Here is a 121,896-nt window from a genome sequence, read left to right as displayed (position 1 = left end):
GGACAGACCTGAGCACCTCTGCTGCAAAGCTGGGTCCCAGCGGAGGCAGCCCCGCTGACCCCTCAGACTGGCAGCCCCGTTCAGTCTGTCCCCTGACAAGGTAGAGCCCACTACTGCAAGAGGCCGGCCCAGGGAGCCAGCGCCAGGGAGCAAGCCCTGGGGGCCCAGCCGTGGAGCAGCTGCCCACCTCCAGCCTCCCCAAGCCCCCTCGCTCCCTTGGGCCTGTTCATCTCCACACACAGCCATGCCCTGGGCTGTGACGATCACCTGGACAGCCATGATGGTGGCCCCCTGCACGGCCCCCACCGTGGCCCGTCTACCCTCCCCCACACCCATCACAGTGCCTGCTCACCCAGAACGCCTGGCAAGCTCCTCGCTGCGTCCGCAGGATGGTGTCCACACGCTTGCCAGGCTCCACCAGCCCCCCAGCTCCCGGGCTGGTTGAACCAACCAGTCGCTGTACGGTAGCACCGAGCAGATGGAGAGCCCGGGCCTGCTTCTGCAGCTGTCTGCCCCTCCCTGCCGTGCACGCCACGCTCGCCCTGGGCACACAGTGGCTGTGCCCTCGCTCCTGCACACGTGCCGGCCCTGCCAGACTCCCCTCCCTGCATGCAGCAAATCCCGCACTCGGCTTCAGCCTCCATCTCTGGGACGCCTTCCCAGGACACGGCCCTCGCCCCGCACTGGGATGGCCTGTTTCCTCCCCAAACGTAGACCCAGGAGCACCCACACTAGTGCTCATGGCTGACTTCCCAACTGTCAACACCACCAACCAGCGTTTCTGAGACTCAGGGCGGGTCTGTGCATCCTGCCTGGGTCCCAGAGCGCCTGCTGGGATCTCAAGCGAACCAGCAAGTGATCGAACAAAGAGAAGCAGCGCAGGTCTCCTCCACCATTGGCCACGATTCCGAGACCAGGCTAGACAGGCCTGTGTTTGGAGGAAATCATAGAAAAGGGAGCCTAAGGAAGTTGCCAGGGCCACGGCCCGCTCCACCTTCAGACAGGTGGGTCACCGTCCCCATCCATGTAAACTAAACACCCGTCTTGGCTTCAATGGGGAAAGGCCTCTACCTCTAACATCTAAGTGTGGTCAACACTATCCCAATGGAAATGTCCGTGAGCTTTTGGTGAGGACAGGAACTGACTACCACCCACCATGCCCCGGACCACCCCCAAAAGGCTGGGGGAGCAGGTGGGAAGCTGCACTCGGACAGTGTACACAGCGGCGGGGCCTGGGTCAGCCTCACAAGCCTGAGACCAAAGGTCGGGGCACTGCTCCCTCTTCCCTCTCACCCTGACACTGACTTGGGACTAGAAGACCAGGTTCAGGCAAAGCACACTAACATCCGTAGTTTCTGGTGTGTCCCTTGGCCTCTCTGAGCCTCCAGTGAATGAAATACCTGCTCTGTGGTTTACAAGTTTCGCGGGGGCAGTGTGCGGCCTGCGGAGCACCGGTTACCAGGTGGCTGCCGTTGGTGCCACGAACAGTGGGGTCCCAACAGGAGCCTATTTCCTTGGTGCTGCTTCCTCACGCACTGTGCTCAGCCTGGGTCTTCCGAGGCTCTGCCCCTGCACTTCCCCACAGGTGGTTCCTGGGGGACCCTCAGGCCTTGAGACCCAGCACCTACACATGGACTACTTGTGCATTCCCCAGGCAGGCCTGTCAAGTCAGAATTAGCATTTTAACACCCATCATCCCACACCCTTCAGGCCTGCTCTGGCACAGGGTGCTCTCTGAGCCCGTGGCAGGAGCGTGCCAGCATTGGACACTCAGGACACTGGCCAAGCCTCCCGCAGCCAACGAGCCCTCGACCCCCTCCGTTTAGCCAAACCTCTCCTTTAAGCAAAAATCACATTTCCTTCCTCCCTCACCCAACCCCTACGCCCCACCACCCACCGCGAGTTAGATGAGAAAACACTGGAAAACTGTCTTAAACTGCTGTCCACACCAGTTAACATTCTTGGATCGAAGCCGAGCTTGGAACGAGGAGAAGTCCCTGGGGAGCCCAGGGCACCCCCTCTCTGATTTCCCTCTGCTCACAGGGCACCCACTGTCTCGGGGGAGTTCTCGTCTCCTGTTGTCAGTACACCTCCTTCTGGAGGAGGGCAGTGGCCTTAAAATACAGCAGAGCAGCCCCCAAACCTGCCTCGTGGTGTTCATAGCAGGAGCATGTGGGCCCCACGCCCAGGCTGAGGACGGGGAGGTGCATGGGGCCTCACAAGCCCTTTATCAACATGCACTTGTGCATATGGCGAGGGCCACACACCCCAGATGAAACAGCTCGGGAGACAGTCCCTAGGAGCAGGGTGCGCCCAGCAGGGCCCTGAGACAGCCTGGGGGCAGCACAGCTTCCAGCAAAGAAGGAATTAAGTGAAAATCGTTCTCTTGTCAAAGAGGGTACATAGCTCTCAACGTGGAGCAACACAAGTGCATGTTCACACATCAGGTCTGGACACTTAAACTGAACTCTGGTTGCTTTTCTTCTGGCAGCACCTAAACCCTGGCATTGTTTCAGGTGCATTATGGTCTTCTGAGAAAGGACCAGGACTTCAGAATGCCTGGGGCAGCTGTGGAGAAAGAATGTCACAGGTGACAAGCATTGAAATAGCATTTCAGGTGCAAGAATGCATCTGGGCATTCACACTATGCAGGCACTGAAGAGTTCACACGGATTCCTAAATACTCCTTCTGATCATATATTCACATTCCTTTTTGGTTTAAGGGAAAAATTACTTTAGAGCAAACTGTCTCGGCTATTGGTGGGGAACTCGCAGCCATGCTTCCGTTCCCCGCTGTCCAGCTGGGGTTTGCACATGTGTGGGGCACCCAGGGTTCATCTGGGCTTGCCCTCTGCAGTGTGGGACCCCAGGGTCTCACTGGGCCTGTTCTCTGCACAGTGTGGGACCCCAGGGGCTCACTGGGCCCACCCTCTGCACACGTGTGGGGCCCCAGGGGTTCATCTGGGCCTGCTCTCTGCACACGTGTGGGGCCCCAGGGTCTCACTGGGCCTGCCCTCTGCACACGTGTAGGGCCCCAGGGGTTCATCTGGGCCCACCCTTTGCACGCAGGGAAAGCTGTTCTTACTCAGGGTTCCTTCCGTGGTGGGGTTCAGAGAAAGCTTTTTAGGGAGAGGCCGGGCATGTTTTTTCGGATAGCTCTGAGTGCTTAAACCACATGGGTCGATACAAAGGGCCACACCCAGGGCCACACTGTGGGTCTCTCCCAGCACAGCCAGCACAGCCCGACGTCAGAGTCACCCACCACCAGGCGCTCCCAAAGCCCGAGTCAGAAGCTTCGAGCAGCCCAGAGATGCACTCCTCTCCCTTTGGCTTCCAGAGCTACTGTGACCACACACTTTCAGCACAAGGCTGCAGAGACAACTGGAAAAATGAAAAACAGCTTTTCAGAAACCATTTAATGAGGTAGCTGAGATCATCTTACATCCACAGCAGACAGAGGTGCTTAATGAGTTCACAGGCATTTAAACATATTCATAAACCCATGACAGGGCCTGGTAACTGCTCTTTCTTCCCAAATCCCAAAGGTGCATGCATGCCTTGCGAAGAGCCCCAGGAAGAGCACGGCAGCAGGCCAGAAGGGAGGAGCTGGACCGGAGCTGAGGGCGGGCGTCTGGGGTGCTCCCCATACAACACCAATGCAGGTGGACAGGGCCAAGCGGGACTCCGAGAAGGGCAGGGCTGAGCGGGGCTGGCAAGAGGGGGGCCTGCTCACCCCTCCACACCCAAGAACCACCCTCAGGAGGCTGCCCCCACGGCCACAGGGGTCTCCCCGCTGTCTGCTCACAGGCCCAGGCTGCTCTGGAGAAGAGCTTCTCTACAGTCACCTCCCAACGCCGCCCAGTGGGTCTCAGACGCGGAGAGGCCACGAGATCAGTCTGGGCAGTGTGGCCTTCATGATGATACCGCAACACGCACACACCCATGTCACACACATCCATGCACACACACACCCGTGTCACACCCACACCTGTGTGCAAGCGCGCCTGTGTCACACACACATACCCCACACCTGTGTCCACAGTGTCTCAGCCCACACCTGTGTCACACACACCACACCTGTGTACACACACACCTGTGTCACACACACACCACACCCGTGTCACACACACCCCGGCTCAGCGGTGCGCATGACAATCAGCAGTGTCTGGCAGCACAGAAGCTGGGGGGGCGGCTGAGGGGTCTCGAGAGGAGCCTGGATCCACTGGACACCCCCTTCCGGTCCTCAGGCCAGGCAGCGACTAGAAGCCGGAAGGAAGGCGTCCGAGGCGCCGGCTAAGTCTCCGGGGTGTAGCTGCCATAGGCCAGCGGGGGCGGGCCTCGGAGGCCAGTCCAGCGCCGCGCGCCCGGCCGGGGCTCCGCACGCCCCCGCTCCTTGTATTTACCCAGAATGCTCCTGGCCTCCTCGGCGTCCCGCAGCGGGCTTTCTCCATACTCCTCCCGCAGCCACTGGCGGAACTGGGGAAGTGAGACCCGCGGGGCGTCACATGGCGCGGCCAGACCTCCACGCCCTCACCCAGCCCGCCCACGGCCCTCACCCAGCGGTGCGGGGCCCGTAGGTGGCCTCAGTCAGCGCTGAGGCGGCCAGTGGGCGCCGCGCGACATAATGACTTCTTCCAGGCTTTGGCCTGAGGACGTGAAAGCCAGTCTGATCAAGATGACTGCACTTGACCCCCAGGCAGAGAAGCAGAAGCTAACCTGGGGCCTGTGGAAGGCGGAACGGCTGCAAGGGGCTGGAGGGAGCCCGTGAGCCAGCCGGCCTGTGGGGGAAGGTGGAGCGCAGTTACCTGGTGGACCTGGAGCTCCTCAAACTCCTGCAGCTGCCTCTGGAAGCCCAGGTTGGGGTTCGCACACGACCTGCCTGCGCGCACGGTGTGCAGGGCGTCCTCCCAGCCGAAGTCGGTGACCGTCATGATATAGGCGACCACCAGGGTCACGCTCCTGGAGACGCCCGCCAGGCTGCAGGTTGAGAGCCATATGGCAAGGGGCGGTCAGGGGACTCATTTAGGAAGCCGCCTGTCCTCAGTTGTGAGTAGACAGCTAGCCAGTGGGTCCTCAGAAATCACTCAGAAGCATACCAGCTCTCTCTGCTTTACCACACTAGGGTCTCGGGAACTCCTCACCCACATGGCCTCAGTCTTGATTGGTTTTCTACTGGCTATGGCTGCAGGCACTTCGTGTTGTGATTCTCTTTCTCCTGACCTCCCCTTCAGATAGTCCCCGTTCCCTGGACAGAAAAGTAGCGAAAGGACATCTGGGAACTTGAAGGGTCCAGTCAGTTATAACCTCAGCCATTCAGATGGCTTCACACTTTTAAAGTCTGATCTTCTTAGGTACCTCTTCCCTGGTGGCTCAGACAGTAAAGAATCTGCAATGGAAGAGACCTGGGTTCGATCCCTGAGTCGGGAAGATCCCCTAGAGGAGGAAATGGCAACCTACTCCAATATTCTTGCCTGGAAAATCCCATGGACAGAGGAGCCTTGTGGGCAACAGTTCATAAGATCGCCAAGAGTCGGACATGACTGAGTGACTAACACTTTCTTAGGTACATAAGGGTCAAGTCTATCATTTAAAAAACTCATTAAATACAGAAGCCCTTACCCAACATTCTCTGATATCCTCCACAGACCCAAGCAGAGTGCCCACATGGCACACTCCACGTGCTCTGGGGTGTGGGGGCGGGGACGCTCTGCAGGTGATAAAGGCCAGTTTTCTCTAGCAGGCTGAATAAGGGGACCAATTTTAAATGTACATGCAAATTAAGGCGGTCACAGAGAGGTTGTGCTACGTCAGACTTGGAGTGCTCAGCAACGGTTTAAGATGGGGAAGTTTAGCAAATTTCTCATTTTTAGAAAAACTTATCTTCAGATTGACACAGCCAAATGAAACATGAATTCCTAGAATATCAGCCCTGCACTTATTCAAATATAAATAACAATAAAAACCACTCTCAAGTAGTGGTTCTTCCCTTGGGCTGTGTATCAGAAATACTGATAAATCTTTTAAAAAGCTCACATCCTCTTGGGGTGCAGCTGGGGAGATGCTCACCCCCCGAAACAGCACTGGCTGCACTGCAGAGAGTGCTGGAGCAAATGCGAGCGAACCTCACAAACCTGCACTTTGTGTCTATTACACGCCCTGCTCTTTTTAAAAGTAAAATGAAAATTCACACCGTTGCAAGTGCATAAAACTGCAGAACAACACTGTTAAAACAGGCAGTCTACCCAGTGCCCTCTGCCCGACTGGGGGTTCTGTGAGGCTCCCCCGGTCCACATGGTGGGCCCCTCATCCCTCTGTGGGGCAGCAACACCCCCACAGGCGGGCCGTGTGTCTCCGCAGAGGCTTCCCTGCAACAGCAGCTTTCTTGGGGGAACTCAGATGACTTGAGATTCTCTCGTGAACCCAGACAGAACCTCATTCAGGGATGAGGGGGCCTGTTTGATCCGTGCTTAAATGACAGCAGGCTTCTGTCCCAGAAAACTGGCCTCTGGTCGCCCAGATGTGTCACCATTATGAATATCAGCTTATGTTGTCCCTGTTAGCCATGTCTTCAGCATAACCACTGGCAGTGACGCAACGAGGGCCCGCAGCCCCTGAGCGCTTGGCTGTGCCAGGCGGGGGCACTGTCCTTGGGGTCTGTGCCCAGCAGAAGCCCTCGCCACAGAACGTGTACACAGGTGTATGTGCTTATACCACGCATATGGTGTGTGAATGCTTAGACCTCCTGAATTCTAAAAGTCTGTTCAGCTCTGCTTAGAGCCAAGTACAAGCTCCAAACACATAAAAGCCCCAATCTGTAAATGGAGGAGAGATGGTTGTTCTGGTGTGACAGTAACACAATGCTAAACACCCACATATGCAGCCAAAACTCTCCAACAAAAAACAGAGCTTCGAATGGCTACCGAGCAAAGCCAAGCTCTGAAAAGATGTTGGGAGAGGCTGGAAAAGGGGCTCCTTTTTTCTAGCAACCTTGACAGTTCCTGCAAAAACCTAACTGAGAAAATGAAAATGCTAAGTGACAAGGAAGGAACAACTGTTTGGCTCTCTTCACACAAAAACCAACCATGGCTGACACGCGGCCGGGGTCAGGTGGGTGGGTGCTGGGCGCTCGGGGAGACCCTGAGCAGCGCAGAGCAGGCCCTCGCCATCAGGCAGGGACACACGTACCAGTGAACCAGGCAGCCCTCGCCCTGGAGGCGGCACTCATGGATGAATCTGATACTTTCTTTGAAATGTCGCGTCCTGTGGGGAGGAAAAAAGAGAGAAGTGACATCTCTCTACTTTACTCAACGTATGAGGAAAAGAAAAACCCGCTGAGGTTTCTTGAAAAGGTCTTGAGTCCACAGGTCCAGACCCCAGTCACTGTCCAGGGCTTTGAATCTGACCCGCAGTGCTGAGGCCGGGAGGGGATGGCCCATCCACTGGGATTTTTGGAAGTTCTCTGCAAGGAACCCCCGAAACATGCAGGGGCCACACGGATGTTTGGGGGCAGGTCCGGCCCAGCCCCACGGTCAGTCTGGGCCCCTCAACACCCAGCAGCACGGTGACCCCCCCAGTGACCTGCTCACCACCCACCCGGTGAGGGAGGTACCCACCCAGTGTGGGCTCCCCAGTTCATGTATGACCGTCTGGGAGGAGGTCCTGACTGCCCGTTCTCCAGGTTGAGCAGGGGAACTGCAGCCCCCAAGCCTGAGGGGCCTGACCGAATGTGTGACCGTGGGAACGTCACCTGCCTTCCCTTAGCCTCACTGGGAAGTGGGAACCGGGCTTCACAGGCTGGGACAGAGAAACAAACAACAATGGGCTTCGCAGACTCTGAGGTCTTGCGTGACCATGAGACCGAAATCTTTTCTCCTGACCTTAGCTTTTATGGCTTCCTTGGTGGCTCAGACAGTAAAGAATCTGCCTGCAATGCAGGAGACTCAGGTTCAACCCCTGGGTCAGGAAGATCCCCTGGAGAAGGCAATGGCGACCCACTCCAGTGTTCTTGCCTGGAGAATTCCACGGACAGAGGAGCCTGGTGGACTACAGTCCATGGGGTCGCAAGAGTCGGACATGACCGAGCCATTTTCACTTTCACTTTTTAGCAGCCCTCTTTTCCCGCCCCTGGTTCAGGCCCAGCAGTGTCGTCCAGACCGTGCGGCGAGTCGAGGAAAACTCTCAGGGGAACTACAGAGCCTGTGCTTTCCCAAGTCTCCTGCCTTGAAGTGGATTCTGCCCATGGACTGAAAGCACACCACCTACTGAGCACTGTGCGTGCAGCAGGGACTCTGCCAAGCCTGGAGAGATTCAGAGATGCACAGAACGTGGCTCGCAGCCACACGCTGGTCTGTGGTTCCATGAAGGCTGACCGGGTGAACGAACCTCAGAGGAACAGGGCAGCAGGCACAGAGGACTTTGGTGCAGGCATCTCTCACACGGCCTGAGGCTGCCGTGTGCGGAGGGGCCAGGGTCCCACCCACAGACTCCAGACTCTGAGTGGAGACCCAGCTAGACCACAAGGCAGGGTGAGGTGAGGGGTGTTTCTGCTGACCTCCCTGGGTACACGTGCTCCCAGTGTGGGTGCACACAGCAACCCTGAGCACTAAAGCGCCACCCCTAAACCGACGTGGTGTAAGACAAGCAAGGGAAGATACTGCGGTGACCCCGACATGCAGAGACCTCGGAGCAGAGGCCGGGCAGAGGGCAGGGAGGGGTGCAGTGGCCCCAGGGGTCAGGCTGCCCAGCGCTGAGCACAGCGTCCAGGGCGGGGTGCGTCCATCCCTTATCTCAGGTAAAACCCGCCTTGAGCATGAGCTCTTCTGACGGGAAGTGCCGAGGCTGGGGGCGGAGAAGGGCCGAGGAGGCTGTGGGGGGTAGCGGTGGGCGGAGGCTCATCCGTCCCCACCCCCCCAGGCTGTCAGAAGCTCCCTTCTTCCCTGCAGTTCCAGCCACAGAGAAGCAGAGGGGAGGCTGGGGCTGGACTCCAGGAAGGCTCCCTTCCTGACAAAAGGAGGGTCTCTGCCCCAGGCTTCCTGCAGGGCACTGGGTGGCCAGCTGGTGCCCAAAGCTGGGTCAGCTGCCCTCTGACCACAGGCAACAGGCCTCGGGGTGCAACGGGGGCTCTGGGAGCTACTGCCCAGACCTGGAGCACTTGCCCTGGGCATCTTAGGCAGGGAGTGAAGTAAATCAATGTTTTTATAACTTAAAACACTGTCAATCCTGCTATTTACAGCCAGGCACCATCTGCCTGACATCAACAAGTGCAACAATTTAAGGACACTGAGCCCCTCCTGTGGCCGAGGAGCGCCTCCGCCTACCATGGTCTCTCCTGCAGACAGGCCAGCAGCCGGGACGTGTGCCCAGACTACAGGCTCATGCCAGCCTTAGCTGGCAGCTGAGGGCAGGCACCTCTCTCCCTCAGGCCGGCCACACTGTGGCACCAGGGTTCCCAAGAGGATGCGCCACACTGCAGTCCATGCTCTGTGGTCCTCCATGGATGGGACGGACCTCCTACCAGCAAAGGAAGAGGCAGTCAGGAGGCGAGACATAGTAGCCTGGGCTTGTGAAGGACATGGGTGGCCTCAGAATACACCGCGAAGGCCACGCCAGGCAAGGGACTTGTCCTGGGGATGTGTTGGCCCTGTGAGGTCACCGACGTCTTGCACAGATGACAGCCGAGCCTCCTTCCTGAACCCCTAGGGCGGGGGTGTGATCAGCAGGGTGACGTGCAGACTGACCTGAGCCCAGAGCAAGCGTGTGAGGGGCCCCAGACAAGGAAGCGAGAGGAGGGTCCCACCAGCCTTTCCTCCATCCCCTCTGTCCGCATCAGGCGTCAAGTCCAGGAAAAGCCCACAGACAGCTCCTGCCCACCTCCGTGTCGGGACGAGGGCAGGAGAGTCAGGACGCTGACGGAGGGCCTGCTCCGAGCCCCGCCGTGAAACCTGACTCATGGACAAGACCGGGCAACAAGGCCGCGCCAGACAGACATTCCTAGAAGCGCCTCTTCTGAGGAAAGCCAGGACGCAGGCATTCTTGGGGCCTCCGGGGTGGGTCATTTCCAGGGAAGCTCATGACGGGAGCCCAGGCCTGGTCACTGCAGCCCCTCCCCCATCGCGGGAAACCCCCAGGGCTCAGGCCTCTATTGCTCAACCCCAGATCAAAGCAGAAGCCCAGATAGAAGCACACCCCCACAGGCGGCAGGTTCCCTATTCCTGGTCTCCGCGTTGTGCCTTTACTTCCACGCAGAGACGTGGGGCGCGCTCTGTCGGGGGACAGCCAGCAGGGTGCGTGCACAGGAAGCACGCCCACGTGAGTGTGCAGCTCCATCAGCGCAGCAGACCTGTGGGCCTGGCGAGCGCTGTCCTCCGTGGGGCTGGCAGACAGCCCGGCCGCGGCCAGCACCCCTGGCTCTTCCTCTGCGGTCAGTGCTGGCCCTCCTCACGGCCAGGGCACCCACCCAGAGGCCAAGAGCAGAGCCAGCAAGGTCTCCCTGACCTTCAGGAAGGTCAGGAAGACGGGTCCAGCACAGCCTTGCCACGCATGCCACGTGCATCCTCTGAACCTGAACAGCCACTCCTTACTCCAAGACGGCGGGATGTGTGGGCTGTGGTCCGCACTGAGGGGTCTGTGGCCGGAAGGACTCTGCTTGGGGGAGGTCTGGCCCAGCACCATGCGGGCAGCTGGGCTCCCCCAAAGCCAGCAGAGACAGACCAGGCTGCTTCTCCTGACCCTTGTCAGAGTCCAAACGTGTGTGCACAGTATGTGTACATGTGTCTGTACAAGTGTCTGTACACGTGTGTGCAAGTGTGTGTACAAGCGTGTGCAGTATGTATATAGAAAAGCAAAGGAGAAAAAGCCCAGGAAAGGCCAGCATCCTCGGGGGTTTTTCCTCAGAAAAGATGTTGAAAACAAAGCGCATAGGTGGCGTGTTCTCCTGGGCACTGGCTCTGGGGGTGGCTCAGATTAGTGAGCTCCTCCTCCTGTAAAGCTGTCCAGCCCCCGGCTCCACCCCTGGGGCCCCGCGCTGACCGTGCAGCTCTCACTGCAGCCGAGGTGAGCAGGACAGAGACATTTCCCCACCCGGCAGACCTCACGGCCTTCAACACACTTCTGTCAAGGATTCCCCAAGTCCTACATTTCCTGCACTGTCAACGCTTAAGAAAAGTCAGGGAAAAAAAAAAAAAAAGAAAAGTCAGGGGAAGCATGTGTAGTGTACATTTCATTGTGCCAGATAAGGTCGTTTTAAAAAGAATTAAACAAAAAACCCTCTCTACCACCTACTACCTCTTCATTTCACAGTTTCACCCACCAAAAGCAAGAAACACAGTCTAAGACTAAAAACTAGGTTTTTAAGTTGAATAGGTGAAATCTTACAAAGAAAGCAACACACATTTTCTACACATTTCTCCTTTCTGCTACAAAGTCCTCAGGAGTTATGTATGTGCATTTCTGTCTGGAAGTAGGACAGTACTCCAGGGCCCACCTACCTCTGATCTTGCAAAACTGCTTTTTAACATTAAAGAAAAATGTAAATGAGAGAAAAAGAGAGCTGGAAGTACAAGAGACATGAGCTGAGCTAAACTAAAGAAAACACACACAAAAAGACAGGAGGTGGGAGAGGCAAGGAGGGTCTACTGCTGTTTACTTCAAGCTCTCTGCATCGCTGACGCCTCTTCTCCCCACAAAAACCCCAAGAAATTTAGACCCTGCTTGGCTCTCAAGCCTCTGTTGTCATCAAGGCTCTGCTGTGAAGATGCAAACCTGCCAGCTCCTCAAAGAAGACAAAATGATAACCTTTCTCTTATGGTGTCTAAATACAGGCACCAATTTGAAAAATATTAAAACAAGAATGAATAAGCAGCAATCCCTCCAACCACTCATCTCAAGACACGTGAACACTCCTTTCCTGAATAAGCAGAAAATGGAAGCTAATTCTTTGGAGACACTTAGGGTCTGTAAACACTTTCACCACCTCACCTAAAGCTACAGAAATTGTGTGAGATAGATATTGCACAGAGGAGAGAATGAGGTTACAATGACTCGCCTGAGGAAGCACACAGAGAAAGCAAAAGCAAACATTTCCAGAAGCCTCAGATCAACCACTGCACGTCAGCCACTGGCAGGAGGTGTGTGTGTCTGAGACAAAGCCTACGATGCCTCTAATTCTGCAAATCAAGCAGAACACACTGCCTGGGTCGGGGTTGTCGCCACTATGAAACCCTGAACTTTCACGTTTCCTGACTTTGTAAGGCAGGGTGGTTGGGGGAACCAAGCTAAAATTCTGATGTGTTAACTGTCATCACAAACCAGGTTTCTGCAATTTAAGTTCCTGGAAGATCAGAGGGGGAGTTTGTGAGGAGATGGCCAAGCCAGAAAACTGACCTTTCTGGAGCCTCTGCAGTGACTGAAAGCAGTTCTTCTCCAAAGGTCATGGCCTTCTGACTGACGAAAGTAGCAAGAAGAATTCCTACAGGGATGTGTGGGTAAAGATTTAGGATACTAACCTTAAATCCTAAGTTGGAAACAACTTTTTAAATCTGTTTAAATGAATAAGCAATACAGTTTTCTAGAATGTACTTTGTCCCTAAATATAAGAACTCTTAGGCACCAAGAAGAAAACTGCTCAACTCAAGGACCCTGGTTCTAGCCGGATCCCAGAGCCCGAGGAGGCTGTGTCCTGACTGTCTATACTGACTGGGGTTACAGAAGCTGAGGGCTTACGGTCAGCCTGCACACGCTCCCCCGTCTGGTGAGTAACGAGCACAGGAGGAGGGCACACAGTCGAGGGCTCTGCCTGTCAGCGTTAGTAGACTTGCTGCATCGTGAACTCACGCTCACCATTAAACTGCAGGCTGTGCTTTCCAGTGAAACACCTGTGACGGGCAAAGAGAAACTCAAGGTGTTTCATAGGCTGTCTCTTAACATATGAACTACACTCAAATTCCAAGCTTCACTATCTTCATAGAATTTCACTAAAGCAAGACACGTTTACAGAGTCATGGACACTTATGCACCCAAAGCCTTACTTGTGTGTAAGCTCTGCTATTACTAATGAATCAAAAATAAACATTTCCCCAAAGACTCACCCACATGCCTATGAGCCTATGAGCATAACCCCATCTCTGATGAATTATGGTCTGGACCCCTTTTCCAACTGCAGCACCCACCTGCCGACCACCCTCTCATCCAGATACAAGCAAAGGCTTAAAATAAGGCAAATCACACATCTTACAAGACCTCTGTACATGTTTGGGACAGGAGAGAACTAGTTCAAATCTTATAAGCTAGTCCTCGGGGCCCAGGTTGACTGTTGCTGTGCTGGTTTTGCCAGAAGATGTGAGCAGACCCAGGAGACGCCAGAAGTCAGGCGACAGGCTACGGCAGGCTCAGTCCCCATCCTTCCCAGGGGCACATCCTCCTGAGCACCAGATTGGCCCTTCCTGTGACTCTCAGGCCACACCAATGCACTCTGAACAAAAACACACTCTTGTTTTCAAAAGTGCTCGGAGGTCACAGAGAAGACTTCCACACATGGCCTTCTCTCCACAAACGCTAAAGGCAGGCCTTTGCAGATGAGAGAACTAGGGCTCAGGGGCCTGAGAACGACCTGCCCAAGGCGATGGAGGTGGCCTTGAACCTGAGATTTCTAATGTCTGCACAGGGCAGGGTCGGGGTCCTCACCCTTGGACATCAAGCCCAGTGCTGCCCTCTCCAAAGCACCAAAGCTGGAGAGTCCTGGTGGGCAGGATGGTCCAAGCACAGCGGCCATCCGCCCTGACTACAAATGCCCAGGGGGTGCGGCAATCAGACTCCTCCAAACAGTGAGAATGCCAATCAGGTATTGACAAGTTCAACAGCATGTCAGAATCTCAGTTCGAGATAAGACCAGAGCAACCACTCTAAAAATAGCCACCAAAACATGGGCAGAAGATTGCTGTGGTCTCGAGAGAAAGGCAGTGGCTCACTTCCTTCCGTACACACCATGCCCTCCAACCACTTCTGTTTCTCGACACGACTAGTAACCAAGGAAGTTCTCTGATACTTCTCCTCCCATATCCAGGCTACTACTGTTTTCCTAGTGACCCTGTAAAGTCTTTCCTCTATCATCTTCAATCTTAAAGATGGACTTTTCCTAACATGGAAAGTCAGTGTGGAAACATGACCTTGTGTGGGAACTGCTGCCCCTCGGCCAGGCTCCCCTGCCCCTTCCTGGTCCGACCTGCACCACCCACCCTGCCCCAACCCCCGGTCTTCCCCACATCAGCCTATCTGACTATGCTCCCCTTTTCTCCGAACAGGTAGGATCTCACAAAATTCTTGCATAACCTGAGATGTCTCTGCTCTCCAGCAGTGGAAAACCAAGGCTGGCTGATAGTCAGCAGTGGACAACCTTCAGGGGGTAAGATTTTTATGGTCTGCATTTCTGTAACATAGGACTTGTAGGCAATAGAGCTTGAGAGCCATGAAAGATGAATGCTGACGAGCTCTTGGACTCCTAAATCCTCAAACTACAGAAGCTCTTCCTGCTGAAACATGGCTATGTGTCATCTGGGAGGGTCCTTGTATCCGACTGAAAACAGGCAGCAAAACGAGTTGGTCAATGGATGCTTGGGACAGCCACGTCCTCAGCTCCTGAGCCTCTCAGCTGTCTGGCTCAAATCCAGGCTCAGGAAAAAGTCAACTGGTCCACATCACCTCCAGACACCGAGCAGGGTGGCGTCACAGCTGTTACCTCGTGGGTCTCCAATCCCTGTCCCCCATCCACCCAAGCCCAGTCCCATAGACCTCGTACAACAGTGGGGATCTGGAAAAGAGAGCGATTATGACTCTCTCCTTGGATGGAGATGCTTCCAGCTGTGGGAAAGAGAGGGCAGGACCTTCCTAACCAGAAAAGCCTGGTCTCTCAACTCAGACAAGCTTCCCAAGTACTCTGGCCCTGGGGTAGCCACTGGCCACGTGGGGCTGCTGGACCTTTGAGACAGAGCTGGTACAGATGGAAGGTGCTGTAAGTGTAAACAGCACCCCAGGTTTTGAAGACTTAGTTTGAATAAAATGATGCAAATATCTCATCCTTAAAATGCTGAGCACATGTTGCATTGGTAGTACTTCTGGGTATACCGAGTTAAATACAACGTATTATTAAAATTGTTCTGACCTCTCTCTTTCTTACTTTTTAATGTGGCACCTAGAAAATTTAAAATTACATGTGTAGCTTGCATTTGTGGCTCATGTTCTGTTTCTGTTCCACAAAATTCAACAGTTTACAGGGAAAGGTGAACATGCTAAAGCATGGTCTGAGACCCTTTACAAGATCAGTCCCTCACACACACACACCGCCAGAGCTGCTCAGTGTGCCACCCGGAGCACAGACTTGGAGGGCCTCCTGTTCCCAGCAGGGCAGCTGCCAGGCACCGAGGCCTCTCTGCTCTGGTGACTGCATGTCCTTTCCCTTTAACATGTCCAAATAATACAGAAAGAAAACAACTTACAGGTTTTGAGATGGTGAATCCGCTGCTGGAATGCACAGGTATTTAACCCCCTGTGGAATGATAAAAAAGTATATAAAATAAAAAGATGATACTCTGTGGAGAAAAATATTTAAAGGAACTATTTACTCAGGTCAAAAAATAAAAAATAAAAAAGAGAAGTTTTTCACTCATCCTTTGTTGCCAAGGAACTGGGGGAAAACTCTTTAATTAAGGTTCCTGGTTACTTTCCATGACCATGTGCACACGAAAAGCAGAATAATTAGAGTACTTCTCAGTAAGTGTCCACATACTGAGCTTCAAAACTATCACCTCCAATGTGCGTTCATATTCTCTACTTTTTAAATTTCATTTAAGACCCTGAATGGCCAGAAAGGAAGCACTGAGAATAGAAGCCTTGTCATGATGACATGCTATGTGTCAGTCCTAGGACAGGGAGAGTAACATGTCCACTGAAGAAGTGCTTGGACCTTCACACACTGGAAATGATTTTGCTTGTTTTTCAGAACAGTAAAAGTTTATATCCCAAACTAATTTTTTTTACAAGAATGACTCAGTTTGAAAAAAAATGAACTTCATATTGTTCACTATAAAAATCTATAAAAATGTTTATGCAAATTTGTGCTATAAAAATCATGCTGAACTCAAATTTTATTAAAACCTCTTCTTTGAAGGGACTTAAGGTACAGTTCCAAAACTCTATAGTGTCAGGTCAAAGTAGAGTCCAGAAATCTCAGCAAACTTAGCAAAGCAATATTGCTCCATGAAGACTTATTAATGAATAAACCACGTTTAAACCTTTCTTTCGTGATAGCCTAATCAAACAGAAGATAGCCACCATGTCACAGAAAACCAATGGGGGGAACAGACCAGAAAAATAACCAACCTGAGTGTAAATGGAGGAGAAATATGTGGAACCAGGGTACAGACAACCACAAGTCCCTCAGCACTTAAAGTCATAAAGGCATTATTTCTACGTTATTTGCATTTTTTTTGCAGTTGGGACACTAAAATTGTAGTGTCAGCTCACATGATTAGGAACTTTTGTGTTGTATTTGCTAGTGTTGTCTTGTAAGGAGCACGTGGTCCTTTGTGCTATAGATCCCACACTCCAACATGGAAGTTACATAGACTGTTTCTCAACCTCTGCTGTTGGGGTGCAGACCTGGGACCTGGTTTCATCATCGGACACACCTGCTCAAGGCTGATTCGGAAACAGGACATGGGAAGAGTCAAACAGGCGAAGAGCACCTGTTCAGCAGGTGCAGGGGGTGGCCTGGGCGGGGAGCGCGGGGCGGACGTGGCGGCGGGTCACAACGGCAGTTGTGTACTGTGGTCTGCATGTTGTCCCTGGAGCTTCAGAAGACAGCCTGTCTGTCCAGCTCTTCTGAGGAGGCCACAAGCCTGGACTCCTTAAAAGGCCCCCTTCTGCTGACATGGCTCAGAGTGGAAACTGTTGTCTGTAACTAAGACCAGGGTTCAGTTCAGTCGCTCAGTCGTGTCTGACTCTTTGCAACCCCATGGACAGCAGCATGCCAGGCCTCCCTGTCCATTACCAACTCCCGGAATTTATTCAAATTCACGTCCATTGAGTCAGTGATGCCACCCAACCATCTCATCTTCTGATGTCCCCTTCTCCTCCCATCTTCAATCTTTCCCAGCATCAGGGTCTTTTCAAATGAGTCACCAGGGTTAAGGGACACAATTCCCCTGCCTGTCTCCCACCATTAGAGAGGCCAGAAACAACATTTTTCCTGCTTATCTCTCTCTCTCTCACATACATATTTTTAGTTTTGAGTCAATCATTACATCTTCCAACTAAGATCCCTCTGGATTTTAAAGAAGATGAGTTTTATAGCTACTCATCCACAGAGCAGCACATCACATGGGGCCAAACGCCTCATAGGCGAAGGAGAAACGCAAGGTCAGCTGCAGGAAAGAACGTGAGCCACAGGTTGCCCACCCCTGCCCCCGCCATGCCCGCTCAAGCTTCTCCTCGTTGTCCACTGTCTCCTGCCTCTCTCTGTCCCCTCTCCTTGTCCCTTCTCCCTGGGCTCCTCTGTTCGATTGCAAAAAGCGAGGCAGCTGCCTGAAGTTCTAACGCAACTCTTGACCACAGAGGTCTGAGAGTCCCGATTTAAAGAGAAGGAAAAGGGAAAAGGAAACGATACTATTGGAAGAGTCATTTCACGCCTTCCCTCACCGAGGCTGCACAAGCCGTGGTGTAGATACACTTGCTGATCAGCTCATAATTCTCCATTGAAATGACTCACTCACTCTTTGACTTTTGCTCCCGAGTTAGGGTTGGCTGTGGACTGGGCCCAGAAGCCTGTGAGATGCTCCCCTCCCACATGCGTCCCCTGCTCCCTGCCGACCAGTCCTCCAGAGCCTCCACTTGCCGTGCTCCTGGCACTGCTGCTCTGAGCGGCTGGCCACCCAGCCACACGCGGAGGGTACCTCCCGGGGGCAACAACTCCCTCTACACATTCCAACCAACAGCCCCTCGATTCCAGCAGAATCCAGGGCCAGCCAAGCCCACATGTCTGGTGGAGAGAGAGAAATGGAGTGGAGGAAGAGAAGAAGGTAGGTGAACAGCTCTCGGCCCACGGCCGGCGTCCACGCTCAACACCGGCGTCCACGCTCGAAGCCGGCATAGTGTGCCAGATGCACTCTGCTTCTTTGGGGTTCTCTGTCGTGGTCTCCTTTCCCGTGGTGGTACCCGAGGCACAGAGGGAAAGGGGCCAGCCCCACACGGCAGGAGAAAACAAGGCAAGATGGCCAGGGGCACCCCCTCTGGGCCTACAGAGGCTGAGGAGACTGCTCCTGTCCCAGCTGGGCCAGCTGGGACGGGCGTGTGGCCACTACGGCATTCTGTCTGTGACGCATCTGAGGAGGAACAAGTAGCCCCTGGCCATCAATCTGGAGACCCTCTGCTTCAAAGAAAGGCACAGAAAATATGAAATATGAGATTTTGTTCTCTCCAAGACAATAACAACAATAATAGCCTTCCCTGGAACGATGCCTGGCACACAGCAGGTCCTTACTAATGTCTGGTGAATGATGAGAACACAGTGAAGACCAGTTAACATGAAGACCATATTATAAGCATAGTAGAAGGGAAGAAAGCTATTGTGAAATTCAGGCCTTATTCTGGTGACCACGATAACTAGAGCCACACCATGCAGGGGGCACACCACACACACACATGCTCCAGGTGTCAGCCTCCAGCCTGCCTGCCCCAGCGGCTCACCGTGACCTACAATACGAAGGGAACAAACTATGCAAATGCAATGAAGAAAGGAGTCAAAATTGCCAAAAAAGCTCAGTTGCTCACCACCCAGGACGTCTACTTATCCTGGCTTAGTCATTAACAAAGCACAAAGCATCTCCTTAGAGGCCAGACTGCAGAACATGAGGTGCCTGAAAGAAGGCTTGCACACGCGTACAGTTCAGTTAATTACTAATTCAGAAAGCAGCCAGGTTGCTGGTAGCGTGAAGGGCCTCAGCGCTAACAAGAAAGCTGGACACACTTGAGACTATCCAATATTAGAGGACAGGCTCTGCAAATGTTTCAGGATGATGTGGAATAGATTCTTCATCTGCTTGGACCTAAACAAAGGCCCATTCTGTAGTGCTGGAGTTCACAGAGACAGGAATAAGGGCCATGGTGTGTTTAGCTAAGCTATGGAAAGTTTAGCAAAAAAGAAGATATCTTATTGTAGGGCAAAATTCTATAGCAATCTGAAAAATTCGTAAGTAATACAAATAGCACCAATGTTTACATTACTATAGCATTCGTTAGGCGGCATTTCCTCCCTCATATTACCCCTATTATTTTAAAAACCCTAAAATCAATTATCTTTTTTGAAATAAAATTCTTACTAAATAAATAAAAATTCAGTATTTCCAAAAAGTGATTGGTGGAAAGGCAATTAACATTAAGCTTTTATGGAACTGATAAATGTCAAGTTACAGACTCTCTACAGTGTAGAAAGCTGGCCCTGAAGTGCAAAGACAGAACACAGATTTCTTTGGGCTCCATGACACCTTGAATGTCCTCACATGTCCTAAGAATGGCATCAATACTGACGAAATGGGAACCAGAGGGAGGAAAAGGCAAAAAACATGTGCTGAATATTCTAAATACCAAGTGACATCAGTTAGTGTGACACAAATGTAGGGAAATACAGGGAAGAAGGAAGAGTGAGGCGGGATCACCAAGGACAGCTTTTTAGATTAGGCTTCTGTGTTAGGGTTTAAAAGAAGCAGGAGTTAGCACTTGACTGAGAAGAAAGTTCAGAAAGCATTCCAGAGGCTCTTCTTGAACAAAATGTTAGAGCTTTCTAACTCTATATTCTCAAAGGTTCTAATACTTTTCAGTTTTCTGTTTCAACAAGCATAGTAACCACCAAGAGTAGGGTTTTCACCTTTCTTGGGGCCTGAAACTAAAGATGACACTTAAAATGATACATAGGCAAGTACTTGAAAAGCAGGGCCAAGGGTCTGATTTCAGGACTCGTAAAGGGATCAAACTCTCGCTTGTTTCAAGTACAATTTCTAAAACTCACTGCTTTTTTCTTTCTGAAACATCATAAGTAAGAGTCTTCCGAAGAACCTTGCTGACATTTTATTTTTCAAAGGAAAGTCCAGCCCTGCAGAGCTGTCTTCTCTCTCCCAGGAAGGCTAACAGAGATCCCTTAGAGAACACAACTCCTTTGTGCCTACCTATAAGGTACGAGGAAATGTCAGTGGGAGGCTCCTATGGGGCGGATATCAGTAAATACAGGCAAAATGACATTATTAGAAGCCTCATTTTCTCATTTCTCCCATTCAGTGTCAGCAGCAGAACGGGTGTGCACGGGGGTCCCCTGAAAAGACCAGGTTTCCTTTGACCGCTCATTTGGGGGCTGCACTGCAGAGTCTAAGAAAATAAGCTGAGACCCCAAGGAGAGCTAGTTTCACCACACTCCCAAAACGCTGACTCCAGAAAAGAAACAAAATTGAAAAGAATTCAGTTTGAACTGTCTCACACCTGATCAGAAACAAGCCCGCTAATTTTAAAAAGTCTGCCTCCTTGAGACACTCTTGCTCTCCAGTTGTCATGTGGTATACACAACACAGGATTAACCATTTCCAGTACACAGCTCACTGGCATTACAAGTGTTCACATTCACATTCCCGCCATCTGTCTCTAGAACATTTTCATCTTCCCAAAAAGAAACTTTCCCCACTAAACACTAACTCCCACTCCGCCTCAGCCCCTCAGAACCTTCTACTTTCTCTATGAATTTGACAGCTTCTGAGCTTTTATATAAACCTAAAGGTAGGCAAACCCTGAAAAAATCAGTCTGGCACACTCTTAAAGGTCACGGACCCAACTGCTGACCTGAAATTGCTTACAGACAAACGGGCCAGGTTTGATGGCCTCGCGGTCTGTTACTGCTCACTGGCCCCCCACCTTGGCAGAGTCTCACTGTGGAGAAAGCCCACGTGGATGCCCAGATCATTCATACACGTGAAAGCCAGACCCAAGTCCCGGCAAGTTGATTAGTATTTCTCCTCAGTTTAAGCGTTTTAAGGGGAAAAAGTACAAAGTATATCCACAGAGAGACTGTATCTGGATATCAGCATAAAACACTGAACAGGGAAGGTCCAGAGGGTGGGGGTCCCACCACCTCTCTGTTTAGTTGCTGATACCCCAGCAAAAGTCTCAAAGAAACCACTGTAGAAAACCATGCAGAAGACAGTCCTCCCTTAGCTGCACATAACACGTCTTAAGTCCAGGCTCTAAACTGACGATGCATTTTCTTAACGTCCCCGTTGGCCACTGATTCTTCTGCACCGGCTAAATTTAGGAAACTCTACCACAAATAACATCTTCCAAGAACTCTGTGGTGCCCGGTGGGTGGGGAGGGGTGGGAAGGTCAGAGTGGAGAGACAAGATTTAGCCTTCAGTTTGATTTTGTGAGAAAAAAATGCAAATGAGAGCCCTCCAGCACCTGTTGGCTTCTTTCAGGTTAGTCAAAAGACGACATGCATTTGACTGGTCACATCCACAGATGGAGAGCCCAAGTGCTTATTTTTGCTCAAACTCCTTTTGCTAAAGTGGGCACAGTCAGTGTGTCCAAGCTCCTTGGGCCTCATGGGTGGGCGATGGGGAGGCCACGCCAGCCACACCACCCAACCCTCTTCCGAGTTCTTCTTGCTGGTGGTGTGCCTGACATGACTCATGAAAATGGAGCAGTTTAGGCAAAATCTCCCCAAACGGAGCAATTCTACAGGGTCACTAACGGGTGCGAATGCTACACGACCACGCTGAAAGTCACCGTGGATGAAGCACTCTCTGGGAGTGATGGGCAGTGGACAGTCCGCCTGTAAAAGACGCAAAGGTGGAGCTTCATCTAACTCTGCATCTCGGCTGGTCAAACAGCCCGTCAGCAAAGTGAAGAAGACCCTCCCAAGCCCTGTGTTCTATCACAACGCCATCCCCCCCCCAACCCCCCCCCCGCCCCCAATCCACCAACAGCTCGCCTAGCCCACCGCCTGGCTGCCCGGGTCTCAGGGTCCTGTGCTCCCCAGGTCCCGTGGGTCCTTCTCTCCCTCAGGAGTCTGGGGGCGTGGATGCTTCCTCAGAAAGCCTGCCCCGCCTCATCTCCCTGCCCCAGGCAGACTCTGGAGACGGCCCTAACTGCCGCCAGGACAGGACAGTGTTGGCCTGCGAGGGTTAGGCTCCCCATCAGACCGTCCCCATCAGAGCTGGGCCCTCACTCAGTTCTTGCTGCAGCCTAGCTCCTCTCTCTCTAGCCATCATCAATAGGGGTCACTAAAAGAAGGAAGGGGATCCATTTTTAGAATCTTAAACTCCCGCGTGCCCTGAGAGAGCCCGTGTCCAGGGAGCCAGCGCCCCTGTAGCCGACAGGATGCACAGCCCTTGCCGGGCAGCCCGACAGACTCCGTGTGTGTGTCCTGTGTGCTTTGAATGGCTCCGCGGGATGTGGGGGCCAGACCCACTAACCATGGAAAGCCATCCCGGCAGTGGAGGCAGGCCGGGTGCTCAGGACTTTTCAGGTGTGCTTTGCACTGGGGACGCAGTAGCCCCAAGCTTCAGGCCTGACGCGGGCTCCAGGAACACGCAGGCTCTCTCACTGAGGTGTGCCTGGCTGCGAACCCTGCCACCTAGCCACGAGGACTGGAGGTGACACACAGGTCCGTGTGCATCGTGACACTGCCTCACCTGCCATCTACGTGTCGCCTGGGGCTCCTGTCATGACACGGCTGAGAGGGGAGGCAGAGAGCACCCTGACGCATTCACCACCTGGCCCTTGACAGGATGCACAGGCTCGACGTGCGCCGAGCCCCGCTCAGATGCACACGCTTCCCAAAGTCACGTGACAATCGGGAGCTCGTCTCTCATGCGGGAGACATGGGGACAAGGCAGGATCGCCTGACTCTAAACCACTGCTTGTGCTCAGCCCCACTCCTTGCTCCCTAGAGAGAGGCGCCAAGGAATTTCCTTCCAACACAGGACTCTTAAACAAGGAGATGAGATTCAATGTGTGACACACTGAATGGCTGGAGGTGCTGAAGAACAAGGCATGTGTTGCTGCCAGCACAGACCAGGCTGCAGAGAGGTTCCCGCTGCCTGGAGGATCGTGCGCCAGCCACCTGGACTATACGAGGCCCACCATCCTCACCTTTTGCAGGAAGGAAGGTGCTGGCTCCTGCCTCAGGGAGGAGCAGAGCGTTTGTTGCCTGTGCTCCTTTCACAGGTAACCGAGCACTCGAGTCTAGACTCCACCCCTCGCGATGGGACGAGACATTCCTGCAGGCTGCCACTCGTCCTCCGGCGCATTACCAAGCCTCAGAACTTGAGCAGCTTTTCCTAAGCAGCATTCCAGGTCCCTCGGGCATGATGTCGTGTCCTCCAAGTGGGATTAGACCCTCAAAAGGGTTAGCAAACACGAACCCTGAGCAAGGCACTGTCCCTAGCCTGGCAGCTGGCCAGTCCTGCGGGTGTGGGGTCAGATCAGGACACCAAACGTGAGCCTGTGACTCCCGCCTCCCCTGGGCATCAGGAAGTGCATCCTCTCGCTCTGAGGGAGGTACGTGTGGGGGTCAGAGACCACTGAACTCCCTGGCGCATGGGTCGTACTGCAGTGTGGGTGCCCAGCCCCCAACAGGACCAGGGGCTTCTTCCTCACTCGGCTCTAAGGCTGATCAGCGTGGGGCAGTCTTCACCAAGGCCTCCCTCCCTCCCCACCAGCTGCCACTGAAAGCAATCTGACGGCTATTTTTATGTTGACAGCTGCATCCTCTCACAGTGGGCACAGAGGGGAGAACCGTGTGGGGAGGCCAGCGGTCCCTGGGGTGGGCAGGACCTAAAGATGCCTGGCGGAAAGCACTGGTCACGAAGCCCCAGCGAGTACAGGGGCTGCAGCAGGAGCGTGGGGAGGGGTCAGTTCAGGAGCACATGTCGGGAGCGTGAGTCAGAGTGTCTGTATGAACGCAGCCTGACTTTAGTCAATTTGGGTCCATCTGTGGATCTGGGTGTGCCTTCCACCTGAAGGCTGGGTGGCTGGTCTGGTTGAACAGGTAAATTCAGGTTGGACCAGGCCCACCATCGCCAGGCCCCAACTACTCTGAGGGCCAGCACAGTCTGGAATGACCTCTAAATGTCTTGGGTTAAGGACAATTCCCCAGACCAGAAGGCTGAAGCTGAGGTCCGGGCTCCACTCTGCTGCCCTGGATCCCAGGTAACCACACAGGTGAGGGGAGCATCCCTCCAGCTAGGGGAGCAACACAGGACGGCCTCTCCTTTCTCAGGCTCCAGCCGTGGTTCCTGTAGTTGGGACAAGGTCCACAGCTGGCCCTCCAGGGAAGGAGGCTCCCACTCAGACCAGACGCACCACATCCACCCCAACACCCAGGGATGCAGCGGCCACGGCTTGCCGCCCCCTCACCACGCAGTCACTGGTCTTCCCCTGGACGAGAGGGCAGAGCTGGTGGAGATGCCCTGCCTGGTTACCAATGTTGAAACGACATCTGTGCTCCTTGTGGTGACAACTGAAAGGAGAGAAACAGTTTCTCAATCCAGACCCGGGCCCGACACCAGCCTCTGCCTCGGGGCACACACAGGCTCCGAACCATCCCAGGAGAGGGGACGGCAGGACCTCAGCCACAGCGAGGCCAGGCTACTGTCTGGGGCCACTGCTTCCCCCAAGCTTCGGGCCAGGAGGGCCTGCTTCTCTTCCAGGCCTGGCAGGCGCAGGGCCCACGGGCAGTGCCTACCTAAGAATGAATGATAGGAGCACCTGCACATAGCAAATTTGCTTAAACCAGTCTTCAGTAAACCAGGCTACATTTAAATCAGTATTTTTCCTGTGGCTAAAAACAACAACGGCCCCCATAGAGCCGTTTAACTCTGCTTTGGGTCTTAACCAACTAACCACCTTTAACTGCTCATTCAAACTTCTGACTATAGAGTTGAAGGCCCTTCTCCCAAGGAGCCTGCGACACTCCCAACACCCATGGGCCTGCCGCCGGCCTCCACAACACGCGGAGCTCCCACTGGTCTGGGGCGTTGTCCTGACCTGGACCCAGAAACATGCTGACAGCGAGGCCCTACAAAAGTGAGTCCCCTCAGGCTGTGGCCTTTCTCAGACAAGAGCGTGTGCTCCATCAACCTCAGGCATGAGTGCAACTGCCGCATGCCCTCCGTCTTATTGCTGAGTCCTTCAGCTCTACCGTCTCCCACCTCCTGGGAAGGAAACGTGAGTGTGTCACCTGACTCTGTTCGTGAACCTTTGCTGACTGCTTCACACAAGATGAAGCCCAGACTCCTCAGCTTGACAGACGCAACTTCCCCTGACCGTCCCTGTGGCCCCTCCAGCCTGGTTCCCTGCAGACCTGTTCAGGGAGCCCTCTGAGCCCTCCGGAGTTCTGGAGCCCGCCTGTGCCTGCACACCTGGGGCCCCGCATGCGCTGCGCCCCTCATCCTCCAGGGTCGCCCCATGGTGCTGGCCCCGTGGCGAGGCCTGCAGGACCCGGCAGGGAGGTGGCCCCAGCCCCTCAGCTCTGCGGCGAAAGCATGAGTCTGCGTGGTTTTAGGGTTTCCATGCCTATCTCTTGGTGCTGGGCCGCACCTTACTTCTCACTGTATTTTATACCCAATTCCTGCTATAAGGGATGCACTCAACCAGCATTTGCTGAATCTGAAGGAATAATGCCCAATTTAGCCAAAAAGAGAACTGAAGACAGCACCACCCTCGTCCCAGCGTGCTGACCACCCTAGCCACTAGGTACCCAGCCACCATCCACACGTGTCCTCTGGCCCCAGGGCTCATTTCCCCCTTCCTGACCATCCAGGAAGGGCTGGTCCCACTTGAGACACACCTCTCCCCGAACCGGACATACCCATCCTGCCAGGCTGCCTCATCACTCCTCTTCATAAAGTCTTCCCAACCTCCAGCCCACGGAGCCAGGCTCTTCACGAACAGACCAGCTAGCACGCTGGTGTCCTGTCACAGTGCGTCCAGGCTGCTGTTCCAGCTAGAGCAGCGGGGAGAGGACATGGTCCTCACCTCTCCTGAGACCTTGGTTTGCGAGTCCTGGCAGGTCCTATCTCTGTCATATGCCCCACTGGGGACTGGGAGGGGTCCAACCTAGGAGCACCCCCCCACTCCAACACAAGGAGAAGCACTTGGCACAAATCTGAGGACCTGAGCACACAGGGGGCTCAGCAAGAAACACTCATGAACTTGGGACTTGAGAGGAAAGTCTAGGAAGGAGAGTGCTAGGTGAAAGTCTTTAGTTGAGTGGAGAGGCTGATCGGTGAGTGTGTGAAGTCAAGAGACCACCCACAGCTGAAGGGCCGGGGCTCCAGGGAGCCAGGCAGTGAGCACAGCTCTCTCACCCAGAGATGAGAAGGCCGCTTTCCTCTCTAGAACCAATGAACCCTCGACAATTTCTGCCCCTCTGGCCCATTCGAGCTGGAATTCCAGCTCTAGACCTCCACTTGACACAGAAGGCCAGCAGCCAGGGACAGGCGTTGGGGGGGGGTGCCTTCTTTGCACTTGACTGCCCCCACACACGGAACTCAGACACAGCTGGATTTAAGAAAGAGAGATTACTAGACAGTTTTCGATACCTACCATAATCATTTCTATTTGAGTCATTTCTATTTAAGTCTGGGGTTGGCTTCAAACAAATTTACCTCAACACATGAAAGCTGCAAACCTTTGGTACAGGACGTGCCACCGATACTCAAAGACTTTAGTGGAGAGATGGCGACAACTGTCAAGCCAAGAATTGCCCAGGTCCGACACTGAGTAGCTGCCCAAGGCCCTGAGCCTCATCAGCAGTGATGAGAGTGCGGCGGTTGGTAACGCCAGTGCAGTGACAGAACTCACCCACGCCAGCCACTGCAATCAGGATTTCTTGCCCAGTCTTCAACCTGTATCACTGTGGATCTGCGAGCTCTAAAAGGGTATAAATTTACTCAACTGAAACAATCAGAGGAAAAACACAACTGATGCTGCAAATAAAATCTACACAGTCGGACGGTGTGTCACGGGCTGTCCCCCCGCCGAAGATCAGGACGGCTGAGAGAGGCACTCTGTGGGCACCGGCCACGGGTGACGAGCACGGGGCGTGTCTGAGGTCACACATTTACACGTGAATCCATGGGGAGCCCTGTCACCACACACAGAGCCCGGCCCAGCCATGCCTACACACCTAAGTGCAGCCTGCCTGTCACTGCTCTAGACTCCAAGAGGTGGCCACCTGCTTATCTTCCTTTCATGATCCCTCCATCCAAAAAGATACTGTGAAGATCCTCCCACTGAGGAAAATAAGTAAGAAAAAAGTGACACTCTGTGTTCCCACCCTCTTAACTGACTCCCCTTTGCCAATCCTAGGAGTATGACATGGTCCTCGCAAACTCTTATCTGTGCCTTTACACACATATATGTACATGTGTGCATGCTAAGTCACTTCAGTCGTGTCCAACTCTTTGCGACCCTAGGGACTGTAACCCGCCAGGCTCCTCTGTCCATGGGATTCTCCAGGTAAGAATACTGAAGAGGGTTGCCATGCCTTTCTCTAGGGGATCCTCCCGACCCAGGGATTAAACCCAAGTCTCCTGCACTGGTAGCCGGGTTCTTAACCCCTAGCGCCACCTGGGAAGCCCCATATTTGTACATACAGGAGTACATTATTAATGTATAATTTACATAAATGGGATCATAGTGTGGATATTATTCTACAACTTGCTTCTTTTGCTTAGCAGTTAACTGTTTCCTGTGCATACGTGTAAGCCCTCCTCTTCTTTTTCAGTGGCTGCAGAGTATTTCTTTTCTACAGAGGCATCACCACTGACCAGGGCCTTTCTGCTGGGTGTGCGGGTCGGCTCCAGTTTCCTGATTACAAGCAGACCTGCAGGGAGCCTCCTACCCCCTACCCCTGTGCCGGGACGAGGTGTGTGGTGTCCAGCAGGCTCTTCCTCGTGGCAACAATTCCCGTGACTTGAAGACCGTGGACAGGAGGGGGCTCAGGGTCCTAAGACCCAAGCTGACAAGGTCACCAGCTTGGGAGGAGGGCAGAGCTGGATCTGCCTAGGAAACCTCTGAGGAAGACAAGGGGGCACAGGTCTCCTTGTGAATCAGAACGCGGGCCTGGAGCCTGCGAATTCCTCTCAGCTTCCCATGGTCTGCCTCCAAGCAGGCCTGAGACGAGGTCCCAGCGAACTCTGTCCCCACCTCACCTGCCGTGGCTGTGGGAAGTCTTCTTTTAATTAATCACTCCCTGTTCGTATCTTAGACTGTCCTGTCCCTGTAGGACCAGGCTTCTAATGCAGACCAAAGGCAGCCGAAAGACCACTGAGACCAGTCAGAGTTGCAGGAGCGTCACTCAGTGGCGGGAACTTAGCAACAGGCTCTTCTGGCCTGCAGGCCACACCAACTGTGTGTGCTGGGCATCTGCACACAGGGTTCCTGACAGTGGGGGTGCCCGGGGAGGTGGCCCTGCACCACCTGACCTCTGACCTCACAGAGCGCTATGGTCAGTAAGACCACTCTTCTTCCACACCCTGAAGTCAGTCACAGACCCCCAGAGACGTGGCTTCTCACCTCGCGGTGAAGCTGAAAAGCATGCGGTACAGAGACCGTCAGAAGCACAGGCAGAGCCAGAGCCGGGCTGCATGCTGGGGAGACCAAGAAGCCCACTGCCCGCAGCGGCCTCGGACCAGCTCAGGAGGGCAGATCTTAGTCATTTGATGCCCACAGATATTACAGGGAAAGGGCAGCAGGCCTGAGGCTGGTGGGCACTGGCGTGTCCTTCTCAGACCAAGAGCTGGGCCCAGCTCTCAGGGACGGGAGGATTTGGGGCAGGGGGCAAGAGGAGGGAGAGAGAGAGACGTGGACACAGAAGCAAGTCTCTTAAACTTCAAATGCCACTGCACACCTTGGATGGGGCTTATTTACATTTGGGAAGGCAGCAAAGCTTCTGAGGGTGAGAGACAGAGTGGGCCACCAGACGGACATGTGGCAGGGGACCAGGCCATCCCAGGAGCCCCTCAGCACTCAGGACCACTGTCCACACAGACTGGGTGTCTCTGGGAGACACACACCTGTGTGTGCAGACACACAGACACAGGAAGGATCAAAGCCAGCAGAAGTGGTCAGCTGCAAACAGAACCAACTACGTTAAATTCTGAGCCTGGACACCTCAAAAAAATGTCTTTCATGTTAAAGGAAATATAAAACAGAATCGCCAGGTATAAATGCTGGCCTATGAAAACATCCTATTCTTGAAAACAGAAACAAATGCATAAACGGTTCAAAATATAAGTCACAACTCAAAATGGGAAGAATATCCAAGCTGAACTCAAGCTCAAAATACCTATCTGGCGTGCACACAATGCCCTGTTGTGAATATATGTATGCAAACTATTTTTTTCTATTTAATCTGAAAATAGAAATCACTTTAAAATTAAATTCTTTTGTGTCATTAGCCCAGTGAAGGAATGAAAATACTTTAAAAGTATTTTTGTTAATAGTGAAAAATAGTTGTTTCCTGCAGGTGCTCTGGTTAAATACCAACATGAAAAATGAAACAAACTCTGAAATTCTTACATTAGAAAGACAGACCTCTGGTTCTTTTCTCAGGGGAAGGGAGAAACCTTTCATTGCTCAATATTACTTCCTCAGCACCTACAAACAACATGGGCTTTCTGATTTTCTGAAACAGCACTGTCTTTGTGACAGCAGTTTTCACCACCCCCTCAAATCTGGAGCAACCAGTAGGCGCTGAAGACCCAGCTCACAAAAAAGGAAACGTTTTCAGCAGAAGCAGCTCCCCTGCCCGGCCCTCAATGTGGAATCAGAGGAAGGGATGTTCCTCCTTCAATGCTGTAATTACGGTTTGGGCTTAATTCCTATTTGAAATAAAGCCACGAGGCAATGGTCCCTCCCCAGCTCTGCCACTCGCTAGAGGTGACGTGCGAGGCCCCGGGTCTGGTTACACCACAGCAGCCAGGACGCTACCATCGTGTGGGCTGGGCTCCCGGGCGCTGGTGATGAGCAGGTGGTCCCAGGCAGGCAGGGCACTGCCAGGAGGCATGAGTTGGCACTCCCCCAGGCAGAGTCTCCAGATCCCTAGAACTTCCACTAGGATGTGACAGGCTACCAAAACCTCTCAATTTTAGACAGTAACTGCCTCCCCACGTCTAGCCTGCCCCACCCCGGGTCTGCCCAGAGAAAGCTGGGGTGCATTCCATAAACCCTCGTGGCTTTGAAGACCCCAGAAAGGGAAGGAGGTGGCGGCTCTGTCGTCTCCTGTGCTGTATGCCCCCTTACCCTCGCCAGGCTGGATCTCAGTGCTGCACATGCTCTTCCCTCTCACCCCATCCAGGTCCTGCTCCCCTGGTCCCCTCCCCAGCGTCAGGACCAGCACAACACGGAGATAACTTCCCAGACTCATCTCAGCCTGGTGAGATTATGGCTTCTGGAACCGAGTTTGAAATTTAAGAGAGATGACTACATTTATGCATCAGGCAGAGGGCTCAGCGAAAGTCTGGAACTCCCAGGACCCCGGCGGACTCTGTCCCTTCCCTGAAGGCGAGCATGCCCACTCACATCACTTTAATGCCTCTGTTTTCCCCACTTGTGCAATCAGAGAATCTATTGCTTTAATGTTTAAAATAAGAACATACTCATGAATCACTTGTGAAGTTAAAAATGAATAAGGACAGCAATAAACTATGTTATACTATAAAACAGAGGTCTGACTTGAAATAAACGTGAAATCACAGGAAAGTACTTATCGAGTGAGGTAATAACAGCACCCAGAGCCTGAAACAGGACATCTCCAGATGAAAGAGGCAGACTCGTGGGGAAAAGGCACAGGGTCCCTTGTTTCTCACAGGGAGTAACGGGGATGCGCAGTCACAGCTGGTGAGGGAACACAGTTTGCCCAGAGCACTGAGACTTTTACATCAGCAGTGTTCTGTTTACACCAGGTTGCAATCGCTCCACTCGCCAGCCCTCCAGCCCTTGCTCCTGCACGTAAAGTGGGGAGGTGGGAGAGGCGAGGGCGGGGCTCTTTCCTCCTAGGCTTGAAGGCCAGCTCTCTGGGCAGAAGTGGCGGTGGCACAGACTCCCGGCTGCCTTCCTACGTGATGGTGTGCTGTGGGCAGCGGGGTACAATGCCGTGAGGCAGCCTGGAGGGTGAGGGTGGGCAGGACATCGATGCAGTTTATTAAAATGAAGGAAACCTCAAGTCTCATCTTGTGATTGAAGAGGAAGTCAATCATGACCAGCTTACATTTAACTTGTCACCTAGGCCATAGCTTGGCCATGTGTTTTAACAAACTATTGTTGATACATGGAAAATGGAGTAACTATTTTCAAAGGAGATGTCAGCCTCCAAAAAAATGATGCTTTGTTGTTGTTTCCAATAAAACCATACTGGAGCACAAATGATAGCACCTTAACAAAAACCATGAGATAAAACAGAGGGAATTGTGAGCTCAGATCTGGAGAAAGGAGTTCAAGTCTGTTCACCTCCTGTGTTCCTCGTATGGTGATGTCAGTTGAACTGCTTATTATTCTAAGTTCTCATCTTTGTGGACACTGACTGAAATCCAGCAGCTCTGATGGCCAAGTAAAACTGATAACTTTGAAATGAGAATATATTACCTACTCTTGTGTAATATGAATTTAAGTGAAAAACTGCTTGAATGAGGATTCTTTCAGAATGAGGCACACCTCCCTTTCCAATACCCCACCCTGAAATAGAAACACACACACACATTTCACAACCATATTCACACTATTTTCTGAAAAGAGGTAGCTTGGGCTCTGTCAAGGCTAATAAACAGAGAGAGACTGTGCTCCCAGCCAACAGCTCAAACCATCCATTAGGGTAAAATTGAAGATGTTTTTGGAATCAGTGTACAGGCAGACACATCCTATTTACTTTAAAACCTGAAACACAACAACAGCTTCTTCACTGATCGTCTGCAGAGAGAAGCACTAGAAAATCTCTAGGGACAATTTATCCTCAGAGGCCTTGTCTCCTGAAATGCAAATGATAGATAATTGAGCTCAAATGGAAAAAAGTCAGGAAAGGAGCAGCCTGAATTCTTTGGGATTCTAAAACAGGAGGTAATTTTGAAAGGAATAAAAATGGGTTTTAAATGTCCTTAAAATCTAAAGGGAAACAGAAGTGTTTGTTCTTTGGCATTCAGCCAAGAAAGTCAAGGTAGTGACACAAGAGGATGGGGAGAACAAGGGCCCCCCTGCCGGCCCAGCCCAGCCAGAGGGCCAGGTACAGGCATGGCCAAGCACAGGCTCCGCCCGGCCAGGACGGGATAGGAGCTGCTGCAGCACACGCGCTCCCCGCCCCCCGCCCCCCCGGAGCACAGCACAGCCGGGGGCACAGGTCAGCCCCCTCACCTCCAGCATCGGCCTGGCGCTGTCGTGCACAGACAGAATGTGCGTCACCTTGTTCTTGCTCAGTTGCTCTGCATCTCTGGCATCTGTCACAGAAGAAAAGGGGGACATTTTAGTATTTTTTGCAAGTGAATTACTCCTTAAGGAAAAAGCACAAAATTACTTGCATATTTCTTTCTTAAAAATTCGTAACTGAATTGTGGTGCTTGAGAAGACTCTTGAGAGTCCCTTGGACTGCAAGGAGAGCAACTCAATCAATCCTAAAGGAAACCAACCCTGAATGTTCATTGGAAGGACTGATGCTGAAGCTGAAGCTCCAATACTTTGGCCACCTAACACGAAGAGCCAACTCAATGGAAAAGACCCTGATTCTGGGAAAGACTGAGGGCAGGAGGGGAAGGGGACAACAGAGATGGCTGGATGGCATCACTGTCTCAATGGACATAAGTTTGAGCAAATTCCTGGTGATAGTGAAGGACAGGGAAGTCTGGCATGCTGTAGTCCATGGGGTTGCAAAAGCTGGATACAACTTAGCAACTGAACAACAAAGGGAATCTAGAGTTATTGCTTTTAGGTATTCTGCAGATAACTTAGTTTATTTCTGACTGACACGTCTTTTGATACAAAGTGGTCATATAAAACTTGAAAAGTATGTAGTTTGATAAATATTATAATGATGATTATTGCTGTTTAAAGGAAATGAACCACTAAGTCACGTTGTAGCTGATGCTTGTTAAGTTGCAGACCCTCAGGTTAGATTTTCACATGAAACGTGGAAAAAGAACGATAGTTCAAATATTTTTAATTACCTCTTAATGATTAGTAATCTAAGTTAAAATTAAATACAAAACAATCTTCTGTCTAAGATACAGGAACCTGCCAGAGACTAATCGACCCTGATGTCAAAACAGCAGGGAATGGGACCAGATGCAGGTATGATGTGGTTTACAACAACTGCATCCACTTATGCTAAACTAAAAATGGATACTTTCTGGAAAGTCCAAACAAAGTAGTTCATAAGTCACGTGGCTATTAAATTATCTGCATATGAAACTAAGGAGATACCAAATTATAGTCCCTTCCTATGAACCCACCCAGAGAAGAAAGTTACCCGAATCCCCTCAAGCTGGAACTTCTGCTAATCTACAGAACAGGGTGCAGCAGAAAACAAGGAGGTCCATTCCCCTGCGACAAGTTTTCTAAAGTGATACAGGGTAAGATGATTGAAAACCGAATGTCTGATCATTCTGTTTCTGGAGAATATTAACACCATGAGAAAATGCTTGGGATACAGCATTAAACAGGGGAAAGGGGGAGCAGGCACCAAACTATAAATACGATATGAACTCAACTTGTAAAAACACATAAAGACAACAAACACAGTGGGGACAACTGCTATAAGGAATCAGCGTAGACAGTGATCATCGTGAAGAGACAGAATTATGTGTTAAGTTTTTTCTTTATCGTTTATGTGTGTGTGTGCGTGTGTGTGTGTGTGTGTGTATATTCAATACAGATGGCTGTAAAAGTTCAACATGCCTAAGAACTACCCGGATTTTTTTTAAAAGGCAGATTCCTGGGCTCCAACTTAGTTCAAGGTCTATGGCAGGGCCACATTCCAAATAAGCTTTAGTGAATAAAAGTAGAAACAAAGAAGCACCGTTCTAAAACATTCTGCAATAAGCATATACCACTTTTAAAGTCAGGAAAATAATCTTTAAAAGTAATATAAAAACGTTGGCTTTATTTTGACTCTCTTAATTGCTCCAACCACCTCAAACAGCCTCTCAATCCATTACATGGGGACTCATCCAGTCACCCAGCCCCCAACTACCCCAAGTTGTGATCTAGGTGAGCTTTAAACTTGGCAGGAACTGGACTTATTAGGGTCCACAGACAGGCATCCCCCACGTTTTAACTCAAATGTGATTTTCCAATCCCCACCAGGCTGTATATTTTAGACAAGTAGTGAAACGGTCAAGCTGGAGCATTAGGCTCCCAGACGAGGGAGGTGAGGAGCCAGCAGGAGAGGCGTTCAGAGCCACTGGGCTGGGAGGGGTGTGGGGAGGGTCTGCACAGTTGGAGGAGACACTGTGGGCCAGGATCTTCCAGATTCTGACTCCACCCAGGAATGCAGTTGGAAAATCAGTAATTGTTTTGCTGTTGTTGTTCAGTTGCTAAGTCAGGTCCGACTCTTTGTGACCCGATGAACTACAGCACACCAGGCTTCTCTGTCCATCACCATCTCCCTGAGTTTGCTCCAACTCATGTCCATAATAATTGTTTAAATATACTGTTTAAATTAAATAAATTGTTTAAATATATGTTTTCCCTTTTTTTAAAAAACAGCATTACTGAGATAGAACAGCAGTGGATAAACAGACATAGAGAACAGACCTAAAGACACCGGGGGGCGGGTGGTGGAGAGGGAGAGATGTATGGAGAGAGTAAGGTGGAAACTTACGTCACCTTATGTAAAACAGACAGCCAATGGGAATCTGTTGTGTGACTCAGGAAACCTGAAGAGGGGGCTCTGTGACAACCTAGAGGGGTGGGATGGGGTGGGGGAGACGGAGGGGAGGTTCAGGAGGGAGGGGGTACCAAGACTGACTCTTGTTGATGTATGACCAAAAACAACAAAATTCTGTAAAGCAATTATCCTTCAATTAAAAAAATAAAGTGGAAAAAAAGTGTTACTGAGATAATTCACCCTTTTAAAGTACACAATTCAATGGTTTTAAGTATATTCAGAATTGTCCAACCATCACCACAACCTAAATTTAGAATATTTTCATCACCCCATTAATATACATTTGTAACACAGATTAAGGTAAACAACAAGAAAAAAAGGTGGTTTGAAGTCAAAATTACTTTGTTTTGAATATAACCACACTTGGTACCACCAATCAGAAAAACCGACTGCTGGGCCCTTAAGAGCACAGAAGTGACTCCTGGCGACGCCTCTACTCCTTCTGCTCCTCACATTTCCAGTCCAGTCCAAGCCTTTCTATTCTGCGGCAGCGCCATCCGCACACACACACCTTGGGATCCCTCTTCCCACGAGAATGTGCTCTGTCCACACGTGGGAGTGCACTGCTGATGACAGCATTTATTCTTCAGGACTACAAGTGACTGGTGAAGGCTGTCTACAGCTATTGGCACTACGGTAGGAGCATGCACGCAGCTGGAACCGGCCTTGGGGTCTTCAGCTCACTCACAAGCACGTGCACACGCTATCCCTGAGCAGGGAGTCTTAGGAGAACTTAGTCCTCCGCTGCTCAAACCAAGGTCTGCCATCTCCAAGTGTGCTGGAACTGTTGGCAGAAGTACTGAATTTGGTTGGTTTTTATTACAGTTTTTTGATTTGTGAAACTATTCACTCAGCAATTCTACATCCAAGAACTTATCCTAAATTCCACATTGTTTCCAAACTCAAAGACATTCCCCTCTCCCCACGAAACCATGAATAATAACTCATTAAATAACCATAAAGATGTTCATGCATTCCAGCCCAACTCGCCTGCCTGCCACAAAGCACTCGCTGCTTTCTCAGAACAAAAGAGCTTACTAATTCAGGAACTCCAGGACTATTTTTAACACCTTCTAGCAGCGATGCGCGGCTGTCAGTCCAGCGTGCTCATTATTCTCTTTAAGGCCAATTAGCTGCCCTCCGAGCCCAGCGGGGAAGAGGACGTGAACTTCAGCGCAGAGAAGTCAGAGATTGTTTTAAAGAGTCAATGTGAACCTGAACTCGCAGACTTACACAACCAGAAAACAGACAGGAGTGTGTTCCAGCGCGTGTGTCCGGGAAGGGAGGCGTGGTGAGGAGGGACTCTTCACCAGCATGACAGGCTCGTTTCTGCCCGTCAGGCCAGTCCACGAGAACACACCTGCCCTCCCCCACGCACGGGCTGGGGCCAGCCCCTCCCCCCTCCCCTCCCCGTGCACTTTGCTCTGTGGCTTTCTACTCACCTTTGCAACTACAGAGCATTTTGAGACAAATAAGCTAAAAATGAAAAGTCAATAGCTAATAGCATATCAGTAAATATCAAACAAATTGCAGAGAAATGTGTGATAAGAATAATTGGCTAGAGATGAAACTGCCACTTATTTTCCCCAGGTGACTAAAAAAATAGGTCTCTGAAAATTTATTGCTAACTAGAAAATAAAAGTGATAAAGATGATAAACAAGTTATATGACTGCCAAATGTGCCTTTTAGCCATCCTCTTTTGATAATAAAACTCCAACACGTGTGTACAGTTAAATGAAGGTCAGAGGTCAAGGTGGACCCTACAGGGCTCTACACCACTCTTCGAGCCATTGGCCAAGGCGTCGGGGTACAAGGATAAGGCTACCGGTGGTGGTCATGTCCTGACCAGACTGCAGAAACTGAGTCCACACATCGACTCCACGTATGAGAGCCTAAAGCTAAGCTTTAAAAAAGCAAGCTCACCATTGGCAAAAGACACCCGTGTCCACCCACACAATGTGGCTCATCCACACAATATTCTTCAGTCTTTAAAAGGAAGGAAATTATGGCACAAGCTACAACAACGAAAGAACGACATCAAGCTCCGTGAAATGAGCCAGTCCCCAAAGGACTAATGCCACATGAGCCTGCTCACACGAGGTCCCTGGAGCAGTCAGACTCAGAGACAAAAAGCAGGAGGGTGGTTTCCAAGGGCTGGGGTACAGGACAGGAAGTAGTGTCTAGTGGGAATAGAGACTCAGCTGGAAATGAAAGCGTTTTGGGGATGGGTGGTGGTGATGGCTGCACAATAGCAAGAATGTACTTAATGCCGCTGAATTGCCACTGAACAAAGGTTAAAATGGCATATTTAATAGTTTGCATATTCTACCACAATAATGAAAAAAGAGAACTCACCTTTGAAGTTGCCAATATACAGGCCAGGCAGGATCTATGGGGAGACAGACCAGACAGGAGTGTTACAGGTTTCAGTCTGATGGCATTCGACACAGAGGCCTGTGCCCACCACATCTGCCTCCCAGCACCTTCCCAGACAGACCAAAAGGTCTCCTTGTCTCCAGGCCTCACAGTGCTCACCGCATTCTGAGTCCAGCCCCAAACCAGAGTCTCCACAGCCCCTCCTCCCGTCCTGCCTCCTGTCCCCCAATCCCTCCTCTCTGGGTTCCAGCACCTGCTGTCCCTCCCCTCCTGCTCCCTATCCTTCGGGCCTCAGCTCCAACTCACAACCTGGGAGGCCTGCCCTGAGCCCTACCCCCATGTCAGGGGGGCTCCTGCTCAGTGCCCCCATCCTCTGTGCTCCCCTCACATGATGCATCACCAGGTGGAGGGCAGTCCCCACTGCTGGGCTGCAGACCCAGCGCCCAGCCCAGGGATTGGCCCATGAAGACCATTCAGTAGAGTTGCTAAATGAGTGAATGAACTGTTTAAACATGCAAGTTAAGAAGAACACACATTTACTCCAAAACGTCTACTTCTTCTAAGGTTCTCAAGCCAGAATCAGATTTCTGGAAAGCCCCAGGCCCCACAAAGAGATTCAGCAGATCTGAGATTGGGTGACTTCAGGTCACAAGTACCCCCCGCTTAGCAGAATATGAAGCCAACCTCTGCCCTGCAGTACTCTGTATGGAAACTCTGAAATCCAAACGCGGACACCTCCCGGGAAGCTACACCGCCGATGTGGTTTCCAAGTGCACACAGCACTCTGGCCATGGTGACACCTCACTGCAAGCCCCATGCCCTGGCGACACCCCCACCAGCCACAACCAAACACTCCTCTCGGCCCGTCTGCTTCGCACTCCCTCTTCTCTCCACTCCTGGTAAGAAAGCCGAAAGCAAGGGCAGTAATGTCCTTCAGGGGTGTGGATTCTTTTGAGCATCTTCCTGACAACCAGCTGCCTGCTAAAAAGTGACTGCAGGGACCTACTAGGACATAGGCTCAGCATCTGTGCTGGGAACCATGGGACTAATTGACCAAGATGGGACAATCATGAGAGTGAAAAGAGATTCTGTTAATAATCACTCTAGAACAAGAAGCAAAACCCAGAAGGGACGTGGGCACCGGGCCCTGTGGTCACTCTGGCTGACTCAACACCCTGAGAGCCAAAACTGGCTTGGAAAGTACCCTAGGGGACTGAGGGCCTGGATCTGTTGCCGCCTGAAGTCACAGACTGAGGCAGGTAGGGTTCGCCCTGCAGCCAGGAAATACAAAACTGTATCTCAGAGGAAACCCTGGCATCCATTGCCAAGGAGATCAAACACTCAACAGGTCTCTCCTGAAACAGTCTGTGGAATTCTCCTGGGAGCAAGGGTGGAATAGAACAGATAGTTCACAATTCCTGTTCTAAAGCTCATCCAGGAGATGGCTCAAACTGCATTCCCTGGCAGCTCTTGCCTGTGCAGGGCTTTGTCATTACCATCTCCAGCCCCCCAGTCTGTCCTGAGACATTTGAGGGCAAAACCAGTGTAGTTCTTTTCCCTGATGGCGACAAAGACAGCCTCCCTGACCGAGTGTGGCTCAGGCTCCTCTGAGTCTCCTCTGCAGGCCTGGACATTGGCCACACTTAAAGAATCCTGCTAAGCCAGTTGTCAAGCATCCACCCGCTCTTAGTATCAGCCAAGCTCCTCTTCCTCCACCCTTGGCATCTAACCAAGTTCCGTCAGTGATTTTCCATCCACTCACCTGTCCCCGTTGTCCTGGGAGTGGAACCCCATCTCTCACTTGTAATGTCTTGAATAAAATCTTCATTGTCATTTTTAATGTGTTGAAATTATTTTTCCTTCATAACATTGACCACGAAAGTCTACCAATTCACACAGCTGACAGTTATGACAGACCGCACCATGGTCACAGAGCGGGTCTGCCTCCCCAGAGTAGCAGAAGGGCTCCAGTGGATGGACGGTTTACTGAGCTCCGGTCACACATGGACATCCTCTGGGCACTGGGGATGCAGTGTGACCAAGAGACACGGCCCTGCCAATGTCCCCTTCCCTTGCTGAGCCCCTCGCCCAGAAAGGAGGAGGCACCGTGACCACTCTGGGGCCCCCAAGGACCTCTGGGGGGTCCTGATGTCCCAGAGGAGTGGGCCGGGAGACAGGAGGATGGGCAGGGGAACGGTGGAGATGGCCAGCCTGCGAGAGGTGGGTCTCTCCTGGGAGCGGGTGTGGAGGAGGTGACATGGAGGGTGCAGAGACGGGCAGCCCTGCAGGTGTCCAGGGCTCCAGGTCAAATGCCACTGAGATGTTAGGTGTGTGGGGCTGTTAGAAGGAAGTATTTGTATTTACTGTATCTCAGAAACATCAAAATGAGTATGAAGGAGTGCCTTTCTTGGTGCTCACCCTGACGGGGCGCTGGGGTCTGGAGGTCAAGAAGAACATGTTTCCATATATTGCACACACATTACTTCCATTTAGTTTCTTCAGAAATTCAAGTGGGCTGTTTGGGGAAAAGATTTTATGACCCATTTTTCCTTCTCTTCTTTGTACTTCTACCATCTTCTCTACTAAACAAAAGCAAATATGTTTCATATTATCTTTAAATAGAAGAAACAGGGGTGTGTGAATAACTCACCTCTGGGCTCTACTACCCTCAAGCCACGACTCTATGGCTCCTGAACGAACCCCTCGGAGCTCTCCTCCCGATGCTCAGCCCCCTGTACTCCACTACCCCCAGCCCCAAAGGGGCCAAGGACCCCATTCTGGAACCTCATAGGTTGCAGAAGTAGCCACTGAACTTATCTATTTCATCAAATTAATCTTTGAAAGTCACATTCTCGTTGGGTCCTCTTCTAGATCAAAATGTTCGATGGCAAACCCTTTCCAAAGAAAGTGGAGGCCAAAACTGAAACTTTCATCATGGCCTCCTGCCTCTGAAGGACCCCACTTCGCTTCAGTCTCCATCAAGCCAGACAGCCCTATTTTCCCAGGGTCCCTGACCAGTTCCACCTCGGAATATCGCCTGCTCTGCTTCCAGTATTCTCACTAGAGAGGGAAGAGACCCTCGCTGCTTGGGGCCCTTCATCTCTTGGGTATGCTCGAGAGTTACAAACCCTGCAACTGACAGCTGTTTACTGATTTCTAAGGCTTGGGAGCCCCCACTCTGGAGCCTGGTAGGCAGCACCCGCCCCCAGCCCGCCAGCTCTCTGCTACAGCAGCAGCAGGCCTCCACAGCTGCTCCGGGCTGGAACAGAGACAGCACAGCACCCGCCAGCAGCCTGCCTGGAGGCGGCGGCCCAGGGCTGGCAGAACCCGCAGAGCCCACTGGCAGTGGCAGCAGCGCCGTGGGGCAGCTGCAGAAACGCTCTCCCCAGACCAGTCTTGGGATCTGCTCTGGGCAGAGTTGCCTGAATCTGGTTCTCCAGCCCTCCCGGCCTTCTGCCCTGTTCCACCTCAAGCAGACCTATTTGGATTCCGTTGCTTACAACTAGGCATCCTGATGCAGGCCTTTCAACACAGAAAAATGTACAAATGTAAATAAACTTCACAAATCTTCAAGCAAGTCACAGGGCAGCAAAGCCCTGCCCACCTGGGAGAGCAGCCCCCCCGGCGCTGCAGGGACCACCAGGAGAGTCCGCCCTCCTCTGGGCGTCACTCCCGCCTCGGTCAGCACTGGCTTCCACGCCTCCCTGGAATCCCAACCAGTCTGCTCCTCTGGAAACCATGGTGCAGGCCTTTGTCCAGCTCCCATCTGATCTACTGACACAGCTTCTTAGAGAACCCCCTACCTCTGGATCTGTCCCCCAAAGGGTTCCTTAACCTGCCTTCAAGGTGCCAAGTTGACCGTGGGACTCCAGATTAAACTCTTCCCAGGGCTCCAAATAGCTCTGGGAAATTTGATACCTCAACAAGAGCTGTCCTTCAGGGATGGAGGTTTTGATGCCTTTAGCCTCCGCCCCACACTCGCCGAGGTGATGATGCAGAGACACAAGTCAGGCTCCCCAGCTCCAGCATCTAGGTTTCATGGGAAACATCTCCATCTTCAGACACAGTCAACTGTATATTTTTTAAAACCTTAAATATTGTGATAAATGACTATCACCCCTATACACTGCCTGCATCATATCTGTTAATGCATTTCTCTAAACCTGAGTGGTTGCTGCATGATCGGCAGATCACTACTTAGGTAAATGTCTCTTCAATGAATGAATGAACAACATGAGCCAGGTGGGAGGGGCCAGGCAAAGAAGAGAGAGATGGAAAACCACTGTGGGTGAGGCCTGAGAGATCCCGCTTTGCCCCTTTCTGCTCTGGGAAGGTCGAGGCCAGCAACACTGTGCCAACTGCCCTGGCAGGCGGTGGGGGGCAGCTGAAGGAGATCAGCGCCCAGAAGAGACCCCAGGGCCAAGCACCGGCAAGGGGAGAGGTCTGACCTTACCAACATCAGGGAGGCGACTCACCCAAAACCATGCAAGCTGCACATTTTATATGCATTTAAATATTTTAACTGTAAAGAGAGGACAGAGTTGTGTGAGTAAACTTTCAACTCCATTTTCCAGACCGGAAGAATAAACTACAGTTTCAAGGGCTAGAAACAGAAAGCAAACTGCATGCTAAGTTGCTCAGTTGTGTCTGACTCTTTGTGACCCCATGGTCTATAGCCTGCCAGTCTCCTCTGTCCATGGGGATTCTCCAGCCAAGAATATTGGACTGGGTTGCCATGCCCTCCTCCAGGGGATCTTCCCAACCCATGGATCAAATCCAGGTCTCCTGCATTGCAGGCAGATTCTTTAACATCTGAGCCAATTGCTCAATCCCAATTTCTGTAGTTTCTTCCATATACAGTTATAAAACAAGATCCAGGAACGCTGGAGAACTGGCCATTGACAGGGAGAGAAACTACATTTTTGTTTTCAAGGAGAATAAAAAGCCCATAAATATTTAAATGTCTACATCAGTAAACCTCAACTCAAACTTAAAACTCTAAATATGACTGGTAGATTTCCCCAATATAATTGCTGCTGGTAATCACTAAGGAAAAAGGAAGAGAAAATGAAATGAAACAATGTCCCATCAGGCTCAGGCTCCTCCTGGCTCATGAGGACAAAGCGGCTGATCAGTGACTTCATGGAGAGTTTGGACTCAAGCCAGAATTGAGAACACAGGGGGAGTGAAGTCATCACCCCATGGCAAGAAGTAAGGACAGATCAAAGAAAGTTTGTATGTGCCATGTGAGAATGTTCTAGGCTCTAAAGGAGTAAGTCCTTTCCCTCTGCTGAGGGTGTTGATGCCCCATCGTCTACCAGGATGGCTGCTTGTCACTCAGTTCTCATTTGAGATGACTGCTCCCAGGAAATGGCAACCCATTCCAGTATTCTTGCCTGGGAAATCCCATGGACAGAGCAACCTGGTGGGCTACAGTCCATGGGGTCACAAAGAGTAGGACATGACTTAGCAACTAAAACAACAACAATAATCTGTACTTTGCAGTTTGCAAAAATGTCTTCTAGTACATTCTCATCTGTTTCTCCAAGAATCTGGGTAGTAATTGGGGAAGGTAACATTGTAGTCATTTTATAACAAATAACGTTACTAGCTAAGCAAACCACCATCCCTACCAATCAAGGGCAATAAAGAAACTGCTGCTTAGGAACACTGAGTGACTCCTTCAAGAACACACCCATGCAACAGCAGAGTGGTAGACACCCCAAATCAGGCTTTCTGACAGCTCTGCCCCTTTCTTTCACAACAGTGCACTTCTCACAGCAAGGCAATGCACTCAGGGAAGGATCTGCCTCCCACTGCCAAGAGCAAGTCTCCCATGAAAGACTAGGGTAGCATCGCTTCTACCAGGTAGGCTGCTTTCAGGGAAAACAGGGCAGTGAGGAAGAAAGAGGTCCCTGAACAGGACTGATGAACTGAGCCAAACCTGGTCCTCACAAGCTGCCCCGGGATGGCAATGCTCCAGCTCACTGTGAGGTCATTAGTTCTGGCTGACAAGATAAAAACGTGCACATTTCTCTAGTATGATGCTTAGTCAGAGAGATCTGATTGTTGTTTTTAATCAGTTATTATCATACTTAAAAATAATAAAATGAGAATGAGGACTTTTCCTTACAGGTCCTTCCCCAAAAGATGTTGTGGTCAGACCCTGGAGAGAGCTTGGACTCAACCAGGAATTCTCAAAGGTTCCACAGAAACACATTTGCTTGCAGGAACCTGTTGAGTTTGACCTGATCCTACTTGAGGTACCTGTCAGACTGGCCTTGAGCAGCACACCTAGGCAGTCGGTATGAAGAAAAGAGCCAGGCCACTGGGCCTCGAGTCCAGGCTTGGCCACTCACCCAGTGGGTGGCTCTGGCCTGGGCACTTGTAAACGCCTAGGGATGGAATGGCGGTCTGGGGGTTCGATGAGTTACCCTACATGGTGAAGTTCAAAACAGACCTTGGCACACAACCTTGGCCAGTCTTAGTTGCCTGACCTTCCCCTCTCCTCTTTATCTGTATCAAACATGAAGGAAGACAGGAGATGGCTTTTTCCTATTTTACAACTAATTTGGGACTCTGGGGAGCTCTTTTCAAGTTATTTTCCAGCGTCTTTAGAAATCACTTGGAATAAACTGGTGTTCTAGTTTAAAGTAAAGACTTCTACTATCATCGAAATCAGTGGCAGCTGGGTTCAAAACCAGTTCCGCCACCTCCTAGCTTTAGGACCTTAGTCATGCCACTTAATCTGAGTGTCCATTTCCCAATCTGCACAGACAGTCAGATAAGGCAGACTGACCTCCTAGGGCTACAGTGATAAACCGCAGGCACATCATATGAGACTCAAAAAAAAGTCAACAACTGCTGTACTCTTTTCTGTCTCCTCATCATCTTTAATTGCCCAGAAGGCAAACACCTCTTCTCCTTCCCCTCTAGAGCTGTGCAGAATGCTAGGTACACCTAGCTGACATGGGCACAGTATTCTGCCACATAGGAGACTGGCATGTGTTGATAAGAAGACCCTCCACAGGTACATGGATCAGAAATAAAAACTGCTGTATTCAAAACACTGAGAACAGAATCTGCATTGTTTGGTTCATAAGTTCTCTTTGGCCAAGGATGACCAATTTTTGTGAGACGGGAAATAAATCTTGTGCCAGGCACCTCAGGACCCACACACACATTGCAAATTAAGTTTTCAGTTCCAAGGGCACTGCGTTTTTAATCTATAAATGTTCTTAGGCATTTCTGTGACTAGCACCTTATACTACTTCCACTAGATCTGCAAATCAACCATTCTTTTTCTTACAGAAGAAATGAAGCCTAGTTCCAAGTCACACAATAATACATGAACAAGTTCTAGTTAAGGTTTTTAATTTCTGGCTTCCAGCAATCTACTTTGCCACTAAACAATCTTGCAACTCTGACCAGTTCTTCAGAACTCAGCTTAAACGTCTTTACTCCACGTGATCCTCAGCCTGCACTGAACACTGCTTCCAGGCTGTGCTCATCACATCTACTTCTGACTCTCTATCCTCTGGGGCCTCCACTCCTCCTGACCGTGTGTTTGTTCTCTCTCTCAAATCACACACACATGCACAGGCGCGCGCATGCGCGCGCGCGCACACACACACACACACACACACACACACACACACACACACACACACATGCGCTGTTATGCAATACAGTAGCCATTAGCCACAGTGACTCTGAGTACTTAAAATGTGGCTAATCCCAAATGAGATGTCATTTAAGTATCAACTATACACCAGACTTTGAAGACTTAGTACAAAATATATATATATACAAAACAGTGATTTTACCTATTAGTTAAATGTTGCAATGACAATATTCACAATATATTCCAGTTAAATAAGATATATTATTAAAATTATTTTTACTTTTTTAATGTGGCTACTGGAAAATTCTAAATTACACATATAGCTCACATTATATTTCTACTGGGCAACTGCTGGTCTCTACTGAAGGTTTCATGAAAGACCTGTCTGTGTCATTTACCACTGCACCCTCCCTTGGCCCCCCCAACTAGCACCTGGCTAATAGTAAGCATGCAATAAAAACTCACTGATTTAATGGTGTCTCTAAATCTCTACCCATGTTTCCCCATCTCTACCTTGGAGATACTGGTTCTACTTACAATACAAGATGATTATGATAATAACATTAATAAGAAACATACCGCTTTTGTTGAAAGGTAAAAATCATGTATGAATATGACAGCTTTGGCTAAAAATCTGAAAATAATTTTGAACACTTAGGCAATGATCTGTATCCCTAAGTATGTTCTTTCAGTTTTAATAGAAAAATACTACAAATTAAATGCTGAAAAAGGTGGCGAGTGAACACCTCAAGTGGAGAAAACTAGGAAAAACACCAAAATAAACCTGAGGCATAATCACAACTAATGGGAAGGCAAACAGAGCCCACCGCCTCGCAGAAGACCCTTCAAGGTTCTGCCCTCACTTAAAAAAAAAAAAAAGTTCGTGGTGCCGATGGATTCTACTGCTAATGGAGACATAATGCAAGTATTTACCCAAGAAAGAAACAGTCTCTTTCCAAATTTGATTACTGTCACCCGCCTTCCCCCAAAAAGCCCTCGCAAGGAATATGACCCTGGTTAACAAAAACCTCTGGTATGCGGGCCTAAACCGCACACTCACCCTTTTACAAATTGAGTCTCAAAGACACAGTGAACGTGGCAGGTGGGCAGTGAGGCAGGTACACGGGATACTCCCTGCAGCCTCACTGCCTGCCTCCGCCGCGGACACTGAAGGGACCCGGGGCCCGTGAGTCGGCGTGGACCCACGCAGCAGAACAGCTGAACCTGCACGGACCCTGGGTGAGGAGGGTGCGCGGGGAGGAGAAGAGGACAGAATCCACCCTCTGGTCCAGGACGGCTTCAAAGACCCGAGAACAGACACTGTTTTCTATGAGGGCTGTTTAAAAAAAGTTCTGTATTCTTTTCTTCAAGCCGGGCAGTACCAGATTACAAAATCCTTCGCCGTGTTTGCCCCAGGCAGCTGGAGTCCAGTCCCCTTCCCCGCAAAAAAAGGCACAGCCAGGAGGGGTGTGGGCAGGGAGGGCGGCAGGGCAGGCTGAGCAGAGGCGGGGAGCAGCCGCACGACCGCGATAAAGCAGCTCCGAATCTGTAACCCACATCCGGGCAGTTACAAGCACCCCAGGATTTAGGCCTCTGTCAACTTTTCTGTCCATAAGAAAAAGTTATTCGCACACGGTAAAAAATCTGGGAAGAAGACATTACGGAAGAGGAGACACTTATCTCCTCCTGTTTAGTAATGATGTGGGCGGTGATGCTTCAAGAGCTGAGTTGGGGGTGAAGCGGGGGCGGGAGGGGGGCGGGGGGGAGAGGTGGGTGGGGGGAGAAGGGAGAAACCACAGCCCTCCCGGCTCAGCCCAGCGCGCAGGTCGAGCGCCGCCCGGCCGGAAGCGCGGCCCGGCCCCGAGGCGCAGGCACGCGGTCCCCGCCCTCCGGGCCCAGGCGCGTAGGGCGCCCCTCGCCGCAAAAGCCCCGCGCAGGGAGGCTTGGTGTGGGAGCAAAGGGAGGCGCGGGGGCACGTTACCTTGTTCATCCCATTCCCCATGGCGGCCGCGCGGTCTGGCGCCCGGGGCGCGGCGGCAGGCGCAGTCAGGGCATGTGGGGCGGGCGGGGAGGAGCGCGCTCCGGCGGACTGGGAGGATCGCGCTCCCGCGGACCAACGGCGGGACCCGCGGCCGCCCTGCCGGTCCAACCGCTCCGCTTCTGCCTGCCCTCCGCCCCTGGACTTCCCGGCCGCCAGGCAGAGGCGCCGGCGCCCCTGTGGGAAGGGGTTCGCGACGTTCCCCCCTCCCCACCGCCCCCCAGTGAGCTGGGCGCCTGTCACGCCGGTCCCCCGGACTTGTGAACACGACTCCTTGGAGGCTGGGCCAGGGCAAAGCGATTTGTCTAATGGGGGCGGTGGGGGGCGGATACAGGGACAAGACTCTTGGGGTCTTGTGGCCTCCGGAATTACGGCTCCCCGGCGGCAGGCCAGGGGACCGGGGCTCCTCGGAGGCCCGGGCCAGGGCGCACGCGCGCCCCAGCCGCAGCCGCCGTGCGCGTTCCGAGTCTGGGCGGGGCCGGTGGGCACGCAGGCGCGCCCCTACCCGGTGGGGCGTGTCACGGAGGCTCCCCTGGGATCACGGTCACCAAAACTCCCGCAGGCCTTTCCCCGGGGAGACCGGGGGCCTGTTACCAGCAGTCACCGCCCTGCCTTGACTGCCTGGGTGAATCAGGTGCTAATCAGAGCCTTGGTCTTGGCAGCTCCCCTGTCTGGGTTTTCTGAGTGCGCCGGATTTAGGCCGGGTGGGGGGATTCCTACGGCCCTGCCCCACCCACGAAGACCGAGAAGGCTCACCCGGTGGCGAAAGGTGGGCTCGGTGACTCATCTCTGGGATGACCTCACCTCCCGACCCCAGCGGAGCAGATGTCCAGATCTCAGACCTCATACCGCGACTTTGGACGGCTAGTGCGTTCCCTTCTTCACATTATAAACTGGCTCGAGTAGGTGCATGGGTGTGTTGATTCAAGTGCTTCTGGAAAGCCCCTTCCCTTGCTAAGCACCATGGTAATGTCCGCATCGTGTTTCTGCCTGGGTTGGAATACTCTCTAACACAATTGTGTAAGTATTCTGCACCCCTGCTAAACTCCTGACTTCTTCCCTGCAGACAGAACCCTTGAACCAGGGGTTTCACCTTTCTTTTTTATATCCTCAGCAATGCCTGCACGTCGTGGAAGCTTGATAATTGTTAAATGGACAGATGCATCACTCTGGTATGGCTGAGCTCACCCTGATGACCTCATTTCATCTGCTCCTCCTTCTTCCCGGAGTCACAGCCACACAGACTTTCTGTGTTTCCTTGAACCTGCCACCCTTGGTCTCATGATCACTTGACCTTGTCTTTGAGCCTTTGCATGGGCTGTGCTCTCTAACCAGCTGTCTCACTCCATCACCGGCTCTTCTCTTCGAGGTCTCAGCTCAAATACCGCCTCTTTAAAGAGGTTTTCCTAACTACCAAAAGGAGATCCTCCAGTCACTCTCATATTACCCTGTGCAGTTTTCTCAATAGCACTTAACGTGATTAGACACTCTCATATTTATTTGCTTATTTTTCTATATCTCACTAGAACACCCTCCAGAGGAAAAGGGCCTGTCTTTTAAGGGTCTGTTTTATTCATATGGCCAGGAACAGTGCCTGGCACAAAACAGGTGCTCAGTAAATATTTGTTGAATAAATTAACAAATTCCAGAGGGCCGAGAAAACAGTCGTGTGAGTCTAAGGAATGCTGACATTTTGAAAAGAACTTGCAGACTCCGTCTTAGTCATTTCCCTCCTTGTTGATGTCTTCTGGGCCACAACAGTTACCAGAGCCCCATGTGTAGGAAATGCCCCCTCAGCGTACTCCCAACTTGTCCCTCGTGGGTAGGATGACACCCAGACCAGACAGCACCCTCCCTGCCCCTTGCTTCTTTCCTTCCCTCCTGCCTTGACATCCCCTTTTCCCTCTGACCTCCCAATCACCTGGGCAGCTCCTCCTCTGCTCTGCACCTTTCTTACTTGTGTAGACAGCACAGCATGGTTACTGGACTGCCTGGAGAAATCCCAAGACCAACCTCTGATCCTAAATCTCAGGGTGATATTGGGCAAGATGATCAACTTTTCTGAACTGCTTTTTTTTTAAATTTTTCTCCTGAAAATTTGCAAAGATCCTACCCAGAAATCAATGAATGACTTTTATTTTCCTTCTCTACTGTGCTATTGTTGCTTCTAGTAGTCAGATGAACTTGTGAAATCACAAACAATTCATAAGTTAGTATTTTGCCCATAACTGACAGACCACACCCAATTTTCCTTCTGCCGTTCACTTGGAACATTTTCTTTCTCTTATTCATTTCTCATAAATTTATTTTTCTAGCTCAGCTCAGCCGCTTAACAATCTCTCTTAAGCTCAAAACCAGCTCTGGCTGCCTCCTAACAGTCAGAAGTGGCACTCTGGCCTACATTCATTATGGCCCCACAAGACTCACATGCCCAGAGTGCATTTCAAATTCTGCTTTTTGGTCAAATGAGAAAAGGTGAAAGCATTAGCGTCAGAAGTCAGAAGAGTCAGACAGTGTGTGTGAGTGTGTGTGAGTGTGTGTGTGTGTGTGTGTGTTGGGGAAGGTTTTCCATAAGACAGTCTCCCTGTACTGCATCCACCTTCTCCTTTAACCTGACCCCACCCAATAATTGCCATTGTCTTGCAATTCAAGCTAAAGAAAAGGAAAAGAGAAAGTTTGATCCATTTTGACAGGTTCTGTTTCTCTCTTTTCATTTTCATAGACCACTTGAGAGATTTTCAGGTTCAACTCTTATGCTGAGCTGGTGCCACGCAATTTCCAGGCTCCTTCCTGTCCTCTTCCTTCATTCCTTATAGCCCCTGATAATGGAAAGAAGGGAGAGACAAAGACTCCTAGAAGAAGCTGGCTTTTGTCATGTTTAAGGTAGAATTTGTTCATTTGTATTCTCTCTTATTAATAAAATTGTTAAGGCATCATAAGCCTAGTGGAATTTCATGCCACATAAGATTTTTACTTTTACTTGTCTTCCTGCTATTTCCCTGTTTCTTAGCACAACCAGCATCACAGGTTTTGGCAGCAGCTCCCAAACAGGTTTCATGTGTGCATAATGTGGAACGGCTACTGGTCATGTGGGCCAGCCAGAGCCATGCACATGTGGTTCAGGGTAACCAGTCGATGGTGTGTTTAGTGAGCAATCACTTTGAACTTTAAGGTGGGGTTGGGCGAAAGACCACAAGCAGAAGTTCAGCCATTAGAGCCGGCCGAGCCCTTTGGGGTGTTACTGACAGTTCAGAGAATTGAGATAAACCTTGGCGCAAGCGGGAAGTAGTTAAGTAATGTTCCTTGGCTTTTTGAAGATGCTGTGGTCCAGAGTGTCTCAGCCTCGGCACTGCTGACATTTGGGTCTACATCTTTTTTCCCTTGTGGGGTTGGCCTATGTTTAGCAGTGTCCCTGGCCTCTACTCCTGTGTGCCGGCGGCCCCCTCCCTCAGATGATTGTCGGAAGAGTCTCCAGCCCCAGAGAGGAGGTGCGCCTCCTGCCTCTACCCTCTGTGCGGTGGGGTTACAGGGATATCTTTTAGGGATGAAACGTCTTTATCAGCGCCTCTTTCCGTCTGTTTCTCCCACTGATACCACTTAAATACACACTAATAGATAATGTCAGCCCTCCGCAGAGGCCTCAGGCCACACTGTCAGAGCAAATTAGGAACAAGAAGTTAAAATGAAGAGCTAATTAGCCAAAACATGACTGAAAGTTTTTTATTTAAAAGCTAGAACCTAATGAATTGTGGACAGAAGTAAAAGGAAGTGGAGTCTATAACTACTGAAGCAAAAACACAAAACATTTTCTCTGCTTCTCCAACTGTCTAGAAAGAGAGTGGGCATCCAGTTGACTGCTTGACCATGAGGATGGGCCCTTCAATGATGTCAGCCTTTAAAAGGCCACTGATTTCCAGCCCTCCACACACTCTCCTGAATATGAACTTGGTTTCCTCCTTCCACTTAAGAAGTTTGGAGACCTCAGATCTCAGAGCACTGACGTCTGGAGAGGGTGGTGTCAGAGGAAGACAGCGAGAGGAATTAATACCCAAGTAGGTAAGCAGGGCAGAGAGATGTGATAGAGAGTCTGGGAGAGGTAAATGGAGAGACCCTGGCATGCATATAGTTGGGAGTCTGTTGACATGTGGAGTCTTCAACAGAGTTGGCAGAGGACGGTCAGCTGTGGAGGAATGGAGCTGTTCGGCAAATTATAGAGCAGAGCATCAGGCAAGGGGGAGTAAGACAGAGCACAGGTTCTTAACACTGGACGAAGGTGACAGTGTTGTCAGCCTATAGTCATAGCATGTATGCCTGTGCGCATACATCTAGTTTCCAAAATTGCAGGCTTCATGAGAGCAGGGACAAGTTGTCCTCAATCTTAGTATCCAGAACCTGAAATAAGCCCTGCTGTGTGGGGAAGCTTTTAGATGTTTGTTGACTAAAGAGAGAAAATACGACTGGGAGGTTGTTGCATTTGCCCAGCTGTGAGGTTCACAAATAATTCATCCCTTTACTTGTCAGCTACTCTGTCAATGCTGTATCTGCCTGGTGGGCCTTTTCTACAGCAGCGCAGTTTCCAAGTGGGATGGCTGTGATCTAGGAGTGACTGAAGTCCTTTTGAAATCGATGCAGTGTCTACTGGAGAGAAAGAGCAGAAGGGGGGAGGCAAAGGAGGGAGATGAAAGGAGGGGGAGGCATTTCCTGCAGTGTCTTAAGAGTTGCTGTGGTCTTCCTCCTGATTTGCAGCCATAGCTGTGGTTGGCAGAGCCCAGTCCAGTCTGCACTTCTGCCCTTGGTGTCCTTTGTCCTCTGAGCCTTGTTAGGAAGCCTTCCTGGTTTGTGAACATCATCTTGCCGGTTTGCTGTGGTTCTTTCTTTTTTTTTTTTTTTTGTCTGGGATGGTTTCCATTTCCTTCTATCTGGATGGTCTACTTGAGACAACAAACAGGTCCTTTAAAACTTTCCATGGTGAAAAAAAAAAGTCTTCACAGTTGATGATCCTAGCCCAAAGTATCTGACAAAATCTGAACAGCTAGTGTCTTTTTAGATTTAGTTGAATAATTGTCTTTTTCACCTATGTTTGACAGCTTGGGCCTTGCTTTTCCCTCTAACTCATCTGGGCACACCGAGGGTTGCACTCTCTGTAGTTCTATTTTCATGGTCTCCAAATCCTCATAAAATCTATTCAAAGTGACCACATGACTGCAATCCAGTGGAAGGGGATAGTCCCTAAGTATCCCTAGTCAGAGGATTCTGTCTGTCTGCATTTACCACACCTACGTATCCAGCTGCCCTCTTGGAGGCACACTTCTGCTTCTTCAAATGCCTTTGAGGGTTGGGGCAGCCCAAAGTGACAGAAGATGGAAAGGGCTGCTCCCCTTCAGAGAAACTGACCCTCATCTGCTAAATGTTACTCTACAGTTCTTTCCTGCTGAAGAGCTCAGGTTGGTCAGTTTTGTTTGTTTGTTTTCTTCCCCTTTTATGTGAAACAGAAATTGAATGGATCGGAAGACATTAAAAGGTGTCTGGGTAGGGGGCTGGAGGGAGAAGGGGGTTTCCTCAGAGGATGGAATGTCCCAAGAGAAATTTCACTTATTGTGAGGGGGAAGTCCATTTCATATTACATAATGCTGTCACTGTTCAACACTCTGTTGACAGTTTATTAATATTTGTCACTATTTTGATTAGTCATTCATCTTTAAAGCCCTGTGCATTACGGAAAGACCATTATACATAAAGCGCTCCTCGGGCTAGATGACAGACCAGGATCATTTTCTTTCCTATTCACAGCAAGGCACTTGTGTCTTCTCACTGACCACCTCTTGGTCTGCAGGAGACTGCCTGCCTCCACCCAGACAGGACAGTTCCAGTCAGCGTGGCATGTTGCTGCTTGAAGCCCACACCTCCCAGTGCTGCCACCTGCAGCCTTCAGCAGCCCCGTCATACCTGCGAGCCCTTTCTGGGCAGGGCTCCCACTCCAGATTGCAGACACAGCCACTCGCACGGGAGTAGCCGCCGCAGGGAGGATAGGGCTGCTGCAGACAGATGTGCTTGGTTAACAGGAAGTGAGGCTGTGTTTCTCTCACATCCAGTAACCCCTGAACGAGGGCAGGCGGCCTGTGGCCATGCACACCCTGGTTCACCAACACACAACTTGCACACTGTGCAGGCTGGAGCAGCTCTCCATCTAAAAACACTTGTACTTGACTTTATGCTGACATCCGTTTCTCTCCCATTCTGCTCCAAAGTACAAGGGAGTGCTTATTTTACCACTCTTGTAGTTAAAGCATCCATGATGGTGCTTTAACCCTACCAAGGGCACAGTTTTGAAGGGGATATGAGATCTCTGTCTCTAAACAGAGAAAACTTTGTGACTTTTGAACAGCAGTCCCCCTCCCACTGGTCACAGTTCTGCAGGGCAGCCCAAGGACAAATGCGCTGTCTGTTAGAGACACAGGTAACTGACCCGTAAGACAGTGCAATCTGTGGACATCTTCCCTCAATGCAGTACTTTCAGAAACATGTACGGTTTTTGAAGAGTAGGATTTACAACATTGTGTGGTTTCAGGTATACAGCAAAGTGATTCAGTTGCATATATATGTATACACAAAATTTCAGATTCTTTTTCATTACAGGCTATTACAAGCTATTGAATATAATAAAAACGTACAATATAAGGTGAACTTTTGCTTTTAAAATCTCACTATTTTCATTGCAGTCATAACAACCAAGCCAATGGGGCAGGAAGCTCTCTGCTTTGTGGTTATTTTATTCAAGCCATGTATGAAGTTTCTTTCTGTTATAAAGGTATGTGTGTGGTTTTTTCCTTGAGTAATAGCAACTCTAGAACTTCAGAGTCAGTACAAGTGTCGTTCTGATCACCAGAATTACACGTCTGACTGTGATAGGCTCGGTGGTGAAGTGCCGCCTCTGTGGTAGGCAGACCCACCTTGAAACGGACTGTGCTGTCTTCTCGTTGTTGCATGAAGTTTCACAGAGTGGAGGTAATAATCCCTTAGCCCTCTTTACCTATTTTCTAAAGAAATACTTGGTTTTAGTTTGTATCAGTCATTTTCTGTTCCTTTTAGTTTTAAACATTTTCTTATTTATAGAATGTTTAGTTGTCACATAAAGAAGAGGGGAAGTTTGGTCCTTGCACTCAATATAGAGTGTCTTTCATGAGTGCAGCCTCTTGTCCAGTCTGCCCAGGGTCTCCTTTCTGGAATAGGATGTCCTGCGTCCTGGGAGCACTTTACTCCTTGGCCTTGGGACAACTGGTGACCCTTGATCTGTGGTGTGTTTGGGAAAATATACGTTGGCTTTAAATGAGAGACCACACTTAATTGTTGTTTAAGCAGTTGGTTTAAATTGTTTGCAAATGGCTCCAGGTGTGCCACACTGGAAAGGCGCCCGTTCCCTCCACTGCAGGGGCATCTGGCGGTTTCCAGCTGCTTGTGCTCCGCAGGCACTGGTCTCTCCTCTGCCCTCGTCACTAGCAGCTGGCACTCGCCAGAAGGGAAGTGTTGGTTAAAGAGAAGTCAATGTTAGTATTTCTCCCTAAAGAAAAATTCATATTGATCTTTTTCTGAAACAAATCAATAGTTGTGTTAGGTTCAATCTGAGTATTTTCCATAGAAACTATCTCAGAGCAACCATGAAAGCCTAGTAGATTTTCCTTAAAATATTAAATCGAAGAGATGGCAATGCTTGAATGAGTGTTTCAAGGGAAACAGACTCCTAAAAGTGGTTAGATTTTCATAAAGCAGGGTGTTTGGGTACAGAAGTGTTTTCATTCATAACCTTTTTTCTCCTCTCAAACCCCCTCAACTGCTTGCTATCTGTCGCTCAGCCCAGTTACTGCTCTGCAGGGAACATGGTCTTACATGTCTTCTGCAGCCCTGTTTCCAAGCACTGAGGTGGCATTTTTATTCATTTGACCAACATTTGTTGAAAACCTGCTATGTTCTACATATTGTGCCAGAAGCTGAGGATACAGAAAAATAAAAACAAAACTGCTCCCATCCTTAATTCACATTCATTCATAAGTCTTTTGGAAATAGGGACTTAATACATAAATGATTTCCATGTAACGTGATATACTCTGAGCTTGTAAAGCTTGCTTTTAGGAGATTAGAGGAGGTGCTCAGAACTGCCTCAGCTAACTCTTCTTTTCTGTGAAAGTAGGTGTCCTTCCATTTCCCCATTTCTTGTATGGGAGTTCTCGTCAAACACATGCACTCGTGTGTGAGTTCTCTTCAAATGTATACACTTGTGTGGGAGTTCTTGTCAGACACGTACACTCGTGTGAGAGCTGTCTTCAAACACATGCACTCATGTGCGAGTTCTCTTCAAACACATACACTCGTGTGCGAGTTCTCGTCAGACAGATACACTCGTGTGCGAGTTCTCGTCAGACACATACACCCGTGAGTGAGCTCTCGTCATACACATACACTCGTGTGAGAACTGTCTTCAAATGTATACACTCGTGTGCGAGTTCTCTTCAAACACATACACCCGTGTGCGAGTTCTCATCAGACACATATACTCGTGTGAGAGCTGTCTTCAAACACATGCACTCATGTGCGAGTTCTCTTCAAACACATACACTCGTGTGCGAGTTCTGGTCAGACACATACACTCGTGTGAGAGCTGTCTTCAAATGTATACACTCGTGTGTGAGTTCTCTTCAAACACATACATTCACGTGCAAGTTCTCGTCAGACACATACACTCCTGTGCGAGTTCTCGTCAGACACATACACTCGTGTGCAAGTTCTCTTCAAATGTATACACTCGTGTGAGAGCTCTCTTCAAACACATACACTCGTGTGTGAATTCTCTTCAAACACATACACTCGTGTGCGAGTTCTCTTCAAATGTATACACTGGTGTGAGAGTTCTCTTCAAACACATACATTCATGTGCAAGTTTTTGTCAAACACATACACTCGTGTGTGTTTCAAGCACAGAGGTTCTGGTTATTTAGGGCTTGTCTTATTGCCACAGTCAGGAACTCTCAGTTCATAAAATATTATTTTCAAGAGTGTTGGAATGTATGGAATGGTGCATTTCCCTCATGACTGGACATAACAAGGGCAGCCCTAAGACTGTGTTCTTGCTTATAAGCCAAAACTGATTTTAGTGGCTCCGACCTCTCACCATCTCCCACGTTTTACCTTATAAGATTCTCACAGGTGCCATTCTCAAGAGAAGACTGGGCCTACAGAAACTGCAGATAAATAAAAGTGGCATACAACATACAGGTTTGCTAAACATTCAGCCTTTGAAGAGAAAGCTTTTTTCCTTTTTCTTGAGGGAAATCTGGCCTTAAGAGATAGAAGGTTATCATGAGCTAAAACAGCAAATCAAATCTGATGTATATTGAAGAAAATTGAATTGCAGAATTTGAAGGGCCTTTGAAGGCCATCAGATTCTAGTCTAAGCTGCTGGACAACTGAGGCACCAAAATAAACAATGGTTTTCTTAGGACCACACAAATAAGCAATATCAGAAAACACCTGCTGTTTCAGGTTTCCCTCATGATCCAGCCCATCCTCAGATACTCATGCACCTTCCTTCCCCCTAACCATAACCAGAAGAGTAACCTACCACAGCTCGGAGCCTTCAGGACTCATCCACCTTCCCCCTAACCAGTAAGCAGAAGGGTAGCACACCACAGCTTAGCCTTTCAGCCCTGCTCCCACTCCAAGCTAATCTTGTTTGGGTGGGCTAGTACTTATGATACAGTGATGTCCTGAACATCCACCCTAGAAGGCTGGGTAAAATTCCATCTGAAGGCAAGGACGGCAACCACTTCAGGTGGATAGAGGTTCATGAGCAGCAGCACAAAGTTGGCAGTAGAAGTTTTTTCTGGGTTGCAAGGAGGGTGGTGGTGATGGGCAGAGTAGGTTAGGACAGTATGGACACCACTGAGCATCACTGATTAGGAAGGTTAGCCTGTCATCAGCACTGATGGAGAAAGAGATGGGGAAGGGTGAGGTCCACTCAGAAGCTGTTTCTGTACCCTGGGGAAGATGTACTAGTGGTCTAAAGAAGTAAGGCTGCAAGAGGCTATAGGGGAAAGCTGGCAGGGGAGCATCGGCCAGTGGTTAAATTGCACAGCAGACTTTGAGCACCTACTGTACAGACCCAAAGATACAAAATTTAAAAGGAATGGTTTTTATCCCTGAGGAGCTTGCAGTTTCGAAGGGAACATGGACAGGGGGTCAGCAGTCGCCACCCTGTAACTTAAGTGCTGGGGGCGGGCGAGGGAAGTCCCGGAGTAGCACGGCATCAGTGTCCCAGCAGGAAACGGAGTCCAGCTGGAAGCTCACGCGGCCACAGTGAGGAAGTACCTCAAGACAGCGCACCCAGGCTGAGGGCCACAGCAGATGCTGGCGGCAGGGGAGAGTGCGGGGGAGCCGCTGCCCCACCTGCGCCTGAAGGGGAGACCGCCAGACACCTAGTGGAGGCTGGCGCTGCAACACCAAGACGTCTGACTGGAGCTGAAGGTGGGGAGTGCTGTGGGCTGAGTTGTGTCCCCCAGGTGTATGTCGAAGTCAACCCAGCACCTCAGAATGTGACTGTGTTTGGAGAGAGGGTCTGTACAAAGGTGACTGAGGTAAAATGAGGTCCTGTGGGAAGGTCAGTCATGCCTGGTGTCCTTATAAGAAGGGGAGACCAGGACACAGACACGCAGAGGGACGACTTCGTGGGGAGGACACAGGGAGAACTTGGCCAAGGAGAGGATGCAGAAGGCACCAAGCCAGCTGACACCTTGGTCTTGGACTTCTGGCTTCCAGAACTGTGGGATCCAGATGTCCTGCTGCTAGAAGGAATGACAGTTGTTGCCTGTCCAGGCTGTGGTGCTTCGATATGGCAGCAGTTCTAGCAAACTAATACAGAGAAGGAAGCAGCCATGGCAGAACCATGACTCTGTCAGGGAGGCCATGGGGAATGGTATCCTAGCCTCTCTCTCCAATGGCTCTGTGATCTCACCTAAAAAAAGCAACCTGGAGGCCAGCAAAGGAGCCCAAGTGACTTGCTCCACATATGTACTCTTCCAGGGCTTTGCAGGACAGAGAAGGGTGAGAATGGATTCAGGGGGACAAATAGAAAATGATCAGCAAAGACATCAAGTTTTGAGAAATCAAGAAAGGCTACATGGAGGAGGTGACTCTTGAACTGAGTATGGGAATAATAAAGGAGTTAATATGAATAAAGCACTTAGATTTCTTATACCATAGTATGAATTATGTGTGTTATTGTTTTCACCACCAGACCCTTGTATTCTATTTCTAGCTCAACCTAGCAGTCCAGAAAGGCTGGCATTACTCTCCCTTCTTACAGACAAGAGGCTGAGCAAACAGCTCATCCTGCCTCAAGCCTACCCAGGTCAAGAGTGGCCCATCCAAGTTGCATCCTGATAGCCATCAGCCAGATGATGAAGCCTGGGTGAAGGGCAGTCTGAAAGAGGGTATTATAGACATAAAGTCATGTTGGCAAGGGAGACAGTGGCACGTGGGGGAGCTGAGGAGGTTTAGCAAGGCGACAACATGGAAGGCGAAGTGGAGAAGGCTCGACACCAGTGCAGGGGGGCAGGGCAGCTTAGAGACGTCTGCACATGCCAGGCCAGGAAGTGCCGACTCCTTGTCAGAGAACTTGGGGACCCTTTGCAGGATTTGGATTTTAAAATGAGCATCTTGAGGGCTTTATGGAGGATATCACTTTAGCAAGTGAGAATGCGGTTGGGAGATAGGCCATTGCCAGGTGACAAATAATGAGAACCTTCCATAAAGATTGGCAGTGGGGTGGAGAAAAGGCCTGGTTGGGGAAAGGGGAGGAGGGAGAATTTGTAAGACTTGAAGACTTCTTGGATACAGGAAACTGGAAGGATTGAAGACCAAAGGTTTGCCCCCAGGTTCCTAGCTTGGGTGCACGCGCACACGGTGGTGCCATTCATAGGGGGAGCACAGGAGGAAGGAGGCTGATGGCAGAGTGGCGATTGCTGCCTGATGCGCTGAGCTTCACATGCCTCTGGGTCATCCAGCTAGGAAATGTGGAGCTAAATTACACCAGGAAATACAGAAAACCCAGTGGTAACTTAAATTTTGTTGCATCTTGTAACATAAATCACAATATTTTGGTTGCTCTAAAAGGTGATTATTTTTCCTACCTTTGTTCTGAGAGATAAGCAAATGCCACCATGATTAGGTCATAGTTATAAGCATGTTATTTCAATACTTTTTTAAACATGAAACTATTGTTCCAATTTTACGTAAAGTACTAAAATAGGTATTGGGAGATGGGAAGATAGTAGTGAAAGTTGAATAAAATAGAGTCTTCCAGGAATAGCAAGTGGAGTTACAGAAATGAAACAAAGAGTGACCCAAAGAGGATGGAATAAATGTGCACATGATATGTCTCAAGTTTTCCAACTGAACACCAGTGTGATGACTTGAGGTACTCAGAAGTCACATTCCAATTATGTTATAGAAAATAGCAGTAAGGGGACTTCCTTGGTGGTTCAGTGGTTGAGTCCACCTGCCAATGCAGGAGACACAGGTTTGATCCCTAATTCGGGATGACTCCACATGCCACGAGGCAGCTGAGCCTGTGTGCTGCAACTGCTGAGCCCGTGTGCTGCACCTGCTGGAGCCCTTGTGCCTGGAGACCACACTCTGCAACTAGAGGGGCCACCGCAGTGAGAAGCCCGCTCACCACAGCTGGAGAGAGCCCTCACGCAGCAGGCAAGGCCCAGCACAGCTGAAAAATTAAAGAAGACAAAGGAGTAGCATCTTTATAAAAAAGAAAGACAATAACAGTAGGCATAAAGGGCAGATAAAGGCAACTCTTAACCCCATGGGTAGAGCAAATTATACACATCTTGCAGTAGGTCTCGTTCTAGTGTAACATTTCAAATTAGTCCGCTCAGAGAGGCAACGCATAATGAGGAAGTAAACTATGCAATACTGAAACTTGTAAAGATAATAAAAATGCCTATATATTCTAAATAAGAGACTCCAAGGATGGCTTTATGAGATCTTAATTTGAAGTCACTTATTTTATCATCCACCTCAACCTCAGTGGTTTGGTAGTTCTGACAACCCTAGTTGTGGTCAGCATATGCTCCTTGGAGCCAAGAAGTGTGTGTGAGAAAGAAATGGCTTTCAGAGATCCTAAAAGCCCTTGGCAGAAGCTTTTGTGTGGTTACATTTTTGGTGAAAAAATGTCCCTAGTATATAGTTGGGTAATAAGAAAGGTAAGGCACTAAGTATTGTATTTTCTTTATTACAGTAAAATGTTGTGTACTTTTTTATGTCCTAATAAAAACAGAAAGACAAGGAGTTGTAAACATCCAGAAAACAAGGAGTGTTTCTCCTACTCTAACAAGTGAGATCTAGATAAACTGTACAATTATAAGTTTCCTTAAACCCATCAAAGACCTGAGGTTATAGGTTAACCAAATAGCTCTGAATCCAAGGAAAGGTAGGCCCTTTTAAGGGTAGGAGGACAGCAGCACTTGCCCACCAGTGGTGGGACACAGTGGAAAGACGTCAGGCGCCAGACAGGTAGTTAAGAGCTTTGCTTTTTGTAACAGAAGGCAGCAAAGGACATGAGGAGCACCTGTGCCCTTCCACAGGCTCATGCACAAACTCTACCACTTTGCCATCAGTGCAGTTGGGGGCGGGAGGGGCAGGAGACTGATAGAGCCCCCTCTCCCCGAGGGGGTGCAGACATGGAGGAGGGGCCGCTTCCACTCTAGGAGAACCGTAAGCCCCATCCAGATCTTTCTTCCTTGTGTGACTAAAGTTCTGTGTCATGGGGAGAGCTTTGAAACACTGTCAGTCCTGGGGCACCAGTGAACATGCATTGTGTCTGAGGAAAAGTTTAGAAATAAAGTCCTCTATCTTTGGGGGAAGAACAGAAGACAGTCCTGCCCAGGATCTCCTGCCACTGGGAGATGGAAGGGACTGCAACACAGGGTTACCAGATTTAGCAATAAAAATAGAGCTAAATTTGAGTTTCACAGGAACAATAAAAAAATTTGTAAATATGTCATCTCCCAGTGGTAGACAACTCTATCTTGTTCCTTAATGCTTGGTATCTTTGGATTCAAAGCAGGGGGATGTCTGTCATCCTGGTTCAGTGTCAGTCTCAGAAAGTGTGCCTGGGGCTTTAGGACTGGGCTTCTCCAGCTTCCCAGGGAGTCACATTGTTCTGCATATCTTTGGTAGGTCATGTGTGGATAGGGTTGTCAGAAAAAAAAATTGCTTTTACATACACAATACATAATTTTTTAGCATTAGTATGGTTATTAATTTGATGCCTACAGGTCTATGATTCACTTACTGTACTCCCATTTTAACTGATCAAAAACTAAAGTTAAAAGAGGGTGTGTGAGTGCTAAGTTGCTTCAGTTGTGTCCAACTCTTTGCGACCCTATGGACTGTAGCCTGCCAGCTCTTCTGTCCATGGGATCCTCAGGCAAGAATACTGGAGTGGGCTGCCATTCCCTCCTCCAGGGGAATCTTCCCAATCCAGGGATGGAACCTGCATCTCTTATGTCTCCTGCACTGTTAGGTGGGGTCTTCACCACTAGCACCACCTGGGAAGCCTTAAAAGAGACTAACTCCATATAATCGTGTGCTGAGTAAGTGGAAAGAGTGGTATTTGTATCAGGCGGTGTGGCTTCAGGGGGCCAGCCCTCAACTGTTATTCCAATGTGAACTCTCTGTATTATGCATGCTTACTCTGCATTTCACTAGAGATAATTACTGAACAATCCCACATGGAATTCAAACAACCATTTTTAAATAATAAAGTTATTTTTAATAATATTAATGAATTATCCATATGTTGAGCTGAATAACATAATCACAGATTAGAATTTGTTGTTTTTCATTTCATACACTTGTATTTCTAGGCATCTACTGTGATTCTAATTAATTCTGCTAAATATTTGTTTCTGACTGGCTGAGTGTATCTAAGTTGATGGAGGAAGCAGCAAAGAGGAACCACAATTCCAGATATAATTCTGAAGAATAACAGAAAGCAACATAGAAATTTCCTTGTCTTAGAGTACAGACTAACAGTGACAACAACAAAAACACGATTATACTGGGCACATATCTGAGAGTATTGGGATGTCCCTGATTTCAGGGTCATGATTAATAAGCCCAGGGTACGCATCTGACCTAACATGGGCCAATCAAAGTTTTTTTCCCAGGCATTTAAAATCTGGAAATGAAAACCCAGATGTTAAGTGTTGCTGGAGGAGAGTTACATTATTGCACTATCTCACGAAAAGTTCACAAATTCCTATTGCTCAGGAATGCTCCTGTTCCTTGGAGACATGCTGGATATTTCTCTCCTGACTATTGGTTGCTTCAATTTTCCTTTGAGTCTGAGATAACTCATTGTTCACTGCCTAATCAAGAACACTCCCTCACTCTTCTTTGCTTAAACCCCCTAGATATCTCTCATGACTGTTTCATGAGATGACTTATAATTGCTCTAAGACTTTCCAGACAATGTAGTTCATCTCTACCAGATACTCTATTTTTTATCCTTTCTTGCAACAAAGGTGGCCATTTGACCCCATACTGACCAAAGATATGTAAGAAAGTTTGAAGGAGAGATTCTATAATAATTCTCCCTCTTTTTTATGGCCTTGAAAGCAGACACAGTGCTTGGGACTGCAGCAACAGCAGCAAGTCAAAACCCTAAAGATGGTGGAGTAGAAAGATGGAAGAGACTAATTCCTTGATGGACCACCCAAATCTAATCTCACTGCATCCAGACTTCATTTTATTGCAGAGAAATAATTTCTATTTCTTTCAGTTGCTATTAGTCATGTTTTCTATTTGCAGCCTCAAAATTTTTGACTGATGCTCTATGATAGGCAGAATAAATGTGCACATCCTAACCTATTGTGAATATGTTTCTTTATACAGCAAAATGCACTTTGCTGCTGTGATTAAGGCTAAAAACCTTGGAATAGAGATATTATCCTGACCCAGTCTAAACATGTGAACCCTTCAAAGTGGAAGAACTGAAAGAAGAGTGTTTCAGAGAAGCACAATGTGCAAAGGATTGACATTACTACTGCTTTGAAGATGGAAGAAGGAATCCAGTGATCCCCAGAAGAGGAAATGGCCCTTTGCTTACAGCCAGAGGGGCTTCCCTGATGGTTCATATGGTAAAGAGTCTTCCTGCAATGCAAGAGACCCGGGTTCAATCCCTGGGTCAGGAAGATCCCTTGGAGAAGGAAATGGCAACCCACTTCAGTGTCCTTGCCTGGAAAATCCCATAGATGGAGGAGCCTGGCAAGCTACAGTCCACAGTGTCGCAAAGAGTCAGACATGACTGAGCGACTTCACTTACAGCCAGAGAGAAAACATGGACATAGGTTTTACAACTGCAAGGACTGAATTCCACCAACAAACCAATGAGGAGGAAACAGATTCTCCTCTACAGTCTCCAAAAAGGAATGCCCCCTACCAAAACCTTGATTTCAGCCCAGTGCAACCCAAGTCAGACCTCTAACCTATAGAACTGTATAAGTGGTAACTTGTTAAAGCAGCAGGAGAAAACTAGTACATACACATAACATCTCAGTAAATTCAATTTATCTCCCCTAGAACTAAAAGAATTTTTGTAATTCAAGAATTTAGATTCATTAAATTAAGCCTGTATATTCTCTAAGTTAAAAAGAAAATATGCTCTCCCAATACTCTCAGATATGTGCCCAGTATAATCGTGTTTTTGTTGTTGTCACTGTTAGTCTGTACTCTAAGACAAGGAAATTTCTATGTTGCTTTCTGTTATTCTTCAGAATTATATCTGGAATTGTGGTTCCTCTTTGCTGCTTCCTCCATCAACTTAGATACACTCAGCCAGTCAGAAACAAATATTTAGCAGAATTAATTAGAATCACAGTAGATGCCTAGAAATACAAGTGTATGAAATGAAAAACAACAAATTCTAATCTGTGATTATGTTATTCAGCTCAACATATGGATAATTCATTAATATTATTAAAAATAACTTTATTATTTAAAAATGGTTGTTTGAATTCCATGTGGGATTGTTCAGTAATTATCTCTAGTGAAATGCAGAGTAAGCATGCATAATACAGAGAGTTCACATTGGAATAACAGTTGAGGGCTGGCCCCCTGAAGCCACACCGCCTGATACAAATACCACTCTTTCCACTTACTCAGCACACGATTATATGGAGTTAGTCTCTTTTAAGGCTTCCCAGGTGGTGCTAGTGGTGAAGACCCCACCTAACAGTGCAGGAGACATAAGAGATGCAGGTTCCATCCCTGGATTGGGAAGATTCCCCTGGAGGAGGGAATGGCAGCCCACTCCAGTATTCTTGCCTGAGGATCCCATGGACAGAAGAGCTGGCAGGCTACAGTCCATAGGGTCGCAAAGAGTTGGACACAACTGAAGCAACTTAGCACTCACACACCCTCTTTTAACTTTAGTTTTTGATCAGTTAAAATGGGAGTACAGTAAGTGAATCATAGACCTGTAGGCATCAAATTAATAACCATACTAATGCTAAAAAATTATGTATTGTGTATGTGCAATAATGTAACTCTCCTCCAGCAACACTTAACATCTGGGTTTTCATTTCCAGATTTTAAATGCCTGGGAAAAAAACTTTGATTGGCCCATGTTAGGTCAGATGCATACCCTGGGCTTATTAATCATGACCCTGAAATCAGGGACATTTAGTGTAGATGAAATATGCCTGGAAATCTAACCTTGTGTTTTGAAGACTATTCTAGAGAAATGTTAATTATGGGATAAACCTTTAGTCAAGTGATGTCTGTTACATTAAAAAAGTAAACATGAATGAAACTTGAACTTGAAATTCTAACTAGATGACTGTATCATGGTTTTATTATGTGATATTGATGGCCAACACAATGCATTACCAGAAGTTTTACCAAATGACATTGAAATATATTCAAAGTTATACTAATGTTTACATCTCGTTTAGCACACTTGAAGAGAACTACAGTTTCTGTGCTAGAAATGCATAGTGATGATGCTACAAAAACTATGAAGTATGTGAATAGCATGTTACACTAATATTTCAGAAGTGGCAACCTTTACAGTTACCTATTTACCTCTCTTCATGGGGTCGCAAAGAGTCGGACACGACTGAGCGACTGAACTGAACTGACTGATTGATTTACCTCTCAAAACTGTTTACCTGTATGGGAGTTCTATTAACATCATACTCAGTGGTGAAAAGCTGAAAGCTTTTTGTCTAAGGTCAGGAACAAGAAAAGGACACCTTGCAACCCTGGGCAGTTTACTGAAGAGAGTCAGTCATCTCAAGCATAGTGTGTGGCAAGATAGAACCTCACACAGTTATGAGAATTAAGTGATGTGTATGAAAGTGGTTGGTGTAGCTAGGAACTCAGGAATCCACTGGTTACCTGCCTTTGGTTCAGCAGGTCTAAGCCTAGACCTGGGTATCTGAGTTTTAAAAGATTCCCTGGGTGGTTGCACTGCATATGCAGGTCAAAGAAACATCTAAACAACTCAGTGTCTTGCACATGGTAAGGACTTGGTAGTTGTTTTTATGTACAGAATATAAGGATTCTATTATATTTATTAAGGCTGCCATGACTTTTTTAAATTAAGCACAATGATAGAGCTTGTCCTAAATAAGCAGCTCAGATTATTGTTTTATTATTATTTATTTTGAGAGAAAGAAAGAGAAATGGAGGTAAGAACAGAGGAATGGAGGGAGAGAGACAAAACTAAAATGAACAACAAATATAAATGCTATTTATGGTCAACATTTGTACAATGGGGTTTAAAGATTAAACATGAGAGATGTCAAAGGTCTTCAACTCATGGTCATGTACAATTTTGCTGAGGCAAATCTGAATCATTTTTGCTTTACAATATGTAGAACCAAGTTACTTAGTTGATATGTGTGCTTTACCACTGATAAGCACACAAATTTCATTTACAGTTTGTTGTATTCTACTCATCACCATAAACAGGTTAAAGCCTTGTTCTTTGTGAGATGACCTCCAAAGAAATTCAACTGCCATGATACAAAGATGGTTGCAAATTTGGGGAAATGGAAAATATCTCAAAATAATCTAGCAACTGTCAAGGATTTATTACACTATACATTTTTTAACATAAGGAAAAGATCTCATTCCATTTTGCAAATAGTTTTCAGCAATAAAAAAGTCACATGTAAAGGTTACAGTGCTTAGCATATAGTGTTCCCAATATTTCAAAAGTTTGTCTTCTTTTCTCTGTAGGAAAAAGACAAAACAGCAAGTCTTAGGGAATGGAGAGAATCTACTTTCCAGAGTCACCATGTAATAAGACTCAAATATCCAGGTGTCAACAACAACAACAAATTATAAGGCATTATTATAAGAAACAGGAAAGTATGACCCATGCAGAGAAACAAAATACATGGACAGAAATGATTCCTGAGGAAGACCAAATGCCAGTCTTACTAGACAAAGACTTTAGGGCAACTTTCTTAAAGATGCTCAAAGGGTTACAGGAAGACATGGACAAGTCAGGAAAAGCAATGTATGTGCAAAATAGAAATATCAATAAAGAAACAGAAAGCAAGAAAGGAACAAAAACAAATCCTGAAGATGAAAAGCATAGCAGAAATGAAAAATCCACTAAAGGGATTCAAAAGCAGATTTGAGCAGGCAAAAGAAAGAATCAGTAGACTTGAGGAAAGGGCAATTGAAACTATCAGTTCTGAGGAACAGAAAGAAAAAAGGTTGAAGAAATGGGAATAGAGCCTAAGGGATCTGTGGAACATCATCAAGAAAAGGAATAGAGGCATCATCCCAGAAGGAGAAGAAAGAAAGGGGCAGAGAGATATTTGAAGAAATAATGGTATAAAGCTTCCTAAACTTGAACTAAGATAAGAATCTACAAATCCAAGAAGCCCAATGGACTCCAAGCAGGATACATTCAAAGAGACCCACACTGAGGCAAGTTATACTCAAACAGTTGAAAGATAAAAACAAAGAGAGTATCTTGAAAGTAAAAGAGAGAAGTTATTCATCACACACACCCAGAACCCCCAACAACATTAGCATAGTTCTCACCAGAAACCTTGGAGACCAGAAGGCAATGAGTTCAGATAATCAATGTGCTGAAAGAAGAAAACTGTCAACTTAGAATTCTACATTTAGGAAAATTCTTCCTCAGAAATAAGGGAGAGATTAAGACGTTTGCAGATAAACAAAAGCGGAAGGGTTTATTAGCATCTGACCTCACTGCAAGAAATGACAAGGAAACCCCCCAGGCTGAAATAAAGGATGTCAGACAGGAGCTCAGAGCAGAGTTGTACAGGAGCAGAGGTTTTGCTTTGTATTAAACTCAGACGGGCATAACCTCAAACTAGAATGTTAAAACTTTAGGATATTAAATGTAATCCCCACGGTAACCACAAAGAAAATAGCTATAGTGTGTGCACAGAAGGAAACTGAAAAAGGAAGGAAACTGTTTCAATCAAACACAAAATAATACAGTAATGCAGGAAATGAAGGACAAAGAAGAAATAAACCCTACAGAAATAAACAGCAAAACGACAGAAACAAGTCCCTCCTTATTAGTAAATAGTTTAAATGTAAATGGTCAAACTCTCAAATGAAAGACAAAGATTGGCAGAATGAATTTTTAAAAATAATACAACTGTATGCTGCTTACAAGGAATTCACTTTAGATTCAAAGACATAAAAAGATTTATAGTGAAAAGATGGAAAAAGATATTCCATGTATAGAAACCAAGAGAGCTTGGGAGCATATGCTAATATCATACAAAATAAGCTTGAATCAAAAATGCCTGTAAGAGACAAAAAAATCTCTATATAATAATGTTTCAATACAGCAGGATTATATAACAATTATAAATACTTACACACCTAATAACAGACCCTCAAAATATATATGAAGAAAAACCTGGCAGAACTGAAGGGAGATATAGACAGTTCTACAATAATAGTTAGAGATTTAATTTCCCATCTTCAATAATGAATAGAACAACATGATAGGAGATAAGGAAAGAGAAGACTTGAACAACACAATAAACCAGCTAGATCTAACAAACATAATATACAGAACACTTCATCTAACAACAACAAAAACAGAATACATATTCTTCTCCAGTGTGTATGGCACATTCTCCAGGATAAACCATACACTAGACCACAAACTAGTCTCAATAGATTTTAAAAGATTGCTATCACACAATGCTTTTTCTAAACACAAGTTGAAATTAGAAGTTAATAACAGAACTAAAATAGAAAAAAAATTTACAAATATGTAATCATGTAAAAGTATAGTCTTAAATAAGAAATGTGTCAAAGAAGAAATCACAAAAGAAATTAGAAAATACTTAGAATTGCATAAAGATGAAAATATAGCATATCAAAATTGATATGGTGCAGTGAATGCACTGCAAAGAGTAAAATTTATAACTGTAAATGCTTATATTAAAAAAGAAGAAAGATCTCAAATCAGCAATCTAAATTTATCCTTTAAGGAACTAGAAAAAGAAGAACAAACTAACCTCAAAGCTAGCAGAAGGAAGGAAATAATAAAGATTAGAACAGAGATAAATAAAATAGAGAATAGAAAAACAATAGAGAAATTCAATGAAGCAGAAGTTGGTTCTTCAAAGAGATCAACAAAGTTGACAAACCTGAAGCTAGTTGGAGTAAGTAAAAAAGAAAGGCTCAAATCACTAGAATTAGAAGTTAAAGTGGGGACATTACTACCAAACTACAGATATACCAAAGAATATAAGAGGGCACATGAACAGCTGTACATCAACAAATTGAATAACCTAGATGAAATGGACAAAAACCTGGAGACACAAAACTGAGCAAGACTGAATCATGAAGAAATAGAAAATCTGAATAGAGATGTAGCTAGTGAGGAGCCTGAGTCAGTAGTAAAAAATCTCCTAACAAAGAGAAGCCCGGGACCAGATGGCATTTGAAGAAGAAATAACACCAGTCCTTCTTATACTCAAAGAATTTAGAAGAGAGTATTTCCAGATCTACTCGAAATGAAAGTGAAATTGGCTCAGTCGTGTCTGACTCTTTGCGACCCCATGGACTATACAGACCATGGAATTCTCTAGGTCAGAATACTGGAGTGGGTAGCCTTTCCTTTCTCCAGGGGATCTTCCCAACCCAGGAATCCAGCTGGGGTTTCCTGCGTTGCAGGCAGATTCTTTACCAAACGAGCTACCAGGGAGAGGCTAGCAATGCTCTGATACCTAAGCCACAGAACACTACAAGAAAAGAAAACTACAGATGAAGGTCCCTCATGAATATTGATCCAAAAGTCTTCTAGAAAATATAATCAAACTGATCTCATCAGCATACTGAAAGGATTATACACCATGGACAACTGGTATTTATTCCTTCAATGCAAAGATGCTTCAGCATATGAATATCCTTCATGCAGTACACCCATTAACACAATGTGGGGAAATTACATGATCATCTTAAATAACATAGAGAAAGCATTTGACAAAATCCAGCGCTCTTTCATGGATCACTCAGCAAACTAGGAATAGAAGAAAACTACTCAATGTAATAAAGGTCATATATGAAAAATCCACCACTAACCTCACACTCAGTGAGGAAATACTGAGAGCTTTTCCTCTGAAAACAGAAACAAGACCAGAATGTTAATTTTTACCATTTCTATTCAACAGAGTATTGAAAGTTCTAGACTTTTTAATTTTTTTTCTTTTCAGTTTGGGCTGCTAGAGCAGAATACCATAAATCCAGTGGCTTAAACAACAGACATTTGTTTCTCATAGCTCTGGAGTCTGGGAAATCTAAGATCAAAGGCAATTTGCATCCTGATGAGAAGTCTATTTCTGGTTTGCAGATTGCCTCCTCACATTGCTGAGAGAAAGAGAGAGAGAATCTCTCTTGTGCATTTTGTAGAAAATAAGGGTATGCATTACATTCATGAGGACTCCACCCTCATGACCAAATTACCTCTCAAATATCAGAAGATCAAGGATTAGGGCTTCAACATATGAATTTGGGGGGGAGCATTTGGTTCATAATATAATCGTAGCAATTAGTCAAGAAAAGGAATAAAAGTAATCAAATTAGAAAGGAAGAAGTAAAACATCTATTCACAGATGATAGGATCTTATTTGTCAAAAATGCTAAGATTTTTACACATACATACAGAGTGAGAAGCAAAAACTGTTAAAATTAATACATAATTTCAACAAAGTTGCAGAATACAAAATCAACACAAAAATAATTGCTTTTCTATACACTTGCAATAAACAATCCAAAAAGGAAATTAAGAAAACAATTTGAAGACATTACGTAGAGTGAAAGAAATCAGACATAAAGGGATAAATATTGTATGAATCAATTCACATGAAATGTCCAGAACAGGCAAATCAACAGATCAAATATAAATTAGTGGTTGCCTCAGGCTGGGGAGCAGGAATTAGGAATGGGGAGTGACTGCTGATGAGTTCAGTTCAGTTCAGTTTCTCAGTCCTGTCCAACTCTTTGCGACTCCATGGACTACAGCACACGAGGCTTCCCTGTCCATCAACAACTTCCGGAGCTTACACCAACTCATGTCTATTGAGTCGGTGATGTCATCCAGCGAGCTCATCCTCTATCATCCCCTTCTCTCCTGCCTTCAATCTTTCCCAGCATCAGGGTCTTTTCCATCAGGTGGCCAAAGTATTGGAGTTTCAGCTTCAGCATCAGTCCTTCCAATGAATATTCAGGACTGATGTCCTTTAGGATTCACTGGTCTGATCTCCTTGCAGTCCAAGGGACTCTCAAGAGTCTTCTCCAACACCACAGTTCAAAAGCATCAATTCTTCAGCACTCAGCTTGCTTTATGGTCCAGGTCTCACATCCATAAATGACTACTGGAAAAACCATAGTGTTGATTGACAGACCTTTGTCGGCAAAGGAATGTCTCTGCTTTTTAATATGCTGTCTAGATTGTCATAGCTTTTCTTTCAAGGAGCAAGCATCTTTAAATTTCATGGTTGCATGAAATCATTCCATCTGCAATGATTTTGGAGCCCAAAAGATAAAGACTGTCACTGTTTCCATTGTTTCCCCATCTATTTGCCATGAAGTGATGGGACCGGTTGCCATGATCTTACTTTTTTGAATGGTGAGTTTTAAGGCAGCTTTTTCACTCCCCTCTTTCACTTTCATCAAGAGGATCTTCATTTCTTTGTTGCTTTCTGCCATAAGGGTGGTGTCATCTGCATATCTGAGGTTATTGATATTTCTCCCGGCAAATGTGATTCCAGCTTGTGTTTGATCCAGCCTTGCATCTCACATAATGTACTCTGCATATAAGCTAAATAAGCAGGGTGACAATATGCAGCCTTGATGTACTCCTTTCCCAATTTGGAACCAGTCCATTATTCCATGTCTGGTTCTAACTGTTGCTTTTTGACGGGCACACATTTCTCAGGAGGCAGGTAAGGTGCTCCGGTATCCCCATCTCTTTCAGAATGTTCCACAGTTTGTTGTGATCCACAGAATCAAAGGCTTTGGCATAGTAAATAAAGCAAAAGTGGATGTTTTTCTGGAATCTTCTTGCTTTTTTTATGATCCAACATATGTTGACAACTTGATCTCTGGTTCCTCTGCCTTTTCTAAATCCAACTTGAACATCTGGAAGTTCTTGGTTCATGTGCTGCTGAAGACTCACTTGGAGAATTTTGGGCATTACTTTGCTGGTGTGTGAGATGAGTGCAATTGTGCAGTAGTTTGAACATTCTTTGGCATTGCCTTTCTTTGGGATTGGAATGATAACTGACCTTTTCCAGTCCTGTGGCCACTGCTGAGTTTTCCAAATTTGCTGGCATATTGAGTGCAGCATTTTAACAGCACCATCTTTTAGGATTTGAAATAGCTCAACTGGAATTCCATCATCTCCACTAGCTTTGTTCATAGTGATGCGTCCTAAGGCCCATTTGACTTCACATTCCAGGATCTCTGACTCTAAGTGAGTGATCACACCATCGTGGCTCTCTGGGTCATTAAGATCTTTTTTATAGAGTACTTCTGTGAATTTTTGCCACCTCTTCTTAATATCTTCTGCTTCTGTTAGGTCCATACTGTTTCTGTCCTTTATTGTGCCCATCTTTGTGTGAAAGTTTCCCTTGGTATCTCTAATTTTCTTGAGGAGATCTCTAGTCTTTCCCATTCGATTTTTCCCTCTATTTATTTGCATTGATTGCTGAGGAAGGCTTTCTTATCTCTCCTTGCTATTCTTTGGAACTCTGCGTGCAGATAGATGTATCTTTCCTTTTCTCCTTTGCCTTTCACTTCTCTTCTTTTCTCAGCTATTTGTAAGGCCTCCTCAGACAACCTTTTGCCTTTTTGCATTTGTTCTTCTTGGGGATGGTTTTGATCACCGCCTCCTATACAATGTCAGGAACCTCCATCCATAGTTCTTTAGGCACTCGGTCTATCAGATCTAATCCCTTGAATCTATTTGCCACTTCCACTGTATAATTGTAAGGGATTTGATTTAGATCATACCTGAATGGTCTAGTAGTGTTCCCTACTTTCTTCAATTTAAGTCTGAATTTTGCAGTAAGGAGTTCATGATCTGAGCCACAGTCAGCTCCCAGTCTTGTTTTTGCTGACTGTATAGAGCTTCTCCATGTTTGGCTGCAAAGATTATAATCAATCTGATTTTGGTATTGACCATCAGGTGATGTCTATGTGGGGCTTCCCTTATGACTCAGCTGGTAAAGAATCCACCTGCAATGCGGGAGACCTGGGTTCAATCCCTGGGTTGGGAATATCCCCTGGAGAACGGAAAGGCTACCCACCCTAGTATTCTGGCCTTGAGAATTCCATGGACTATATAGTCCATGGGGTCACAAAAAGAGTCACTTGAACTTCAAGGATATCAAAACAGTCAATCCTAAAGGAAACCAACCCTGAATATTCATTGGAAGGACTGATGCTGAAGCTGAAACTCCAATACTTTGGCTACCTGATACGAAAAACTGACTCATTGGAAAAGGCCCTGATGCTGGGAAAGATTGAAGGCGGGAGGAGAGGGGACGACAGAGGATAAGATGATTGGATGGCATCGGTGACTTGATGGATATCAGTTTGAGCAAGCTCCAGGAGTTGGTGATGGACAGGAAAGCCTGGTGTGCTGCAGTCCATGGGGTCACAAAGATTCAGACACAACTGAGCAACTGAACTGAATTGATGTCTATGTGAGGAGTCATTCTTGTGTTGTTGGATAAGGGTGTTTGCTATGACCACTGCATTCTCTTGGCAAAACTCTGTTAGCCTTTGCCTGCTTCATTTTGTACTTCAAGGCCAAACTTGCCTGTTACTCCAGATATCTCTTGACTTCCTAATTTTGCATTCCAGTCCCCTATGACGAAAAGGACATCTTTTTTTGGTGTTAGTTCTAGAAAGTCTTGTAGGTCATCATAGAACTGTTCAACTTCAGCTTCTTCAGCATTAGTGGTTGGGGCATAGACTTGGATTACTGTGATATAGAATGGTTTTCCTTAGAAACAAATAGAAATCATTCTATCATTTTTGAGAGTGCACCCAAGTATTGCATTTTGTTGACTATGAGGGCTACTCCATTTCCTCCAAGGGATTCTTGCCCACAGTAGTTGATATAACGATCATCTGAATTAAATTTGCCCAACTCGTCTAACTCAGTGAAACTATGAGCCATGCCATGTAGGGTCACCAAGACAGATGGGTCATGATGGAGACTTCTGACAAAACGTGGTCCACTGGAAAAGGGAATGGCAACCCCCTTCAGAATTCTTGCCTTGAGATCCCCATGAACAGTATGAAAAGGCAAAAAGATATGACACTGAAAGATGAACTCCCCAGGTCGATAGGTGCCCAATATGCTACTGGAAAAGAGTGGAGAAATAACTCCAGAAACAATGAAGAGACGAAGCCAAAGTGAAAACAATGCCCAGTTGTGGATGTGACTGGTAATGGTAGTAAAGTCCAGTGCTGTAAAGAACAATATTGCACAGGAACCTGGAATGTTATGTCCATGAATCAATATAAACTGGAAGTGGTCAAACAGGAGATGGAAAGAGTGAATATTGACACTTTAGGAATCAGTGAACTAAAATGGACTGGAATGGGTGCGTTTAATTCAGATGACCGTTCCTTCCAGAGGTCAAGCTATTACCACATGTTTCAAGGCCCCAACTATAAATCTGAGTATCAACATAAACCCTTTGGTGATGCCTCAGGCAGTCTTAACTGACAGGGCTTAGAAGTTATCTCCCAGGAGGCCAGCAGTAGCTGGACCTTCCTTTGGGAAGTACAAGTCTGGATAACCCAGACCTGCTAAGTTAATGCTTTACTGCTCAGAAGGTAGTCTTCTCTTTCAAAAGTTTCACTGTGATCCACTTGTATTTAAATGAAACAAATAGTAAATTCAAAGAAACAAAATAGTGTATAATAAAAAGCATTCCTCTCATCTCTACTCAGCTTCCCTTCAAAGAACAACCCATGTCCTCAAATTTTGTATGTAGCCCCAGGTACACTTTAGTTGCATATGCATATATAAGCAAATATGTGTTGCTTGTTTAAAACCTCTACTACAAATAGCAGCTGAGAAATATAAGTGGAGAAATGACACATTAACCACTGTATTTTTTTTTTTGAGGCCACTTTTTATTCTTCTCCTTTTGTTTTATTGTGGAAAGTATACACATAAAATTTGTCATTTAAAACATTTTTAGGTGTACAGTTCAATGGTATTGATTACATTCACAATTTTCTTCTGCCATTATCACTATTTCCCAAGCTTTTTCAATTGCTCCAAACAGAACCCAGTAAGCTATAATCCTTCTTTGCCTCTCCACCCTGATTCAGCCCTTGATGACCTCTAATTTACTTCTATCTCTGTGAATTTGCCTATTCTAGATACTGCAAATAAGAGTAAGCGTGTGATTTTTTTTGGTCCTTTTGTGTCTGACATTGCATTTAGCATATGGTTTTCAAAGTACATCTGTGTTGTAGCATGAATCAGAGCTTTATTTCTTTTTATGCCCAAATAATATTCTACCGAATGTTTATACCACATTTTATGTATCCATTCATGTATTGGTGGGTACTTGAATGGTTTCCACCTTTTTACTATTGTAAATAATGCTACAATAAACACTGGCATAAATTATCTGTGTTCCTGTTTTCAATTCTTTGGAGTATATAGCTAGGGCTGGAATTCCTGGATAATGTGGTAATTCTATAATATATGTGACCTTTTGCGGAGCTACCAAACTGTTTTCAACAATGGCTGAACCATTTTAAATTACCATCAGCAATGTAAAAGTGTTCTAGTTTCTCCACATTTTTGCTGAAATTTGTAATTTTCTATTTTTAAAATTATAGTCATCTTGGTAGGTGTGAAGTGGTATCTAATTTTGATTTGCTTTTATACTTTGGTCACCTGATGTGAAGAACTGACTCATTGGAAAAGACCCTCATGCTGGGAAAGATTGAAGGCAGGAGGAAAATGGGAAGACAGAGGATAAGATGATTGGATGGCATCATCAACTCGATGGACATGAGTTTGAGCAAGCTCCAGGAGTTGGTGATGGACAGGGAAACCTGGTGTGCTGAAGTTCATGGGGTTGCAAAGAGTTGGACATGACTGAGTGACTGAACTAACCGAACTGAATAAACAGTTGTATTTCTTTATATTGTATTTCTTTGGAGAAATGTCTATTCAAGCCTTTTGCTCATTTTATTCATTCTTCAGTTTTTGTGATTTTGAGTCATAGGAGTTGTTAATATATTCTGGATATCTATCCCTTATCAAATATTGATTTGAAAATATTTTTATCCCATACTGTAGCATGTCTTCTACTTCCTTGATGATGTCCTTTGATGTACAAATTTAAAATGTTTGATATTCAATTTATCTATTTTTCTCTTGTTGCTTGCATTTTTGGTGTCTTCTCTGAGGATTCGTTAACAAATTCAAGGTTACAAAGATTTACTCCTATGTTTTCTTTCTAAAATTTGTGTTATTTTCACCCTTATACTTAGGTCATGACCTATTTTGAATTAATTTTTGTGTATGGGTTATCTAAGTTGTTGGTTACCACCGTTCAGAGTATTCACTTGTAATTTTGTTATTTCTGTAAAATACATGTCCCCACTTTTGATTTTAGTTATACGTGTCTTCTCCCCCCTTTTTTTTGTCAGTATAGCTAAATGTGTGTCAATTTTGTCATTTTTTTTGAAAAACAATTTTTGATCTTATTGACTTTCTATTTTTCTGTTCTTGATTTTATTTATCTCCATTCTAATTGCCAACATCTGCTGTATCATAGAAAAAGCAAAGGAATTCCTGAAAAATATCTACTTCTGCTTCATTGACCACACTACAACCGTTGACTGTGTGGATCACAACAAACTGTTGGAAATTCTTCGAGAGATGGGAATACCAGAACACCTTACCTGCCTCCTGAGAAACCTGTATGCAGGTCAAGAAGCAACAGCTAAAACCAATCATGGAACAATTGACTGGCTCAAAATTAGGAAAGGAGTATGTTGACCAACAGAATAAATAACATAGAATTGGACTATAACCCAAAATGTAAAATAAATATCTGTGAGTCCATACTAAGATAAGTAAGTGGTTGAATGAATGAATAACTGAAGAAATAAATGAAGGAAAGAAGAAAAAGAATCTTACATATACATAGAAGAATGACAAAAAGTTTATATAGACACTTGGCCTTCCAGGAGGTATAGATTAATTCTTCCTCTCTGCCCCATACTCCTCTTTAGCATGGGCTCTGCTTGATGGCTTGCTCCCAAAGAGAAGAATAAGACAAGAGAGGGGTAAGTTTATAGTAAGGATACTTGGGAGCTTCGGCAAGCCTCTTATCCTTATCCATCAGAGGGCAGACAGAATGAAAACCACAATCACAGAAAACTAACCAAACTGATCACATGAATCACAGCTTTCTCTAACTGAATGAAACTGCGAGCCATGCTGTTTGGGGCCACCCAAGATGGACAGGTCATGGTGGAGAGTTCTGACAAAATTTGGTCCCCTAGAGAAAGGAATGGCAAACTACTTCAGTATTTTTGCCTTGAGAACCCCATGAACAGTATGAAAAAGGGAAAAAGATAGGACACTGAAAGATTAACTCCCCAGGTTGGTAGGTGCCCAATATACTACTGGAGAAGAGTGGAGAAATAGCTCCGGAAAGAATGAAGAGATGGAGCCAAAGCAAAAACAATGCCCAGTTGTGTATGTGACTGGTGATGAAAGTAAAGTTTGTTGCTGTAAAGAATAATATTGCATAGGAACCTGGAATGTTAGGTCGATGAATCAAGGTAAATTGGAAGCGGTCCAACACAAGGTGGCAAGAGTGAACGTCAGCATTTTAGGAATCAGTGAACTAAAATGGGCTGGAATGGGTGAATTTAACTAAGATGACCATTATATCTACTACTGTAAGCAAGAATCCCTTAGAAAAAGTGGAGTAACCCTCATAGTTAACAAAAGAGTCTGAAATGCAGTACTTGAGTGCAATCTCAAAAATGACAGAATGATCTCTGTTCATTGCCAAGGAAAACCATTCAATGTCACAATAATCCAAGTCTATGCCTCAAATACTAATGCCAAAGAAGCTGAATTTGAATGGTTCTATGAATACCTACAAGGCCTTTTAGAGCTAACACCAAAGAGATGTCCTTTATCATCATAGGAGGCTGAAATGTAAAATTAGGAAGTCAAGAGAGATACCTGGAGTAACAGGCAAGTTTGGCCTTGAAGTACAAAATGAAGCAGGCAAAGGCTAGCAGAGTTTTGCCAAGAGAATGCACTGATCATAGCAAACACCCTCATCCAACAATACAAGAGATGACTTCTCACATGGACAACAACAGATGGTCAGTACCGAAATCAGATTGACTATATTATTTGTAGCCAAAGATGGAGAAGCTCTATACAGTCAGCAAAAACAAGACCGGGAGCTGACCGTGTCTCAGATCATGAACTCCTTATTGCAAAATTCAGACTTAAATTGAAGAAAGTAGGGAACACTACTAGACCATTCAGGTATGATCTAAATCAAATCCCTTACAATTATACAGTGGAAGTGGCAGACAGATTTATCCCTAGGTATTTTATTCTTTTTATGTGGTTATGAACAAAATTGTTTCCTTAATTTCTCTTTCTTATAGTTCATTATTAGCATACAGAAATACAGTGTATTTTTGTATATTAATTTTGTATCCTGAAGCTTTACTGAATTCAATGTTGAGTCCAAGTAGCTTTTTATGGCATCTTTAGGATTCTATTAGTATAGTGTCATGTCATTTGTGAACAATGATGGTTTTACTTCTTCCTTTCCAATTTGGATGCCTTTTATTCATTTTTCTTATGTGATTGCTATGGCTAAAACTTCTAATACTATGTAGAACAAAAGTGGTAAGAATGGACATCCTTTTCGTATTCTTGGTCTTAGGGGAAATGCTTTCAGCTTTTCACCATTGAGTATGATATTAGCTAAGAGCTTATAATGCATAGTTTTTTTTTTTATGTTGAGGTATGTTTCCTTTAAACCCGTTTTCTGGAGAGTTTATTGTAAACTGATGTTGAATTTTGTCAAATGCTATTTTTCTGCATTTATTGAGATGATCAAATGATTTTTATTCTTCAACATCTTGACGTAGTATATCACATTGATTGATTTGCCAATGTTGAACCATCTTTACATCCCTGGAATGAATCCAACTTAATGATCATATATGATTTTTAAAGTATTGTTGAAGTTCAGTTTGCTAATATTTTGTTGAGAATTTTTGTGTCTGTGTTCATCAGGGATATAGGCTTGTAATTTTCTTTGTGTGTGGTTTCTTTGGTTTTAGTACCAGGTAATTTTGGCCTCATAAAATGAGCTTGGAAGTGTTTCTTCCACTTTTAAATAATTTGGGGAGAATAGGTATTAGCTCTTCTTTAAATGTTTGGTAGAGTTTACCTGTGAAGCCATCTGAACCTGGACTTTCATGTGTTGGGAGTTGATTTTTAATTACTCATTCAATTCTGTTACTAATAAAAGGTCTATTCAGATTTTCTAATTCTTCATGATTTAGTCTTGGAAGATTGTATGTTTCTAGGAATTTATCTATGAATTTATCCATTTCTTCTAGCTTGCTGAAGACCTGGGTTTACCTGATTCTCTAGTTTATAAAGAGCAGCTGGATTATATGAAATCTTTCAACTTTTATGTGTTGGCAACTATTCTAAAAGTTAAAACCTTATGCAGAAAGAATAAAACATCCAATAGTGCCAATTTGCAACCTCTGCTGCATTAAGAAGGGTCCATATGCTCAAGAGAACATAGGTCTGAGTTAATTCACATGTTGAAGCTGCATGGACATTGATTTTAATCACAGCATATGGAGGAACTTCCTAACAAGTACATCTAGACAACAGTGGAATAGTCGATCCCCCTCAGAAGTGCAGCTGCCCCCTGGGGACCTGCAGCTAGCACATATGATAGATGACCATCTCTCAGCTGTGCTGCAGGTGAGATTGGACTTCATGAGTCTCAGGCTCCTCCCATGTTGAGTCTATAAATCTACATACTCACAGCAGGCTGCGATATGATGAGTGTCTTTTCTTTGGATTACAAAATAAATTGTTGTTTATAAAGAGCCAGTAAGGGCAAAAGGCATAGGCAGCAGGAGGAAGTGGGCTTCAAGAAGCAGCTGTCACTGGACAGAGATCAATACAGTGACTTGGTTATAAAATAAGTTTGAAACATCTTCCTCTCAAACTTGTCTTTATCTGGAAAAAAAAAAAAGGCCAAAATCTTTTACTATTCCCTTTTGGTTATCTGATTAAAACCAAGCAGAGATGTGAGCTCAAGCTTTCTTGTCCACCATTAAAAAGGAACCAGTTTGTGGTTTTAATATACTTCCCAAAACATAGTAAACTTTAAAATGAGAGTGTTTGTTGCACAGCCTGAATGGCCAATAACTCAATTGTGTGTATCTGTGTTACACATAGATGTGTGTCTAACTTACAAAGAGCAGCTGGATTATATGAGATCTTTTCATCTTTTACGTGTTGACACAGCTAGACACAGACTTGTCTGTGATTTGTCACTCATGCCTCCTTACCATAATCACTCCTCTAAGAACTGTCTCAATGAATATCTTCAAAGTAAACGAAACGTGTCTTATTAATGTACTGGTTTACATGAAAGCATATAAAAAGCAAATGTATACACGCAAAACTGTCTCCAGGGATTAATCTCTTGTTCACTGCTGTTTTCTTGTACTAGAATGTAAACCACTTCATTTAGTGTAGCATGTCTAACACCTAGAATAGCACATGGTAAGTGCTGAAAGAATTCTAACATTTGAATGGAATTCTTCTACTTTCAGCTTCTGAACTACCAATGTTGACGCTAGAGACTAGCAACAAGGGAAATTACTCAAATCAAAAGAGTTGGCAGGGTGTGCAGCAGGGAAAAGGCACATTGAGGAGAAGAGGGACACTCTCCACGCCCACAGAAGGACACTGGTCTCCAGCCCTGCGGTCTTTGCTGGATCCAGGCTGGCCCAAGGCCGGATCTGGATTCATGACTCCTTTTGCCGAGGCCATAGTGTGGGTGGCAGAATATTTACTGGGGACGTAGGATTTAAATGCATGCACAATCTTTTCCAATCATTATTTAAAACTCTTATTGGACTCTCAATTTTTGGTGCAACATGAGCAAAGGAGTATTAGGCAAAGCCTAGGTTCAGTTTTGGCCCACAATAACATTCTCGGTGACCTATAGAAATCATCAATCAAGAGAGACATCTCTCTGTCCCCACCTGTCCCTGCCTCAACCCAGCTTTTCAGAAGTGCTGGAAAGAACCTTCCCCCTCTGCTCTTTTTCCTTTCCTAACTCTTCAACAATAACTACTGGTGCTGCCCATTACAGATCAAGTTCAGCATATATAGTTCACTTCTTCTCCCCGCTCTCCTCCCCTTGGTGTGCTCTCGTTCTTTCGCACCCCCCCCCCCAACTCTTTCTCTCTCTCAACATTTTTTAAAACAGCCCGGCCACAGGATGCACCTGTCGTCCCCTCCTGGGGCAAGCCCAAGGAACCAGGTGCTGCCCCTGCGGGGGGGAGGCTACAGCTGTTCTGCCTATGGGTGTGTGGTAACTTGAAGAACATTTGAGCTTTGGGTGCAAGCCAATCTTTTTGATCTGACCTTACCAGTAGCAAAGCCAACATGTTGACCCACATCTGGCTTCTGTGTCTGTTTGTCAATTGAGTGTGATATAGTCCCATTCTCAAACATCAGAAACAATAGTGGATTCAATTTTCCTTAAAAATGAAAGATATTTAAAAGCTGGTACTTTTAAGTAATAATTCTACAAGGCTTTAGCAAGGCTCAAATCCAGCATGCCAGCTTTCGTTTCAGAGAAGCGGGGAGCTTTTCATCCATCTCACCTGGAAGAAAAGTGTCAGGGGCTCTGCAGGAATATGATGATTGGCCCATTTCATTCCCACCTGAGGCTTGAGCCAATTAAGAAATAAGATAGAGGAGCTGATATATTAATAAAGAAACAGCTTGTATTTGCAGGCAAGTGTGGACCCCCAATCCAATCACAGGCAATGTCAGAGTCCTCCTCTTGTGGCAGGCATGTCCCTGCAGGACAGTCAGTGAGGAGGGGCGGGGCATGGAAGAGGGGGGTCAGGGGCCTCCAGTGAGCCCCTCGTGCTGAGGAGGAGGCAGCAGGGCACAGCACACACGGTCAGAGTCCCCTTCCAAGTTCCATCACCTGAGGGGTGGAACCAGTTCAGGAGCGGGTAAGAATCATTTCCCCCCAACAATAGAAGTAGAACAAGAGCAGTGCAGACCCTACCAGTTGCCTTCAGACAACTGTCAAAGTGGAGTTGCTGTGTACCTGGGTGGTTTGGAGCCAGGAGCAGAAATGGGATGGGCTTGGTTGAAGCTGATCCTAAGTGTGGAGAGGAGCTCTCTACAAGCCTCACTAGCTGACTTGCTAGTTTGTTCTGCCTTTTTAAATGAGATACAAATTACATACTATGTAATGACATAAATTACATACTATGTACATAAGTCAAGTACATAATACTGTTGCCCTTTTACACGTCGACACTCTTATAACAGTCTAAGATATAGAACATTTTCTGGGTTGCTTTCAAAAGACGTGGCCCACGCCTTTTGTTTCCATTTCCATAAAATTTGCTTTCCATGCTTACCTTACAAATATAGTCTTTGTTTTGTATCTACTTTACTAATTATAGCAATAGTTTCAGTTTTTAAGTATTGAAAAATTAATTTTTAAGGCAACAAATTCAGCTGACCAATAGATGATATTCCTTCAGGGGAGTGATTCTCTGTCCTGGGCACTTGCTCCCTCCCTCCCAGAGAGAAATTAGAAGTTTTCTCCCCTGTGGTGACAGCATCAGGGTCAGAATTACCTCACTAATGGGAGATTTCTCATACATCAGTCAACTAATTTCAGTCAGAGCAAAATAAAATAAAATTTCAAAAGGAAACCGCTTCTCCAGGACATGTGTTTTTTGCAAACACTTTCAGGATTCTAGAGGAAAACACGTCGACTTTGTAAATGGGTATATTGTCCTTCAAAAACACAGGTAGCATTCTCATGCTGAGACATTTCTCATGAGCTTCCTTCCCCAATGAATTTTAGATCCAAGTTAACTTTGAAATTATTAGTTTAAGGTGATTAGCTTTAAATTTTTAAAAATAAAATGCCAAATATTCCTTCCATTTAAAAGTCCCCATGAGGTACAAAATAGATACATTCTAGGGAAAGGGCACCCTGCCACAGGCTGTATATCTATATATTTATGCATCTATATCTCTGTCTATGTTTGATATATGCACCTATATAAACATGTTATGTAAGCACGCACCCATACACACATCTCTATCTCTGAAAATAACACAAGGTAACAGGCAGGACTGCAGCGCTCCTACCACAGTGTGTTCCTGTGCTGACCAGCTGGCTGAGTGCGTAAATGCTGACCCAGGACCCTCTTTGAGCACCTGCACAGGGGTTCACAGGGCTCAGGTCTGGCTCTAACAAAGCATTTGCTAGACAGGCCAGGGAGAATGAGAGTGCTCAAGTATGAGTGTGAATGCTAAGCCACTTGAGTAGTGTCTGACTACATCGTAGTAGCACTAATATAGATAATACACAGCAAGTAACTTGATGCACACATGATGCTTAGCTCTGAGCATGTTCAGGTCAGGGCTAGACTTCTGTTGACCATGTCAGCAACAACCGAATTGCTAACAGCCCTCGTTTATGCATTTACCCTTGGTTCTCCTCTTCACTCTGAGTAGCAGGACAGCTGTTAAGTACTGTGCACACGTAACACCCGTGGCTGTTAAAGATTAATTCTCTAGAAAACCAAGCTGGGTCACTGCCACTAGCTGGCAGTCAACAAGTGAGTCTCTTCTATAAAATTAGGGCAAAGAATGAGACATGGGGTTGGGCTCATTTCAGCTCTAAAGTGCCCCAGGTCTCCATTTGTGGCTTTCTTTAGGCTTTACGGTCATAACCACCAGAAGACAAGCTGCAAGGCTTCCCTGTCTACCTTGGCTGTTCTTTTTGCAGTATCTGCATTTTTAAAGGACTGTAACGAGCTTTGAGAAAGACCTCCAAATCACTGAAATCTCAGAAATGATGTCATTCTATTCCCACTTCCTTTTTGTCTGATGCCTTTAAGATAATACATGCTTGTCCCAAGGGTCATGATCAGCCTTTCTTTCCATTACATGGATTCATACACTATTCCACGTGTGCAGTGTCAAGGTTCACTGCCTTTTAGGAATTTCTAGTTCAGAATCATATGGCTTGCTCTCTTAGGCTGACATTCTTTTAATTTCATTTTAAAGCCAAAAAAATGAGACTCTTTTGGTGAGTCTTTCCTTAAAATTTTACTTTTAGTTGACAGTATTCATTTGTGCATTCATTCAAAAAGCATGTAGTGAGTACCCATTCTGAGCTGGAGCCCCATGGAGACGTGCGTGACAGCACTGATCATGGGCCTACCTCAGAGCTGATGCCAGAAGGCCTTTCCCAGGCGTGTCTCCACATCCTACCCTTGTGGAGGAAGAACTCAAGGCATGCCTGGGTGATATAACGTCCGTAAGCCCCGCTCCAGTTTGGCCACAGTAGATTGGATGGAAATGGGCTACCACAGTTCTTTCCTAGGAATTCAGAATTGAGACCCAGAGGAAATAGGCTTGTCTCCTTCCATATAAAACAGGGTGATTGTCAAAGCTATTTCTGTCAAGTGGCAGCTACTGGAAAAATGAAGAAAGAAGCCGGCTGACAGGAGAATTGGAGATAAAGATGGACAGAGGTGGTCTCCTGGGTGTCCCCCACAACCAAGCTGATGTCTCTGGTCTTTTTCTGGCTCCCAAATTGTATTTCTGCTAATGATTTCATGAAGCACTCCATACCCCGTGTTCTTAACATAAGCATCGTCTTTTGATTAAGGTAGTGCCAGTGTGCTTCTATTGCTCACATTCAGTAGAGTCTTAACATGACGTTCTGCCCATGAGCAGATCTTTGCTCAGTAACGCAGATTGGAAACTACGTTTTACAATACTTCCCAGTGCAGCCAGACTCTGAACTCCTGAGTCAGGAGCCACAGCTCTTTATTCTTCCCTGTGTTCCTGGTACATTGTTGGAACTCAAGGGGCCGAATGTTGACTCTGCAAGGAAGAGCTTCAAGACTCTCGGCAGCATACTTTACCATTCCTTCTCCAGGTTCCTTCTCTGAAAGGGCCCTTAGAAATCATCTGATGTTAAGTGTTGATTCTACAGAAGAGGAAGCTGAGGCCCGGAGAGGTAAAAACCATTTGCCCAAGGTCACACAGCTAGTGAGCAGCAGAACTGAAACTACAATTCAATCTCCAGGCTCTGGAGCCAGTGTTCTTTCCACAACTCTGTGACACTCCCTCCTGTTGAGCCAACCTCCGCTGACCTCAGTGGATGATACAGATAAACGCCCCCCAAATCAGCGTCCCTTTAAAACTTCCTCAGTGTGGGTTCAAAAGTCAGCCATCATATAGAAACTCTCCTGAAAAGGAAACTCATGGTGTTGACCATCTCTGAGCTTGGCTAGCCATAGATACTGTTCAATGTGGGAGGAGGAGCTGCCCAAAGCTGATGTGTGATGAGCAGACCCAACACGAGGTAACAGAACAACTCACAGAAGCGCTTTCTGGTTTTATCGTCCAGTGAGATGGGGTTTTTCCTCTACCCTTGCCAGTCATAAGAATAAATGAAGAACTGATTACTTCAACAGTGATGAACAAAAATATTTTCTCACACACAATTATGTGAAAGGCATATCTGAGTGAAACCTAGGAAGAACTCAAAAATAAGTAAAATAAGTTGACCTGCTAATCAAGAGAAGGAAGGAAAAAGTTTACTTTAAAAAGAAAGGCAAGGGAATGATAAACAAAGAATTTAGGATGGTGGCACCATTCCCAAAACGGCCAGAACACTAGGATTATACTATTGCCAAAGTACCGGCTTCTGTACTGGCGGTGATGGGCAGTGGGACCATGGGTGTTTTTACATAATTAAAAGTACATAAATGAGTAAGTTAGCAAAAGAGAGCCAGATATGGGCCAGGGCTTCCCTGGAGGCTTAGTGGTAAAGAATCCGCCTGCAATGTAGGAGATGCAGGTTTGATCCTGGGGTTGGGAAGATCCCCTCGAGAAGGGAATGGTTGACCCCTCCAGTATTCTTGCCTGGAGAATCCCGTGGATGGAGGAGCCTGATGGGGTATAATCCATGATGTCTCAAAGGGTCTCACATGTCTTAGCAATTAAACAACAACAACAAGAAGATATGGACCAACGGTGGGTGTGTCATGAACCAAGGATTATGAATAATCTAATCCTGTGAAGAGAACATCCATGGACAAGAAAGACAATGGAAAAGAAAGAGTAATTATGGTCTCCAAATAGTGTCCTTGTTTCTCTCAAACTAGGAAATAGACATCTTTTTTTTTTAACCTAAAGGAAAAGAAATTTACTATTTGAATTTTTATTAGCATATAGCTGCTTGAAAATAAACATCTTACGACATATCAAATATCTTTGCTTTATTGTTATTCTAGCTCTTGTGACAATCACTTTGTCACTGTCAGGTAGAAAATAAAGGTCTCTTTATTTTGTTTAATATCTGAGTTAAGATCTATGTGCTGATAAATGAGTATTAGCCTTATTTTGTAGAATACAAGAAACAATAACACCTTGTTTACATTCCACAATAAAACGTGGACTTCCTGTGTGTAGCTTACAATGTCAGCTTGACAGGCTAAAACTTGCTCTAGTTTCAGTTGTGAAATAATTGAGGACAGACATTTTCAGGTCCTGCAATGCTTATTAAATGAATGAGAACATGTGTTTTCAGACTTTCTGAAACAGGGTTCAAGAAGCAAACAAAGAAGGAAAACAAGAAAAAACAAACAAACAAACAACTGATTAGGAAAACTGGAGATGAGTTCTGAATAGCAGCCAAACTGTCTTGTTAATGCTTTACATTTTGTTGGTAGTTGATTGTTGCTTGATGAAGTGAGAACCTGTGTTCCATGATCCATCCTAGAGTTCACTGCTTTTTAAAAAACATGAGCATAGGCAAAATAAATTGGTAAAATATTAACACCTGGGTTTATCTGGTGGAGGAAATATGGGGGTCCTTTGAGCTATTTTTGCAACTTTTCTGTAAATCTGAACTGATTTCAAAGTAACGTCTATAAGTAAATAAATGACGCAAAATTTTAATACAGGCATCAGAATGCCAAAGGAACAAGACTGACAATCAATTTGAAAGTTTCATTCAAATACTTAGACATCATAGTAAACATTATTTTTTTTAACTGTAAAAGAGTGGCAGCTTTAAGAAAGTGTAAGAGAAACTATAGAATTGAGTTTAAAAATGAATATTTATCTTCGGGTCACACACAATTATTCTCACTGCAGTTTAAACACAGGTTTAAGGAGTATTTGGTGGTGGTGGTAGTGGTTAGTTTTTGTTTTTTAAGGTGCAATAAGGGGAAAATAATTCATCTCCTTCTAATAAGGCCTCTTTGCTCAATTACCTTGGTATTATATGAGAACTATAATCTTCTTTTACCTAGTTCTTTGTGAAAGTGATTCACCATCAATAAATGTGGCATTTCATTCAGAAAGGAAAGGAACTTACAATTAACTTTCATAGAAGAAGCAGTATTCTCTTCCTCTGGACAATTCTAAGGAGGAAGGAAATATAGAATTTCATGTTCTCAATTCTGCTGAAATTATGAATCATCGCACCTTTTCTAACAGTTACTCATTGTAATAGCTTTAAAATGCCTGTGTGGGCTGGCCTATTAGTAAAATCCGATGTGCCCATTTTTTACCCACGTGGCTAAGGCAAATAGACTCAGATCTTACTGGAGCAGTCACTTGCCCACCATGGGTTCCTCCTCCCCTGCCCCAATTTTTTTGTTTCTCTGTAGTTGAGTAGTTTTCAAGACAAGGAGCAGTAGCTAAAAGGAGGCCATGTATATGAAGAGAAACCACAGCAAAATCTAAAGGAATCTGCAATATTTAAATAGTATTTTTCCCTTCTCTTTTTTTCTATAGTCACTGTAGGGGAGATGAACCTAATTAACAAGGTAGATGAGAGGGAGAGAAAGAGGTTTCAAATTAAGCTTTTTCTTTTTACATGTGTGCACCGGAAGCAAACCACCAAAACTGACAGAAGAAGGAACACAAAATCTGAGCATACATGTGATAAGCAGAGACTGAATTAGTGATTAAGAAAACCTTCCCACAATGGACACACAGACTCTGATGGATTCAGTGATGAATTCTACCACGTGTTAAAGCATGACTATCTCCAACTTCTCACAAACTTTTCAAAATACAAAATATGAAGGAACTTTCAAGTTATTCCATAACTTTCAGGTTATTCCATGAAGCCAGTATTGCACTGGTACAAAAAACACCACAAAAAAAGAAAACAAAACTATAGACCAATAATTCCTCAAGGATACCAACACAAAAGTCCTCAACAAAATACTGACAAATTAAGTCCAGTAACATATAAAAAGGATTAATTCAAATAAGTTTTATCCAAGGAACCTAAGATTGGTTTACACTGTAAAAGCAATCAGTGTAATACACCATAATAAAAAAATAATTAACAAAACTTCATGGTCATGTCAATAGATGGAGAAAAATAATTTTTAAAAATTCAGCATTATTTCATAAGAAAAGCATCCAAAAACCTAAGAGTATAAACGAAAATTTTCAATGTTATAAAGAGTTTCTATAAACAATTCAAAATTAACATTACACTATATAGTAAAAGACTGAATGCTTTCCCCCAAAATTAGAAACAAGACGAGAATGACCACTCTCACCACTTGTATTCAGCATTGTACTGGAGGATCAAGGCAGGGCAACTATACAAGAAAGAGAAGTAAAAGACATCCAGATTGTAAAGAAAGAATTAAAACTATCTTTATTTGCAGATGGCATAATCCTATACATAGAAATCCTAAGTAAGTCACAAAACAAAATATTAGAGCTAATAAATGAGTTCATCAAGATTATAGGGTGAAAGATCAATATATAAAAGATAATTGGTTTTATACACTAGTAATTAACAATCTGAAAATGAAGTTAAGAAAATCATTCAACTTATAGTAGTCTCAAAAAGAAGAAAATGCTTAGGGATAAATTTAACACAAGAAATATAAAACCTGGAAACTGAGAGCTACAAAACATCATCCAAAAAATGAAATAAGACCTACATTAATGGAAAGACATTCCATGCTCTTGGGTTGGAATACCAATATCTATTGTTAGGATGAAAATACTCCCCAAATTGATCTACAGATTCAATGTGATGCGTATAAAAATCCCAGCTGGCTCTCCTTTGTGGCAGAAAATTCATATGGAAATCAAGTGGCACAGAGTATCCAGAACAATCTTGTAAAATGAGAACAAAGTTGAAAGAGGATCTCATTCTTCCTGATTTAAAAGCGTATTACAAAACAGCAGAAAGCAAGAGAATGTGGTGCTGGCTTAAGGACAAACACAGAGATGAATGGAAGGAACTTAGAGTCTGCAAATAAACCCTCACTGTGTGGTTGATCGATTTTTAGCAAGGGTGCCAAAATTATTTAAAGGAGAAATCTTTTCATCAAATAACGTTGAGAGAACTGGTTATCTACATACCAAAAAATGAAGTTGGCCTCCTACCTTATATACAAATGTTAACTCCATTTGGGTCAAAAAGCTTAATGTAAGAACTAAAACTATAACACTCTTGGAAGTAACTCTAGGAGTACATTTTTATATCCTTGAATGAGGCAAAACCTTCCTAGATACAATACCAAATCACAAGTGAAGAAAGAAAAAATAGGTGAATTGATCAAATTTTAAAAGTTTTGTTCTTCAAAAGGCACCATCAAAGTGGAAAAACCATCCATATAATGAAAAAATTGTTCGCAAATCATATGTCTTACATGGGACTTGTGTTCACAATAAATACAGGATTTTTATAACTTGATGATAAGAGAAAACTAACCCAATTTTTAAAAATGGACAGTGGATCTGAATAGACATCTCTTCAAACAAGATATGTAAATGACCAACAAGGACATGGAAAGATGCTCAAATCACTAGCCATCAGGGAAATGGAAATCAAAGCCACAATGGGAGAACACATCACACCCATTAGCATTACTATAATCAAGGAGGCAAATCATAACGAGTGTTGGCAAGGTTGTGGAGAAATTGGAACCCTCCTGCTTCACTTAAGGGAATATAAAGTGATGCAGCCATTCAGAAGGACAGTTGGCAGTTCCTCACAAAAGTAAATACAGAGTTCTCACATGACCTAGAAATCCCACTCCTAGATAGATACTCAAGAGAAATGAAAACATACACCTACACAGAAGTTTATATATAAAAGTTCATAGTAGTAGCATTTTTAAAATAATAGCTGAAGAATGGAAACAGTTCAAATGTCCATCAATGGATGAACTGATAAACAAAATGTGGTTTATTTGCACAATGAATCATTTTTCAGCCATAAAAGGAATGAAGTGCTCATACATGCTGCAACACGGATGGACCCTGAAAACAGCGAGTGAAAGAAGTCAGACAAAAAGGCCACATACTGTATGAGTCATTTATATAGAGTGTGTAGAATAGGCAAATCCATAGACACAGAAAGTAGATTGGTGGTTGTCAAGGGCTGGGGGAGGGGAATACAAGGAGTGACTACTAATGAGTAAGAGAGGTTTGTTCTAAATGAGTGGCTATCATTACACAGCCCTTTCAATGCACTAAAATCACTGGATATAATACTTTAAAAGGCTGAGTTTTATGGTATACGAATAATATCTCAATAAAGCCATTATATAAGAAAGTGCTTATTATTCTCTCTCTTTTGTCTTACCCTCGACCTGGTCCTTTTTCTAAGGTCTGTGCTTGAAGGTCACATACGTTGCTGAGGAGAAGGTGCAGATGACTCTGAGAGTCTTTGCCGTGACGGAGCCAAGGCCACTTGTGGTGACATGAGCAGGACATGGTCCTCCCCCGTCACCTGAGTCACTGTCACCTTGAGTGGCACACTCACCGTGATGGGTGTGGGCGAGTGTGGGTTTGTATGGGGCAAGTGTTCTGTAAAACGAAAGTACAGGAGCGTCAAACTCAGAACACCGAAGCCCTGCTAAAAGGAGTCTCGGTTAGGGTCTGTGTTTGCTGCTCTCCTCTCGGGCAGAAAGAATTCAATCAGAACAAAAGTTCATATGAAGAATCTTCTTCTTCAAAACCTGAGGCAAACCAACCAAAAGTAAAGCAGAATTTCAAGCTCCAGCTCTATTTTACTTCCTGTTCATTCCACATTGTCAGGGAAAACAGATTATCAACATGGTACTCCAGAGAAACTGTAAGATCTTTCAGTATCAAAGACAATTTTTCTAAGGTGATGTGTACTAATAGAATGAATACATTTTCAAGCAAGAGTTAGACTGAAAGTCTTTTAATTCCTGGATTAATAAGTTTCTTACAATACTATCCTGCCTCTCCTCTTGACATTTCACTGAAAGTTTCAGAAATAAGAGCTTAAAGAAACAGAGAAACACAAAGACATGTGGTTCTCTGCTTTTTCCTAAGTCAGCCCAGGAAATTCCACTGCCGTTCAGGGCTTTACTCTGTATAAATATGTGCTGTGAGTACCTATGTGTGTACATAGATATGAGGCTGAATGCTGTGAATGTGCTTATGTTTGACCATTTCAACCTATAAGATAGAAATTTCACATAGTTCAGCCAAACACACACATACATTTAACATTTATCAAAGCAGAGTATGTGTATCTGATGATCTCAAACCAGTAATCAGGGTTTCCAGACGTCTCGTAATGAGGTCGTTCCTCTTGTAAAACTTTTTTTTTTTTTTTAATTTGACACCTTTTCCTTCCGTCAGATAGTTTAGGCCTATCATGGGCCTATGATTTAAAGACCTTGTTTTAGATTTTGGTCCATGTTAGAATGTGATGAGTGAGTGAGTGAGTGAAGTCGCTCAGTTGTGTCCGACTCTTTGCGACCCCATGGACTGTAGCCCATCAGGCTCCTCCGTCCATGGGATTTTCCAGGCAAAAATACTGGAGTGGGTTGCCATTTCCTTTTCCCAGAATGTGATAAGACTGTGTAAAGGAGGCAAGAGTTATCTCATCAATGGTGATGAAACATGTCAATAATTTTACAAAAAGATAAAATGAGACTCTCATACAATACAAAATGAACATGTACCAAAGATCTTGTTGAACTCATTAATTAAATAAGGGAACCAGTAAGATGTTACAACCAGTTCAAGGGAGAATTCTAAGAACTAGACAGTGAGAGAATGAGGAACTATAAAATGAATAGTATACAATGCAAATAGTCTTATAACTGTTCTTCTCTTGGGCAATGATCAATTGCTTTGTAACAAGGGCTCAATTAAACTGCATTTGTGTGAACAAGAATCACTTGCACCGTGTATTCACCCACTTTTTCCCCACTTGAAAATCTTTCAGAAATACTTATGACAAACGAATAGCTGAGCAAGACAGGCCTCAGGATACTACAGAATGTGTCAATCTTGATTATTTTCACCACTAATTGGACATATATTTCTCCTCTGTCTCTCATTGTTGAAGTAACTCTGTTATGTAGCTAATTTTTAAAAACATGTTCAAGGTGAATTATCAAATACAGGAGGTTAGCCTGTGTTCGTGCAAAAATTGGGAGACATGAAATCCTCTATGGCGCAGTGGACATCATCACAGGGAAGTTTTAGGAATGCCCTGAATGTGCTGGCAAGAGCAGAGGGAGGAAAATGATCTGACACCTAGAGAGGCAACTTCCGCTAACAGCTGCGCCACTAGCCAGCAGTTTGTCTGTCATCATAGAAGGGAGAAGTCCACGACAAGCGCTGCCGGCAGACCAGCCTGCCAGGAGTGGGGGAAGTTGAGGGATGAGGTGGGGGTGTTACTCCTCTTACATGTTTTTTCTTCTATCCTCAGCAGTCCCGAGCAGAAGACTGTTGATCATCCCCGTGTTAGAGAAAAGAAGGAGACAGGGGCTTGGGGAACTCATGATACCACGATGAGGAAGCCACGGGGCAGGACTGGACACCCAGGAACTGCTAGGGCCTGGGACTGGGTCCAGGGCCAACGCCTCCTCTGACTAAGCACAGGCTTCCTCTGAGATGCAATGAAGGGCATCGTGGCCTTTGTGGCTTCCCTACATATAAGTGCTTGGAAAATTATTTTATGGTTGTGTTAATGCAATGACGAAGTCCTGATTGGAGTCAACGTTATACACGTACCATCATTCATTGTTTCTTCTGATTTTACTTTTGTGGGTCCTCAAAGTATCATGGACCCTGGCCCCAGACCTCCGGGGCCTGTTGGAGAGTGGGCTCTCATCAGAATTAAGTGGGCTGAGGTAAATCCTGACCCTTGGCTTCCTCTTTGTGGTATTATGAGTTCCCCAAGCCCCTGTTTCCTTTTCTCTAACATGGGGATGATCATCATTTTTCTGCTCAGGCTGCTGTGAGCATAGAAGAAGAAAATATGTGTAAGAGGAGTATCTCCCTCCATTCCTCCACTTCTCCCCTCTCCTGGAGGCTGGTCTGAAACATTTGTCCTGGATGTCTCCCTTCTGTGATGACAGACAAACCACTGGCCAGTGGCACAGCCAATAGCAGGAGCTGTTTCTCTAGATATAGGGCTTCCCTGGTGGTACAGATGATAAAGAAACCGCATACAGTGCAGGAGATGCAGGTTTGCTCCCTGGATTGGGAAGATCCCCTGGAGGAGGGCATGGCAGCCCACTCCAGTATTCTTGCCTGGAGAATCCCATGGACAGAGGAGACTGATGGACCACAGTCCACGGGGTTGCAATGGGTTGAAAAGAATTGGATACAACCGAGCAACTAACACTTTCACTGCACTCTCAGCTCTGCTTAGGCCAAAGCAATCCCTACTAATCCTCTGTTCTGGAAAACACAGTTCTTGGAATTGGTCCAAGTATAAGAATATCTGTCTCTAATAAGATTTTCTAAAGATGATTCTTTTTAGCTTTATTTATTTATGGCTGTGCTGGGTCTTCATTGCTTCTCATTGCTGTGGCTTCTCTTGTTGTGGAAGACGGGCTCTAGGCTCCCCGGCTTCAGCTTCAGGAATTGCAGCTTGTGGGCTCTAGAGTACCAACTCTGTAGTTGTGGTTCATGGGCTTAGCCGCTCCGTAGCATGTGGAATCTTCCCAGACCAGGGATTGAACCGGTGTCCCCTGCATTGGCAGGCAGATTCTTATCCACTGGGACACCAGAGAGGTCCTTTAATACTATTTTTAAACTCCAGGTCAAAGGCCACAGAGAAATCAACCAGGGGAGACCAATAGATGGATTTTAAAATAACAGAAAGTTATAAGCCATTGTCCATAATATTGCCCAAAGAAATGAGTCACTGAACTGGAGGCTGAAGTGATGACGTGGTAACTCAAGGTATGTGGGGAAGTTATTACATCCACTGAGATTCCTCAGCACTCCAAGCTCTAAGCTGCGATGCGCTTGCTCCCTGAGTCACGGCACTCCCTCTCCTGGGCAGCAGCACTTAGTCAAGAGCCTCAGGTGCCTAAGTGATGCAGAGGGGAGCATTTCCAGGTACTGGGAGCTGTGTCGCTCTTCTGAGGTGTGATCTAGGAGACAGTGGTAGAGGTGAGGGTTCCTCAGCTAGAAAGGAGAAGACTCAGACCCTGGCTCTGGCTCTGAGATTAACTGACTGCTTAGCCTTGAAATATGGGCTTCTTTACTTCCCTGAGCCTTGGTTCTCAGCATTTCAGTTATAATGTGTCTAGGTGTGGGTCTCTTTAGGTAAATCTCTTGGAAAATCTCTGGGCTTCTTGGATCTGGATTTCTGGTTTTTTGCTCAGGTTAAGAAAGTTTTCAGCCATTATTTCTTTAAACGAGTTTTCTGCTCATTTCTCCCTCTTCTCATTCTGATATCTCTGTAATGCCAATGTTAGTTTGCTTGATGTTGTCTTCACTGTTTCTTTCCATTCTGTTTTCTTTTTGCTTCTTTGATTGGATAAGCCTCTGAGTTCACTGATCTTTTCTTCTGCTTCCTCTAGTATATTGCTGAATCCATCTGGTGATTTTTTTTTCATTTAGTTATTGCATTCTTCAGTTCTGTGACATGTATTTCAAACTTTCTAACATTTTCTATCTCTTTGTTGACATTCCCACTATGTTTATCCATTTTTCTCCCAAGTTTGGAGAGCATTTGTGTGACTATTATTTTGAATTCACTATCAAGTAATTTACTTGTTTGTCTCATTAAGGTGCTTTTCTGAGGTTTTATCTTGTTCTTTCATTCAGGGTATACGCCACTACTTCATTTTGCTTGACTCCCTGTGTTAGTTTCTGCACATTAATTAGAACAGCTGCTTTTCCCAGTCCTAAAGGGTTGGCCTTGTGCAGGAGAACCTTATCATTTAATCATGCCCTTGGGTGTCTTTCAAACCTTTGTGACTGTCCACACAACCTATTTTATTTTTAATATCTCCAAGTAGTTGAAGCTGTGCCATGACTGCTCAGTGTTGACTTTGGTCAACACTTAGACTAGGCTGTCTGGAGGCCAGACCTTCAGGTCGCAGCTTTGAAATAATGCAAATATACATGGTCCTGTGTGACCACACGTGTGAGCCCCGCCGGCCCCAGAGCCAGGCAATCCAGAGTTGCTCCTTGGGCTGCAGTTGCCGAAGCTGGGCCTCCAGGTGGGTGCACAAGCTCCATTCCGGGTGAGTCTGATGAGCGGCAGGAAGGTAAGCTCCAGGTGGGTGCACAGACTCTGTTTTGGGGAGCCTGTTGAGCTGCCGTGAGGCAGAGGGAGAGCACAGGGATGGCCCCCGCACCCGAGGTCCCCCGCAAGCATGTCCATAGATCCAGGTACGCCCGCCTCTACAGCTGAAGCTTCAGGACAAGGAAGCAGGCCTCTGTCATTTTGCTCTCTGTGCAGGGCACCAGTGGTGTAACCTTCTTGGAACATTCCTTCTGATTGTTGCAGCCCTGTGAGGCCCAGGAATGCAAGCCCCGGCCAACAGAGTAAGGCAAAAGGGCGTCTCCTGAATGGCAGCTGCAAAACCCACTGGGTGTAGACATAAAACCTGGGATACCTGACATGTGTCAAAGCTCCCTGGCTCTCTGGCATTCAACAGAGGGTGAGCGTGCCGAGTGCCCACCCTCGGAGGTATCAGGAAAGCTCTACAGTCAGCCCTTGGATGTGTGCTGAATTAGAAGCCCCTCCAACTGCAGCTATAAGGATTAGCTAAAAGGCCTCTGCCTGGGAAGACTGAACTCCTGGGTCTGTTGCCTCTTGCTGTGCCCCGGTGGGTGGCAGCTTTTTAAGTATTCTTTGCTGCTGGTTACAGTCCTGTGGCACCTGGAAGCAAAAGTCCTGCTGGACATTACAGCCAAGAAAAGCACAGGTGTCCCTGGCAGTAGCCACAAAAATCAAGGTTCTGGAGAAGGGTGTAAGCTTCTCTCTGTAAGATGCTGTGATCTGGGGCAAGGCAGAGTATGAAGACTGTATTCGCCAGTCTCTGTTCCTTGGGAGCATCTGTGCAGGTCCCTGTGAATGTTGCAAACCAGAGCCCACCCCTCAAGCTGAACAGGCCTCCTTCTCAGAAAGACTGGGGTGTGTTTCAGCCTAAGGTCTTGATTGTGCCCTGGGAGCAGTGTCTGCCGAGGACTGCCCTTCCAGTTGTCACAGTCTCATGGGACCTGGGAACTCGAGACCTCCTGGCCTACAGAGCCAGGGAATCAGGGGTGCCTTCTGGGTGGTAGCTGCACAGAGTCGGTCACCAGGAGCACAGAAGCTCCTCTCCTGGAGACGCTGGTGCGCGGGGGTGAGGCAGAGCAGGGAGCGGAGATGCTGCCTCTCAGGTCAGACACACGTGCTGCTTCATCAGGTCTTTCTATTTTGCAGCATCAAGTGGTTTTATTTCTGTGAAATGCATTCTTCCAAAAATTAAACTTAATTAATAGTTATGTAATGATATATAGTAAGAGCTCCCTCTTACTTCACTAAGACACTCAATGATGATTGTTTTCTTATGTGTGCATACATGCATATATATACACATGCATTATAAAGAATCCTAAAGAAAAACATATATATATAGTTTATATTTTGAAATGACACCTGTATGCATGCAGTTCCTTTGGTTGGCATCCTCTCAGTTGTCCTTTGCAGGTTTGATTTTAGGTTTGTGCAGTTTCTACATTCTTGGATTTCAATGTTGCCAATGATCAATGTCCAGTTTGAGTCATCATTTTACAGGAAGAATCATGGGGAGAAACTGGACAATCAACTAGAAAAAATGAATTTCACATTCACTGAAAGAGTATGTGGTAGATGGTGGGGGTTTTGTTTGTTTCTTAAGGAGATTGTTTTTGTTTTTTGCAAACTTATTTTGCATTCAGCAGGAGCTGTTATCTTTAGCCTCCAGTTTACAACAGGTGTGTGAAACAAATGGTTTTCATTTCTGTGAAGTGTACTCTTCAAGTTTGAATGAAGTCTGTAGAACTGAGCACTGTGCTGCCTTCTATGGGCTTTATGTTGGAGAGAACACTGTGATGAAGAACAAAATACTAAAAAGTATTTTAAAAAAAAAAATATTGTAACTGGCCCTCCAGTGAATTTCTTTTAAAAAGTTATAATTATATACAATACAGACACAAAATACATTGTGAGCATTTTAGAAAAAGGAGAAAAAGTTTAATTGCTCATAATCTAGGAATACTAGTAATAACATTTTAGTTTTTAAGGGAATTTTTTTGTCTTTGCTTTATTCATATCACATAATATAAATTTCTATAAAAACAATACTATATTATTTTGTAATATGAACTTTACAGTATGTCGGTGACATTTTTATGTGGTTAAGTATTGATCTACCACAGATTTTAATGATTGCATACTTCCTTCATTGTAAGAAAACATCATAAAATATTTAGTGAGTCCATTTTTGGATTTTCAAATGGTTTTGAATCATTCACTATTTAAGCAATACTTTAATAAATATTGTGCACACATATTTGGGGGTATACATGTCATTTTTAACATATAATTAAATTTTTTTTCCAAGTAGAATTGGTGAGTGTTCAAAACATGTTAGATTTTTTTGACACCTACTGCCAAATTACTCATCACAGGGACCATTTATATTTCTACCACTAGTAAAGAGACTCCCACAGGCCTGCAGCATGTTCAACATCAAGAGCTGTTGTGCGTGTGTTTGCTTTTCCATATTATAGGGAAAGTTGTCTTCTATTGGTTCTGTGACAAGACTCATTTGTAGCTGATGCTTTGGAGTCCTGAAGTAACATGAAAGAAGACAAAAAAATCAAACAGGAGGCAGCAACTTAGATTTCCTTCTCTTTATAGGATCGAAAATCTAGATTCGCATACAGTTTCCACTGTATTTTGTGCCACGAAGTACTTTCCTCTGAAACCGTAGGTGACTTCTAGGCAGATTGAGAGGGTAAAAGAGAATCACCAAGAAAGCAAAAATAGAAGTAGTGCGTCTGGGAAGATGGAGACAGAAGCCAGGAAGCTCCCCAGGTCTCTGCGCGTCAGTGTAGCGCCAGCAGCCGGCGGCAGGGTGACTGCCTGAACGTGGATGGTCCCGGGTGAGCGGGGCTGGAAGGAGAGCTTTACTTTGTGTCTGAATGCAGTCTTGGGGTGGGAGTGGGTGAGGGCCTGTCTTGCCTGAGAACAAGTTTCTCCCAAAAGGCAAGAAACATGCACTTGGAAAAAGAAATTGTTTTTGGTTATAGTAAGTTCTATTTATTGTCCACACAGGTCTGAGATCAGAAGTGCAAAACTCTTAACTATTTGTTTTAACAGTTCTTCCTGGAGCCCTATTTTTTCCTTATCACCATCCCAGATAAAACTCCCCAGAGACCTGGGCTTCCAGGAGCGTGGAGAGGGGGCAGTGGGGCTGAGAAAGGCATGCATCGGTGGGGTAGTCTACTTCGCTGCTCGCTCATTATTTCTCTGTCCCTCTCGGCCTTATGGACCCCAGTTCTCGAATTTTATTTTGTCAATCTCAAGTGAGTAAATATTTCAACCTCTTCTCTCTCTGCTCTCCCCAGAAAGAGGTTTCTCTCTGTGAAATGATTAACCACCCTTACAGCCTTCAGTGTGTGGGTGGGTTCCTCGTCCTGGATGGGTCTACGTGAGATAAGTTTCTTTTCTGCTTTGTGATGTCTGAAAAAATGGAAAATGAGGTCTTGAGAAAGAGAGCACAACAGGTGAAGGAAAATCGAGTCACCGAGGAAGTTTCCAAAAGCTTTTTCCTTCCTTTTTTCTTTCTTTTTTTCAATGGGAAATTATTCATGTTCACTGATCAGAGTTTTGATTTAAACCTGAGTTTAAAATCTCTTTAGGCTTTCCTGGTAAAATTTATGAATAAAATAGTCTTTTTTAAAATTTCTTTTTGTTAGAGGATTATTGCTTTACATCATTGTGTCAATAAGATCTGACGAGGATGTGGAGCAAGCTCCGGCACACTGGATGGCTGGCCCGGGACCCCTGCAAGGACTGGCTCCCCCCCCCCACCCACAGGGCTCGCTCCACCGGCTCTAGTCCACCTGCCCAGAGACCCCCCTCCCACCCCTGACACCACTCTTACTAAGTGTCCCCTACTTATGTGACATTTAGCTTTAGAGGAATAGGGAGGAGGAGAAAAGAAAATACTGGGGTACTTGGTCCCAAAGAACAAACCCCAGATATTGTGGAAGGAAGGGCTATTAGGGACTAGTTATTATTAATATGAATGCTGGGGGGCCCGGGAGTGGTACTTTGCTTCCTTCCTCCATTGCTTCCCTCAGTCCCAACCCCTCCCTCTGCCCTGAAGGCTGGGGCCCCTAGGGAAGGCCCCGACTTGTCACAGCCACTTTCTTCTGGTCATTCGGGTTCCCAGGGGAGAAGGGTGTGGGCAGGCATACTGAGAGTTTGGCGATGACATGTACACACTGCTGTATATAAAACAGATAACCACCAAGGACCTACAGTACAGCACAGGGAACGCTTATCAATATTCTATAATAACTGAGAAGGTAAAAAATGGAAAAAGAATAGATTCATGTATATGTATAGGTAAATCTCTTTGTTATACACCTGAAACTAACACAACATTGTTAATCAACTATACTCCAATATAAATTAATTTTAAAAAAAGATTTCTGGGCCAAGAGTCTGAATAATAAATGCATCTTCCCCAAGAGCTGATGGCAAGACCTTAGTCTGGAAGCCCTTGTGGAAGTGGCCTTATTGACCCTTGGTGCTCTCTCCTATGCTCAGCCCTTACAACAACTTTCTATCAGGTCAGTACTTGGTATAGAGTCAGTTCATAGGGTTAAAAGTCGTAGCCCCAGCTCTCTGTTGTGTGTCTTTAGGAAAGTCACTTATACTCCCTGGGATTCAGGTCCCTCATAAGAGAAGCACTGACAAGTAGGGTTAGCTAGAGGACAAGATACAATAAACAACATGGTGTTTGCAAGCTCTCCACCTGAACTATTCTTCTACCACAACTATTATTACTATTATTATTAAGCCTTTTCTAACTTGATTTGTATTCCTAAGATAAATATTTCTTAGCCAGATTGTGGAGTTATAGTTATTCTAGTGTGACAGCCATTGCTTTGAGAAAAAGCCTGCTTGCAGGATTGCCAAGCTCAGAAAAGCAGTGCCACCCTGGAGGCGGTTTCCCCTCCCTGCCTCCTTCCGTGGTGTCTTCACTAGTGCAGGGGAGGCTGGGTGCACCATCTAGTCACCACCACCACTCGTTTGGCCCTGTGGGGAGTGGAGTAGAGAAAAGACATGAGTCTTTTAAGGATCAGGCACACCTCAGTGTGAATCCTGGCTGGGAGGATTTGGTCAAACTTTCCACTTAACGAGCCTGAGTATCTATATTAGCTTCCAGGGCTGCCACAGCAAATTGCCACAAACCAGGTAAATTAAAGCAATAGAAATGCATCGTCCCACACTCTGGAAACCAGAAATCCAAAATCAAGGTATTGGCAAGGCCACCTCTCTGTTCCTCCAGCTTCTGGTGGTTGCTGGCCATCCCTGCCAGCCCGTGGCCTACACTGCAGTCTCTGCCTCAGTGGCCATGAGGACATCTGACCACTGGGGGTTCTTAGGAACCCTTGTCAGCTCATGTATTCTCACCCTCCCACATTGGCTTCAAAATGAATGAACTCAGGAATCTTCTCTGATCATCCAACAAGAATTAAATTTCTACACTACTGTTATTTAACTTTTCCCCACATCCATTATCTTTTTAAAAAGTAAAATTAATACTGATTTGTTACATAAGGATTGAAATTATGGAAAAGCAAATGAAAAAAATAGTGTAGCATTGCTGTGAGTGACTGAAGAACCATTTCCTGTTTGATAAGTGGTATGTGTTCCCACCAAACAGCCTTTAGCACAACCTGGACCGTCTCTAAAGCACCAGAGCCACAGCTGTGCTCCAAAGGAGGGACGCGTGGGCCCAGGGCATCAGAGAGGAGCTGAGTGCAGATGCTGCTGCCCGGCCAAGCCTGTCCTCCCCCTTCCTTCCCACAGACGCAGGTCCTGGGCTTGCTCAGTGTGCCCCGGGGGCACTGTCACAGTATTTCAGCAAAAGAAATATCACTCCAGTTAAAAATAAATGACACTACCATTGAATAAGGTACACTGTACATTCAGTTAGGACCATAATAGCCCAGGAATCTTTCATAATTAAAGAAAACTAGGGAACGTGATAGTTGTTACCATGAATGTTCACATAACTATTTAACTGGCATTCAGCTTCCTCAAAAAGTCATGGTAGGAAGGGCAGGCAGCTAATGGCATTTGACTTTGTCATCCTTGAAAAATGTTCGCTTAAGACACAAGCTTGCTTACAACTGCTAAAACTTTCACAGGAACATTGCCCAGGAGCCACTGAGATTTTATAACCACCTTTAAAAGTTTTGTGATCTGTTAAAATTAGTTATAACTGTGAGTTCTAAGAAAAGATGGCTGATTTCAAAAATAATCTTGATAAAGGAAAGCCATAATTAATAAAGAAAAATATTGATTAATTTTGCAAAAAAAATGTTTTAAGCTTTTACTTAAAAAATACACAAAGACAAAAGATAAACAATATACTGGGGAAATTTTGCAACACACAGTAGATGACAGGCTTCTTTCTTTACTATACAAAGAGCTGTCATATCAGTAAAAAAAAAAAGTGAATAATTCTACAGAAAAATAGTATATCAACAGCCAGTTCATAACAATAAAAATGTATACAGCAACCAAACATGGGAGAGATTTCTCAATTGCACACATAATTAAAGACATAAATCAAAATAACAATGCAATATAAATGGTCATCTGTGTCAACAATGACACCAAATAGAGTTTGATTAAGTCCAGTTTTGGTGAGGGTTACCCGGAAGTCTCCTGCAGTGCTGCTGGGAGGGTAAATTGTTATGATAATTTTGGTGGAAAATTCCTGCCAAATTTAAAAAGTAATGTTCTTCTCAAGGCAAATCCATATAGCCAATGGATATGTATTTTTAAGTAAATATCATCTATCTATCTATCTATGTATCTATCTATAGATATCTATGTCTAAGACTGTTTATTGCAGCACTATTTATAAGGCTGAAAAAAAAGAAAGGGAAGAAGAAATCTCCTACTTCCTAAAATAGAAGACTAGATAAATTGCTGCATATATATACCGTGGAGTATTTTGCAGCTATTAAACAGAATGAGGTAGATCTAAATATGACCATATGGAAAATTCTGAAAGTCATATCATTAAGTGAAAAAGCAAGATTCAGAACCATATATATGTGTGTGGACATATATACTGTGTGTGTATATGTATATACATGCATATATATATGTATAGTTATAAGGATTTCATTTGGGTATAAGTTTGATGGACATATATCATCTTTGAATACTGGAAATCTGTTAAAGTGGGCAGGGTCTAGAGTAAATGGAGTTTGTTCTGGGGTCCAAGCTGCCTTCCCCTGAGTTAGCACTAAACACAAACTTATCTTTTCAGCTCAGAACCTCAGGAGGTCACTGGCTGGGAGGGGGTGCTGTTGGGCTGTGAGAGTCCCCCTGTTTCAGGTGATGGGAATTTGAAGCACACATTGCATAACTTACAAGGGTCAGCCTCTTATAAGGCACCAGTTCAAGGGTTTCACTTTGACCTAGGGGAGCATCTAGACCTGACGGACGAATGAGGCCGAACCACATACACCCAGGTGAGTTTCACTTCAAAACCATTGAAACTGGTTTGGACCCACCCAGCAGCAGGAAGGTAAGACTAGGTCCACATACCACCCCTCACTGCCTGGCTGAGCCTCTCTGCTTTTAGACATTGCGGGAAGGGACGTGACTGGGTACCTTTGTCCTTTGGTTTCTGGAGAACAACTTCTAGTGTGCATCTTCTGTCTTGCCCTTCTTCCAACACAAGGGTCACGAAAGGGTTGTCAGTCTTCCCAGGGCCTGGTTGCTGAGATTCCACCAACACTGCCCAAGAATTGAGGAGGGACTTCAGCAAGCACATCACACACTGAGGGCTTAGGAGAAATCTCTCCTTTAAAAAATATTAAATTTGCAGAAATTTATTATTTAATTCTGTTCTGTATCTTTGTCAGTCTCCATGGAAAGTGCTTATTTTCACTCTGAAAGGCAAGGAACATTCTTTCCCATGAGCAAATCAGGTGAATGAATGAATGGGAAATTGCTCAGTCGTGTCCGACTCTTTGCGACCCCATGGACTGTAGCCTACCAGGTTCCTCTGTCCATGGGATTTTCCAGGCAAGAATACTGGAGTGGGTTGCCATCCCCTTCTCCAAATCAGGAATAACCCTAAAAGCTGAGATGCAAGTCACTTCCACATGGAAAATGGATTGTCTTTGTCTTATATTTACTTCATAGAATTTTTTAAATGATATTTTATTTATTTGACATAAATGTTTGCTTGCTTCAAAATGTTTGAAAACTGTCAAGCCATAGTTAAGTCATGATGATATGTTTAATTGTAATATAAATCCAGTATAAAAAATTTCTACAAGCTAGAACCTTGCTTTTTTTGTTTTGTTTATTTATCTTGTTTCCTTCTGTCCCCTTCCCACCACGACCTGCTTGCTCACTTCCTTTTTCCTTCCTTGCTTCCCTCCTTCCTTTAGTCATACCCTTGCTGCCTTTCTGTTGTCTGAGGATACATTCTATATCTGCTCCAAGTCAAGGACCCCCCCCCAGTCATTCACACCATCTTCCTTTCTAAAACAACCCAGCCATGCTTATGGAACATATAACGGCTCCAGGGAATGTCTTAGTTAAAGTGTAGCAAATTACCCCTTTGCCAGGGGCTGGTGTAGGAGAGAATATGTGATCCAGCATTCACCAGTGAGATCTGTGGGGAAGTGAGCTGAGGGCGACTCAAAACAGTTTTCCTTCCTGATAGAGAGAAATGGTGGAGGAAAAAGTCTTTTGCTCCTCTCCTTTGAAGGCATATGACCCCTGCAACCATGGGAGGTGCCATCTTTCCACATTAGATGAACATTCAGCAGAGCTGACGGTATCGGAGGACGTCCTCGGCAGCATCACTATGGCTGAAGCACTTTGGACCCAGTCATCTCTGGACTTAATAAGTAAACCAAGAATGTCTTTGTACTTTAAGTCAGATTTTTCTACTACTTGTAGCCAAAAAACCACTTAATGTGTACACAGGCTTAGAAATCAAGTGGGGGAACCTATTAAATTAAATAGAAAAGTAATCATGTTAATTATGGAGAGCTTTGGCTCCAGCAGATTGAACTATCAGCCCTGTTGGAAGGAGTGAGGGAGGGACTTCCCGGAGAGGGGGGTGGGGGGAGGAGCAGGGGCGTGAGGTGAAGGATGAAGGGAAGATGAGAAGTAGCCCAGTGGGAGGTAAGGGGACCTGGTGTCCCGGAGGAGGGAGGAAGAAGCAGGGAAGGAGGAGGCGCAGGCATGAAGGACTCCGTGCACCCACGAAGCAGATGTGGTTTATCTTCTGGATGATGACGGACACGTACATGTACTTGTGTGTGAACACTCAGACATGTAGACACACACACTCCTGCCTAATAAAGCCTCTAACTCGCCTTTGTCCAGCTTCCTAGGGAAGACCCCCAAATCCTTGGAACCTCCCCACTGATTGGAGTGACTCTGCAGTTTACCATAAGCCCTGATGGTTTATGCTGACCAAGTGACTCCTGGTGGGCCCCAGGGATCCAACCTGAGTCTCCTGCATTGGCAGAGATTCTTTACCACTGAGCCATCAGGGAAGCCCTTAAGCACCCCTCAGCAGCTATTAAATTCCCACTGGGGTAAATGAGCTGAAAGATAGAAATCAGCACCTGGGAATCTGTCACATCACTTTCCTTAGAAAACACTCTTTTTCACCCTGACACCCCTTCTCAGCAGGAGGGCAGGTGGTGTCGCTGCTGCAAGCCTGGCAGAAGATGGGGTATGAGAGGTAGTTGGGGTACAGTGGCTTGCACAACTCTCTGCACATCGAGGGAAATCACTTGGGCTTTTGGGGTGGAGGGTGACGGGAAGAGCAGGACAGTGAACATGTGCTGAGCACATATGGCAGAACTGGCTGGCCTTCAGTTAAAAGCTTTCACTTGGTAACTGTGGGATAAAATTTTTGAGCCCTATTTTACATATGAAAGAGATGAGGGTCAGTATTAAGCAACTGTGATGAGATCACTCAGATACAGACTTGCAGGAATGAGACATTTTGTTTGCCTGACACCCATGGCAATGGCCAGGCTTCCCGAAGGCATCCACTACCTAGCTCCTGCAGGGCTGTCCTGCAAAGAAAGTTCCAGCCCCACTCACCCTCTCTCACTGCGTCACCCCTGAGAACCCTCTCTGGTCTGGCCTTCCTCTTCTGGAATGGGATGGTGATCTTATCTACCTCCTAGGCTCACTGTAAAGGTTTAATGAAAGCAGTATCCACAGTGTCTAATCCGGGCCTGACGCATGGCTGCCCCGCACTGCAGGTGATCAGCCTGGGTGCACACAGAAGACAGTGCCTCTGCTTCCTGAAGACAAGGCAGACATGCCACCTTCGGGGTCTGACTCCCAGCACCCAGTCCCAACCATACCCTTCCCATCCAGACTGCATAGGGGGCCTCAGGAGCCTTCTAGAGCCTGCCCTGTGGTCAAGGTGGTCATTTCCCACACTGCAGGTGGAGAGACAGACGGAGTGAGATCCAGGAAACTTAACTATCACTGTGGAGACAGGGGCAATGTGACAAAACTATTTAAGGTTACTCGAGTTAATCCCCAAGTAAGCCTAATAACGGCCATATGGGCTGGAAGACATCCTTCAAAATTACTTCCAGGAGAACCATCATCTCCTACAATGAATATTAACAAAGAGAGTCTATGCTTGAAGTTGGAACATAAGTTTGTTCTGGTAACTGGACATTGTGTTTGGCTGTGGAGAGGTTGCATAAAGCACCTGGGATGGAAGGACTCATCAAAGCCAAACCCCTCTTCCCCAAATTCTGAGCAAACTGACACAGAAGATGGAGATGACTTTGTTACTGTCACTGTTGTGCAAAACCCAGCAGCTTCAATTCTGACAACTGTCAATTAGGAACCAAACCGCAAGCATGAAAGCATAAGCAGCTTAATTCTAATGTGTTTTTTATCAAACCACTTTTGTGCAGGCTTTCCCCCCAAATAACTGACACCCTCACATTTATAAGAAAATGCATGGGATAGAAGGTCCTTTCAAGAGCCAGGCTAGTGAGGCTGCAGGCAGCACCCTGTTCTGCCTTTGGGTGTGAGGTGGCGGGAACGAAGGGGACTCCCCCTGTGAGGCCTCTCGGAATTTCCATTCCCTGGACCACACAGGGACATGGGAAGTCAAACGTGTGAGCTCAGCCAGATACTAGAAAGAAAAAGAGTCAGCAGAGGTTTGATTGGACATATCATCATGACATTTCCCACCGTCAGATAAAAGGAAGACCATCGACCCTTAACACACATGGAGAGAACCTTGGAAGCACACATCCACATCCCAAGGCTCAAACACAACTGTCCACACTTCCACCCTCAACAGATCTGTTATGTTTAAATGATCTTAAAACTTTGCTTGTCTGCTTAAAAAGTGAGCCTGCAGTGTGGGCATCGATGCAAACACCATTTGATGTTTCTGTTCTGACAATTACAAAATACTGTTCCCTGTAGTTTTACCCTAACAGACGCCAGCTATCTTTCTTTACAACCTACTTACATGTTTTTCTTTTGAGGAAAATACTGGAACAAATTAAAACAACTTTTAGGAAAGAAGCCCAAGTGGAAGTTTCGTTTGTCATTGTGCATGCGAATTCATTCATTTTTTTTCTTGTTATTGTTAGTCATCTTACAAATACGGGACCACAGAGTCTTCACTTCCTTTTGTAATATAGCTCTTTCAGCTCTGGGAATTACAAACTCGACAATTTTTTTTACCAGTTTCAGAAAAAATGGGTTTCCTTTCTTATCAGAAAGCATCTTCTCTCCCCAGATGCCACTCTACACATTTAAATAACTGAAATTGAGGCCTTCGATGCAGTGGGTAGAAAAGCTAGCGGCTACTGTCAGTTGTTCCTTAATCCCTCAGTTGAGCCACTCAGCCCCCAAAGGCGGCTACTGTGTGCTCTGACTTCACCAGAGCTGTCCTTTTAGGAAGCCTGGAGATGCAGGCATTCTAAGGACCCTGCTGGAGGTTGCCAGCTGCTTCTTTGTGTCTTTGGCAACTCTGTTAAATTTTTTTAGAAGTTTCTAATCTCCTTTCTCAGGAAAGATGAGTCCTTGCTTGATGTTTCCTGTGGCTCTTGTCAAGGTGAGCCCCTTGGGTGTGCTTCTAGGAGTGCCCACTCTCCCTCTTCTGTCACCGCGCCGCCCTGACCACTCAGCTGCAGGGTCACACGGAGCTACACGGGGCCCCGGGGGCGTTGACACCCACCTGGGCGCCTTGCCAGCACCCTCGAGTAGAAACGCCGCCTCAGAAGGCAGAGCCAGTAAGTGCACCTCGTTCACGAGGGAAAGACATGAACGCAATGCTCTGCTCTGAGGGAAAGCAGGAGGCTCCATAAATGGTAATGAGCCACGTGTTTCTTCAACAGGATTCCCAGACATCTTCAAGCTAGCCTAACACTAATATTTTGTGACTTTGATTGCGGAGCCTAGAAGCCAGCCCCCACATGAGAAAGGAGGCCGTCTCCTCTCGCCTGTTTCTTCGGCACCCCTGTGCCTAAGGTGTCCAAGGGCAGCAGCACCCGTTGGGTGGGAAGGTGGCGGAGGCCGTGGCAGAGCCAGGCTGGCGGGACACTTTGCGGATTCAAGTCAGATAGGCAGCAGCAGCGTGAGCTTACATTTCTCAGAAACTGGAATGAGGCTGTAAATGCACAGTTTTCTCTCCACACATTCTGGTCCAAGTTAAGTCACATTAAAAGCATGTACATCTTTATATGTTAAAATTCTCGGGTGTGACAAGGCTGCTGTGGTCATGTTGGAGAATGTCCTTGTTCTCAGAGAGGACAATCAGAACTCTTCAGGGGTGAAGTGATCTGATTTGTGTAACTCACTTCCAAATGGTTTGTCAGACTGTTAACAGTTTCGTCAAATTGTTAACAATTGATTGATCCAGGGTGAAAGGTAAAATAGCTGTTCCTTTGTATTTTCTGTGTGTTTTGACACTTTTTTTAATTGTGAAAAGTACTTATGAATAAATATAACTAAAATATAGGACTTATGTGAAAAAATGTATAAAATAATATTTAAGGATGTATGTATAATCTGCATATGTGAAAAAAGTTATGTAAGAGTGAACAGCTGTGAAATACTTTTTTCTTGTGTCTATATTTTTAAAATTCACTTATTTTTGCTAATTAGGAAGGACACTAACCTAGGTTGTAAAAAGGAAATGTAGACAATTCACTCCTTTACTCTTTTATTTCACATCTGCTCAGTTAACTCGCCACACTGGGCCCGGCACGGTGGCTGTGCCCTCAGGGCCCACTCCCCAGTCCCAGCCACGTGTGGGGCTTGATAGGAGAGAAGTGGGGCTGGGAAGCCCCGGAAAAGAGCAGACGCGGATGGTCTAGAATACGCTGACCTGTCAGCTCAGGGCTCCAGGCTGAAGGGGACAGACTCAGACTGTGAGGAGGGTCTGGGGTCAGCAAGCTGCTTTGGCCTCCACGCTTCCCACCGAGCTGTGAGGTATTGTTCTGTGGCTCCATGTGATGGAAAGTGTGGAATTGTTGCTAAGAGAATGTGGTTCCTGCCGTTAGTGGCTGCGTGGCCTTAGGCATGCTGCCTCGCCTCTCTGAGCCTTGGTCTCTTTGTTTGGAAGGCGAGAGGCTGGACTGACAGTCTCCAAGGTTGCTTACGGGTCTGTTGTTACTGATGTCATTGTTGTTGTAGTTCAGTCTCTAAGTTGTGCGTCTTTGTGACCGCATGGATTGCAGCACACCAGGCTCCCCTGTCCTTCACTATCTCTCAGAGTTTGTTCAAACTCATGTCCATTGAGTTTGTGATGCCCTCCAACCATCTGATCCTCTGTCGCCCCCCTTTCCTGCCTTCAATCTTTCCCAGCATCAGGGTCTTTTCCAATGAGTCAGTTCTTGGCATCAGGTGGCCAAAGTATTGGAGTTTCAGCTTCAGCATCAGTCCTTCCAATGAATATTCAGGACTGATTTCCTTTAGGATGGACTGGTTGGATCTCCTTGCAGTCCAAGGGACTCTCAAGAGTCTTCTCCAACATCACAGTTCAAAAGCATCAGTTCTTTGGTGTTCAGCCTTCTTTACGGTCCATCTCGCCATCTCTAACATTCATACATGACTACTGGAAAAACCATAGCTTTGCCTGGATGGACCTTTGTCAGCAAAGTGATGCCTCTCCTTTTTAATATGCTGTCTAGTTTTGTCATAGCTTTTCTTCCAAGCAGCGAGCATTTGTTCATCCCATGTGTGCACCATAGTCCCCTCTTTCTTCCAGCCTGGTCCTTTCTTCCAAGATAAACCCTCAGAATGTAAGCCCATGAGGAGACTGCTGCTGCTAAGTCGCGTCAGTCATGTCCGACTCTGTGTGACCCCATAGACAGCAGCCCACTAGGCTAAGGATCTTCAAAACTGAAAGTCATCCCTGTGTCTCAGGTCGACACCCTCCCCCCGGAGAATCCGTGAGCAGCTTGCCTGCCCCTTTTCAGCCGCTCAGGGCAGCAAGCTTCTGCTGCCGCCTCCCTTTGGTGTGCTAAAAGGGTGATGCTAAAAGGGAATTTCATTTCAGGAAATCAGATATCCATACCAAACAGCACCACACACACTCGGCACCTCACATGATGGTATTCAGAAATCTCTCAAGTTGCTCTGATTAATTCAGAAGCAGAACCTCTCTCCAAAGATGCCAGAAAACAGACAACAGGAGAGGCTTCTGCCTGGTCCTCACCCAGCTCCCCTGCTCGGAGGGGAAGAGAAAAGGGTGGTTGGAGTGGAGAAGGCAGTTGATCAGGAAGGCATCTGGGGGCTTTTGAGGTTTTACTTTTGGTCATTAAGGGCATGTGATGCCTCTTCCTTCTGGTCACATCAATTAGTTCCTTTCTTCTCCAAGAGCTGGGATTAGACTGTGAGTTTCCCAAACACTGGACCAAAGTCTCCTTCATCTCTGCGACAACATGGCCTCGAGGAGAGAGTCTGGGATTTGAAGGCAGACAAGCCTGGACTTGAGGCTTCCTTCAGTGTTAAGCTGTCAATAACTTGACCACTGTTGGACTTCACAGCTCATTTCAGGCTCTGGTACAGTGGACCGCAGCCCGTGTCCCCCCAGCCCCCACTCCGATGCGCACACCCTGCATGCAGGTGGCTATGACGCATGAGGCACAGCATCACTTCCAGTACTTGCAATCTGTGTTACTAGCCCATGGGAGGGCAGGGACCAAGATGGGGGTTTCCTACAGCCCAAGAGACGGTGTAACGTGGTGGGGTTTCTATAGGATCATCGATTAGGTTAATCCTGCCCTTTGGCCACTTTCCCTCGTATCTCTCAGTCATCACAGTCAAAGATGAAAATCTGTCTGTAAGGCGTTTTGCATAGAATTCATCTTCTCAAAACTCTCTGGAGCTAGTCATTGTATTCTTATTCAGCGTAAGGAAAGTGAACTGAGCCTCAGGGAGCAATTAGGGGCAGAATTCAAATCTGAATCCAAGCCTGGGTGACTGAAGCTTCTCTTCCTTCTCACACGTCACATGGCACTGTAGTACAAGCCTCTCATCGTCCCAAGGAGGCAAACTGTGAAGCTGGCACTTTCTGAAAACCCACGACCCCTGCCGCCCTGGGTCCCTCCCCTGTGCCCGTTCTCAGGCTCTGAGGTCCCCACTGCTCTGTCTCAAAGGACACCCCCTCCCACCCCCTTGCCTGCCTGAGGCTCCTTTTCCTCCTCAAATTCAACCAAATCCTATATTCCTGAGCTCTGTGTGCCAGGCACTTTGCTATCCTCCACAACAGATGCAAAGATAAGTAAGAAGTAGTCCCTCTGTATAAGGGGCTCCAGTTTCATCCATCTCATTAGGACTGGTTCAAATGAATTCTTTTTGACGGCTGAAAGATGAAGAACATTACAGCATACTAACACATATATATGGAATTTAGAAAGATGGTAACGATAACCCTATATGCAAAACAGAAAAAGAGACACAGAAATACAGAACAGACTTTTGAACTCTGTGGGAGAAGGTGAGGGTGGGATGTTTCAAAAGAACAGCATGTATACTATCTATGGTGAAACAGATCACCAGCCCAGGTGGGATGCATGAGACAAGTGCTCGGGGCCTGGTACACTGGGAAGACCCAGAGGAATCGGGTGGAGAGGGAGGTGGGAGGGGGGATCGGGATGGGGAATAAGTGTAAATCTATGGCTGATTCATATCAATGTATGACAAAACCCACTGAAATGTTGTGAAGTAATTAGCCTCCAACTAATAAAAAAATAAATAAATAAATAAAAATAATCAAGTATTCCAGACATAAAAAAAAATAAAATAAAATAAAATAAAAAGAAGTAATGAAATGTAAACTCGTAACCAACAGTTACTGAACGTGTACTAGGTGTCAAGAGCTGTGTTGTTGTATCAGCACAGCAACCTTATGAGGAGCCTGCACCCGTTACCCCTTTTATAGGAGAGAAGGCCAGGCTGTGATGTCTGGGTGAGTCGCCCCACATCGCGTTTGTAGTGAAAGGCAGCTCTGAGCTCCAGGGCTCCACAGTTCACATTCTTAACTGTTGGACAAGGAGATTGGGCACATCTCAGCCCAATATATTTATGGTGAGAGTCAGTACCATAGTTAACAGATTAAATGAGTGCATATCTGGCATGATTTGAAAGGCAATAAGCAGTTATTTAAAACAAGCAAGCAACAATTGAAATATCATCTGTATGTCCCGAAATCCTTACATTTCTCATCTCTTTATATCAACACCTTAAGACTTTATGCAGGGTCTTCCCTGGTGGTCCAGTGGCTAAATCTCCGAGCTCCCAAGGCATGGACCCTGGGTTTGATCCCTGGTCAGGGAACTAGATCTCACATGCTGCAACTAAGACCCAGAGCAGCCAAATAAATAAATGAATGAATATTTTTTAAAAGACTCTATGCAAACATTACCTACAAGGGCAGGAAGGGTGTGTATTAAATAGGCACTACGTGTCCAGTACCTGTCAGAGCTCCTGAGTAACACTGGGGCCCATTCAGGTATGAGACCCTCTGTCCTAGAATCTCTGCTTCACCTGACTCCCTGGCAGATGACTCAGAACTCCCTCCATCCTGAGCTCTTCCAGCCTTAGTCAAAGGAAAGATAGTCTTAAAATAAGTAGAAAACATGGCAGAGAAAAATAAGGCTTTAAGGGAGGTGCAAAGGGCCAAGAGCAGTAATCACAGTAACTGTGTGTGAGGCTTTATTAGACAAGAAACAAACTAAACACAACAAAATACCATTGTTGGGAGTCATGTACTCAGCACTTTGCATTCGTTAATTCTCATCCTCATAAAACTTCTCTAAAAGAGATACTCTTGTCTTCATTTTTGCAGGTGGAAAATCAAATTATAAAGAACTGAAGTCCAGACAATTTAACTATGACTACGCAGCTAGCAATGGTTGGAGCTGTCAGGCGAGTGTATGCTCCTCGGCTCTTTGTCTTGTCACAACAAAAATTTGGAGTGACAGACATTAAAGCCCCCTCGGCAGGTCACAGTTGGGGGTGTTGGACAGACCGTGTTATAGCTCCAGGTCTCGAACGGACCGTTTTAGCTCTTAAATAATTCAGTGTTACAGCTCTATTTTATTTAGATAATAGCAGGAAAATCATCCTTGAGGTGTCCAGGCATGTTTGCCCAAAGACGCGCTGAGAAGAGCCCCCCAAAGTGTGGGAGAGAGGCGAAGAGGGCCAGGCTCAGATTAAATATGAGCTTAGTCCCTGGGCCTGTCAGCGTAAATTGGGCCAGCCATGGAGAGTTGTTGTTTGGTGTGAGAGTGGAATAATCCTCAGACCTTCTGAGGACCTTTCTTTGTTCTATTTTCATGGGCTTTTCCCTTCCAGGTCTTTTAGTGCCATTCTGGACTCCCGACTCTTTTCTAACCCTGGACTGCAGCTAACCAGGAAGAAAAGTTCCATCCAACCTAGACAGCATATTAAAAAGCAGAGACATTACTTTGCCAACAAAGGTCTGTCTAGTCAAGGCTATGGGTGACTTCAGCGCTGAAGGAAGTTGGACTCTTGAGAGATCAGTCCTTGCAAGAAGGACTGATCTCCTAAAGGAGATCACCTTTGCAATACTTTCAATACTTTGGCCACCTGATGTGAAGAACTGACTCATTTGAAAAGACTCTGATGCTGGGAAAGATTGAAGGCAGGAGGAGAAGGGGACGACAGAGGTTGAGATGGCTGGATGGTATCACTGACTCAATGGATATGAGTTTGAGTAAACTCTGGGAGTTGGTGATGGAAAGGGAGGCCTGGTGTGCTGCAGTCCATGGGGTTGCAAAGAGTCGGACACGACTGAGCGACTGAACTGAACTGAACTGAACTGAAAATTAAGATTTAAACGCTGTCTTTCTGGTGGCTGAAGCAGCCTGGTTCCCATTATTCCACTTCTCACCCACCATCCCATTTCACTCCCATTCTGCAGAGTGGCTTCTCTGTGGCCACCCAGCTGCTAAGCTCTGGGTTTGGATCTGTCTCTGGTGTCCTGTCCCCAAGCCTGTGGTTCTTTCCTGGGACAGAGCAGCAAGAGCCACCGGCAAAGGCCCTGGAGAAAGTGTGCCTTGAAACGGTCTTAGTAAAAACTCAGGAGTGTTCATGTGGAGAGGGGGCAAGCGTATTCCAAAGAAGAGAACTGTGTGAGCTGTGGTTGGGCAGGAAGAGCAGGAAGGACAAGCCCAGGGCTTGGAAGGGGTGGGAGGGGGTGTCACCCTGTGGACAGCCTGCAGTGATGCACCTGATGGTGATGCTTGGGGAGCAGTGCTGCGGTCAGAGCTGTGTTGGTGTGGGGAGCGGCCACAGTCCTGGGAGGGGTAGTGGGAGTCTGGAAAGCAAAGAACTCCTGAACCAGGAGAAAAATCACAGGAGTGGGAAGCAGGGGGAGAGGCTTCCAAGGAGAATCTACAGGATTCAACTGGTTCTCTCACGTCAAAGCGAGAACCGGGAGACTGAGGTTTCCAGCCTGCGTGGAGAAGACATGGTGTCAACACTGACTGGAATGGAGAAGTCAGAGAGGATTAAAAAAAAGTCTGACTTTGAGGCCATAGAGTGGCTGAGGGAGAGCTGGGTGCAGACACTGTCTGATCACCAGAAGGTGAGTGTGGAGCTCAGGATGGAGGGAGTTCTGAGTCATCTGCCAGGGAGTCAGGTGAAGCAGAGATTCTAGGACAGAGGGTCTCATACCTGAATGGGCCCCAGTGTTACTCAGGAGCTCTGACAGGTACTGGACACGTAGTGCCTATTTAATACACACCCTTCCTGCCCTTGTAGGTAATGTTTGCATAGAGTCTTTTAAAAAATATTCATTCATTTATTTATTTGGCTGCTCTGGGTCTTAGTTGCAGCATGTGAGATCTAGTTCCCTGACCAGGGATCAAACCCAGGGTCCATGCCTTGGGAGCTCGGAGATTTAGCCACTGGACCACCAGGGAAGACCCTGCATAAAGTCTTAAGGTGTTGATATAAAGAGATGAGAAATGTAAGGATTTCGGGACATACAGATGATATTTCAATTGTTGCTTGCTTGTTTTAAATAACTGCTTATTGCCTTTCAAATCATGCCAGATATGCACTCATTTAATCTGTTAACTATGGTACTGACTCTCACCATAAATATATTGGGCTGAGATGTGCCCAATCTCCTTGTCCAACAGTTAAGAATGTGAACTGTGGAGCCCTGGAGCTCAGAGCTGCCTTTCACTACAAACGCGATGTGGGGCGACTCACCCAGACATCACAGCCTGGCCTTCTCTCCTATAAAAGGGGTAACGGGTGCAGGCTCCTCATAAGGTTGCTGTGCTGATACAACAACACAGCTCTTGACACCTAGTACACGTTCAGTAACTGTTGGTTACGAGTTTTATCATTGGTTAGCCCGTGGGGGAGGGAGTCTCGAATCGAGAAGCTGCAGGAAGGGGTGCTGGTGAGTCAGAAGGTCATGAGCAGTTCCCTGAGTCAGGTCAGAAGCAACATGCCAGCCTGTGCTACTGAAAATGCTCATACTGATACCCACCTAGGCTGCCATGGGCTGACAAGCAGAGGCCCCTTTTGAACCTTCTGGCTACTTGGTCAAGTTTTCAGTTTGGGGAATTACAATGATCTGTGGAAGAATTCCCCTTCCATTCCAGTTGGCCAGTGAACTGATCACTGTCATCACTTCCTATTCTTACTATTGGCCAAGAGTGGCCTTTGCAGAGCGGACACACTGTGCTCCTCACAGTGACTGGAAAATCTCCCAAGAAACTGTATCATCTGCAAAACATGCCATCACAGCCTGGAAAGCTAACAAGTCAAGCTAATAGCCTGGCTTCTTTCTGACCCACAATAATGCAGATAGCTGCCTGGGCTGGTGCACTTCCCCTGCCAGACTGATCAATTATTTCTCGGCCTTGGTCAGCTTTTCTCCATCTGCTTCATCCTGCTCATCTTGACATCTTGCTTCTGTCTTGATTGTCATCCACAGCCTAATAAGATGGTGTTTAGGGAGAATTTCTCATGTGTCAACACCATGCATAGTTCTTTGACGCATAATCTCATTTAATCCTCACAGCATCCCACCTGAGGAAGGTACTATTTTCATGTCCGTCCTGCAGGTGGACGAACGGAGTTATGTACCCAAGGGCACATTGCTGCTGGTGGATATATTTGAAAATGATCTCAAGGCTTAAAACTGGTGAAGCCTTGTGCAGTCCATTTGAAATCAAGGAGAGAAGATAAAGCTGTGTGAAATAATGAAACAAAGACTGTAAGAAGAATAAACAGCAGGTCCAATGTGGGAGGCCAGGAGTTCATCTTAGAGTTGGCAGGATAGGATTCCAATGGCTGAAGAAGGAGAGAAAGAGACACTACCTGGGGTGGAGGTGGAGGGGCAGACGTGGAAAATAGGGGTTGAGGAGGCAGAAAAATAAACATTTAGGTGAATGTGATACAGCAGGTGTCACTTTAGGAACAAGTAATGTGATGGTGCATTATTTAACGGGACCCATTTTCACTTACTGAAGAAGCAGAAAAAAAATTGGCTATTCAAAACTAACGCTTATTTTTATGCATTCTAGGAAGACCGGGCACAAAAGATGTCACCAATGGTGACAGAATGTCTATACTTTCCCTGAATCTAGAGAGCTGGTTGGGGAGAAAGGAAAACCTGAAATTTTCAAAGGATCCGCAAACCTCTCTCTGTTACTGAAGGATAAACCATTCGTTTTAGCAAAGGCATGACTGGGTATCTGATGAAGAGAGGGAAGGCCTAAGCTGAGGCTGAGGCGGGGGCACCAGTCTGAGAGGCACAAGAGTGGAGAAGAGGGCGGAGGGACGTCTGCGGGAGGGCAGCCTGAGGGCTGGCCTGGACACAGGCTGAGCCCGTGATGAGAGTGGCAGCCAGGCCCCGACCCCCGACCCATGGGCCCCCGCACACGGAGCTCGCGGTGTGCGCAGCACACCTGACATCAGGGGCCACGTGCGGGGGTGTAGGACTCACAAAGGAACATGCTCCACGTTGGGTCTGTGTGGGGAGAGGGACAAGGGCGGCTGCGGGACTGAGACCAAGCAGGCTGTGAGCTCAGAGCACCCAGGAAGGGGACCCAGCAGTGGCCAAGAGAGGCCCCCGCATCCCGTGGGACCACTCAGCCTCCCACAGAATGTGATCCGGGGAGGGAGCTGCGAGCATCTCTCCAGGCCAGGGAGACCCCAGCCGGCACCTGGCCCACCACGCGCACCAGTGTAGGAAACGTCCTTTCATGTGCGGTTATTAATATCATCCCCCAAAGTGGCTGCAGCCTTGGTCTCACTGTTTTTCCTTTTACCTGTCTCATCTAACAAAACGTCAGTTAGAAACAGGGAGTAACTGGTACTTTCATTATTTATGGCTTAGTTTCACGATGCATGTGGTCTCCTTCCCTTTCTCTTTTTACTGATCTCACCAATATGTGGAAACTGAGTGCGATGTAGCTGTTTGCTCAGTGGTCAGTTTTGTGCTTCCCCCTTCCTCAGAGACAAGCTCCCTAGTGGGCCACAGAGAAAGTCCCTCCTGTTCTCCTTCTTTCCCTGTGTTCCTGAGGTCCCTGCTCATCGCCACCTCCCTGGAGTCTCACCTTGCCCAGCCCTGCCCTCCCAGGACAGCTCTGTGGTTGCGCTTCTCACACACCTCTGCTGACAGTCGATGAGACAGCTCCAACCTTTCTGCAAAGTTCTAAACCATTGATCAAGCTCCACACCCCTCCCCTACCACACACACCCAAACCTGAATTATTCTGAGAACTGTTGATTCAGATTTCAAATGAGGGACATAAGTGGAGGAGAATGAAGCTAAAGATAGGCTCAGTTCTCAAAACTGAAAGGAAAACACCACTGAAGTAGGTTATTACTGTTCCCACTTTACAGATTAGGAAACTAAAGCTGCTTCCACCTGGGAACAGGGACACAGAGGGCCAGTGGCTGCCAGGAAGCGAGGATGCTATGAGCATGCCACCAAGCTCCCTGACAGAGACCCTGGGATGTGCCTCCCCTCACCCCCCACCCCGGCAGCTGTGGCTTGATCACTCAGGCAGAGAAAAGCCCTCGCCTGGTGGAGAGCACTTGAAGTTTCTTTAGAGCTCCGCTTCTAAAGAAGTTCTTCTAAGAAGTCTTTCTTCTTCCTAGAGGATTCTCAGCAGGGTTCACACATCCTGGTTACTCTGAAAAGGGCTCAGGGAAAGGGCCTGGTTGACTGAAACTAACCAGGCTGCTGGTAGAGGCGGGGGCCTGGGAGAAACAGGCACGGAAGCCCCCCAGCTGCCTGTGGAACACGGGCTCATGTTCCTCATCTAGACGCAAGCCAAAGGGACACAGGGTCGTCGGGTCAGCTGGTTCCTAGCTGGCCTCTGGGCTTACAGTAGGCACCTGGCTTGATGTCATTGCTACCTGACAGCGAGCGAAACACAAAGCCACTTTGGGACCATTTTAGCTGGTCTGCCTTCTAAGGAATTGATCAGGATCTTAAGTCTCAGAGATGAAGTGTAGGGAAGAAGCACGCAATTTTGTCTTGGGGGCGCTGTCTGAGTCCCCTCTTTGCGTGACCTTAAGCAAGTTGCCCTTCCTCTTTGACTGTGTTTTCAGACCTGTAAAGCAGGGACCAACTGTCTCCCGGAGTAACTGTGAGCATTACATCAGGACCTGGAAAGAGTCTGGGAGCAGTAAGGCATGCATAAAGTCATTTCATCTGTCAAGGACAGATGCTCAGAAGGAACAGGGCTCAGACCTTGGGGCCTGTCTGAGGCACAACTGGGAAGTTTGTCTTTAGCTTCCCTTTTCTGAAAATTTGTTCCCACTCAGTGGTTTCTTCTGCCCACCTCAAGCCCCACGAGTCCGGATACCTTGCCTACTGCATTGGCTGTCAAGAAAACGTCAGAAGAAATTGTTCCCATGTTCTGCCAGAGAAGGAAGAGTCCTGCTTCTCAAGGTGGAGTGTCTTTCTGAGTCAATGTGTAGTCATTGGATAATTAAGGCATATTTTCCAAGAGCATGAATTCTACTCTTTGATAAATCACTTTAAATGTTGTTTTTATATTTTAAAACACTTGGACATGTCAGGAAGTAAAATGCAGAGCTCATTACAATTTTAAAGATAAAAAAAAGGAACTTTGAAGAGCTGTTCTCACTGATTCAAGAGGAGGGGACATATGACACCTATGATTAATTCATGTTAATGTATGGCAGAAATCAAACCAATGTAACCCAATTATCAATCAATTAAAAATAAATAAACATTAAAAAAAATGCAAGCATTTCAGTGATTTTTCCATCTGAAGAGGTTTAATTTCTGGTCCAGCCTCCCCGGTTCATTTGCTTGGGAGCAACAGAGGGAGTACCCACCTCCTTCCCTCCTTCCACGAGAAACAGCCTCAGGACTTGCCTGCCACTCGGATCCCTGTCACGCTGACAGGGATCTGGCAACAGAAGCTGGCACTCAGTAAATATTCACTGAACAACTCAAATAATTCCAAAGGGCAGGAGGACTGAGAAATCCTCTGAGTTTCCTGGGGGTACATAGTTAATGTATGAACATTAACCTAAGGGGTGGAGTGTGACATTCCCCAGGAGTAGGAGAAGATGGGTTTTCTGAACCTGTAAAATAAGAAGGGCCGTTTTCTTGGGTAAAAGTGACCATAAGCATTTCTCTTATTTTTCAAGCACCCTTTTCAGAGCAGAAAATGCACCAAAATGTTCACAGAGATAATTTCTCCCAGTGAGGGTATAATGAGCTTTATTAATTACAGAATAAGAATCATGAACCTTATTGTGCCTCACTGAGCACTTCTTGCGCATCGGCAAAAGCAAGTTCTGCCCAAATGGTGTGTTTGTCTGTGTTTCTTTAGTGTGAGCGAGGCTTCTATCTGCATCCCTCTGGGGGGAACAGGTGCGGCCAGAGGCATGCTGGCTGACTCTGAGGGGCCCAGGGGCTTTAAAGGTGTCCCCGCCCCTCCAACATCTGGATAGAAAATCATCGTGACGCACAGTGAAGCTGTGAGAGCCATCCCAGCAACCCCTCGCTCCTCAGGCCAGCCCACCACACCCGGCCTTTGCTGCAGAGCCTGCATGACTGTCCCCCGACTCAGGCCTGTGTCTGTGTGGCGGCGGGGGGCGGAAGGCAGGAGGGCTTTTCAGGAAGAGAGTTGTGTTTGCCTAGGGTCAGACCAGTCTAGCCCGTGTGGGGTGCAGAACTGTTGGCTGCTCTGCAGAAGTGGTTCAGACGAGCTGGAGGGTCTTAGGAGAAGGACAGAAGGCAGAGAAGGTTGACAGACTGAAGCTTGGAGCCAAAGGCAGGTCTCTGGGAAACTCCTGGACTGGGTTTACCAAAGGACTTTTAAAAATATGGCTGTCCGAAAAAAATAGCAATAGGACTTTCTATTTCATTTTCCACCCTGTCTGTCTAACCTTCCCTGAAGACTTCTATGCTCATTCAGGACCCTGTGGGAGGCTTTTGGAGATGGGAGAGCCGACTGCCAGACAGGATGGAGAGGCAGCCTGGGAGGGAAGGGGCGAGCAGGCATCAGCAGAGCGGACTGTGGAGAGGATTGACTTCTGAACGCATAACTCCCAGGGGGCCCCTGGGTGGGAAAAATGCTGATTTTCCCCATTCTTGAAGGGTTGAGTCAAATTTTATTTAAATTTCAAAGGACAGTTGTGGCTCTAGCTGGCATTTGAGTTCCATTTCCAGGTATTTTCCTCAGAATAAGAAGTTTAAATTCTGTGGAAATTCTGGAACTTCCCTTTTAGATTTAAACAAGATTCCTCTGCTTCCATATCCTGATATCCTTCAGGTGCCAGCTTAATTCAACTTAGAATTTCAGTTTACTTATTTCATTCAGTGATTCCAGGAACTACTTGGGTGAGCAGGTATTTACTACACATTCACCTTATGCTCATACCTATAGAAACATAAATATTGCTGTCCTTGAGGATCTTACAACCTACTTGAGGATACAGGATAAAACAAATGCATGATTTGGTAACATATCGGTAAGTGGTGAGTGCAGGTTTGTGGTGGTAAGGAGATGTTAAGCAGGCCAGGATCTAAGGAAGGGAAGGCACTGGTAGACTTGAGGGGCTGCAAAAGGTTAAGGGAGGGGTTGGGACTTGAAGAAGCTTCAGGATTGAGTGTTGCTGGAGAGATCCCTGCAGGCAGAACTCCTCAACCTTCTCAATTTACTGACACTGGGGCTGGAAGGTTCTTTGCTGCGGGGCTGTCCTGGCACTGCTCAGAACATCTCGGCCCTCCCCCCATCCAGATGCCAGCAGCATCCACCCCCAAGTTGCAAAAACCAGAAATGTCTCCAGTCATCATCACACGTGCCCTGGGGCACACTTGCCCAGATGAGAACCACGACGTCGAGTGCAGTGGGCTGCCCTTTCCTCGTTCAGGGGGTCTTCCCGACGCAGAGATCGAACTTGTGCCTCCCATGTCTCCTGCATTGGCAGGCAGGTTCTTTGCCCCTCGAGCCACAGGGGAAGCCCTGACTGCTCCACGTGAGTGCCCAAATGCTAGGTCCTGGGCTGCAGACAGGTGGAGCTCAGGTTAGAGGCATTTCATGATGTATAATATAGTGAATCCAGAGGGTCAGAGAATAATGGAAAATCCTGGAGGTGAAATCTGAGCTCTCCCTTGCCAATAGATGTTGGTGGTCAGAAATCACAGGAGGGAAAGGAGAGCCTGGACTTGCTCGTGGCCGAGGAGATGTGAGATGAAAAGCAAGTCTGAGAGCTGCCGTGAAGGAGCCTCTCATCAGTACAACACTTCATGACTAATCATAGCAGAGATGGGGGCTCAGGGGAGGTGAGTGACAGATTACTGAAGGTCCAAGACAGGAAGATGGAGATTAGAGACAGCAGTGTCTGAATTTTGAGTGGGAAGG

The 121,896-nt window shown here is 46.3% G+C and overlaps 1 protein-coding gene and 1 long non-coding RNA gene across 3 annotated transcripts; one reads left to right on the top strand and one right to left on the bottom strand.

Moving 5' to 3' along the window:
• Window positions 1-2,367: 2,367 nt before the first annotated feature.
• On the bottom strand, window positions 2,368-47,444 carry DUSP22 (dual specificity phosphatase 22). 2 transcript variants are annotated; one of them, XM_043450294.1, is made up of 8 exons: window positions 46,947-47,444; window positions 37,321-37,354; window positions 32,438-32,520; window positions 15,489-15,538; window positions 7,186-7,260; window positions 4,806-4,977; window positions 4,404-4,476; window positions 2,368-2,568 (listed from the first exon to the last, which is right to left on the bottom strand). In XM_043450294.1, exons 1-8 carry the CDS (start codon window positions 46,965-46,967, stop codon window positions 2,522-2,524), a joined length of 555 nt encoding a protein of 184 aa, XP_043306229.1. In that variant the 5' UTR covers window positions 46,968-47,444; the 3' UTR covers window positions 2,368-2,521. The 2 variants fall into 2 exon arrangements, with proteins under 2 accessions (XP_043306229.1, XP_043306228.1); XM_043450293.1 differs by lacking the exon at window positions 2,368-2,568 and having other exon boundaries at window positions 3,402-4,476.
• Window positions 47,445-47,463: 19 nt separating this feature from the next.
• LOC122429716 lies at window positions 47,464-49,933 on the top strand. Its single transcript, XR_006266115.1, has 3 exons — window positions 47,464-48,023; window positions 48,118-48,175; window positions 49,726-49,933. It is a non-coding gene; the product is annotated as an uncharacterized LOC122429716 (long non-coding RNA).
• The last annotated feature ends 71,963 nt before the right edge of the window (window positions 49,934-121,896 follow it).

The sequence above is a fragment of the Cervus canadensis genome, chromosome 28 (assembly GCF_019320065.1).
Source record: "Cervus canadensis isolate Bull #8, Minnesota chromosome 28, ASM1932006v1, whole genome shotgun sequence".
Taxonomy (NCBI): domain Eukaryota; kingdom Metazoa; phylum Chordata; class Mammalia; order Artiodactyla; family Cervidae; genus Cervus; species Cervus canadensis.
Note: the sequence above shows the minus strand (reverse complement) of the source record. Positions and strands in the feature narration are given on the sequence as shown.

What these genes read in the sequence shown, in the direction of transcription:
- DUSP22 (XM_043450293.1), bottom strand. Translation starts at nt 46,967, where the DNA reads ATGGGGAATGGGATGAACAAG. An exon ending in GTATATTGGCAACTTCAAAG is followed by an intron (nt 32,521 to 37,320) that starts GTGAGTTCTCTT and finishes CTTCTGTGACAG; the next exon opens with ATGCCAGAGATGCAGAGCAA. An exon ending in GAGGGCTGCCTGGTTCACTG is followed by an intron (nt 4,978 to 7,185) that starts GTACGTGTGTCC and finishes CTCAACCTGCAG; the next exon opens with CCTGGCGGGCGTCTCCAGGA.